Here is a 129400-nt window from a genome sequence, read left to right on the forward strand (position 1 = left end):
GTCAGACTTGACTGAGACTCAGCTGCCTCTATCGATCAGGGCTAGAAAAAAACCATCTCAATCAGGTGTTCCCCCATTTGACCTTCCCCTTGGAAGCCTAGTCAACCTTAACTTTGATGAGGAAAAGCAAGGGCAGGTTTAGGGACAGAGGCTCTGGGGGATGGGAGTGATCTCAAGTGATCACCTCTCACACCTTCGGCAACTGCCTGCTTGGACTAAGTGATGGGGTGTTGACAAAATGGGGGAAGGGAGGGATTGCAAGGTGAGAAAGCCTACTTTTAATTTTCTCCAGGATGGCAAATTCATGGTACATGAGCATTCAGGGGATGGAACTGAGCATATTTAGCATAAAGAACAATGAACACTTTCAGGAATATGATAAGTGACTTCCAGTATATGTAGAACTGTCACTAGGAAGGAGTTCTATTTGTCCCCAAAAAGCAAGATCAGGAGCAATGAGTAAATGTCAGTGAAAACAACAGTTTAAACTGTCCAAGTGAAATGGCTGCCTTCAGAGGAGATGTGTTTCTCTTTCTCAGAGGTCTTCAAGCAGAGATTGGACAACCATTGGTCAAAGACAATGTAGGAGGAATTTCTTTGGTGGATTGGTCCTTTCCAACTCTAATTCTGGGAGTGTGACTCCTCAGCTGAGGGTCTCACCTCTTATTTTGCCAAGGAAAGAGTCCTTAGTTTCTTCTTTCTCTCACTTCTAGCCCTGGTCTCTAATCTCAGAAATGTGGTTTTTGTCCTTAGCAGGGCTAATTCTCTACTCAGTTTACAACTTTGACCATCTGCTCCTATTATCTTTAAGGTCTAACCACTAGGTCCTTCTCTACTGCTTGCCAACACGACCAAATCAATCAGCAAATGCTTATTAAAGCACTAGTGCAGTGCTGGCATTTCCCCCCATTCTTAAGAAATATTCACTTCATTCAGCCCTTCCCTTTCTTTCTTTGGTGCCAAATTCTGAAAAAGCTTTGTCTTCTCATTTCCTCCACTTCCTCTCTTCCAGTGACTTCTCAACCCTTTTCAGCATCTTCCTTACCCCACTACCATAGCCAAAGTTCTCAAGTATCTTTCAAGAGCTACCCACAGGCCTCTTTGGAGTCCTCATTCCCTTTGACTTCTGCAGTGTCTGCCTCTGTGAGCTCCCTCTTCTCTTAAATATTCTCTTTTCTCTAGATTTTTGTGACAGTGCTCTTTCCTGGGGCTCTGCCAACCTGGCTTCTTTGCTGATTCATCAACCATGTCAGGCTCTATCCTGGGGCCTCTCCTCTTCCCCTTAGCAATGTCATCAGTGCTCATGAGTTCAATAATCATCTCCATGCAAGTGGCTCCTACGTGTAGGGATTCTTTTTCTGGCATGGGTTGGACTGGATGAGCACCGAGCTCCCTCCCACTTCTAAAGTCCTGTGGCTCTGTCTTTGATTAGTCTTTGGGATTAGGTCAAGAAAATATGCACACATTTGTAACTGGCGTGAAGTATCTTATACTACTGCTAGAGTAGGATTGGGAGAAAAGGCAAGAAAGGACTTTGATTCCTAGGAAAATTCTAGAATGGTAATACAGGAAATGGTTAATGAATATCCAAAAAATGGAAAGTGATGATATAAGAAGTCAGCAGTGCTTCCTCAAGAACAAATCATGCTAGAGAAAACATTTTCTTTCTAGACAGGATCTAAACTAGTAATGAGAGGAACACTGTAGATACCAACTACCTGCATTTTAGCCAAGTGTTTGATAAAATATCATGTATTATTCTTGCGAGGAAGATAAAGAAATAAAGATTAGATGATCATAATTAAATAACTTCAGAACTAAGTGGTTGTTCAGACTCAGAGAGTAGTAATTAATGAGTACATATCAACTTGACAGGTTATCAGTGGCATTTCCCAGGATCTTTTTTTTTTTTTTCTTTTAAAATGTTTTATTGGGGCAGCTAGGTGGCACAGTGGATAGAGCATCAGCCCTGAATTCAGGAAGACCCGAGTTCAAAACTGATCTCAGACACTTAACACTTCCTAGCTGTGTGACTCTGGGCAAGTCATTTAACCCCAGCCTCAGAAAAAGAAAAAATAAAATGTTTTATTAATGTTCTTCTCTTTTTAAATATAGCTATCCATTTCCATTAACTCCCTCACCTACTTCCTAAAAGAAACCTCTCAAAACAAATAAGTAGAGTTAAGCAAACTAAATCAAGACACTGGAAATATAGGATAAAGAGAAGCAAGCAGTGTGCAGGATGAGATATGTTAGATGGAGGAGGAAACTCAAGCAGGAGAAAAAGTGTTTTCCTGAAGAAGTTAGGTAGAGGGCTCATTATAATCAGGGCAATAAACTGAAAAGATATCCCAAGGAAAGGGTGGAAAGAAATTAGCTTCTTATACTCCAAGTAGGTCAAATCATGAGCCTAGAAAGTATTTAATTGATGAAAAGCCCCAAATATTTATGCTGTAAACTTAAGAGTTCTTTTTCTAAATCATGGGGCAATTAATTTATTTGCCTTTATGAGGTTAAATTCTATTTTTTAAAATGGAAGAGACTAATATATTATAGGCTGTATTCTACATTCTACTGGGATTAGAAGTTCTATTCTGGCTGAATTTCTCAAACTATGAATTTGGTAAACTTCATAGTCTCTTCTTCAATTATATGAGGGCAAATCATGGTCTGTTAATGTACTATCACTGATCTGAAATCCATCATTTGTGTTTGGAACAAATTCAGACTTTGCTTAATTATTTATAGTTCCTGAAAAGCATTTTTGTATTTTAAAGATGCAAGGTTAACATTTTTATCAGTGATATGAATAATGGCATAGACAATATGCTCATCAACTTTTCAGATGACACAAAGCCATTAGGGATCATTAATTTATTGGATGACAAATCCAGGATCCAAAAAGATATTGATAGGTTGGAACATTTGGGTGAATCTAACAAAATACAATCTAGTCAGGATAAAGGTAAAGTTTAAAACTTTGGTTCCAATCATCTGACCTTTACAAGTACAAAGTGGGGGTGGATGGTTGGGTAACAGTTTGAAAAACAGTTGGGGTTTTGAGTGGATTGTGAACTCAATATAAGTCCAAAGTGTGATGTGGCAGCCCTAAAAGCTAGTGAAATCTTGAAATTCAGAGGGTTATAGGACTTTAGTACAGGAATAATCCCTTTGTACTATTCCCTGGCTAGGGCTTATCTGGAAAACTGTTCAGTTCTGGGCTTTATGGTTTAAGAAATAATGCCCATCTTTAGTGTTCATAAGAAGGTAATCAGAATGGTGAAGGGCATTGAGTTTATAATATATGAAGACTGATTGAAAGAAATAGGGACGATTGAACTGGAGAAAAATAAACTTGGTAGGACATGTTAGCTGTGTTCAGGTATTTAAAGAATTGTCATGTGAGGAAGAATTTACATTTGAGGTCAGGAAGAATTTTCTGACAACTAGAGCTATCCTAAAGTGGAATGGAGAAAGAAATGGCAAACCACTCTAGTATCTTTGTCAAGAAAACACCAAATGGGGTCATGAAGGGGCAAACACAATTAAACAACAAAACAAAACAAAAAAAAAAAAAATGAAATGAATTGTCCTGAACTTGGGGTTCCCTCATTGGAGGTCTTCAAGTTGAGGCTAGAAGACCACTTCTTAGGTATTTTAGAGCAGGGATTCCTTTAGAGCCTCTGAATCCCTTCTAAGTCTCAAATTGTGTCTTTCTGGAAAAATCACACACACAAAAAAAAGTCACAACATTATTTTAACCCAAAAAAATGACCTATTATTGATATGGAAGTTATTCCTGAATCAGATGTCTTTGTACAGTCTGACTAGGGACTTAGTAAAAGGTCAAAATTAATATAACCCATATATTGTAACACATGTAAAATGTATGGGATTACCTGCCATGGGGGGGGGGGGAGGGAGTGGAGGGAGGGAGAGGATAATTTGGAAAAATAAATAAATAAATAAAGGGAAAAAAATTAATATAACCCAGAAAAATAAAAATGAGAAAGATACAATTTTTTTTAAATTCTAGCATGACCTATTTAAACAACTTACTGATAATGGAAAATGGGATATCAAACCAAATAAATTCAATAAAGATTTATTAAGTCCCAATTAAATGTAAGACATTGTATTAAGTGTAGACGATTATAAGACAGAAACAAAACAGTCCTCAATGGAAATATACATGGATTACTAACTGCAAAATTAATTCACTAAATTATTGGGTAAGGGAGCAGACATCATGGAGCAATAATATCTAGAATGACAAGGCAAAGGTCTTATGTAGGAGATAGCACTTAAATTAAATCTTAAAAGGAGTTAGGAATTTTAAGAGGTAAAAGGTAGAAGTGAGAACATTTTAGGCCAGCAGAAAGATGTAAAGGCAAGAGATGGAATGAAAGGTTCAGGGAGCAGAAAGCTGGACAATTCATTTGGACATCAGAATGAATGAGGGGAAACAAGGTGAAATAAACCAGAAAGACAAGTTAAAGTAATCCCAGGAGAAGCTTCAAATGCGTGAGAAGTTTGTATTTTGCATTGGAGTCAAAAGTAAGTGATTGAAGATTCTTGAGAGGATGAAAAACATAGCAAAGGCCAAGCTTCTGGATGATTATTTTGAAAACTGGGTAGAGAATGGATTGGGAACGGAGAGTTTAACTAGGAAGTATTGCAATTGTTCAGGTGAAGAATGAAAAGGGCATGCACTGAGTGGCTATGTGAGTAGAAAAAAGATTAGATGCTAGACATGTTATAGAGATAAAAATCAAGACTTGGCAAATGATTTGAAACTGGAGAGGAATAAGGATGAATGGGATGATGGATTCAAAAGCGTAATCAGGAAGGAAGAGGGGCAAATTTTCCTCTGATTATCAGGAGAAAGGCTAATGAGCTCCTTTCAGATTGAAACAAAATTCTCCAAAGTGCGTCATCTGCTGCAAATGTGGAAGTGAACAGAGAGGAAAAGATCTGGAACAGCTGTTGTATGAAATTTTGTATGTTGCATGAAATTAGATGGGAATTTGATTCATCCACAAGATTTCCCTTGGGTTAAAGTTTCTACTTCCTGCAAAAGAATGCACTCTGGCCAAAAACCTGAAACTTGTTTCTTTCAAAAAGCTCTACCTTCTAAAAGCCTGTCTCCTGTGTGAATTCTATAATGCTGAGTAAGCTGTTTGCTCAGTCGGAAAGCTTTCCCGCATTCATTGCATTCATATGGTTTCTGTCCAGTGTGAATTCTCTGATGTTCAGTAAGTCCTGTTCTCAGACGGAAGGCCTTCCCACATTCATTGCATTTGTAAGGTTTCTCCCCAGTGTGAATTCTCAGATGTCCAGTAAGGGCTGTGCTTTGGCTAAAAGCTTTCCCACATTCATTACATTCATAAGGCTTCTCACCAGTGTGAACGGTCTGGTGTTGCGTGAGGTTTGCTCTTTGGCAAAAGGCTTTCCCACATTCATTGCATTCATAAGGTTTCTCTCCAGTATGAATTCTCTGATGTCGATTAAGCTGTGTACTCTGACTGAAGGCCTTCCCACATTCACTACATTCATATGGTTTCTCTCCTGTATGATTTCTCTGATGCTCAGTAAGTCCTATGCTCAGACGAAAGGCTTTTCCACATTCATTGCATTCAAAGGGTTTCTCTCCAGTGTGAATTCTCTGATGTTCTGTCAGTGCTGTGCTCAGGCGGAAAGCCTTCCCACATTCACTACATTCAAAAGGTTTTTCTCCAGTATGAATTGTCTGATGTCGACTAAGTCCTGCACTCCAGCGGAAAGCCTTTCCACACTCATTACATTCATAAGGTTTCTCTCCAGTGTGAATTCTCTGGTGCTCACTCAGCCCTGTGCTCAGGCGAAAGGCTTTCCCACATTCTTTACATTCAAAAGGTTTCTCTCCAGTGTGAATAATCTGATGTTGAGTAAGCAGTGTTCTTACTCGGAAGGCTTTCCCACATTCTTTGCATTCAAAAGGTTTTTCTCCTGTGTGAATTCTCTGATGCTGAGTAAGCCTTGTTCTCTGGCAGAAGGCTTTCCCACATTCTTTACATTCATAAGGTTTCTCTCCTGTATGAATTCTCTGATGTTGAGTAAGTCCTGTTCTTTGGCAGAAGGTCTTCCCACATTTGTTACATCTATAAGCTCTCTCTCCAGTATGAATTCGTTGATGTTCAATGAGTCCTGTTCTCTGGTGAAAGGCTTTTCCACATTCAGGGCATTCATAAGGTTTCTCTCCAGTATGAATTCGCTGATGTACAATAAATCGTGTGCTCAGGCTAAAAGCCTTCCCACATTCTTGACATTCATAAGGTTTCTCTCCAGTATGAACTGTTTGATGTTGAATAAGTGCTGAGCTCTGGTGGAAGGCTTTCCCGCATTCATTACAAACGTGAGTTTTCTCTCCAGTATGAATTCTCTGATGTCGAGTAAGTTTTGATCTCTGTCGGAATGCTTTGCCACATTCATTACACTCATAAGGTTTTTCTCCAGTGTGAATTCTCTGATGTTCAGTAAGCTGCGAACTACGGCGGAAAGCCTTGCCACATTCATTGCATTCATGAGGTTTCTCTCCAGCATGAATTCTCTGATGCTGTCTAATTTCTGCTTTCTGACTGAAAGCCTTTCCACATTCATGACATTCATAAAGCTTTTTACTAATATGAATTGTCTGATACTCCATAAGGCTTGAATTATAAGTGAAGGGTTTCCCACATTCATTATATTTGCCTTCTCCATAGTTATCATATTTATGGATATTCTTTTCTTTATTGCTCTGAGGAGTTTCTAAATTAGCTTTAAGTTTCCACGCTTCTCCTAAATTGGAGACACATATATCAACCCTTGTTAGTATTTCCTGAGATGATTCTTTAATAGCAATGCCCAATTTTGAAGCTGAAAACTTGGTCTCCCAACCTGAAAGAAATTTTTTTTAAAATTAATTATTTCCTCAGTCTCCTGCTACATACATATTATTGACTTCTGTATCAACTATCAAGAAATGTGATTGGACAACTTTAAAAAGAATAAATAATAATAATTGAATATTATATCCTAAGGTCAAGGAAAGTCTTTCATAGTTCTTCAAGTGTTACATAAAAATGTATCATTATTTTGTAATGATGTATACTTTATGGAGACAACTAAGTAGAGTGCCGAGTTTTGTTCTTAAAATTAGGAAAAACTGATTCTAAAAACCAGCTCTGTGACCTCAAAATCATAAGTTATTTAACTTCTATGTTCCTCAGGCAACTTCCTAGGACTAATCACAGATTATTTGGTGGAAGGAGTTGCAAAATCATAGATAGGTTGCGTTTTTACATTCAATTCATTTATATTTGAAGAAACTGGAACTTAAATTAATTTAAATTAAAGTAAATTAAATTAGCAATCTCATTGCTAATATAAAAACCAGCTCTGTGACCTCAAAATCATAAGTTATTTAACTTCTATGTTCCTCAGGCAACTTCCTAGGACTAATCACAGATTATTTGGTGGAAGGAGTTGCAAAATCATAGATAGGTTGCGTTTTTACATTCAATTCATTTATATTTGAAGAAACTGGAACTTAAATTAAATTAAAGTAAATTAAATTAGCAATCTCATTGCTAATAAAAATCAAAGTTCAAATGTAAAGCAAGATTTAGCTATTATTGTTGTTCTAACCCCAGGGCCCTTGTCAAACTCCTCTGTCTATGTTGCCTTGCTATAAGACAAAGTATATTTATTTTTCAAAGTTTTAAAGGGACCATATTTGAAAGTGAAAGGTCTAACTTCCAGGATTATTTTTGGCCATGCCATGACATCTCTCCACAATGGAATAAAATGACTATTTCTCAAAATGTTTAAGTCGAGGGTGGATGACCAGCAGTTCAGAATAATATAGAAATTTTGCATTGGGCGGGAGATTGGACTGAAGTGTTACTCGATTTTCTCAAAAAAAAAAAAAAAAAAAAAGAATCTTTATTCTTCCTATGATTAAAAAGAATATGGATATTGGAATAGTGGGGGCTTTTACTTCATCTTCTCTGCCCTCCTTAGGGAAAGAGGTAGGGAAGAAGTGGGTCGTAGGAAGAGAAGCAGAGAGAAACAAAGAGAGACAGAAACATACACATAAAGAAAAAAAGATAAACAGAGATAGAGGGAGAAATTCATTTCCAAAGATTGCAACTGAAAGATAAATTGAAAGAAATAATGAAACTAAAAAATAATTCCTTCAAAATTGTTAAGAATACAGAAATATGACAAAAGTAAGGAAGGCAGATAGAAGCCTCATATAAATGCCTGTCTTTATTTTTATTAGAGAAGGAAGGAGACAGGATCTTCACAGAAGCAGCCTCACATAGCTTGATCAGGGTTAAAGGAGTCCTAGACACTCTTGCTGATGATTACAACCTAGTTCCTAGAATATCGACCCTGTGGGCGCACTGGGCACATGACACAGTGAGTGTGCTGGCTACATCTCCCCATTTTGTGCCAGGGAACCAGATTTTTCTGAACTCTATTGTTTGCTTAAAACCAATCAATGTGTCATCTCTGCCTTCACTTAAGTTATGATAAAGATATTGAACAGAAGAGTTCCAATTCATAGGGCATGCTACTGGAGATTTCTCTATAAGATAACTCACTAATGACTAATTTTGGGTCCTGCCTCTGTACTAGTTTCAAATCCTCTACCTGCCTTGTCAGTCATCTATAGCAAATCCTCACATTTTATCTCAAGCAGAGACTGAGAGCTTGTTAGCAAAGCCTTTGTTGAAATCCATGTCTAACATTTCTGCGTAATTCTCCTGATTGGTCACTATTTACACTATTTTACAGAGCATATACATAAAAAAAAGAAAGAGGTCAGTTAATCATTGATTTCTTCTCTTTGGAGGAATGGGCTAACTCCAGATAAATCTGTACCAAGTCTTTCTAGATAATTTTTGAATCTATACAAAATGGTTTTAAGCTGAAAAAGGAAGGGGAGGATGAAAATTGCCTACATCTATTTGCCACATTAGACAGCAGAATGAGTAGTAAAAATATAGGCAAACTAGCTCCAAAACTCCAAATGACAATGCTCAGTAATTTAAAGGAAAGTCAGGGCAGGAGCCAGCACCTCTCTGCCATGTATGTACCACAAGCATCTGCTCTCATGTGTTCCACAAGTCATTCTTGGCCTTTGCATGTGGGGAGGTGTGCCTAGTCTCCCAAAGGATCTTAAGCTTTTGGCCCACTCTTCTTTTAGTTCATTTATTACTTGTTGATATCCCAGGTGACAGAAATCCCAGCAAACTGGAGATCCAGCAGGTATGACTGATGAGCCATAGTGATTGATTTTTGGAAGGTATTGGGAATAAAATGGGGCAGAAGGGACAGAAACAGGCAAATGTTTTCAAGAATTGTTAAAAGGAGTAATAAACAAAGTCTATAAAATAAAAGACTAGAGAGTTTGACTTTGATTCTGAGGAAAAAGTCCAGGGAATATCACTGAAGGGACATTTAGTAAACATCCAAGATGCTTCCAAGATTGGCATAGCCAAGCTTGCAAAAGCTTGTAGCTAGTTAAATGGGCCACCTGATGGTGATCTTATAATCTGGAAGACCTTGCAAGCATTCCATCTCTGCCTTCACTTAGATAACAAAATAAAAGGAAAATTCAAAGTGATCCTTAGTCCTGGGGCTTGCAAAATTGAAGAGCAGTAGAGAAAGGGAAAGAGGGCACTAAGAATCACATGGTTCTGAAAAGTTCACTAAGCAGGAATGGGACAGCTAGGATGGCTGGACAAATTGGGGAGCTTCATCTGCTGATGGCCAGGCACCCAACCCGCTCCCCCTGACATTGCCTCCACAAGGGAAAATCAAATATGAAATAAAGCAGATGAATTCAATTAAGGCGCCTCAGGATGACATGATACACCTGCAGCTCACTGGTTTATAAATGGTTGTAGACATGGGCTTTGATAAAAAGGAGAATTCTTACCTGGAGAACCAAAAGGACTCAGTGGTTCGAGCGAGCCTAAGAAAACCTGACCCTCAGGCTGACTATAAGCAATTCTAACCTGGAGAACCAACAAAGAAGTTGACTCAGTGGGAGAAGAAGAAAAAAAGCAAAGGCTCGAGCGAGCCTAAGAAAACTTGACCCTCAGGCTGACTGTAAGCTGTAAGGAAGTGTGCCAGGGCAGATATTGAAGAAAGCACATGAGGGAGCCTGGCAACGAGGAAGAGCTCAGGGAGATGGCATTCACAGAGCAGAAGCACAGAGTGGGATACCCCTCTTCTACATGTCAGATCAGTTCTCTACATGCTGAAGAAAAGTGGCCTTTCTCAGAGACACTGGCTCTAACAACTGTTTTCCAGCGTTCCATTTCCCTTCCAATCTTGGCTGCATTGGTTTTGTTTGTGCAAACCCTTTTTAATTCAACCTAATTAAAAGTATCCATTCTGCATTTCATGATGTTCTCTAGCTCTTCTTTGGCCAGAATTTCCCCCCTTTACCACAGATTCTGCTAATTTGCTTAGAGCATCACCCTTTATAGGATGTTCCTCTCCAGCTTCTCAGTTAAAAAGACAAAGAAAGGATCAGGGATTGCAGGCTTGAAGTGAGCAAGTACGGCCTCCCCCAATTTGCAGATAGACAAACTGAGGCAGACAGCAGTTCAAAGACTTGAACCTAGGTCTTTGTATCTCACCCTCCACAACAGGCTCAGAATCAGCACACACTGGGAAAAGCACCGGTTCTGAGTCACGGGCCTCGGGCCCAAATACTGCCACCCAAACACAGCCTTCTTGCACTTCGGCGTCTACCTCTGCAAAGGAATGGGGCTGGCCTGATGGTCTATGGGGTCCTCTCCTGCTCCCTCATGGTCTCTCTCAGTGGATCTAAGATCGTGGTTCATAGAGTGGAAAGGACAAGAGAAAAAGCTTCTGGAGTCCATGAACTGGGGCTCCGCAGGCCGTGGCCCTGTTGTTCCTGTTGGCCTTTCTCTGAACAAACACCCCAAGACCAGACCAGTCAGTAGGCCTGGGGGGAAAGATGGCTCAGGGGGTGGCAAAAGGATGGAGGAACACCAGTAACCTGAAGGAAAGCTGCTTAGACTTTCTAGTGATCAGAGCATGCAGACAAACAACTCTGAGACATCCACCTTAGGTGACATGGTTCACAGATGATACAATGAACCTTGGGGGGCGGGGAGGAGGGCCTGGGAGACCAGGCCCAGGTCACCCATTGCCACTGGGATGTAAGGTGCCCATGCTCCCCAAGAGCCAGCAGATGCTGAGGTAAAACCCAACGTGGGCTCCCAGCAGGGAAGGCTGGAAATAAGCCCCAGTTTCATGGATGGGGCTAGGGGCTGGAGGGTTCTAGGACCTCAACCCTGTCCTGAGCCTTTGTGGCTTGGATCCCACGAACAGAGGATGATGGGAAGACCCCCAAGAAAGAAAGCAAGGGAAACAGCACCCTAACAGGTACGATCCTGGACAGAGGCTGGGGAGCCGAGACGGCAAAGAGAACATCACTAATTCGATTGATTCAGTGAAATCTGCTCGAGAGATAGAAGGAATGGGCAGGGATGGGCAGAGGGCCCATGGCCACACCAGAGAGCACAAGGGAAAAAGCCCCCTCCCCAGATCTTGGCCAGCACAGGTCCCTGGACCTTAGGGGACACCTGACTCCCTCACCTGCACGGCTGCTTCCTGGGGCGTCTCCTTCGGGCACCCACGGTCCTTCCCCTCGCTCCAGCTGGCAGACCACATGGGGACTGGAGACAGCAAGCCCTGTGCATGGGAAACGGGAACGTTGGAGCCCCACAGCCCCCGGGGTCCACTCTTAGCCCTGGAAAGTGGCCATGATAAGAGGGGCCTTGGGGGCCCAGAGGGTCAAGGGGTCACCAGTGTCCAGAGCAAAGGCCTCTCCTTAGGTCCTGGCCCAGCTGGCCCTCCATATTCATTCCCTCTCTCCCCGTCCCAGGGCAGCGGGGTCCTCACCCAGGCCCACCAGGTTCTGGTAGTTCTCCAGCATCACCTCCCGGTACAGCTCCTTCTGGGCTAGGCCCAGCTGCCCCCACTCCTCCCGGGAGAAGTCCACGGCCACGTCCTGAAAGGTCACAGACCCCTGAAAGAGCACAAAGAGCCAAGAAAACTTTAAAAACAAGGATTAATATATGTATTGAACTACTAACCGCCCACCAGGCAGCTCCCAAGCTCCTTTAAGCAGTCTCACACTGAGAGCGGCTGGATTTTGGGGCTGAGGGCCCCAACCTGGCAATCCCACCTTCACCTAAGCAGCTAAGAAAGCACCAAGTCCAGTCGGACTCCGGGGACCCACGGAGCATGTCACCCCCTGTGTGGGTCAGCCAGCAACTCCACGAGTGGCCTTGGGCCATCCGCCAGGGCTTTATTGAGCAGGTGGGGGATGGGTGGGGTGCAGGCGTAACGGTAGTCAGGAATCCCACCTCACAGAAGGGGAAACTGAGGCTCAGAGAGAGCTTGGCCCTTGGCTCCTTCCCCACCCTGTGGGCAGCCCCTGAGGCCCATGGCACCTCCTGAGCTGGCCCTCATACGAACACAGGGAGGCAGGTCACAGAGCAGGGCTTGGGAACCAGGACAAGGACGTGGGGAGAGGAGGAACGGGAAACGGACACGAGGTTTTGGGAGGCTTCCTACTCTCTGGCTTCCATGCTTACTATGTGTGGGCCTGGCCAAGAGTCCTGCCCTGCTGACCCCCAGCCTCTCCCTGGAGAGGATGGCAGGGAGGAGTGCCAGGCTTGGGAGGCCTGGAGGAGGCAGAACCCTGGGGAAAGCCCCTGATCCAGGCCTCTGTCCGCTCCTCTCTAGGGTGGAGATGTCACCACTTGGACTCCCTCCTCCTGTGGGGGGTGGGGGCAGGGAGTGGGCTCATACTTTTGGTCACACATGTTTGCCACCCTCATTATTAGGCTCCTTCTGTATGAGCATCATGAATCACCCTGACAAGTGAGATGGGCCCTGGGAGCTGGGGAGGAGCGGTGGGGGCCGCTCTGGGCAGGGTCTGCCTCCTCCCCTGGACTAAGACCCTTCCTGCTCTGAATCGGTGACTCTCGATGGTCCCAATATTGTGGAGCAGAAGACAAAGAAAAGAAAGGATGAGTCCCATGGGCACTGGCCCATAACGCTTCTGGTCAACCCCCCACGTACCTGGTGGGGCCTGGCCAGTGGGAGCACTGAGGCCATTCCGTCCTTGTGGGCCCTGCTCCTCTCTGGGAAAAGCCGGGACACAGATCTGGGGAGAAGGAGCACCATGGGGAGTCAGGCAGCAAGCACTATAGGTGGCTGTGAGACGGTCTAAGGCAGGGGGACAGAAAGAAAGACGTCTCCCCCGAGCAGCTCACCTCCTCAGTGCTGCCCCACCGTTCTCCAAAACAACTGGAAACTATGCTGAAAAACCTTTCGGCCCAGGACATGTTCCAGTGTGGGCGCACGCTTCTAAGGGCTCCCAACCCCCCAAATACCCTCAGTCGCCCTTCTGTAGCAGCAAGAGCCACAGCAGAATGGTGGGGAGGCTCGCCGACCACCACGTCAAGCTTCCCTGGCTTCCTCACGGCCTCGGCGCCGAGCCCACCGTCTGCATGGCGGCCGTGGCCGTGCCAAGCCCCCTTTTGGATCCCCGGGCTCCTCTCTGTGCTTAGCTGGGGTAGATGAGCCTCTGGGAACCTTTCTGCACAAAGTTCCTTTATTAAAAGTAACAAGGGGAGTGGTCTGCAGCCCCCACAGCGCCCCCCAAGCGCGAGGTGGAGAGTTCTTTGCAGTTCTCGGCTCGGGCTCCCCCAGCAGACCCCACGGGGCCTCCCTTTGTCAGCTTTTTGTAGCGGGGGCTCGGTTTCTGTTATCGGCCAGGACGGGCTCGGGCCAGCCTGGGTTAGTTTCACTCGGGACTTCCTAGGACTCCATCCATCATACGTTCATTTCCACAGCCCCTCCCCCCCAAGAGTGACTCATAGTGAGAACACAGAGTCACTTCTTATCTAAAATGTTGCCGCTGATAATGATTATAAAGCCACCCAGAGAAAAAGCGCTCAAGGACCTCCGGCGGATCTCCCGTCCTTGGGGACAGAGTGTCCCCTTAGAAGGTAAGCTTCCCGAGGGCAGGGTCTCCCTGTCCCGTACTCCCAGCAGCCCTTGGCGCTCAGGAGGCGCACGGCTTCTGACTGAACTAAGAGGCTCGGGGCCTGGCAGTGTTCCACAAGTGGGAGAGGGAGAATTCAGGAAAACTCGCGGAGATCTCTGGCTGCCGAGGTGAGGTGAGCAGAGCCGGGAAAACAGCCTCCCCAAAGGGCCCGAGGAAAACAAGGAAACCTTTGGAACTGCGCAAGCTCGGGAGCAGGAAACGCGCCCCTTGCAGATGTCACTCCCAGGGTCTCCATGTGTGACCCGGGAGCCCTGGCCCAGAACCGCCCGCGCGGCTCTAGGAGCAGCTCCAGGGGAACCCCTGGCGCTCAAAGTTAGGGACCCCCAATGTTCGGGTTTGTGGCCGCCGGGCGGAGCGTTCCCAGCTCGGACTGATCGGTCTGAGCACAGTCAAACCTCACTCGGCTCTTAACTTCGTGAGATCCTGGTTCTCTCTGAGACAAAGGTAACCACCCCACAAGTACTTGGGGATACAGGAGGAGGGGCTATGGGGCCCCACAAATGGGGGAGCTACTCGAGGCTGCGCACCCCCAGCAGGTATGGGGGGGACAACAGCCTGGATGATAGGGAGCCCCAGCAGGTGTGGGAGCTGTGTAGGGCTGCACAGGTCTCGAGGCGGGGAGATAGGGAGCCGCGGGGTCTGGGTCCTCTCCCACACAGTTGGAGCTCTTCCACTAGGGAGGCAGTCCTCAAAGAAAGGAGCCTGGGCTGGGCGGGGGAGCAGCCAAGCAGTTGATTGGTTGTCAGGTCGCGCCCCCTCAGGCTGACCAATAGGTGTTGAGAAGGCGTGGTCTCGGGGGAGTGCGCATGTGTGGTTACCTCTGGCAGACAGCTCCTCCCCACCTCCCAGGAGGCTCCGAAACCCAGGCCCGGCACTCAGCAGCCCCGCCGCCTGCGCGTCCGCCCGGCCCCTAGCTGTCACTCACCCCGGCTCAGGACGCAGGGTCGTAGGCCCCGGCGGCGGCGGAGAAGGAGCGGAGCGGGACAGACCGTGAAAGAAGAGGTTGCGGAGGGAAAGAGGAAGCGGAAATTTCGTTTGTTTTCTCCTCCCTCCGGTTCAGGAGGTGCCTCGGCGACATGCAGAGGCCTCTGGGAAACGTAGTCCTGAGGCTAGAGCGGCTTCTGCGCTTGCTCGGGTTCCGTGGCCCCGCCCAGCCTGTGGAACTGTGGTGCTGGATCTTTTTTCCGTCCTTCCTCTGGCCAAGCTGCCGCCCGAGGCTGACTGGGCCCCCTGGTGCGGAGGCTGCTCCTTTTGGAGCAGGTCCCTGGGGCACATGGTTGTTCCATAGTCCCCGCGCCCCTTGCCCCTCCGCAGGAGAGGCTTCCCGGGATGGGAGGGGCTGCATCTCTCCTCCCCAGCAGGCCGCTTAGCACCCAGGGCTGGAGGGAGGGAGGGACAGATGAGAGTGGGACTGGGTGCGCAGGTGCAGACGAGGGGGCGGGGAGGCAGCAGGGGAGTGGGGGGGGGGGTGCCTCTTCAGAGCACGTGCACGCCGGGACTAGTGCACGCCGGGACGGCTGCTTGTGTCTGTGCGGCCTAGCTGAGGGAGCAGTGCGGGCGAGGCAGTCGGGGTGCGGCTGCCTCCCTGGACGCCCGGGCCCCGCGCATGAATCTCCTTAGCTCCGCGGTGCCCTGGCCAGGTCCCAGGAACGATCTGCCTGCAGCGCAGATGTCTGAGCCCGGCCGCCAGGCTCTCCGGGGCAAGGAAAACGGCCCTTTGGCGCTTCCTCTGATAGGACAGAAAAGAAGGCGTTTTCTGCTGGGCATGCCTGGTCAGCTCGGGCAGGTGAGCGGGGGTGGGAGGGGGCAGTTTCCCCAGCATTAAAAAGAGCTGCTCCAGCCCGGATTGAGGCACGTTGGGAAAGAAGTCAAGTGGGGAGGATCTGGATTCCAATCCTACTTCTGAACCATCAGTCGAGTGACCCTGCTGGGCAAATCTTTTAAAATGCTCTGGATCTTATTTTCCTTACCTCAAACAGCCTTACCTGAACAGCCCCTCAGATCACTTCCAGCTCCACATGTGAGAGCCTGATGAAAAAAGTCTCTGTACTCCAACAATCCTTACAACATACGCACATGTGCCTAATAAAGAGTCCTAAGATTTGGATTTGGAATCTTAAGAAATTGGATCCCTTCCATTTGGAGTGTCTTAGGAAGATTTGGAAGGTCACCTAGCAGGATAAGAAAAAGTCACTGAGGTCCTTTCATCGACTAAACTGCCATACCTTCGCACTGCCCCATGGAGCACAGCCCTTTTGGGCCGGCCACATCGTTGGAAAGCCAAGCCAATGCTTGCCAAAATGACTTACGGAGAACTCCCATGGCAAGCGCTCATGTGGTGCTCAGAAAAAGCAATACAAGGAAACTGAGTCTCAAAACCCCTGAAAACCTTCGTATCAATTGTGGAGACATGAGCCCAGGACCACCCAACAAGACACAGCCTCATCAGAGAAAGCGCCGAGAGCAAAGGAGATCAGAAGAGAAGTGAAAGGCGCAGTTAGAGAATCCATGGTATTTATGCCTCATTTATGGTAGAGCCCTCTGAGCTTGTATTAGTCTACTGGCCACAATCAGATGCTCTCTAACTTGACTCTAAAGTAGTGATGTGGATGAGATGCATGAAATCATCTGCAAAAAATTCACATGCCTGGGCCACCTTTGCAACAAGGTTGGCAAAAAGCTTCGTTTTGTCATCCTAAGACTGGTAAAGTTGGGGAAAGACGCAGGTTCCCTAGCAGAACTCCCATTTAACTAGTAAAAGAATATAACTTAAAGCTGTAAAATGGGAAAATAGTAGCAATAACTATCATTGAGTATTAGAAGTTTTTTTAAAGCCTTTAAACTCCAAAAGTCCCCACCTGGCTGAAGAGTGACTTCTACTATGATTTTGATCAGTTGCAAGAGAAATATAGACAGAACTCCAATAAAGTTTTTTTTTATTTAATTTTTATTTTATTTTATAATTATAACTTTTTTTTTTTGACAGTACATATGCATGGGTAATTTTTTACAACATTATCCCTTGCACTTATTTCCCTTCCTCCCTCAACCCCCTCCCCCAGATGGCAGGCAGTCTTATACATGTTAAATATATTATAGTATATTCTAGATACAATATATGTGTGTAGAACCTAATTTTTTGTTGCACAGAAAGAATTGGATTCAGAAGGTAAAAATAACAGTTTACACTCATTTCCCAGTGTTCCTTCTCTGGATGTAGCTGATTCTGGCCATCATTAATCAATTGGAATTGGATTAGCTCTTCTCTATGTTGAAGAAATCCACTTCCATCAGCATACATCCTCGTACAGTATCATTGTTGAAGTGTATAATGATCTTCTGGTTCTGCTCGTTTCACTCAGCATCAGTTGATGTAAGTCTCTCCAAGCCTCTCTGTATTTCTCCTGCTGGTCATTTCTTATAGAACAATAATATTCCATAACCTTCATATACCATAATTTACCCAACCATTCTCCAATTGATGGACATCCCTTCATCTTCCAGCTTCTAGCCACTATGAAAAAGGCTGCCACAAACATTTTGGCACATACAGGTCCCTTTCCCCTCTTTAGTATTTCCTTGGGATATAAGCCCAGTAGTAGTATGGCTGGGTTAAAGTTTTTTTTTTTTTACCATTGTCTTCTGAGAGTATGGTCAAATGTGACAAGACCTCCCCTTAATCCTCCTGAAGCTATGGTTGGAGGAGGTAGCTTAAGGACAATGGCACACATCCCTTCAAATATCTCTCCAATCATATATTCTGCCCAACTCATTCCTTGATGGCAAACATATTTCTAAATCTCTGCATGGGGTTCCTGACTCATCATTCAAAACTTTTGAGAATACTCAAGGTCATGGTTATAATGTTTTTTCACCTAAAAGCAGGGGAAAATACAGAGGCAAAGAGCAGAAGCCAGCACTCCCAGGTCCTCTGTGCGCTTCCCTGTGCAGAGGACTTTTCCCAATCCAGGGACTTAGAGTGTGTCTTACTCCAGTACAGTCAAGTAGACAAAAAAACAAAGAGACTTGGTCTGGCTGGTTAGGGTCCTTTTGATGAGATTTGGAAAGGAGATAGCTTAAGATCAAAAATACCAACAGGAAATTCCTTTTTTTGGGAGAGACTGAAGGAGATAACAATAGAGAATTTTTGTCTTATTTACAATAATAAGAAAATTCCTGTCTTGTTTACAACAAGTGAATTCTTGTATTATTGACAAATATCTCCGGAACCTCTTGATAACATCTCTGTGCAAACATTGTTTTGATGACTCTAGTCATCATGTATGTATATAAGGAAGGCTGAAAAATGAAATCTTTGCATTTGATATATACCAGCCAAATGCCCGTCAACTGATGTCCCCCTTTTCAGGCATTTTGGGTCTTCCTGAAGGCCAAATGCCTGTCTATCCCTTTACTATCAATAAAGACTTTGTTTCCATACAGCATTAAGTAGCAAATTCCTTTGCTTCTGAACCCTGCCCTTGGTTACTTTGGGGAAGGGAGGAGAGAGAGAGAAAAGGAACTGACCCATCTCGGTTTAGAACCTCAGTTTACTCCTCATCACTTTGACCCTAACTCATTGTAATTAAGCAGCCAATTAAAAGTTCATTTCTTGATCAGCTCCCAGGGACAAGTATACATATCTTTCAGCTGCACTCAGCCACACTTGGTGTTTCCCCAAACTCAGAAAACTGACAAGTGACTCTCCTTCGCCTCTTTTTTGGGTCTTGGCCCTCACTCATCCCAGCCCAGGATGATCCTTATAAGGACAAAATCCCTGAGCAGTAACACAGCCTTTACCCAGACCTTAGGGAAAACACTGTGGGACAGTGGGGGGAGCCAGGAAAGGTGACCTCCGAGGTTCATTCTGAGTAAGCTCTCCTGGCCAGCCTCTCCAGTCCCATACTGTACCCCCCCTTTCCCACTACACTAGGTGAAGAGTAGCCTCCTTCCTATTGATGAGGAGTAAACTGAGGGTCTAAACTGAGATGGGTCAGTTCCTTTCAGGAGGTCTAATTATCTCTTTCTCCTTCCCAAAGTCCCAACGGCGGGGTCCCTTAGCTACTCAAGGCTGTGTAGAAACAAAGTCTTTATTGATTAGAAACACCGGAGAGTTGTGGGCAAAATGGCTGCAAGGTACAAGGCCAGTTTTGCAAAGAATAGATTTTTGAGTTCTCTGTTTTATACAAAGCACAATCATTCAAATGCATTGATGTGAGGAGGTTCAGGAGAATGATGTAGTTAAGATAAGGATTCTCTTGTTATCTTTTGAGTAGAGACAGAAGTCTCTTCCCCTGCTGTGACATTTGGTCTGTGTGAGCAAATTAGAATGGGGGGCTGTAAAACTCCAACCAGTTCAGATAGCCCAAACTAGTTTGACCACATCAAAGTCCAAGTCCCAAATGGAGTTGGAGATCAAAAAAGGAATATCAAGGGGCTACAGCCCCCATCACTATTACAGACTCTTTCTCTTCCAGGCTCAATCCACAGATTTCTCATGCTCTCTGCCCAGACCATCTTTTTCCTTCCTCAGAGCTCCATGACTGGCTCAAAGGCCTCCTCCTGGCCCTAACCACTGCCCTCATCCTCATCCAACTCCACACTGTGACCTCCAGGCCCTCTGTTCTTTCCCAGGACATCTCCCCTGCATAGCTGTTCTCTTTTTTTTTCTCCTCATACTTCATGTGGAATTGTGCACAATCCCCATCTCTCAAGCCTCAACCCCCTCCCTAGATTGCCAAATTGCTCCTTCTATCTGTGCTGCTGCATGAAGACGAAGAAAACCATATATATCGCTGTCTTGAGTCCACACAAATTCACATTACAACGACTTTAACTGGTGTTAGGCAATCCTTCTACATGCCTCCCTTACCAATTCACTAAGTTTTCTGGACTGCAAGCTCAGTATTACTTGATTATGGACATGGAAGCAAAAAGGGGGGGCAGGAAATCCCAGGATGCCTTAAGAGAAGCAGAGTTTTCAGGAATATAAAAGTGGTAATTCCATTGTAAAGTGCCTTGGTCAGACCTCCTCTTGAACATTGTGTTCATGTCTAGGACCACAGTTTAAGAACTGTGAGAAGCTAGAGAGGGTTAGGAGGGCAACCAGGATAAGTAAAGATTGTGGTGAGTAAAAATGATTCTGAGAAAAAGATTTCTCTGGGAAGATCATTTTAAGTTTAATTCATCATAATCATAGCGTTTTACTGGAGATCACAGTGTGGAGTTGGATGAGGATGAGGGCAGTGGTTAGGATAGAGAGGAGGGCTCCAGTCATGGAGTTCTGAGGAAGGAGAAAGATGATCTGGGCAGAGAGCATGAGAAATCTGTGGAGTGAGCCTGGAAGAGAGAGGGTCTGTAAGAGGAAGGAGGCTACTCTTCATCCAGTGTGTGGGAAAGGGGGGGCACGGTATGGGACTGGAGAGGCTGGCCAGAGGAGCTTCCTCGGAACGAACCCCGGAGATCACCTTTCCTGGCTCCCACCAAGTTCTAATCTTACTACTTTGTTCTTAAATTAATTTTGCTCTTTCCAATGGACCAAGAAGCTCTTGGAACAAATGTATAGTCAAGTAAAATCAATTCCCTAATTGCCATGAGGTGTTTGTGTTTCTGTGATCTCCACGTGCAGCCTGAATCCATCACCTCTCCATCAAGGAGTGACTGACAGCTTCAGTCCTGGGGGCTCTGGAATTTGGTCAGAATTCTTTCAGTTTCTTTATACTTTTGATGAGATCTAGAATTGGGGTACCTAAATGAAATTAGGTTTAATTGAGATCTAGTGGCAGGTTGGGGCACAGGGAACCAAATAGAGCTGTCCTGCAAGCCCTTTGGATTCGGTGCAGGAATATGGAGTTCAATAAGGTCTAGTGGGGGGCAGGGGCAATAGTCCACTAAAGGAATTTACAGACCCGAAAACCTAGATTGATAAAAGACGTTTATTCTGGAGTTTGGAAACAAGGTTAAGGTCTAGTTAGTAAAAGGTGAAGGGAGAGGTAAGAGGGCACCAGAAACAGGTTTCCAGCGGGCAGAGATCCTTGGCGTGCCAGGCGTAAGGCAGCCATGTTTGGAACCTCCGCAAAGAGAGGGCTCCAGTCTGGCTCTTTTATAATGAGAGATTTAGCTAAAGGGGTCTGCGGGTGGAGTCCCGCGGGCTCAGATCCCCTGGGGGCTTCGAGAGCAGGGATTTCCTATTTGAATTCAGTTATGCTTTTGACCAGCATGATTTGTGAATCAAAGGTCCTGGCTTCTTGAATTGTTAATGCATCAGCCCGGATGGGGCTGGGAATCAGAAAGGAATAAATCCATCTGAAAGGACTAGTTTCTTAAAGGGAGCACAACCCCCAACAGTTTCACATTGTAAAAGTTTCTCTCCTGCTGCATCATTTCGCCTATACGGCCTCAGATTCTTTAAAGGTCAATTGTTCACCTGGGGGAGGTTGGCTAAGCGGACTCTGCACATGCGCAGCACTGAACCCTGACGCCGGACTCCATTTCCCAGAAGGCCTTACGGGCACATCCTTTCTCCTCCGGCAGAGTAGGGAGGAGTGTGAGAGATAGGGGAGGAGGGAAAGAAGGAGGGGAGGGTCCCCTCACTTCCGCCACATCAGGGCCCCGCCATCCTGCGAGTTTTCGTTGTCACCGGTTCCATTCCTTCCTTAGCTGTCGGGGGCACTTGGGCCGCGGAACTGAAACCGGAGTAAGCTGGGGCCGATCCAATCTTCCAGGGAGGGGAAGAGGAACAGGGTTGGCCCCGAGTGCGCAGTCCGAGCTTGCAAGCCCCGCCCCCCTAGGCGAGCGTGTGCGCCCATTGGTCAACGCCCAATTTCTCTACGCCCACTGGGCGTCGCCGTAGCGTTCTCACTCCTACCCGGGGTCTTCTGGGTCCCCCGCGATCCCCACCAGTCTTAGCGGCCCGTGCGCTCCCCTTAACGGAGGTTCTAGACCCAGAGAATCCTGGCTGAGGTGGGGAGTCAGTCCTTCCCTTGGAGGAACGCCCCCTGTCCCTCCCCCTCCATCTCCTGACTTGTCCCGGGTCATGACCCCGGGTGTCTGATCCTACTCTAGTCCTGGGCTCGGCCACGCCTCCTCATTACGGGCACTCCTCGGGGCTCCGCCCCGCCCCCCTCTAACCTGGGGTCCTACTGCTATGAGGGACTCCCCCCAGACCACGTGACCATTCTCGGGTCTGATTTTGAATCCGCCCCTCCCACCTCACTGGCTGTGGGGGGAAAGAACGCTAAAGGGGGGACGCCGCCCCCGTGACCCCCACCTCCCAGGGTTGGACCCCTCCCTATACCCCCGCAGTCCCTGGCCCTAGGACGGGGTGAGGCCTTCAGCGCCCCTGGGGACCCCCCCCAGCGGGGCCCCCCTCTTCATTCCTCCCGTGATGGGGTCCCCTGAGGCAGGCGCGGAGCCCGCGCGGAGGACGTGCTTGTGTGCACAGACGGAGGGCGCTGGGGCTGTGCCCCGTGGGGGGGTCAGCACGTGTGGGGAAGGGTACAGAGCCTGAGCCCCGCTTGGGGGCTCTATGTTCCTGGGGGGGCTCCGGGCTCCTTGGGGGCCTCTGGTCTGGGCCATGGGGCCACATCCTCTCCTTGTGTCTGCACCTTTTCTATCCGGGCAGGGAATCCCCGTATCCTCCCCCCAAACTCTTCCCTACCACCTGGCGGACCCTCCCGGCCCCCCACGATGCTTGTGCCCTTCGGGGTCCTTTGACCCCTGCTCCCTGACCTGCCCCGGGTCAGTGTGGAGGAGCCCTCCGTCTGCCCACGTTACTGCTGGGAACCCCTCAGGCCGACCTCGGTCCGGATCCAGGGGTCTGGCCCGCGGAGGGCCCGGGTCTGGCCCGCCCTTCTCAGCCCGTCCCTTTCCTCCCCAGGCCGGCCTCGGACGGACTCCCCTTTCCCCAAGTGGAGGGCGGCCTGAGGAAGGCGGGATGGCGGCCGTGCCCCCCGCGCCCGGGGCCTGTCAGGTAAGGGGGGGCCTGGCTGGAGACACCCCCCAGACCGCGCCAGAGGGGCCCCCAGGCCGCCCGTGGGACCGGGAGAGGGAGCCTGGAGGCGGGAGGGGGGAGGGGCCGCACTGACTGAGGACCTGGAATGTTCGGGGCGGCGCTGGCCCACAAGTCCCTGGGGGGGGGCCCTGCCTGCACCTCCCCCTCCTCCTCCCTCCCTAAGAAAGCTCTGTCCCCAGGAGCGCCGCCATCCCCCTGCTGTCCTCCACCAGAGAGGGTGGGGCTCGGGTGGGGGGCGGGGCTCCTGGGGGCTGCCTCCCCCTGCCCCCCCCATCCAAGCCCAGCACGAGCTGCCCCTCCCCCACTGGCCCCGACCTGGGGCAGGTCCCGTGGGGGGCAGCCGGCCCTGACAGAGGAGGGCAGGGGAGCGGGCAGCGCTCGAGCGCCCCCTGGGCCTCCGCAGGGGAAGCTGCCCCCGGGGGTGGAGGTCTCATTGCCCCCTGTGACCCTGGGAGCCCCGGGGCTCAGGCTCAGCGGGATTTTGGCCGTGGGGGTTTTCTTTGTTTGGGGGACTCGCCGAGGGTCACTCGGCGCCCGGAAGGGTCGGGGCCTCCTGCCTGTTCTGGCCGAAGCTGCCCCAGAATCAGATTTTTAGGAGAATTATTTTTCAGAGTCTCCCCCCCCTTTTCTCCTTTTATTCCGGGTCTGTTGCTTCTTATATAAAGCAAGTTCAGGGAGCCATTTCTGAGGGCAGGTGGGCGCCTGGGGCCCCTCCCCCACGGCTGTAGGAGAGCAGTAGAATGGGGGACGCCTCAGGACCGGAATCCGGCCGCAGCTGCATACAGCAGGAGCCCACTGAGTGTCCCGGGGCAAGCCCAGACTCTGGGACCCCCCTGACCGGACCCCAGCGCCTCGCCTCCTCCCCGGAGTGAGGGTTCTGGGAAAGCACAAGTGTCTTTGCTCTTTCAGGGCCCCGTGACCTTCCGGGACGTGGCCGTGCCCTTCTCCCGGGAGGAGTGGGGGCGGCTGCGCCCGGCCCAGAGGGAGCTGTACCGGGAGGTGATGCTGGAGAACTACCGCAACCTGGTGGGCCTGGGTGAGGACCCGCTGCCCCGGGACAGGGGGGAGGGATGAATGTGGGGGGCCGGGTGGGGCCAGGGGCAGCTCCTAAGGAGAGGCCTTTGCTCTGCCCACGGGTGAGACCCCTTGACCCTCTGGGCCCCCAAGTGCCGGTGGCGGCAGGGAGCATGATGCTGGAGCCCTTCTGGAGGGGCCGGTGCCCCTCTCAATCATGGCCACTTTTCCATGGGGCTCCAACGTTCCCGTTTCCCATGGGCAGGGCTTGCTGTCTCCAGCCCCCACATGGTCTGCCAGCTGGAGCGAGGGGAAGGACCGTGGGTGCCCGAGGGAGACGCCCCAGGGAGCAGCCGGGCAGGTGAGTGAGGCCGGTGTCCCCTAAGGGCCAGGGACCTGTGTGGCCGGGTTGGGGAGGGGGCTGAGCTGCTTCCTAGAGCCTGTTCCCCTCCCCTGGGCCCTTCTCAATAATTAAAATAAAGGTAATTGTATTGGGATGAGAAATAGATCAATAATAGTGGGAGAATGTTAGGTTCTTACTAGGTGATAAGTCGGTACTTAACAATTCTCTAGCTCCGTTCATACCTTTAGTTCACATCTTTAAAAGGGGCAAGTTCATTGGTTGTAGGAGTTCCCACAAGCCCATTCTCTGGGAGGATAAAAAGAGTCTGGATTTGGGTCAAGGACTAGACTTCCCAGGAGAACTTCAAGGAGAACTTCAGGGAAGCTGGAGGAGATTCAGAGCCAGGATTCAGGAAGGAGAGGATTCAAGATTCTACCTTCCCTCTGGCTGAAGGCTCCAGAAGCCTCCCAAGAAACCTGCTCATAGAGAAAAGGATTTATAGAAAAGAAACCTTCTCCCAGAGAAGGATTACAACGAGAGGACAGAACATTTACAGGGGACTATAGCATACCCATTTCAGACATAGACAAATTAACGCAAAAAAAGAGAGACATTAAGTACTTGCATAATACCTTAGGAGGAGAGATAGATATGACTTTGTGATTACTGAATGGCAATGGAATTTACATGAAGAATTCTCTCTACTAGTCCATGGCACCTTTACAAAAGTCGACCATGTAAGCCTCACTATAAAATGTTGAAAAGCAGGAATGCTACTGAATACAATGCAATAAATGCTACATTCAACAAAGGGCCTCAGAAGAAAGAATTAAAAGTAATTGGAGACTAACACAATTGTAAAGAACTGGGGGTGAGTCAAAAAACAAATTGCAACAACGGAAAAATTGTCATCAAAGGAGATGACAGTAATGAGAAAATATACCAAAACGTATTTGATGGAGCCAAAGCAGATCTGAAGATAAATTTTATATCTAAATGCGTGTATCAACAAGAGACAAAATATAAATAAAAAATACATATTACTTAAAATATTAAGAAAAAAATCAAAAATCCCAAGTATAATTCACAATTTAAAAAATTAAAGAAAATTGTCAGAATCATTACTAATTCTTTCACCCCTAATATGTCAATAAAACTGCTAAATAGGTGAGTATTTACAGAAATATAAAATATGTGTATTAACAAAAGAACTAGATTGTTGAAATAACCCAATATCAGAAAAATTTAAATTTTTTCTCTTCTTTTGATGTCCTACCAGATTTTATCTAATAATAAATCTAACAACAAATAATTCTAATGGGGCAACTAACTGGTACCGTAATAAAGTGTGGGGCGCAAAGTCAGGAAGACCAAGCTTAAATGCAGTCTCAACACTTATGGCTGGGTGATCCTGGGCAATTACTTTACCCTGTTTGCCTGGATGTCTCATCTGTAAAATGAGCTGGAGAAAGAAACAATAAGCCACTCCACTATCTTTTCCAAGAAAACCCCAAATGGGGTCACAAAAATTCTATGGAAAAACAGCGGAATAATAACCACAAAAGTGTTTGAAAGAAGGCCCCAGGATTGAGGAGGACTGAGAAAATAGAAGCTGGGAAGATAGAACCTTAGCTGAGACTTGCTGGCAGGTGGGAAAAACCAGGAAGCAGAGGGGATGAGTTGGAGGTTCCAGGGTTGGGGAGACCCATAAAAAAGCCTGGAGTCAGCAGAGTGGAGTGAACTTGAGAAGAGCCACAATGCTAGGTCACTGATACAAAGTGGGGAAGAAGGGGCTCTGGACTGGGGGCTGACTGGAGACTGGACTGGACAGGGGAGACAGAGGCAGGCAGATCCCTCAGCAGCTGCTGCAGAGGCTGAGCTGTGAGGTAATGAGGGCGCACAACAGAGCGGTGATGATGTCTGAGGAGAGGAGGGGATGTACATGAGACTGGATATTCAGGGTGAGAATGAGTAGATGGGGATGATACTGGGGAAACTGGGAGGATGACGGTGTCCTTAACATTGTAGATGTTAACAAGGGGGGAGGTTGGGTTTTTGTTCCTTAATGCTATTTGGACAAGGTATTTAATCTGCTAGCCTCAGTTTCTTCTCTGTAAGATGAGGAATTTGGAGTCCATCAGAAGTTTTAAACCCAGAATCTGTGAACTTTCAAAGAAATATTTTTAAGTGTATATCTACTTGGTTATCATGTGATCTTTTATATTTTACTTTATACATTTAAAAACATAATTCTAAGAAATGATCCACAGTTTTACCAGATTGCCACAGGGGTCCATGACATACAAAAACATTTAGTACTCCTGGACGCGGTAATCTCCTAATCTCTTGTTCCCCTAACAATCTGTGAATCAGCCTGTCTGGATCAGATTGTCACAAGGTGCATTCTTTATGTGATGAGCTGAAGTAGCCTCTGTGTTTTCCATCCATTTCTCCTGTTTTTCCACTCTTGTTGGTAGAGAAACACCAAGCATGTGACTTGGACACTTCTTGGCATGATCTGAGCCTCCCTTTCCAATTTTAGAACATCCTAACTGATTTTCCTTCTCCATGTTGTAACCAAGGAAATTGAGGCTCAAGGATTTGCCCATAATCCCATAGCTCATATCAAAAGCAGGATTTGAACACAGTTCTTCTGGTGTCACCAACGCTCAAGAATTGCTTAAGTTTCTGGCACATCATAAAGATAGGCAGGACACTTTCTAGGCCTATCTCCAGGCCCAGGCCTCCAGGATGCAGTTGGCTTTCACTAGTAATGGGGACAACAGTAATATGAATGTATGTAGCTCTTGAAGGATTGTGAAAATACTTATTCTTCCAGCACTCAGGTAATTTTTGCTAAGAACCTTCCTTGATAGGGATGTAAATAAAAACTGTACAGCAGGTCACAGGAAGGACATTTAGTTTTTGTTTCTTTCTTTCAGTTTGGGAAACTAGGCTGGCAACCAAGGAGTCAGCCTCACATCTGAGATTTCTGACACAAGAATCCTCTCAGGAAAGACTAGAAAGGGATAATCCCTGTGACTTCAATTGGGGAGAAGCTCAGAAATGTGGTGCTCGTTTCGAGAGGCAGCAGGACAATGGGAAGAATGCCCTGAAATATGACATACATACAGAGATCAAGTGTAATGAATATGGGAAACCCTTTAATTACATACCAGAACTCATAGAATATAATATGCCAGTTCATACTAGAGAGAAATGTTATGAATATAAGGAATATGGGAAAGCCTTTTCCAGGAACTTACAGTTTATTGAAAATAAGAAAATTCATCCTGGAGAGAAGTTTTGTGAATGTAAACTATGTGGGAAGGCCGCCTGCTACTGCTCAAAGCTTGATCAACATCAAATGCTTCAAACTAGAGAAAAAATGTATGTATTCAATGGCTATGAGAAAGGCTTCCACCAGAGATCAGCACTTATTCAGCATCAAACTATTCATTCAGGAGAGAGACCTTTTGAATACAGTGAACCTGAGAAAATCTTTGGTTCAAAGTTAATAGGACATCAACAAATTCACCCTGGAGAGAAGCCTTATGAATGTATTGACTGTGGGAAGACTTTCTCCCAGAGCTCACAGCTTACTAGACATCTTATAATTCACACTGGAGAAAAACCATATGAATGCAATGAATGTGGGAAGGCTTTTCGAAGAAGCGCTGGGCTTAGTCGACATCAAACAATTCATACTGGAGAAAAGCCTTTTGAATGTAAAGAATGTGGGAAGGCCTTTAGGCTTAACACAGCACTGACAGAACATCAGAGAATTCACACTGGAGAGAAACCATATGAATGCAGTGAATGTGGGAAGGCCTTTAGCCAGAGCACACAGCTTAATCGACATCAGAGAATTCATACTGGAGAGAAACCCTATAAATGCAATGAATGTGGGCAGGCTTTTGGCCAAAGAGCACATCTCACTCAACATCAGACTGTTCACACTGGAGAGAAACCTTACGAATGTAATGAATGTGGGAAAGCTTTTAGTCGAAGTACAGGCCTTACAGGACATCTGAGAATTCACACTGGAGAGAAACCTTATCAGTGTAATGAATGTGGGAATAACTTTCGCCTGAGCAAACAGCTTACTCAGCATTACAGAACTCATACTGGAGAGACACCTTATGAAGGTGAAACCTTGTGAATGTAAGATTTTACCTTTGCCAAAAATTAATAGAAATCCTGTAGAAGAAGGAAATCTGGTTAATTTTCCACAGAAACAGTTCCAAACCATTTCATCCACTCTTGAAACCGAGACCACCCATTTCCCCCAAATAATTCACATTGCAGAGAAGACTTACTCTTTAATATACTTAAAAAAAAAAGTTGTCACAATCTGACAGGAGTTTGCTCTCTTTTTTCCTAGTCATAGAGAAAGGTTTGCTCCTGCTCTTTGAAACAGCATTTCCTTTTTTTTGTTTCCAAGATCTTCTATCACTCATATGCCATTTGCAATCAGTCTACAAATCTTGTCAGTTCTGTATTCATAAACCATTGTTCTTATCCACTCAACACATTTGGTCACAGATCTTCTCATGTGTCAAGAAAACCTTTGAAATAACCTCTCCATTAATCAATGTACTACAGATTGTGCTGTCAGAATAGCCTCTTAAAGCAAAAGCCTGACTCTGAAAGGAGTCTATTTGAAAGGTTTCAGTGGCTTTTTGTTCCCTCCTAGGTAAAATAGGAACTTATTTTAAGGGTGCTTAAAGCCCTTCATATTCCAGAATCATCCTGCCTTTCCAGATGAACTTCACAGTTGTTTCCCTTTGCTTACTTTGTATATTCCAACCACAATGGCCTATGTTCCCTTCCATGGAGATGATATCATCCCCTTCCTTTGTGCCTTTACACAAGCTGTTTCCCCTGTGCCTGGAATGGCCCCCCTCTTCAGCCTCTTAGACTCCATAGCTCTTGTCAAAGCTCAGATCAAACTTTGGATGTTAGGCCTTCCTTGCTTATCTCAATATTGTTTTCTTGTGACTCCAGGTTTCTGTGCTATATACCAAGTATCTCTCCCTAATCCCAATCACTTTGTCCCTATTTATTTATTTATTACTTTTATTGCCAAACTCCTGGGAAAATCTTTTATACCATTAGCTCCACTTCTTTTCTTCCCACTCATTTCTCAGCTCCTGGAAGTTTCTCATTTTTAATCCTTCCATTCTCCTGAAATGTCACCCTTTGGGATTCCTACCAGTGATAGTTCTGTAATCATAATGATGATGGCACTGTTGCCCTTTATATACCATGGATGTATTACATGTCCTACCCCCTCCAAGGTTCCCATCATTTCCACCCGAACAATAACCTGACAAACAGGTTCAAAATAGAATTTCCCTTGGTTCCTCTGCCTTTTGAAGGGTGAAATAATCTCCAAGGCAAGTCAAGATGCTATTTACTGCTTTGCTCTTGGTGGAGCAAGAGAGAAGAACTCGGACCTTGGGGCATTTAAGGAAGCCCTCGGTGCTTCAAATGGTGCTTCTGGGCCAGGCTTAGAACCTGTTCCCCAAACTCCGTGTCTCTCTTCTTTCTTTCCAACAAGGTTGTAAGATGACATATGCCACTCACCAAATCATTTCTATCTCCATAGACCTTGAATGTTCTCTGTAATGCTCCTGCTCTGGTTCCTGATTTGCACACGTGAAATCTGCCTTCTCCCTTTACCTGTGGTTTCTGTTGAAGGTAAACGCCCATCCAAGCCATGGGCAGGCTTTGTCCTTATCCCAGTAAGTCTCATTGCTATCTGGGAGGTCAGACTTGACCCCTGGCATTAAGACCTGGCGTTGCCTTTGTGAGGAGCGACATGAGGTTTTACTACTGGCTCCTTTCTGGAGTTTGGTCTGCTGTGAATCTCTGAGTGATCTGTCATTCTGCCTTTGAAGATCCACATGGGCAGCTTTCTCTCCCTCCTCTCCCTATATATAAAGGGTGTGTGTGAGAGCATGTATGTATAACTGGGTGTTGGGGAAGCTCTCTGCTGGCAAACAGGAGCTCAGCCCAAGCTGCTTTACCTGAGCTGCTGGAGGGGCTGGGGAAGAGCAAGGCAGGTGCTCATCGGGGATGAGATGGGCTGTACCCCAACTCCCTCAGTCAGACCTGCCTGGCCTGGGGCTTCTCCAGGCTAGCGAGTGAGCTCCGGGCCGCCTTCACCAGAGACCCCATCAGGAAAGCGCTTCAGGGCCAGAGGGGCGACTGAGGAGACCTTGGGTTACTGAGCTCACATCCTGAGGGAGATGCAGCTCCGAGACAAGGATGCTATTGCTCTTCCCATTGCCTGCCCCAGGAACAGTATGTTTTTGCCAAAAGCTTATCTTTATAAAGCTTATTCTACATTTCTCTTCACCTACCCTTTAAAATCATTATAAAGATAAAACTCTCTTAGTCTTTTTATTAGAGGTCTACATTTGTTTTATTGACTTAAATGTGGGCTGAGGGGAGGAAGTAATGACTCTTATGCACCTTTGCACATATCCTGTCCCAAGGGAAGTGAAGTGACTCCCACGCCTTCTTAACGCAGCCTTAGGACATCCCTTTCTGGGTATTCTCCTAGTATCTCTTCTTAAGTCCTATCTGGCAGTCAGCTGGCTTCCTGTCATGGAAAATCAATGTAGCAAAGAGAAGGGCTGTAGCTTGTCTCCTCTGGCTAAGATCAGATAATCACTAGAATATCCAACTGTCAGCTGGAGGCTCCAGGTAAACAAAGGTTTTAGGTCATATCTGGATTTCCCTCCTTGGGCCAGAGAGCCTGAGGCTATTTGAATAGGGGGAAAAAAAGGTAGAATTAACTGTTCAAGAGTTGGTTGCCTTCAGTGCTGAGATTGCTTCTGTAGCATCAGAGGGGAGAAGAGCCAAGGGAAGGAGTTATAAAGAAAGTCACACCTGAAGAGACATTGGGAACAAAGAGCACTGCCGTTCCAAAGGTGGGAGCCAGTGTGGAGGGAATAACTAGTTTTGCTAAGTCAGGACTCTGCACACTGCACAGCTAGGAGCCAAACACCAACAGGTATTAGAGAGCACTTGCCTGAGGAGTTTTTTAACTTTTAAAAACTTTTTCTCAATTTAGAATCATAATGTTTTAATCCCTTCTCCCTGCTATTCTTGAGCCTATAATTTTTTTTTCTTTTTTCCTTTTTTTAAATAATTCTATACCATTTGTTTTGATGGATTGATTTTGGAGTTTAATAAACTTTTTTTTTTTTTTTAATAAAATGTCTATGTCCTTTCTCGATGAAATTTAGTCTAATTTTATTTTAAATTCTATTTCAACTTCTCTTTTATTTTTTCAAAATTTTTAGGAGGTGATCTGCCCGGTGCTTTCTGAGAAAGGAAAAAGAGCTGGTCCAGAACCAAGAGAAAGAAAGGGTCCGGCACAGGGAGGGGGAACATTTGAGTCAGTAAAGGAGGGTTGACCACTGACCATTGAGAGCAGTCTGCCACTTCCAGAAGGGGCAGTTCACCCGTAGGTCAGTCAGTTGGTAAGCATTTACTGAGAACCTATTTGTGCCAGGCACTGTACTAAGCACCGATCTTCGGGGATATATAGAAGACCTAAAGCTCTTTCCTGCCTTCAGAGAGCTCACAACTTAGTGGGGGAAATACAAGAACTAGAAATAATCAGCAGAAGCAAGGCTCTAGAATTATGGGGAAATTAGTAAAAGGTTCTAGTAGAAGGTGAGGTTTTAGTTTGGGACTTTAAGGAAACCAGGAAGGTCAGTAATCAGAGTGAAGGAGAGAGTGTTCCAGGAATGGGAGACAGCCAGAGAAAATGGGCAAAGCTTAGAGATGAAGTTTCTTTTTAAGGAACAACCAATAGGGGCAGGATTGGATAAAATGTGTCAGAAAACTGGAAAAGTAGGAAGAAGGGCTAGGTTATAAAGGGCTCTGAATGCCAAATTGATTCCTGAGGTAAAAGGGGAACCTCTGGAGTTAATTGAGTAGGGCTTTAGCAACAGATTGGCTATGGGAGGCTGATAGTAAGGGGTCCAAGATGACTTCTACATTGGAACCCCAAAGAGTGGTACCCTTTTCAAGTAATAGAGGATGCTGGAAGGGGAGAGCATTGAGGGGAAAGATAATGAATTCAGTTTTGGACATGGAGTTTAAGATGTCTATTGGACACATTTTGAGATGTCCCAGGTGTCTGAGAAGCTTTCTTAAGGACCCCCGCTGGCTCCTGGCTGGAAAAGTGCCCCAGAAACGGACGGCTTTCTGCAGCCTTCCGAACTTGTGTGGGCGTAGTCAGCGACAGTGGGACCGACCTTGGGCCTGGACGCTCATTCCAACATGAAGGACAAATGAGAGTGAGAGTCCGAGGTCAGGTCTGAACTCACGCAGATGGGGGTCCTGCTATTTTCCACACAATGCACACTCTTGGGTTCATTTCATTTCTGCTCATCCTTGTCTCCAACAAGACTGTACTCCTTAAATCCAAAGACTATATGGAATATTGCCTCTGTGATCCTGAACATAATACAGTAGTCTCTCAAGAAATTAGTTTCGGGGAAGATAGAGTTGTCAATAGTTTTACATTCTCTTATTTTTAACAACTTCAGTTTTGTTTACACTGAAAAAAGCTCATGGGAAAAGTGCAATAATTAACTATTATTCCTGAACTCCAGAGAGGGATCCAGCCCCCCTCCTGATGGTATATCCAAGAAACCGGAAGACCTTTGCTTCTCCAAGTGACAGTCGCGCATGCGCACGTGGGTGTGTGTGGGTGTGTGTGTGTGTTAGTATTTTCTGAGTTACACACTTCTTCACTTTGCAGGATGCTTGAGTGGTTTTTTCAACCTAAAATTTCAAATCAAGTGAGCGTTTGCAGCTACACTGTACCAGGAAAGAATGGAGGAGAACGTAGTAACTTTGAATCTTTTCTAGGTGGCTGACCTTTAACACATACAGCAAATTGGACATCTCACTTTCCAAGCTATGCTCCTCCTTCTCAAGGATTCCCGTCCTGTTTGCTTCTCTGTAAAGGGCTGAAACTCTGAGTAGGTGCACTGGAATCAGACAACCGAGCCCTTAAGGCTAATTACCTGTTGGACAATACTCTATGAGAATATGCTTGGAAAATGGCCCTTCCCACCATTCTGTGCTGGCTCCATCTTTTGGTGTATACAGAGAATTGTAAGAGGGATTAGGGGGTGGAGTAAGACAAGCCAGAGTCACTTTGGAGGAGGAGGAGAAGGGAGGTCTGTAGGAGAGCTCCTGGCAGTTTCGTGGCAGTTTCATGGCAGTTTCATCCATCTCCTTTACTTCTCTCCCTTAAGACCAAGGACTTTTGCTGATCCTGACTCTGGCTGATCCTGAGGTCAACAGGGAGTTGACCAGACTTCACACTTCTCTTTTGGGGGAGGGGGACCCCATTCCTAGTCCCCTCCCCAACCCAGAGATGGCCACCATCCTAGCAAGCAATGATCATTCACTCCCAGAGGCCAGGGAACACTTGAGATTATAGGCATGTGCCATACAGGAGGCGAAGGGACTCAGCAGCACCATGTTAAGAGACTTGGGAAGGCGCTCGAGCAGCCAGATTGAAAGCCCTCATCCACTGGCACAAGCAGGGAGGCCAAGGGACGTACCACCGGGGAGGCTTTTGGGTCCTGTTCCTAGACCAGCTGGCTCAGGAAACAGACTCTTAGAAGGAATGGAAGTGTCCTTTGTTGTGCCAGGAAGCTGCACGTCACAAAGATCCCTGGCACCCTCAGCAGTGGACCCAACGTGGATTGCCATAGATTTTTTCCCAGTTTCTCCTCTGAGCCTATCACTGTGAGACTTTTTAGCTGTTGTACCATAGCTGGCTGTGATATTCTGCCCCATCCTCGCTCTCGGCCCCCTGGATGGTGAGGGAAGCTTTGTCTCCAAGGAGGGACCCTGAGAACTGGTCAGAGATGCCTAATGAATGTTGGTGTCCTAATTGAGTCTCTTGGGAGGGGCCACATCTCTGCTGGAACTAGTGGGGCTCGTACCCAGAGGTGACCGCCCCTGGGCTGGGGCAGGGATCACCATTAAAGGTAGCTCCAGAGTTGTCATGGTCTGGGACCTGAGCCCCTAAAAGCAACAGGATGAACACATCAAGAATGGAAACAGAAGTGGCAAGAAACTGGAAACTGAGCAAATGCTCTCCGTTGGAGAATGGCTGAATAAATGATGTATGGTACATGAATGTTATGGAATATTATTGTTCTGTAAGAAATGATCAGCAGGATGATTTCGGGAAGGCCTGAACTGATGCTGAGGGAAGTGAGCAGGACCAGATTATACACGGCAACAAGGTTATATGATGATCAATTCTGATGGACGTGGCCGTCTTCAACAAGGAGATGGTTTGAAGCAGTTCCACTTGTTCAGTGATGAAGAGAGCCATCTACACCCAGAGAGAGGACTGTGGGAACTGTGGTTCACAACATAACATTCTTACGCTTTTTGTTTGCATTTTATTTTGCTTCACTTTTTTCTCTGATGCTGCATGATCATTATATAAATATGTGTGCATATATTGGATTTAATATATCTTTCTACTATGTTTAACATATATTGGACTACTTGCCATCTCGGGGATGGGGTAAGGAGAGGGGAGAAAATTGGAACACAGGGTTTTGCAAGGGCTAATGTTGAAGAATTGTCCATGCATGTGTTTTGAAAACTAAAAAGCTTTAAAAAAAAAAAAAAGTGCTAACAGAAGGAACACTTCAAAGGCCCACTCTCCTCTCCCCTCCTTCTCCCCAAGAGCCAGGGAGTCTCATCTCTCACCTCTGCAGGGAGGAAGGAGCCTGATAGGAGTCCAAGCCACGTGGACATGCTCTGCTTCCTGAGGCTCTGGAATGGCACCAATACTGCTTATGGCCACCCCTCTTCTCATAGGGACAGAGGGTGCCTTTAGGCAAACATTTTTCCAAATTGAATTTATCTGTGGACAGGGCCCCTGTGGTGGTGGTGGGCACAGCATAGACTGGCTCTGGGACATCCACGAACACCCAGGGCCACCTGCCAACTCTGGCCATGGTTGGGTAATTTCTCAGCTGTCATACCACAGGGATCCCTGCTGAGCCCAAGCCCCACAAAGTCCAGGAGCCACGGCATTAAAGTCCTCATCTGGATCCATGGCACCAGGTCCTTGGGCTGAGTACTTGGGACGGAGCCTGACGGCTCCCTCATGGGATCCAACACTACAGGATTGGCTGCCAAGCGCACACTGTCATCACTCTCCCATGGGGCTTGGTGCTGTCACCATCTGGAACATGGGGCAAGGTGATCTGTTGGAGATCCCAGCCTGTGTCTCAGCACCCAGAGCAGCAGGGGAGGCATGAGGGGTCAGAGGGATGGAGCCTCGGTGGTTTGGGACGCAGGGAGGCAGGCCTAGGGCTGCTTACTGCTCCCTGCCACAGTGAATGTAACTCAAGGCAGCCTGCACTTCAGCTCTTGGGCCCCAAAGGTTCCAAAACGGGAGGGGTGTTCCTGGCATGTTCCCGGATACTCCTCCAGGATTTGGCCAGGATCGCTGCAAATCCATGGAACTATTGTACTGTATTTAACCACGATGACCTCACTCAAGCAAACGTGAGGAGGATGCAGGCACCCCGATTCCCAGACAGGTTGCACCAAAACTAGGGTGACGCCTGAAAAGAGCACTGGTTGCTGCGCCTGGGATTGGGAAGGCCCGAGTGCAAATCTGGGTTATTTAGTAACGGGGTGACTTTGGGCAAGTCATCTCATCTTGTTCGCCTTGCTTTCCTCCATATACTTGGGCATAATGATAGCCCTGCCGCCCAAGGTTGTGGAGACACCAAATGGGATCTTTGTAAAGCACTTAGCAGCATGCCCAGCACATAGTAGGTGCTTAATAAACACTTGTTCCCTTTCCCTATGGATGACTGGCAAGGAGAATAAATAGCTGACAAGGGGCCGAGAAAAGTCCAGGAAAGTCAAGTCAGCAAGCATTTATTAAGTGCTTACTGTGTTCTAGGCATCAGGTGAGCCAAAGTCCACGCCCTGCGGGGGAGACTACATGGAACAACTGTGACCAAGACGTGGTCATGATAAATTGGAATTATTCTTAAGGCCTGAAGGTTCAATAGGCCTGGGGAGGCAGAGAGAGGAGGTTGTTCTAGGCCAGTCATGGGCTGGTAGAGGAGGAGGAGAGAACCCTGGAGGACGGGGGAGGCACAAAAAAGGGTCCAACAGGACGTTTAGAAAGACTGTGAGAGCCAGAGGATTCCATTCGTGGGCTGGAAGGCAATTAGGAGCCCTGGAGTTCTGAATATAAAGGAAGGAAAGAAACGAGCACTGATTAACCCCCTGCTGTGTGCCAGGCGCTTACTAACCAACCTGATCTCCTGGATCCTCACGACAACCTCGGATTGCTGGTTTACAGAAGAGGAAACTGAGGCAGACAGAAGCGAAGTGTTCCGCCCGGGGTCACCCTGCCTGGAAGTGCCTACGGCCGGATTGGAACTTGGCTCTTCCAGACGCGGCCCAAGTCCGCCGAGGCTGATACCGCCTGCGGGGCTGTGGGCAACTGAAGTACTTCCCAGGCACCAAACCCATCCCCATCCTGGGCCAAAAGCAGCCCCGCCCCCTCGCCTCCCGCCCCGTCCCGAGGCCCTAAATCCTGGACAGCGCCTGGGGACCCGTGGACTGAAGGAGGGAAAGGGGCTCCCCTTTCTCCGAGGCATTTAGCACGTGACGTTGCCGTGGGGGTGCCAGCGGCCCGGAGTGGCTGGAGGGCGGGGGGAGGGGCCCAGGGACGTGCCCCGGGGACGGCTGCTAAGGAAAGTTTGAATGTCAAAAGTTCATTCGGGGCTCGCTGGGCACCACGACGGGGGCGGCCCCTGGGGACAACCTGGAGGCTAAAAGAGGGGTGTCCCGGAAGGGGTCAGGCGGTGCCCTGGGGGGCTGGCTCCCTCCCCCCTCCCCCCCCCCTCCCAGCAGCCCGGACTGCGGCCAGCACCTCGGCCAGCGCCCCAGCGAAGCCCCGCCCTCTCGCCAGTTTCACCGAGTCCCCCCTGAGGGGAGGTAGGGAGGAGGAGAGAAAGGAGGGGCATCGGGAAGGAGTCCGCTTCTCCCCGCCCCGCTGCTCCTCTCGGACAGGCGCCCAGCTCGATGCCCAGCCAGGGCCCCCTGTGCGGCTCAGCTCGGGCCAGGAGCCCCGGGCCGCGCTCCCAGGCGGGACTCCCCATCATCGGGCGGAGGATGAGGGGAGCAGACCCTGCACTAGCCGGCTCGGGACGCTCCAAAGAGGGCGCTGGGCCTCGGCCCCCGGGCTCCTGCCCCGCCTCCGCTGCCCCAGAGCCGGCTGGGCCCCCAGTTTTAAAGAGCAGCTTCCAATTCACACGGACAGTGCTAGAGGGAGGGCAGCCCGGGAGCAGGCGAGGGGCGGGGCTGGAGCGGGAGTGAGCTCACCGCCCCGCCCACCCCTCGCCGGCGGAGGATCGAGGCATGCGCACCAGGCCGCCCGCTCTCCGGACTACCGTTCCCTAAAGGCCGCTCGGCTGGTCCGCAGATTGTGGGCCTAGTTCCGTCGCGGTTACCGTGGAAACGGCACTTCCGTTCCCTCCCAGATTCTCGTCACCCTCTCGCTCGCGGCCGCCTCCGCGCAGCCCTGCCCTCAGCGGCGGCCGCAGCCCAAACCCTAGTACGTGTCAGGGTGAGTGAGCGTCAAGGGCGGCCGAGCCTGGGGGGACACGAGGTCCCCGGCGCCCGGTCTCATATGCTGGGGTGAAGAAGGGGGTGCAGAGAAGGGAAACGATGCGCCGAGCCGGGGGTAGTGCGCGTGCGCAATCCCTGCCCTGCCCCCTCGGAGGGTCACGCCCCCATTGGCCGTCCTGCGCCCTCAAGCCAATCAGCGCCGCCCAGCGACTTCCGAGCCAATCAGCGCCTCCCTTTCTCTGGAGCTTCTGCAAGTGTTTCAGGCTCCTCCCATCCCCATTGCCTCCCTTCTGATCTCTTCTCCCCCCTCCCTGTCTAACCTGAGGATCCGGCCCCCCGCCCCCTCCCCCCGTAAACCGGCCCGGAGAAAGTGTTAACGGCCGGAGGGAAGACTGCAGGGGAGGGGAGGGCAGGGGAGGGGGCGTGACCGGCCCGGCTGTGACCCCTCCGCCACAGGCCGGGCCAGGGGGGCTCCTTGAGCCTTCTGGCTCTGGTCCCCCCTTACCCCGCCCCTCCCCCGCTGGGGGCGTGGCCTTCCCCGAGTTCTAAACTCCTCTGGCTCCGGAGACCCTCTCCTTGTGCCCCGTCTTATGGGAGGGGGCTCCAAGGACCGACCCTCCCGCCCTCCTCGGGGCGCCGTCTGCTCCCCAGATCTGCCTTCGGAAGCCCCTGCGGCGGGACAGGGTGAGGAAGAGGAAGGCCATGGCCCCCGTGCTGCTGCCGGCCAGGGCCCGCCAGGTGAGGGGGGAGAGGAGGAGGGGAGGGCGGCAGGGGAGGGGGCAAAGGGGAGGGGGCAAAGGGGAGGGGGAAGACTGCCAGGGGAGGGAGGACTGCCGGGGGAGGGAGGACTGCCAGGGGAGGGAGGACTGCCAGGGGAGGGAGGACTGTCAGAGGAGGGGAAAGAGGAGGAGGAGACTGTCAGGGGAGGGAGAACTGCCAGGGGAGGGAGGACTGCCAGGGGAGGGAGGACTGCCAGGGGAGAGAGGACTGCCAGAGGAGGGAGGACTGCCAGGGGAGGGAGGACTGTCAGAGGAGGGGAAAGAGGAGGAGGAGAACTGCCAGGGGAGGGAGGACTACCAGGAGAGGGGGAAGAGGAGGAGGAGACTGCCAGGGGAGGGAGAACTGCCAGAGGAGGGAGGACTGCCAGGGGAGGGAGGACTGCCAGGGGAGAGAGGACTGCCAGGGGAGGGAGGACTGCCGGGGAGGGAGGACTGCCAGGGGAGGGAGGACTGCCAGGGGAGGGGAAAGAGGAGGAGGAGACTGTCAGGGGAGGGAGAACTGCCAGAGGAGGGAGGATTGCCAGGGGAGGGAGGACTGCCAGGGGAGAGAGGACTGCCAGAGGAGGGGGAAGAGGAGGAGGAGACTGTCAGGGCAGGGAGGACTGCCAGGGGAGGGGGAAGAGGAGGAGGAGACTGTCAGGGCAGGGAGGACTGCCAGGGGAGGGGGAAGAGGAGGAGGAGACTGTCAGGGCAGGGAGGACTGCCAGGGGAGAGAGGACTGCCAGGGGAGGGAGGACTGCCAGGGGAGGGAGGACTGCCAGAGGAGGGAGGACTGCCAGAGGAGGGGGAAGAGGAGGAGGAGACTGTCAGGGCAGGGAGGACTGCCAGAGGAGGGAGGACTGTCAGGGGAGGGAGGATTGCCAGGGGAGAGAGGACTGCCAGAGGAGGGAGGACTGCCGGGGAGGGAGGACTGCCAGGGGAGGGAGGACTGCCAGGGGAGAGAGGACTGCCAGAGGAGGGAGGACTGCCGGGGAGGGAGGACTGCCAGGGGAGGGAGGACTGCCAGGGGAGAGAGGACTGCCAGGGGAGGGAGGACTGTCAGAGGAGGGGAAAGAGGAGGAGGAGACTGTCAGGGGAGGGAGAACTGCCAGGGGAGGGAGGACTGCCAGGGGAGGGAGGACTGCCAGGGGAGGGAGGACTGCCAGGGGAGGGAGGACTGCCAGAGGAGGGAGGACTGCCAGGGGAGGGAGGACTGTCAGAGGAGGGGAAAGAGGAGGAGGAGACTGTCAGGGGAGGGAGAACTGCCAGGGGAGGGAGGACTGCCAGGGGAGGGAGGACTGCCAGGGGAGGGAGGACTGCCAGGGGAGGGGAAAGAGGAGGAGGAGACTGTCAGGGGAGGGAGAACTGCCAGAGGAGGGAGGACTGCCAGGGGAGGGAAGACTGCCAGGGGAGGGAGGACTGCCAGAGGAGGGAGGACTGCCAGGGGAGGGAGGACTGTCAGGGGAGGGAGGACTGCCAGGGGAGGGAGGACTGCCAGAGGAGGGAGGACTGCCAGGGGAGGGAGGACTTCTAAAGGAGGGGGAAGAGGAGGAGGAGACTGCCAGGGGAGGGGGCAGAAAGGGGAGGGAGGACTGCCAGGGGAGAGAAGCAGAAAGGGACAGGGAGGACTGCCAGGGGAGGGGGGAAGAGGAGGAGGAGACTGTCAGGGCAGGGAGGACTGCCACGGGAGGGGGAATAGGAGGAGGAGACTGTCAGGGCAGGGAGGACTGCCAGGGGAGGGGGAAGAGGAGGAGGAGACTGCCAGGGGAGGGGGCAGAAAGGGGAGGGGGAAGAGGAGGAGGAGACTGTCAGGGCAGGGAGGACTGCCAGGGGAGGGGGAAGAGGAGGAGGAGACTGCCAGGGGAGAGGAGCAGAAAGGGGAGGGAGGACTGCCAGGGGAGAGGAGCAGAAAGGGGAGGGAGGACTGCCAGGGGAGAGGAGCAGAAAGGGACAGGGGAGGGCGAGGAGGCCGGCTCCCGCTGGTCAGGGCTGCTGGCCTGGATAGTTGGGAAGGAGCCAGAGGGAAGCAAACCCCTCCCCCCACTGAGGCACTGAGGTTGCCCAGCTCCGCACTGACTCTCCCAGCAGCCCCGGGGAAGAGCTGTCGTTCTCCCCATTGCCCAGAAGGTAAAGGAGGCCCAGAGCCCATAAGTCCCAAAGCGTGGATGGAGCCGTCCCTGCCGGGGCCGGGCTCTGGCGCCCTCGGGCCGCGGGCTCCCAGCATCCCCGCCGCCCCCTGGGCCAGCCCTTTGCTGGCCCCTGGGACGTCCCGTGGGCTCCTGGGCCCAGCCCCGCTGGGTAAAGTGCTTCAGGGCTGGGGGGAGAGATGCTGGCCTGACCTCGGGGGCGCGGGGCCCAGGCGCCAGCCAGAAGGGCCCGGCCTGGAGGAGCCCGCAGTCACTGCGGAGCGCTGGGCAGTGAGGACGGGGAATGGCCTGGCTGAGTCTGACTGAGAAGAGGACCCTGCCGGAAGCCTGGAAGCCCCCCAGCTCTTCAGACTCGGTTTTCTTGTCTGTTAAATGGGGACGTGGCTCTATCCCCTGCCTGCGGGACTGTCCCAGAAGCCCCCTGTGAGGAGAACGTCTTGTGCAGCCCGGGGCAGCTAAGCCATGAGCCCCCCTGGTGTTGCAGGAATCGGTGACATTCAGCGACGTGGCCGTGGACTTCACCCAGGAGGAGTGGGGGCACCTGGACCCTTCCCAGAAGGATTTGTACAGGGACGTGATCCTGGAAAATTACAGGAACCTGGTGTGCCTGGGTAAGGACTGGGCCCCGCTGCCGGGAGGGTCCCAGGGCGGTCTCAGCTCTCCGCTCCCTTGGCAGCCCCCAGACCCCCCGCTTCACAGCCCGGACCCCGGTGGCTTGGTTGTTTGGTCCCATGAGCCTCCCCCAAAGCCCCAGGGCAGAAGACGGGCGGTGGTCCCCAGGGGCTCACGGAGGAGGAGGAGGTCCAAGTGCCCGCTTTCTGAGCTCAGGCCTCCTCCTGTGGCCCCATTTCTGCCTCCGGGCCCCCTGTGCTGGAAGACAAGGGCGGGGCTTGGACTCTGGGAGTACCGGGCAGCTCCAGCACTTCCCCATTTCTCCTGAGCAGGACTCGCAGCTTCCAAACCGGAGGTGATCCACCAGCTGGAACGAGGGGAAGCTCCCGTCCTAGGCAGCCCCTGCGCAGGTGAGTGATGGGGACCAGGGGGCTCAGTCCTTGCTGACACTTCCGTGCCTCGGGGGACCTCAGGCCTTCCCCACTCTCCTCCTCCTCCACCTCTTCCTCAGCCTCGGGTGCTTTCCCTGTTCTCCGGGTTTGCTGCCAACACATTTCCGAACCTGGGACTTTCTGATACTCGGGCTGACATGTGCCATAGGCTACATACTCATGTAAAAGTAGAGGGTTTTGTTTCCTGAAAAGCGTGGGGTTGTCAAACAGTTTCTTAAATGGAATGAAGCCATCCTTCCTCTCTTTGTTTTTGTTTTCTAATTTTAGTATTTTCTTTCCCCCCAAATACATGTAAAAACAATCCTGATATTCTTTTTTCAAATTTTCAGTTCTGAATTCTCTCCCACCTCTCCTTCCCCACCCAGAAGGCAAGTAGTTTGACATCAGTTTTATGTGTCATGCAAAATACGTTTCCATGTTAAATCACGCTGGGAAAGGAAATGCAGACCAAAAATACCCACGAAAAACATAGTGAAGAGAAAGTGTCATTCATCTCCCAGGCTCCTCCAGTGATTTCTCTGGACATGGACAGCACCTTTCGTCATACATCCTTCAGAATTATCTTGGATCGTTGCATTGCTGCAAATCGCTAAGTAATTCACAGTAGATCAGGGTACAGTGTTGCTGTTACTGTAGACAGTGTTCTCCTGGTCCTGCTCATTTCCTTTTGCGTAAGTTCATGTAGGTCTTTCTAGGATTTTCTGAGAGCATCCTGTTCATCATTTCTTACGGCGTGATTGTAGTCCAGCACGACTGTCCACAGCTTGCTCAGCCGGTGCCCAAGTGATGGACGTCCCTTGGACGAGAAGAGCTGCCACCGGTGTTTTCTCGGCATGCAGCCCTGGTGGTGGTGCTGCTTAGTCCCAGGGTATGCGTGGTCTTGAGCAGGGTTCCAAAAGGCTCTGGAATGATGGGCTCAGCAACACAGTAATGTTTTAATTTCTCCGGATCCCTCCAGAATTTGCCATTTTCCTCGTATTTCTCTTTAGCCGATCTGACTCAGAATTGTTTCAATTTGCATTTCTTTAGTCAATAGTCATTTAGAGCCTTTTTTCACATGATATGATTCCTTTATCTAGAATTTCCAGTTTGGATCTTTTGCTGATTTCTCATTGGCTCCTCCTCTCAGTTCCACGCTGGGCCCTGATTATTGCCCATCTGCAGTGTCTGTACAAATTCGGGTATTAAGAGACCATCTCTCTTGCTTCTCTATCGAGTCACGTCCTGTTCAGGGGATGGTTTTTATCCTGCACAGTGACTAAAGGAAGACTTTGTTGGTCCTTCCAGGGACCCAGGGCACCCTCCTCGTCTGCTTTATAGTCAGCCATGCAATTGTGAACTCTTGGGAGCCTTTTAGGGGGTTGGGCTCCCCACTGCCCCATTCATTGGCTCACTGGCTCACTTGTGGCTCGAGTCAGGGTTTCCTAAAAGGGGAGCCGGTAAGAGGAACAACTTGTATGCACACATGGAGCAGTTACAAATGGCAGTGACTTGTTATTCCTGCTCAGAAAAAGAACTGCTCACCCCCCCACACACACACACACAAACACAAACACAAACACACATATACATGTACATATTACACAGAGACACACACACAAACCCCCTCCACTCCCTGCTTTACCAAATGATGGGAACCAAATTGAGCCGCTCCCTGGGGATGCTAGTGCCCCGGTTGTGCTGGATATTAAAGAGCTTCTGCCAGGCTTTCCCTGCTAAGCCCCAGGGCCCCTCTTCCTCCTCTCTTCTCCAGCCCCTCCCTCGATGTACCCTCTCGGCTGTGACTGAAGTCTCAGGTTTGGGGATTTCCCCCGCTGCTCCGGGGGGGGCCGCGGCTGATACCTTTCTTGATAGACAGGAAAGGGAACAAGTGGTTAACTGTCCACTGTGCTCCAGGCCCCATGCTGAGCGCTTTACAAACAATATGTCATTTGATTCTCACAACAGCCCTGTGAGGGAGATGCTGTTATGTTCTCCAGTTTACAATTGGGGAAACTGAGGTAGGCAGCAATGAAGTGGAAGTCCTTTTTGGCCCTTGAGACGATCTCCCCTCTCCCCCGTCCTGACCCAGTAGCCTCATGAGCCCCTTATACTGTCGAATTCTTTCTGTGACACGACCTGATTTGGGGCGGGCCAGAGCATCGGGGTAGCCTTCTTTATGCTGCAGTGAAGGTGACCCCTCACATCTCTTATCACAGGATAAGGATTCTCCCTTTTTGATAGAACTGTTGGGGGGCAGCAGAGAGGGCTGTATGGCCTGGGAATCAGGCGGCCTTGGTTGTGGTCCCAGCTTTGGGACTGGTCAGTGATGGTGGTCACCACACTAGACATCACTCATACTGTAAAATAATAATACTGACCACTAATACTTGTGTCGCCCTCATCTCCTCCCCTCCACAGGAAGGTAGACGCTGCTAATTATTACCTCCTTACAAATGAGGAAATTGCAGCTGAGAAGAGGTGACGTTGCTGGCCCACAGACACGCAGATAATTTAATCCCAGACCTTCCTGGCTCCAAAGCTGGCACTCTGCCCATTAGGACCCTCTACCAGTGGTGACCTTAACCTAGGCTGAGCCCTCGGTTTTCTTATTTGGAAAATGTAATAGCTGAAAATCTACCCTGGAAGGTTGTGAGAGTGAATGGGAAAGGTCTTTTTTGTTTGTTTGTTTTTGTTTTTTTAATATATGCTCGTGCCTACAGAGACAAGATGGCAGTATTATTCTGTTATTATGAGTTTGAACAGTTTTCTTGAGAGTGGTGGCAAAAGGCAGTGCTTAGTATAGAGCATGAGGAAGAGAGGATATCGAAATTTTTTTCTTCGTTTTTCTTTGTTTCAGATTCTGAAACTGGGCCAGAAACCACGGAGTCCATTCCAAAGCTGGGCACTGCTGTGGAAGACTCATCCTGGGGACGACTCCCAGGAGACGGTCCCAATGACTGCAGGCTCCGAGAAGCCTGGGGAAGGGGGGCCGCCCTGGAGTTGGAGCAGAGCACAGAAAAGCATAGTGCTCAGGCGAGAGCCCCTCAGGGGAAGCCTTCGAGGGATGGGCATGCGCAGGAGGGCAGGAGATCGGGGGACAGCTTCACGCCGGACCCGGGCCTCCTTCCCCAGCAGCAAGTCTCCGTAGTGGAGACCCTCTACAAATGTGACATACACAGAAGAAGTCTCAGTCTGTCTGCAGACCCAACTCCGTGTAGCGGAATCTGCCCCAAGAAGCTACTTTCCAAACAAAAAGGATGTGGAAATCCCTTCAGTTATGATTCGAGACTTCCTGAGTATCCAGGGAGGCACGCTGAAGAGAAAGCCTGTGGCTGCAGGGAGCTAGGGAAGGCCTTCCACCAGATTGCCGAGACTCCTCGGGCCGAAGAGAGACCGTATGAGTGTCCGGAGTGCGGGCGGGCCTTCAACCACGTGTCCTCCCTCAACTCCCACCAGCGGACGCACACTGGGGAGAGGCCTTACGAATGCAACGAGTGTGGCAAGGCCTTCTGCAGGAGCACCCACCTCATCGAGCACCAGACAATCCACACTGGAGAGAAGCCCTACGAGTGCAGCGAGTGTGGGAGGGCCTTCCGCCAGAGCGCGCAGCTGACTCGCCACCAGAGGATCCACACCGGAGAGAAACCGTATAAGTGTCACGAGTGCGGCAAGGCCTTCAACCACAGCTCCTCCCTCACGTCCCATCACAGGATCCACACTGGAGAAAGGCCCTACGAGTGTAACGAGTGCGGCAAGGCCTTCAACCACTTCTCTTCCCTCACCTCCCATTACAGAATCCACACCGGGGAGAAGCCCTACGAGTGCAGCATCTGCGGCAAGGCCTTCTACCACAGCTCGTCGCTCACTTTCCACGCCAGGATCCACACGGGGGAAAGGCCCTACGAGTGCAACGACTGTGGGAAAACCTTTAACCACATTTCCTCTCTCATTTCCCATCATCGAATCCACACAGGAGAAAAGCCTTACGAGTGCCATCATTGCGGGCGGGCCTTCCGCCGGAGCACCCATCTCAGCCGACACCAGGTGGTCCATACTGGAAACAAGCTCAGTGAGTGAGGGAGAGGGGCCTGCGGAGGGTCCAGAATCCGAACAGGAGAGGGCCCTGCAAGGCAAGGGGGCCCTCGATAGAGGAGATTTCAACCAAAATGCAGTCCGTAGATGAAGCATGCATCCGTGTCAGCCTGGGGCCTGTTCTCTCCGTTCCCCAGCCATCTCCGACCCCGCGGAGAAGATCAGACCCGAGAAAAGAGCTGCTGAACTGAGAGGTGCTCCTTCAGCTTCACTTTGCCAAATCCCCGTGTCCTCAGGTCGTCTTCTGGCTAAGGAGCTTGCTAGCAAAAGCTGCCCCCCGGGGTACCATCCAGATCTGACCCCAACAGCACTCCCCTCCCAAACCTTCCCCATTGGCCCGTGGTCCTTCAGAAGAAAGGAGTGAAAGGGTGTCCCTCTCCCTCCCATTCAATAGCCGGCTGCTTCCTATAAAAGTGGCGGAACCTCTCAAAGCCCCACGTTGAGTCTTCTGTCACATGCTTCATTGTCTGTCCCAGGGCCTCTTCCCCTGGTCTTCATCTTTTATCTCCTTGGGCTCCAAAAAGGAGGCAGCCTCTGGTCCCCTCCCTCCGCTTCCCAGCATCTTTTAGCTTCTTCCGATTCCTCTTGGGCCGACTCTTTGTGGATTCCAGGGTTTGGGAATCGTGCTCAATCCCAAGATTCTCATCCTTGGGAAGTGGCCATATACATGCACACACATACACGATCCCCTCAGGAGGCGCCTTTTGTTTGATTTCCTTTCTGCCACTGGCATCACCATTCATGCTATCCCATGTTTGAAAGCTTGGTTGTTTTTATCATCAATTTCTAAATGAATAATTGCTGTTGGAACACCTCCATTTCTAAATATATCCCTTCCCTGCCATCAGCTTGGAAGAGCCTTTCCCTGGAGCAAAACCGACCCATTTGCCAAGATGTTCAGAGATTCCCTCCCAGAGATGGGACGGAGACATGGGGGGGGGGGGGCCAAGCTGGGTCATGGAGTCATGCAGAATTCAGTGTCGATTTCAGGGGGAGGCAAAGAGAGGGCAGGTTTTTCCTTTCTGTTTCCATTGTTGTCACCCCTGCACTTTTTTTTTCTTCCCTATTCACTATGTTACATTATTTCATCTATCTCGTACTTCTCTGAATTCTTCACATTTCTGGTTTTGGTACAGTGATTTTCCTGGTTTAGCCATGTTCCCAATGAATGGGGGTATTGTTTCTAGTTCTTTGTTACTATAAAAAGTTGCGTTAATAAATCTTTTGGTATACATGGAACCTTTTTTCTATCTTTGACCTCTTTAGCAGTGAGATCTCTTGAGTCACAAGGTATGGTTATGTTAAGAGTAGCATAATTCCAAATCTCATTTTAGAATGGACAGACCAGTTAATAGCTACACTAACAATTCATTAACTTGTCTGCCTTTCTATGACGCTTCCAGTTCTGCTTCTAAATACTAGCACATTTGGCCATCTTTGTCAGTTTTCTAGATAAGGAACTGGAGAGTTGGATTGATTTTGCATTCATGATTTGACACAACCTTTCATACGGTCATTAGTAATTTGAAATTGTTCGAGAACGGTTCACATTTCCCCACATCAAGTAGGGAATGGTTTTTAGTTTTGTATATTTGTTAATTTCCTATATCTTTTGGATTTGTTGTTTGTTGTTCAGTCACTGCTTGGCAGAGATACTAGAGTATTTTGGATATCAGCCCCTTATTAGAGATGATTAATGAAAGACATCCCCAGCTGATAGCTTCCCTGCATTATTTATGCAAAATTTTTAAAATACTCTATTTATTCTTTTATAATGAACTCTTTCTCTTCTTTGCATAAAGATTCACTTCCTTAAACATGGTTATGACAGGCATCCGATCTGACACTATGTTTTGTTTTTTTTAAGGTATGATTTAAAAAAAAAAAAAAGATTTAATTTTTTATTTTTCCAAGTTACATGTAAAAACTTTTTTGGGTACACATGTCCATTTTTTTATAAATCATGTTGGGAGAGAAACATTGCAACAAAAAGGAAAAATCACAGGAGAAAAAAAAAACAAGAAAAGGGGGAAATGAATATAGAATGTATTGATTTACATTCAGTTTCCATAGTTCTCTATCTGGATAAGGATGGTGTTTTCCATACAACAATTATTGGAATTGCCTTGGATCACTGAACTGCTGAGAAGTACCAAGTCTGTTACATTTGAATGCTGCACAATCTTGCTGTTGCTATGTACAATATTTTTTTGGTTTTGCTTGTTTTGCTCACCATCAGTTCACGTAATCTTTCCAGACATTTCTAAAATCAACCTGTTCACCTTTTTAATGGAACAATAATATTCCATTGCTTTCATATGGCATAATTTAGTCATTCCCCAGTTGGTGGGCATCTATTCATTTTCCAATTTTTTGCCACTACAAAAAGAGCTGATACAAACATTTTTGTACATGTGGGTCTTTTTCCTCTTTTATGATTTCTTTGAGACAAAGACTCAGTAGAGATGTTGCTGGATTAAAGGGTATGCACATTTTGCTAGGCCTTTGGGCATAGTTGCAAATTGCTCTCCAGAATGGTGGGATCATTTGATAGTCCACCAACAATACATTAGTATCCCAGTTTTCTCACATCCCCTCCACATTTATCATTATCTTTTCCTGTCACTTTAAGCAATCTGAAAAATGAGAGATGGGACCTCAGTTTTAATTTGCATTTCTCTAATAGTGATTTAGAGCATTTTTTCATGCAAATATAGATAGCTTTAATTTCTTTATCTTAAAACTGTTCCTATCTTTCAACTGTTTATCATTTGGGGAAGGACTTGTATTTTTATGAATTTGACTGAGTTCTTTATATATTTTAGAAATGAGGCCTTTATCAGAAACATTGTAAAATATGTTTTCCTAGCTTTGTTTCCTTTCTAATCTTGGGTGCATTGGTTTTGTTTGTGCAAAAACTTTCAAATTTAATGTAATCAGAGTTGTCCATTTTGCAGTTCATAATATTCTCTAGTTCTTTGGCCATAAATCCCTCTCTTCTCCAGAGATCTGACAGGTAGACTATCTTTTGCTCTTATGGTATAATTTTTGATATTCAGGTTTGAATCCACTTTGAGTTTATGTTGGTGTGGTGTAAAATGTTGATCTAGAGCTTACCAAACTGCTTTCATGTGTTCCCTGCAATTCTTTCACAGATGGAGCTTTCCCCCAAGTAACTTGTCCTCACTTTTTGATATTCCAGTTCTCAGGAGTCAAATTGAATTTGAATGGATTCTCTCTTGTCTTTACTTTTCTTGGTGCCATTTTTAATCTTTCTTGTCCCTTGCCTCTTTTATTTAATCTGTTACCAAGGCCTTACTGATTTCCCCTTCACTGGCTCTCTTCTAGCCCTCTCTCCTCTCTGTCCCTTCTGCTATTGCGCTTTTGTTCTTAGCTTCAGACTCTTCCCTTGTCGGATTTCTTTCCCCTCTAGTTCATCTTCCATTCATTCAAGCATTTATTAGCTGCTTTCTGTGTTCTAGGTTGGGGCTAATTACAAGGATGTAGAGACCAGAGCAAAACATCCCCAGATCCTAAGGAACTTAGATTCTATTGAGGGGAAGCAGCCTGAATGCTGATGAGAACAAAATAAAATCTCCATAGAGCCAAGTGAGGCAGGGTGCGATTCTGACTCCAGCCCCGGGGAGATGGAGACCTGGGAAACTGGTGGTTGTGCAAGGAGCAGGGAGGAAGCCCTTTGGAGCCCATGAGGGATGTACTGTGCCCGGGAAGCTCACCTTGGAAGCCAGACAGCAGCCTCTTTATGTGGAAGATGTTCCAGCCACCCAGGTCTTGAGCAGGGGTTGACGGACATTGGAGAAAGCGAGAGTTCCGGGTGTGGAAGTCCCAGTGCAGAGGAGCCTGTGGTGACCCCAGGAAAAAGAGAAGGGGATGGATGAAGAGAAGGGTCGGAGGCAGAAGCATTAAGCCTGGGCGATGGATGGGAGAGCTGAAGAGGGAAATTGTGAGTCCACGTGGCCGCAAGAGGCCGGCCTCGGGACAGAAGTGTCTGGGATTGAAACTAGGGAGAGAGGTGCTCCAGAACCCGCCCCGGGTCAGAGAGAAAATGCTCGGTTGGAGAGGCCGGGGAGAGAAATGGACAGAGGCAGCAGGCCGGGAGCAGAACAAATCTCCCCAGACAGGAAGCCCTTTAGGAAGCGCCCGGTGTGTCCAGGAACCGGGGCTACCGGCGCAGAAAAGGAAGCCGTCCTCGGCCCCTCCAGGAGCGTTCTGGAACACCGAGGCTGAATGGGGAACTGGGGGGAAGGCACGCCTTACTCTGGGGGCACCAGGAGGGCTTGAAGGGAGGGAGACCCAGCGGGGGGATCCAAGCAGCCTGGAGAGGGAGCGAGGAAGGCCTCGAGAAGCGGGAGCACAGCAGTGACCCGGTCCAAGGGACAGAGACCACGGAAAAGGGACAGCGATGGAGGTGCTGGAGGCTGAAGGTGCAAAGAACTGGCGTCGGACCACCCGAGGTTAAGAAACCCAAGGCGGCATGAGGCAGGAAAGCGCTGGGCTCATTTTATGCTCAAGGGTCTGAGGCGGGAAGATCAGCCTCAGGTGCTAGCGCTGTGTGGCCCCGAATAAGTCGCTTAAATCTGCCTGCCTCGGTTTCCCCAAGTGTCAAGTGGTGGGGCGGAGGAGGGATTATTAACATGAGAATATAGCTGTAAAGGGCTTTGCAGTGCCAGGCACCGAGTAGGCCCTTAATCCATGCTGGCCCGATGCTAATTGAGCCCCCGGGCCTGATGTGGGCCTGTGACATCCCAGAGGTGTTCGGAGCTGAGGCTGGAAAGGGAAGGACACAGAGTTTTGGTTTTTAGCTTTACTGGGAGAGAAAGGAGGCTGGGGAGAGGGGGCCTGGAAGGGGCAGTGATGAGCAGTGACGTCAGAGCTGCGCAGTTCTCTGATTTCTCTGCTAGGAGAGTTACCTTTCTCCTGGAAACCGCCGTGACTTGGAAAGGATCTGAAGACTGAGAGAAATGAGAGTAAGAGGACTCGTGGCCTTCGGGCTCTGGTCGCTGGCTCTGCTGAAGGGGGGGTCTTGGGTCCCGAATCCCCGGCTGTGTGCCGGCCGAGACCTCTTCCCTCTGCCAGGTCCTCCCGTCCGTCCTGCGGGTGCTGTTCCCAAGTTGTCTCCCGGAGGGGGAGGGGCATCGCAGGACCCGGAGGGGCTTCTGCCAAGATCACCGCAGGGCCCGCCGTGTGTCTGCAGAGCCTGGTGCCCGGATGGCCACTACCGCCGCTGCTCTGCCGAGTGCTTTCTGCGTCTTTTCTGCAGATCGGGAGACAGTCTCCAAGCCCCCCTTTAGCCTGGTCTCGTCCTTCTTTCTTCCCGATGTCTCAGGATGGTCCTTCTGCCTGGAACGCCTCTCTACCTGCTGGATGCCTGCAACTCCCGTGAGACTAGACCAGATTTTGCCTCGCTTTTAAACCTCGATTCCCCACTCATCAATGAGCTTTGACCCCCTCATACTTTACCCCACGTTTGGTACGTTTGTATTAAAATTACATCTAAATGATCAAAGGATATGAAGAAACGATTCTCCAAAGAGACATAAAGACCATATGATTGCCCCAAATCACTGATTATAAGTGAAATACGAATCAAAACAGCCCCGAGGTTTTAGCTCCATTTCAAGTTGGCAAAGATGACAAAAAATGAGAAGGGTTGGTGCCGGAGACTTAGTGGAAAGAAGGACACCCCGATGCATTGTTGGTGAATGGTGAGTCAGTATAACCGTCATGGAAGAGCCGTCTGGAACCCTTCGATTCTAAGATTTCACTGCTATACCTATAACCTGCCCCAGTCAGTGTCAAACAGGAGGGGCCCACATATACCACGAGATCTGGTGGCAAAGTAGATGCCCATCCATTGGGGAATGGCTGTGCCAACTGGCACATGGACATAAGCTTGGGTGCCGTAAGAAATGTGAATACAGAGAACCCTGGGAAACTCTCCAGGAACTTACTCAGAGACAAGAAGAAAAGGGTCATGTCGACTCCCACATGAAAATGGAGAGAACTGGAAAGCTATTTCAGCGGAATATTCACCAGTGCACTGGTAAAGACCACAGCTGGGCCCAAAGAGCAGAGATGAGAAGACAGCTCTCCTATTCCCCTGCAGAAGTCCGAGGATGTGGCTGTGAAATGCTGTGTAAACCCGACACTTTTGGATATCTGAGATTTTTTCCCCTTTTATTATGAGCTTGGGAGGAATAGAGAGGAAAATGCAGATGATGTAAAATACTATACCAATAAAATTTATTTTTAAAAAATTTCTACCTATGAGACACTAAGCTCTATAAAAGTAGGGATTGTGTCTTAGAACCAAGATTTATCTTCTTGGCACTTGACTTGGTGCTTTGTACAAGCTTCTGGACAGGGCCTGGGCTTGTGATTTTGGTGGCTTTGAGAGTGAGGAAAGTCCCTCCTTTAATGCAGATCGGATTCTTCTCAGCATCCGGGAATCTAACCAGACTCCCCTCCGCTGGGTGTGGCAGAGAACTCAAATCTAGGTGGTCTTGGCTTCACAACTCCCTAGCCATTACAGTGCACTGCGCAGCTACACCAGCTCTACGGAGCGGAAGCATAATGTAGATTGACTTGAATTCTCTGCCAGAAAGGTTTCACTTCTACCTTAATATGCCAATTCATACATTTCTGGTCTTCTGGGACAGTCTCCCTAGATTTATGGATAAGCCAATGGCTCAGTGGCTCCCTGCAACACCAACTGATAATCTCCTTGGAAAATTGCCCCACCACCAAAATCAGCTCGCCATTTACCCTTCTACTAGCTTGCCTATAAAACCAATGTTCTCAGTCCATCTTAGGGCATATTTCTTAAATCTTTTGGCTTAAATGAAGGGCCTTCTCCCTGGGGACTCTTCCCAGGTATATGCTATCCCGAAAGCATTTATAATGGTTGAGCAGGTAGCATCACGGCATTATTGTTCCTGACCTAAGCCTGCCAGTGGAGAACTATGTAATTGCAAGAAACTGAGCCTGAGTCGCTGAGTCGGCGTTGGATAAACAGCAGCCAGTGTGAGCGCAGCTGCTTGGGGGACGTAAGTGGGCTGGTTTGTAACTGTCTTAAAAAACAACTAAATAGACATAGGTTTTATTCTTATTTGTGTAAGTGGATGTTTGGTGACAGTTATGAAGGCTAGAATTTTAAATGGTGGTTTTCTATTTAAAATGCTACATTTAACCATAAAATCTGATTATGGTCCTATGGAGTTTTGAAATAGAAACGGGGTCTCAAACTCCTGTGTACGCCCCCCTAAGTTGTCTTCATGGGCCTCGGCCACTGCATGGTTTTTGGTCCCAGGGAAAGGGGGCTCTCAGGCCGTTTGCAAAGCTCGGGGCCCACACTGGTCATCCTTCGCTGAGATTCACCGCCCAGCCCTTTCCATGTCGTGCCCCGTCCCTCCTTACCCTTCCCATCCCTTTGAAGCTTCTCGGGTTTTCTCCATCCCGCCACCATCGGCCCTCCCCCCTCCCCTATACAAGTTCTCCAAGGGAAGCTCCTTGAGGGCAGCTATTTCTTAGCGCAGAGCTTGACTCAAACATTCTAAGTGCTACTGCACCCAGAGGCCCGCACTCTAACAGTGCCCGGCCGCGCCCAGGGGCCCAAACGCCTAACAGGCCCGTGCCGGGGCTGGTGCCCAGAGGCCCGCACTCTAACAGTGCCCGGCCGCGCCCAGGGGCCCAAACGCCTAACAGGCCGGTGCCGGGGCTGGCACCCAGAGGCCCGCACTCCAACAAGCTCAGTGCCCGGCGGCGCCCAGGGGCCCAAATGCCTAACAGGCCCGTGCCGGGGCTGGCGCCCAGAGGCCCGCACTCTAACAGTGCCCGGGCCGCGCCCAGGGGCCCAAACGCCTAACAGGCCCGTGCCGGGGCTGGCGCCCAGAGGCCCGCACTCTAACAGTGCCCGGCCGCGCCCAGGGGCCCAAACGCCTAACAGGCCCGTGCCGGGGCTGGCGCCCAGAGGCCTGACATTTTCAGGGAGCCGATATTTGAGAAGCGGAGCAGAGCCCAGAAGTGCCCGGATTTGAGGGAGGCTGGGAAGGGTTCCTTGGAGAGGGGGTCCTGAGCTGAGGCGGGAGGGAGGCTCTGGGTGCTGCCCGGGGCCGGCCGTGCCAAGGGCGGCGCATCCACTGTCTCCTTCGTGGCGCAAGGTCCCGTGCTTGGCCAGCGTGGTCGAGGTGATTGCTGCCATCCCACCGGTCGTGTGGAGACTGGGGCCTTGGGCACGCCGGGAGAGGACATGGGGAGGGGCTGTTCCCCGTGATTCCCGGGCAGGGGGCTTATGGCAGGCCCTGCCTCAGACCCTTAGTATTTGACTCTGGCCGCTCGCTTCCCCTCTTTGTCGCACAAGGTTCTTATACCCAAACCAGACATTTGAAAGCCCTTAGGTGGTGCCCGGCACATAGAAGGCGCCTAATAAATGCTTGTTCTCTTGGCGCCCCCTCCCCCGTGTGCCGCAAGGTAGACAAGCGCAGGCGCACTCGGGCCGCGGCCCCGCCCCTCATCCTGCCCCGGCCAGTGCCTTCACTTGCTCCTGGGCTGCGGGAGCTGGGGGAGGGCGTCAGTGAGTGTCCGCTGAGGGGGCCGGAAGTGCCCGCCGCCCCACGGGCAGGAGGTGCAGCCCGGATGCTGATCCCGCCCCCTCCCCAATCTTTCCCAATTTCCAGGGCCCGGCTCGATGCTCAGCGGCGGAGGGAGTCCCAGGCCCGACGCCGTGCCGGCCGCTTCTCCAGAGGCCCGGCCCACAGTCACCCTCTGGGGGACCCCGGCCCCTCCGCGCGCACGGGGACGGCTCAGGACGGCGAGGGGCCCCGCTTTCCACGGGCTGGGCCGGCCCTCAGGGACTCGGCTTCTCGGAGGGCGGGGCTCCCGGGGGGAGGACGGAGGGTCCGCACCAGACGGGGCGGGGATCCCTCACGGGATGGGGGGCGCGGCTTCTAGAGTCCCCAAATCCCACCGGTCCCCCGCTTCTTCCGAACCCCCTGCGCCCATCGCGGGGTCCCCGCCCTCGCAGCTCGGCCACACGCTCCCCCGCCCGGCGTGCCCCTTTTCCTTAGAGGGCGGGGGCCGACCCGGGAGCCCCTCCACTCCAGTGGGCCGGAGGCTGGGGAGTGCGTGACGTCATCTCTCCTTGAACCAGACCGGGCGGCCCCCAGCGCTTCCTGGGCATGCGCACACCTGGCCCTGGCCACCGCACTACGTTTCCCGTGAGGCTTTGCCGGACTCTGCCCCGCCCTCCATCCGGGGACGACCATGATCCCCCAGGTGAAGGCGGGGCCGTGGCTCGGGGTGGAGCCTGAGACTGTCTCCCTCCCCCTCGGAGCGCGCGGGCCTGGCTCGGACTGCGACGCTTCAGGGCCCTGAGACCCCCCCTGGCCGTGGCAGTGACCTTTACCCCCGGAGAGTGGGGGCGGTGGGCTCCGCGGAGAAACTGCGCCGGGCGGTGAAGCGGAGACTTCGAGAACCTGGCCTGCTCGGGTGAGAGGGGGCGGCGTCGCGCGCCTGGGCTGCCCCACCCCCACCCCGACCCGGCCTCTGCCTGCCCCACAACTGCGGGTGGGGACGTTTGCCAGCTCGGGCCCCGCCGCTGCCCTCCCCTCTTTGCCCCCCCCAGACCCTCCCTTTCCCCCCCCCACGCTCCCCTCCCGCCCAAAGCGGCTGCGGGGGGGGGCGGGGCGGGGGGTACAGAAGCCCGCCATGGCGGGGGAGGGGCAGAATCTTAGCTTGGATCCCCCTTCAGTTCCTCCTTGGCAGCCCCGTACAAGGGGCCTGGGGGGGAGGGGGCCGGCTGCTGCCCCGCCCCCACCCTGCGCGCCCCGGCTCCAAACCCTGCGGGATCTGCCGCTTAACGCAGGGGGAGCACCCGGGGAGGGCTCGGGGCCTTCAGGGGCTAATGGGAGAGGGCCTCTACTTCTCCTGCAGTGATGGACAAAGGCCCCCGATGCCCGTTCATCTAGTGTGCCCGGCCACCAGGCTGCGGCCAGCCCCTCTCCCATCCCGACCCCCGTGCCAGCCCCCCCATCCCGACCCCAGTGCAAGCCCCCCCATCCCAACCCCCAGGCCAGGCTCTGACCATCCCGACCCCTGTGCCAGCCCCCCATCCTGACCCCAATGCAAGCCCCCCCATCCCGTCCCCCGTGCCAGCCCCCCCATCCCAACCCCCGTGCAAGCCCCCCCATCCCGACCCCCATTGCCAGCCCCTCTCCCATACCGTCCCCGTGCCAGCCCCCCATCCTTAACCGTGCCAGCCCCCCATCCCGACCCCCAGGCCAAGCTCTGACCATCCCGACCCTCATGCCAGCCCCTCTCCCATCCTGACCCCTGTGCCAGCTCACCCGTGCCAGCCCCCCCTCCTGTCCCCGTGCCAGTCCCCATCCCGTCCCCCGTGCCAGCCCCCCATCCCGACCCCAATGCAAGCCCCCCCCCATCCTGACCCCCAGTACCTCCCATCCCGCCCCCCAGCCGGGCTCCGGCCCCTCACCTCAGCCTGTCTCTCCTGCCTCCCTTGAGCGCGCCCTCCCGAGGGCCCGGGGGTCTCCATGGGGGCGGTCTTCCAGGGGCCTTGGTCCTTGCACTCTGAGCCAGGGCTGGCGGAAAGCCTCCTCCCTTTCCTTCCGCGGCCGCCTCAGAGAGGGGCACTGGGGTCCCCCTGGCCTGGGGCACGGACGGGGCCCTCGCGGCCAGCTCCAGCTGCTGCCTGCACCCTGACCTGCGTCCGGCGGGCGAGCCCCCCAAGCTGGCCTGCCGTGCGGTCCTCCAGTTGCCTCCACTCTGCCCCCCTCAAGCCCTTTCGGTTATTCCCTGGGGGGTCAGCCCCGCTTAGGCTCACACTGGCACTGCTCATCCACTTGGCTCTCCTGGGTGGATGGTGCGACCAGCGCCCCCCACCGCAGATTCCCGCGAGCGCCGTGATGGGGGCACCCTCCCCCTCCGTGCCTCGCACTGGCCAGCGGGCTCTGGTTCCCCCACCGGAGCTCCCACCCTCCAGAGCCGGGAGTTGCATCTGTCCGCAGGCGGGTGCCCCTCCTCCTGCGCCTCTGCAGTCCGGGCCTCGCTTGTGAACCTTTGAGAAACATTCCGGCTGTTACCCCGAGCAGTGTGTCCGAGCCTCCCCCAGGTGGGACCCCGGCTTCTGGGTGAGCTAGAGAGCGAGGGTCCGGCTTGGGAGGGTCAGCGCCTGGGGCCCTGTCTCTGCTCACTGGTGACCGCCGGAGCCTCCCATGGCAGAGCTGGCGCCCCTCCCAAACCCTTCCCTTCTGCCTTAGTTTTCTTTATTCTTTGTGTTCAAACAAGGACCATTTAATCAGCCAATCAGCAAGCACTGAGTAATTGCCTACTGTGTGCTAGGCACTGCCAGGGGGTGGGGGTCAGGAGCGCTCTTGAAGGGAGAAGATTTGGCTCCTTTGCCCCCTCCGGCCTTACCCTACAAACTTACCTTGTACTTAATTTCTGTGGTGGGGCTGGGGAGGTGGGAGCGGTCTTTCCGTCTTCTGGGCCTAGGACCACATGGTGGCGTCTAATTAATGCTTATATGGTGTAGCCCATGGAAGCAGCCGGGAGAGCTGGAGAATAGAGTGTATGAGGGAAGGGGTCAGCAAGGAGATGTTGTGAAGGCCTCGAAGGCCACCAGAAGAGGCAGGAGGGAGCCACTGAAGCTTCTGGATCAGGAGTGGGTCAGAGCAAGAAGCCCGGGCCGGGTGAGAGGGTGGGCAGTGGGATGGGTGCAAAGAAGGGGCCCGGAACTCTTCCCATCCTCCCTGGGCTTGCAAAGCAAGGCTATGGACGCCATCTTTCTCTCATTCCATGCAGAAGCGTTTGTTAAAAGGCCTACTGTGTGCCGGGCCCTGGAGATGCAAAGCCGTGAGTCCGTCCCTGCTCTCGGGAGCTTCCACTGGGCCCTGCCCCCGAGTTAACTTTCCCCATGTGTTGGAACTAGAACGTTAGAGTACAGAGAGCCGGGCCGACTAAGAGTTGGTCAGTCAGCATTTATTAAACGCCTACTGCGTGGCAAATGCAAGGCCGCGCTCAGCACTGAGGGTGCAAAGAGAGGCAAAAACCGCCCCAGCCGTGAGGAGGTGCCTGGTCGATGGGTACCGGGTACCGGAAGAGTCCTGCAGCCTCCAGGCCGGGGACGGGGCTGATCCTGGCTCTGCCATTTGTAAGAGATGCAGGACGAGTGTCTCCAAGACCCTCCAGCCAGGAACCACCCACGTGGTGAGAGGAGTCTCCCCAAGAAAGGCCTGGCATTCTGCCCGTGGCTGTTTCCTCAGCCCCACCGTTGTTCCTGATACATTTATTACGTCATATTAATGATACACGGAGCCGAGTGGGGACCAGCGTGACTTTCTTGGTGTCCTCTAGCACTCGCGCAGGGCCTGACTCAGAGTGTGAAGGACAGTTCAGTCCCCCTCCAGGCCCAATTTAAGACCGTCTCGGGACCACCCTCCCTAATTGTCTGCTGTCCCTTCAGCAGCAGAGGGGACACATAGGGAGCCGGCCCCAGCCTTTACCTAATTGACCCCTGGAGTTCTGGCTCTGCTGATTTAATTGCGTGATCTTAATTAAGCAAGTTAGTCCTTCTCTCTCAGTCTGAGCTCCCAAACCGACAAAAGGCGGAGGCCGGTCAGGCTCCTCTCTAGCACCGAGATTTCACAGGGCGCCCATTGGATTTTGGTTCACCCTCATTTTTAGATTATTTTTTATGGAAACAGCATGTTATTAATACTTGCTTTACTCTTTTGGAGTTTACACATTATTTTTCCTGCTTCTGGTCTGGTATTTAACAGGGAAGAGGAAACGTAGTCTTTAAAATTGTTCTTTCAGGTTGGGAGATGAATCATATAAGCCAGATGTTCCCCCCAAAGCTGAACTTTTTCACGGATATCTCTGCCCAGGATGAACTCCCAAAGGAGAGCCCCTGTGTCTCTGGGGTGGCAGAGGCTAGGGAAAGTGGTTCCAAGGCGGGGAAGGTGCAGGAAAATGAGGAGAAACATCCTGAGTAAGTAAACATTGTATAGGGGGGGGACTTTGGGTGAACAGAAAGGCCAGGAGTGGAATAAATATGGCAGAGACTTCATTCTCAGGTTAATGTGCTAGCAAGAATTGTAGAGAAAGTCTTTTCACGCAGGATCATCCCAGAGAGAATATCAGATTCTATTCAGGACTGGGTAAATATAGTCTAAACTGTTCAAAAGAAGGCTGGAAGGGGGCAGTCGGGTGGCGCAGTGGATAGAGCACCAGCCCTGAATTCAAGAGGACCCGAGTTCAAATCTGGTCTCAGACATTTAACACTTCCTCGCTGCGTGAACCTGGGCAAGTCACTTAACCCCATTTGCCTCGGGAAAAGAAAAAATAAAAAGACTGGATGAATGAAAAAAATCATGTGATAATCAAGATCTTCATGAAAAACAGAATCTGTACCTTAGAGAAACCTCCTGAATATAGTAAAGGTGGAAACTGTCTGACGCCCCAACTTAACTATTTTTTTCTATCACAGAACTGAAGGGAAATCCCCTCTTTGTAATGAGAGTGGAAATCCTTCCGTGACACAGAGCGGGACCGGCGTGTGCCAGAGCAAAGAGGTGGCCCGAGCCCAGAAAGCGCGCGATGGGGAGCAGTCTAGTGAGGGCAAGAAATTCTTCTGCAGGCGCCTTACCCAGCAGCCCCCGAGTCACTGCATAGACCGGCATTACTCCTGCACTCACTGCGAGAAGGCCTTCTGCCGGGTCTCAGACCTGGCCCAGCACGTGAAGACTCACACCGAGGAGAAGAACTACAAGTGTCAAGAGTGTGGGAAGGACTTCTACTCCAGCTCGGGGCTCACTCAGCACAAGAAATTCCACACGGCCGTGAAGCTTTTTCAGTGTAACGAATGTAGCCGGGCCTTCCGCAAGAACAAACAACTGGCCCGACATCAGAGAGTCCACAAAGCGCAGAAACTCCACAAATGCAAAGAATGTGGGAAGGGGTTCTTTGAGAACAAATCCCTCACCGTCCACCAGAGAATTCACAGTGGGGAGAAGCCTTTTGAGTGCTCAGAATGTGGGAGGGCCTTCCGCCGGAACTCCCACCTCACTCGACACCTGAAAACTCACGAATAGAAAAGGCCCAGTTGCATCAAACTGAAGGATTCTCTCAATCAAAATAAGAAAATGTGTCCCAATTTTAAACTTTTTCGATCCACGTGGGAGGGCTTTCTGCAGAAATAAACCACTCGGTGTTATTTTGTTAAGTGTTTTTTGGATGCTTTTCTTTTTCTTTGGTATTCAGCAACTCTAAACCAATAAGTTAAAGCCCCCCTGTGTAACAGAAGTTTGATCCAGCACATTAAATGCACGCACTTTCTATCTCTGATAAATGTGTGCTTCACGTTCTCATCTGTCACCAGTATACCAAGAGATGGATAGCAAGATTCACCACCACTGGTCATCTGGAATCATGTTGGGTGACAGCAGTAATTTGGGTTCTTAATCTTTTCATAAATTTTCTTTTACTGGGCTGTCAATGGACACATTGTCATCGGTTCATACGGATTCCTTCATGTTTCTCTGAATCCATACCCGATTTTAAAAGTTGCTACAACTATTTTTTAGCCTTTGGGCCTTTTCCTTGTTTATTTGATCCTTTTGAGGTATATCCCTAATCATGGCATGGCTGGGTCAGGAAGTACAGTTGGATGACTTTGAGTAATAGATACCTCCAAAAGCTGGACCAACTCATGGCTCCAAAAGAGTTGCAGTAGAGTGTCTCTTCTCTTGACTATTGTTATTTAGAAATTGTTGTCATCTTTGCCAAGCTGAACAGTCTGAGGTGCTGGATTTTATTTAATTTACATTTTTTTGCTTGAATTGGAGCATTTTATCATATGGTTGTTGAAAGCTTTTATCTCCTTCCTTGAAAATAATTCTTTCAACATTTATATATATTGAAGAGCAGCTTTTTGTTTTTATGTATGTTAATGGGTTCCTTGTGTGTATCAGTTTAATATCAGACCTTCATCAGAGAAGCCTGCTAACACTCTTTTCCTACTTAATCTGAATATATAAAAGCCTTTTAATTTCGTATAATCGATATTGTTCATTTTATCCACTATGATACTCTCAATTCTTTGTCTGGGTAAGTGCTTTTCTCCCATACAAAAATTCTTTCATTTCTCAAAATTGCTTCCGATTTGACTTTTAATATTGAAATTGTATCCCTTTCGAGATTCTGGTAGTTTATGGTCTAAATTTGCGCTTCTGCCAGACTGATTTTTCCCAGCAGTTTTTTCACATAGTGAGTCCTCAGTCCAGGTTTATCAAACATTGTATAGTTAGGCTCATTCATTTCTGTATTACGAACCTATTCTGGTGTTCTTCCCCTAATTTCCAAATCCACCTGGTATGACAAACTTGAGGGCTCTATGTAGGTTTTTTCCCCTAGCCCTAACATCTCCCCAGCTTCCAATCCTGCCCCTCCAGCTACTTACATTTGATCTCTCCACAGGATATTCCTCAGACATCTTAAAGGTGCTGTGTCCAACAGGAATTTCCTGTCTTTTCCACTAAACCCCACCCTCTCTCAGGCCCTTTTTATTGTTGAAGATGCCTCATCCTCCTAGTCACCCGGGCTCCCAGTAACAATGTTCTCAACTCTTTGTGATCAGCCCCACGCCCTTGTCTGTCCCCTCTCTTCTTCGACATGGCTACGACCTCAGGCCCCTTCCCCACTCTAGAACCCCTCCATCCAGCCAAGCGGGTGACCTTCCTGAAGCCTGCTTGGCAGTCCCCCCACTTGAGCCCTCCCTTCAGTAACTCCCCCAACCCCCAGGCAATTGGGGTAAAGTGATTTGTCCAGGGTCACAGCTAGGAAATGTTAATTGTCAGATCAGATTTGAACTGAGGTCCTCGACTTCAGGACTGGTGCTCTATCCACTGGGCCACCTAGCTGACCCCTACTACTTTATGTTTTTTCTGTAACTGGTGAATTGTTATGTATTTTGAATCCTTCTTGATGTTCTGCTGGGCACATGACAATGGTCCTGTTCAGTTTTGTTTTTTCTGTATTTCTGTTTTCTATTTTTTTTTTAATAAAATGTAAAACAATTAAAAATAATGCATTAAAATTAGATATGGTCAAAAAAAAAAAAAAGTGGTCTTAATTTGTCCTACTCGAGTCTTGTCGACTGTGGCCGCTCTGTTAGACTGGGGCACTCTCATTGCAGAACTGGGGATTCAAATCCTGCCTGATTTGCTAGTCATTTAGCCATTATGGACCTCAATCTCCCCATCTGTAAGATGGGCATAAGCACAGCAGCTGCCTTAGAGGGGCAGTAAGGGTCAATGGCTCTAACCCTAAACCTTTGCCAACCTTCCAGGCTGGTTTTAATACCTTTGTTTACTTACTGGGGGCATCTGATTCAGTGCTTTAAAATGCCATTTAATAGGATCTTAAGAACTAGGTCTTATGGGCTGGTGACTTCTTCCTGCACCACTTGGGGAGGAGGGCAGTTCTTTCAAGGACAAAGCTGGAGTCTCCCCAAAACTTTCTAGCTTCGGAAGCATATGTGCCCAACGGCGCCCACTCGGCTTCACAAGGAGTCCAAATGTCTCCCTAGAGGCAAAGTAGAGGAGACTTCTGCTCCTCCCCCACCACGAGGAGGCCCTCTGGAGAAACTGAGGCAGAAACGCCTGCTCAGTAGACTCAGGGCTGCGCCATCCTGTAGCACTCTCTCCCAAACATGCAGGTGGAGTCTCTCTGAGGGGTCCTGGGAGAAGGGCTGGGGGAATTCCTGGGCCATGGTCTCCCTGGGGAGGACCCCTCGCTTGTCCTGGCAAGGCGGCACCCAGTCCCAGAAGCCTCTTATGCAGCTGCTGCTTCTCAGGAAGGTTCTGGGGGGCCCTGGTGACAGAGGGTGGGACTTGTGGGCGGGGCTTTGGGGAAGGGGGACTCAGGGTGTGTGTATGTGCGCGTGTGTGACAGCTGTGCGCACGTGTGACGGCTGTGTGTGCGCGTGTGCGTGACGGCTGTGTGTGCGCGTGTGCATGTGCGACGGCTGCGCCTGTGACGGCTGCGCGTACGCGCGCGCGTAATGGCTGCGCGTGACGGCTGTGCGCGCGCGTGACGGCTGTGTGTATGACGGCTGTGTGACGGCTGTGCGCGTGTGTGTATGACGGCTGTGCGCGCGCGTGACGGCTGTGTGTATGATGGGTGTGTGACGGCTGTGCGCGCGCGTGACGGCTGTGTGTATGATGGGTGTGTGACGGCTGTGCGCGCGCGTGACGGCTGTGTGTATGATGGGTGTGTGACGGCTGTGCGCGCGCGTGACGGCTGTGTGTATGATGGGTGTGTGACGGCTGTGCGCGCGCGTGACGGCTGTGTGTATGATGGGTGTGTGACGGCTGTGCGCGCGCGTGACGGCTGTGTGTATGATGGGTGTGTGACGGCTGTGCTCGCGCGTGACGGCTGTGTGTATGATGGGTGTGTGACGGCTGTGCGCGCGCGTGACGGCTGTGTGTATGATGGGTGTGTGACGGCTGTGCGCGCGCGTGACGGCTGTGTGTATGATGGGTGTGTGACGGATGTGTGTGTGTGTGTGTGTGACGGCTGTGTGTGTATGATGGGTGTGTTATGTGTGTGTGACGGCTGTGTGTGCATGTGTGTGACGGCTGTATGTGTGCGTGTATGATGGGGGTGTGTATGTGTGTGTGTGTGTGTGTGTGTGACGGCTGTGTGTGCGTGTGTGTGACGGCTATATGTGCGTGTGTGTGACGGCTATATGTGTGTGTGTGACGGCTGTGTGTATGAGTATGTATGACGGATGTGTGTGTGTGTGCGTGTGTGTGATGGCTGTGTGTATGTGTGTGTGTGTGTGTGTGACGGCTGTGTGCGTGTGTGTGACGGCTGTGTGTATGTGTGCGTGTGTGTGACGGCTGTGTGTGTGCGTGTATGATGGGGGTGTGTATGTGTGTGTGTGTGTGTGTGTGTGACGGCTGTGTGTGCGTGTGTGTGACGGCTATATGTGCGTGTGTGTGACGGCTATATGTGTGTGTGTGACGGCTGTGTGTATGAGTATGTATGACGAATGTGTGTGTGTGCGTGTGTGCGACGGCTGTGTGTGTGTGCGTGTGTGCGACGGCTGTGTGTATGTGTGCGTGTGTGTGACGGCTGTGTGTGTGACGGCTGTGTGTGCGTGTGTGTGACGGCTGTGTGTGCGTGTGTGTGACGGCTGTGTGTGCGTGTGTGTGACGGCTGTGTGTGCGTGTGTGTGACGGCTGTGTGTGCGTGTGTGTGACGGCTATATGTGCGTGTGTGTGACGGCTGTGTGTATGAGTATGTATGACGGATGTGTGTGTGTGCGTGTGTGTGACGGCTGTGTGTATGTGTGTGTGTGTGTGTGACGGCTGTGTGCGTGTGTGTGACGGCTGTGCGCGTGTGTGTGACGGCTGTGTGTGCGCGTGTGTGTGACGGCTGTGTGTGCGCGTGTGTGTGACGGCTGTGTGTGCGCGTGTGTGACGGCTGTGTGTGCGCGTGTGTGCGACGGCTGTGTGTGCGCGTGTGTGCGACGGCTGTGTGTGTGACGGCTGTGTGTGCGTGTGTGTGACGGCTGTGTGTGCGTGTGTGTGACGGCTGTGTGTGCGTGTGTGTGACGGCTGTGTGTGCGTGTGTGTGACGGCTGTGTGTGCGTGTGCGTGACGGCTGTGTGTGCGTGTGCGTGACGGCTGTGTGTGTGTGAGTATGTATGACGGATGTGTGTGTGTGCGTGTGTGTGACGGCTGTGTGTGTGTGTGTGCGTGTGTGTGACGGCTGTGTGCGTGTGTGTGACGGCTGTGTGTATGTGTGCGTGTGTGTGACGGCTGTGTGTGCGCGTGTGTGTGACGGCTGTGTGTGCGCGTGTGTGTGACGGCTGTGTGTGCGCGTGTGTGTGACGGCTGTGTGTGCGCGTGTGTGTGACGGCTGTGTGTGCGCGTGTGTGTGTGACGGCTGTGTGTGCGCGTGTGTGTGTGACGGCTGTGTGTGCGCGTGTGTGTGACGGCTGTGTGTGCGCGTGTGTGTGACGGCTGTGTGTGCGCGTGTGTGTGACGGCTGTGTGTGCGCGTGTGTGTGACGGCTGTGTGTGCGCGTGTGTGTGACGGCTGTGTGTGCGCGTGTGTGTGTGACGGCTGTGTGTGCGCGTGTGTGTGTGACGGCTGTGTGTGCGCGTGTGTGTGACGGCTGTGTGTGCGCGTGTGTGTGACGGCTGTGTGTGCGCGTGTGTGTGTGACGGCTGTGTGTGCGCGTGTGTGTGTGACGGCTGTGTGTGCGCGTGTGTGTGACGGCTGTGTGTGCGCGTGTGTGTGACGGCTGTGTGTGCGCGTGTGTGTGTGACGGCTGTGTGTGCGCGTGTGTGACGGCTGTGTGTGCGCGTGTGTGTGACGGCTGTGTGTGCGCGTGTGTGTGACGGCTGTGTGCGTGTGTGTGACGGCTGTGTGTGTGTGTGTGTGCGTGTGTGTGACGGCTGTGTGTATGTGTGTGTGTGACGGCTGTGTGTATGTGTGTGTGCGTGTGTGTGACGGCTGTGTGTGTGCGTGTGTGTGACGGCTGTGTGTGCGTGTGTGTGACGGCTATATGTGTGTGTGTGACGGCTATATGTGTGTGTGTGACGGCTGTGTGTATGAGTATGTATGACGGATGTGTGTGTGTGCGTGTGTGTGACGGCTGTGTGTATGTGTGTGTGTGTGTGTGTGACGGCTGTGTGCGTGTGTGTATGTGTGCGTGTGTGTGACGGCTGTGTGTATGTGTGTGTGCGTGTGTGTGACGGCTGTGTGCGTGTGTGTGACGGCTGTGTGTATGTGTGCGTGTGTGTGACGGCTGTGTGCGTGTGTGTGACGGCTGTGTGTATGTGTGCGTGTGTGTGACGGCTGTGTGTGCGTGTGTGTGACGGCTGTGTGTGCGTGTGTGTGACGGCTGTGTGTGCGTGTGTGTGACGGCTGTGTGTGCGAGTATGTATGACGGCTGTGTGCGTGTGTGTGACGGCTGTGTGTATGTGTGCGTGTGTGTGACGGCTGTGTGTGTGACGGCTGTGTGTGCGTGTGTGTGACGGCTATGTGTGTGTGTGTGTGACGGCTGTGTGTATGAGTATGTATGACGGATGTGTGTGTGTGCGTGTGTGTGACGGCTGTGTGTATGTGTGTGTGTGTGTGTGTGTGATGGCTGTGTGCGTGTGTGTGACGGCTGTGTGTATGTGTGCGTGTGTGTGACGGCTGTGTGTGCGCGTGTGTGTGACGGCTGTGTGTGCGCGTGTGTGTGACGGCTGTGTGTGCGCGTGTGTGTGTGACGGCTGTGTGTGCGCGTGTGTGTGTGACGGCTGTGTGTGCGCGTGTGTGTGTGACGGCTGTGTGTGCGCGTGTGTGTGACGGCTGTGTGTGCGCGTGTGTGTGACGGCTGTGTGTGCGCGTGTGTGTGACGGCTGTGTGTGCGCGTGTGTGACGGCTGTGTGTGCGCGTGTGTGACGGCTGTGTGTGCGCGTGTGACGGCTGTGTGTGCGCGTGTGTGACGGCTGTGTGTGCGCGTGTGTGTGACGGCTGGGTGTGCGCGTGTGTGTGACGGCTGTGTGTGCGCGTGTGTGTGACGGCTGTGTGTGCGCGTGTGTGTGTGACGGCTGTGTGCGCGTGTGTGACGGCTGTGTGTGTGCGTGTGTGTGACGGCTGTGTGTGTGCGTGTGTGTGACGGCTATATGTGTGTGTGTGTGTGTGTGTGACGGCTGTGTGCGTGTGTGTGACGGCTGTGTGTGTGTGTGTGTGTGTGTGACGGCTGTGTGTGTGCGTGTGTGTGACGGCTGTGTGTGTGCGTGTGTGTGACGGCTGTGTGTGTGCGTGTGTGTGACGGCTGTGTGTGCGTGTGTGTGACGGCTGTGTGTGCGTGTGTGTGACGGCTATATGTGTGTGTGACGGCTGTGTGTATGAGTATGTATGACGGATGTGTGTGTGTGTGTGTGTGTGTGTGACGGCTGTGTGCGTGTGTGTGACGGCTGTGTGTATGTGTGTGTGCGTGTGTGTGACGGCTGTGTGTGCGTGTGTGTGACGGCTATATGTGTGTGTGTGACGGCTGTGTGTATGAGTATGTATGACGGATGTGTGTGTGTGCGTGTGTGTGACGGCTGTGTGCGTGTGTGTGACGGCTGTGTGTATGTGTGTGTGTGTGTGTGACGGCTGTGTGCGTGTGTGTATGTGTGCGTGTGTGTGACGGCTGTGTGTGTGCGTGTGTGTGACGGCTGTGTGTGCGTGTGTGTGATGGCTGTGTGTGCGTGTGTGTGATGGCTGTGTGTGCGTGTGTGTGATGGCTGTGTGTGCGTGTGTGTGACGGCTATATATGTGTGTGTGTGACGGCTGTGTGTATGAGTATGTATGACGGATGTGTGCGTGTGTGACGGCTGTGTGCGTGTGTGACGGCTGTGTGCGTGTGTGACGGCTGTGTGTATGTGTGCGTGTGTGTGACGGCTGTGTGTATGTGTGCGTGTGTGTGACGGCTGTATGTGTGCATGTGTGTGATGGCTGTATTTGTGTGTGACGGGTGTGTGTGTATATGACGGCTGTATGTGTGCATGTGTGTGATGGCTGTGTGTGCGTGTGTGTGACGGCTATATGTGTGTGTGTGATGGCTGTGTGTATGAGTATGTATGACGGATGTGTGTGTGTGCCTGTGTGTGACGGCTGTGTGTATGTGTGTGTGTGTGTGTGTGTGTGTGTGTGACGGCTGTGTGACGGCTGTCCCCCAGCAGATAAAGTATCCCAGAGGCGGCGCCCAAGCAAGCACCCGTTGCGCCTTCACAATCACACACAATCACATTGCGTCACTAATCACAGAAAAACAAACCAAAGCCCTGGGGCTCCGCCTCGCCCCCTGCTGGAGAGGCGGTAGAAGCACAGCGGGCTCTCTCGCTTGGCGAAGCCCCGGAAGCGGCGGTCGCTCGATGGAGAATTGGTACGCCGGGACGCGCTCTGCGAATCCTTTGCAGCGGAGCCTGTTCCGGGCCTGGGCCCAGGGCAGCCGTCACACGCTGTGTCCCACTACTGATGGCAGAGAATGGCAAAGTCCGAGTCCGGCATTGGGGGAACGGCACGATCCATGGGGAGAGGGGAGGCGGGGAGGAGGGGGGTGGTGTAATCGAAGCGGATGCGAGGAGTGCGAGGGCTCGGAGGAGGCGCCGGGAAGGCCCGCCCCGGACGCCCTTTCTCGCCGGGGATGCGCAGTCCGAGCAGCGGTGCTTACTCTGGGCCCCGCCCTGGGACTGGTCCTTGCTGTATCTTCTTCTTCCAGATCAGTACATTTCCCCCTCTCATAGTTCTGTTTTTCCTTTTTTGATCTGATTTTTCTTATACAACCTGACAAACGCGGACATTTGTTTAAAAGAATTACACCTATTTAACCTCTATCAGATTGCTCACTATCTTGGGGGGGGGGGGAGTAAGAGACAGGAGGAGAAAAAACTGGAACACAAAGTTTCACAAAAATAAATGTTGAAGACTATCTTTACATGTTTTTGAAAAAATAAACTATTTTTTTAATTGTGAGTATATTTTAATTTACCACTAAATTCTTTGCTTCTTTTTAAGAATGTCTTTCATTTCTCTGTTTCAATTTTCAAACTACTGCTCTTTCTTTTGTTTCTTTGGTGTTTTTCTATTCTGTCCTTTTTTTTTTTTTTTCCCCCTCTGTATGGACCATAAATTCTGCCGTCACAGTTCTCGTTTCTCTCTTAAATCGCCCGAGAATAGCATGTTATATCTGTACTGGATCACTTGACATCTGGGGAGGGGAGGGGAGAAAGGGAGGGAAAACAATGAGAACACAAGGTTTTGTTGAGGGTGAACCTTGAAAATTATCCATGTATAGATTTTGAAAATGAAAAGCTTTAATTTAAAAAAAAGAATAGCAGTCATAGTTCTCTGTTCTCAAATTCTTCGAGGTCTTCCAGTGTTAAGTTGTAGTATTTATTCATCAATACATGAACTCATTTGTTACATCTATGGGCTCTATTTTCTCTTACTATTATTTTTTTCCCTGATGATTTATCTGCTTTGAGTTTTCTTAATCCTGAGGTTGTTGGCAAAGTCAGTTTCCCTGACCCCAGCTCATTTTCTTTGCTCACTTTCAGACTCTTTCCCCTCCAATAGTGGCTTTTTTAGGGGCTAAATCTCAAAGCATCTCAATCTCCTCCCACACTGGGCATAGCTTGGTTCACCAACCTAAGTCTCTGCCCCAGGTGACTTTGGGGTGATATGTCCCCAAGTGGATGCTGGGCTGACTTTTTGACTAATAATAAATTTATTAATTATATTAGCTGGTAATAATTGATGGTCAGTGATTTCTCTTGGTAACCAAAAACAAAACCATGACTATCACTTCATGCTTAACTAGCTTTGGAAAAAGGGGTGCCCTCTGCAGATGTAAGTGTACAGTTAACAAAGGGATGAGTGTTCAAATTAAGGTGGTGGCCTGAAAGCCCTCCGCCTCTCCTGCTGAGAACGCGGCTTGATCATGAGACCCAGTCACCTCCAGCAATCTGGACAAAGAAATCCATCTCTACCCATCTGGCGACTCTGGTTGGTTTTCTCTTTCATGAGTTGGGTTGCCCAATCTCCAGTGGGAAGGGGTTCAAAGGGGCATAGACTTACTGCTTTGGGGCTGGAATTCACCTAGAGTAGATTCTATTTACCCACTAAATAGAAGTAAGGTCAAGAACAAGGAGTATATTCCTGGAGGATTTGGGCCATCTCATCTACCAGAAAAGCCCTTCAAAGACTAATTTACAGGAGATGTATGAGGAAAATTTTAGAAGTCTTAATCCTGATTTAATAATTGTTGATATAATAAAAAATAATTTCACTTCATTTAGAAATATAAACATTTTCTCTTGGGACTGCCTTGGGCTCCATCTCAAAAGGACTGCCTTGGCTGCATCTCGTCATTTTCTTTGATGATATTTAATATCGTTTATGTGATTTGCTCCTTGACCAATGAATTATTTAGAACTAAATTCCTTAGTACCTAATTCATTCCAATCCTTTCTTCATCATTTTAATTGAATTTTTATCTCATTATAATCATTAAAGAATATACTTGACATTTCTGTTTTTCTGCATTTGTTGGATCTTTATACTTCGGTACATGATTGATTTTTATATAAGTGCTATATACAGCTGAAAAATACATATACTCCTTTCTGTTCCCATTCATTAATCACCAAAAATCTATCATATAATCTTTCCAAAATCCAAACTCTCTGGCTTTTTTCTTGTTTATCTTCTGTTTAGATTTGTCTAGAAATGAGAGCAGTATTTTGAGCTCCTTCATTATTATAATTGATTGGATTTCTTCCTGTGAATCAGGAAGACGTTTCCTTTAAATATTTTCCTTTATATAAAACACTTTTCCTTCCTACAAAAAACACCACCAACAACAAAACCCTTTTCATCTAAATCTTTATATGCAATGTCATTCAGTGTACACATATTATTAAAATTCATTGTTTATGCTACCTTTAAGGATAATACAATTTTCCCATTTATCTCTTTTCATCTTTTTTTTTTTTTCTGATGTGTCTGCTGAAATCATGATTGTTCCCTGTTTTTTTAGTTCACCTGAAAGTTCAGCCCCTTGTTACTCTGTGTGACTTTTAATGGGACAGCTAGGTGGCACTGCAATGGATCCAGTGCTGGGCTTGGAGTCGGGAAGATGAGTCTTCCCGAGTTTAATTCTGGTCTCACTTATTACCTGGATGACCCTGGACAAATCACTTCACTCTGCCTGCCTCAGTTTCCTCATCTGTAAAATGAAGTGGCCAAGGAAATGGCAAATCATCCCAGTATCTCTGCCAAGAGAACCCAAATGGGGTCATAAAGAGTCGGACATGACAGAACAACATAATCTTATTCTATAGTCTCTGTATCCCTCAGCACTTAGCATTGTGCTGCGCATATGGGGCTTTGGGTTGGAGCACATGCTTGATAAATGCCTCTCTGTTTCTCTCCTTTTTCTCTGTTTCTTTCTCTATCTAGGTCTCTCTCTGTTTGTCTCTTATCTCTCCGTCTGTCAGTCTTTGTCTCTGTCTGCCTTTCTCTGTCTCTTTCCATCTCCTTCCCTCCCTCCCCCCCCCCATTTGTCTCTATCTCTCTGGTATATATTACACCATAAAATCTCCTGCTCCTCCCTTCTGTATTCTTAACCATTCACAACCCACTTCACCAAGTATGTTTGAGCAAAAGAAACATCTGCATACTATTAACGTCATGAATTAACACCAGCTTTTAGAAACCAGGGGAAAAGAAACAATCTTCATCCAAGACAATTCCAATAGACTTTGGACAGAAAACGCCATCTGCATCCAGAAAAAGAACTAAGGAGATGAAATGCAAATCAACACCTGCTACATTCACTTTTTTTTTGTTTCCCCCCTCCCAGGGTTTTTTTTCCTTTTGTTCTGATTTTTCTCTCCCAACATGATTCATAAAACAATGTATATTAAAAATAAATACATTTTAAAAAGACTCTCTTAGATGAATACATGTCTCTCACAGAGATGAGAGGAGAAATGCCCCCCCCATCTGGGATCTACACTTTGGGAGGTCGGTAACAGGGGACCCACTTCATGCTCCTCCTGGCCCTGGAGGACACTGCTGACCTCTCCCCCGTGGTGCTGGTAACTGCTTGCATCATTCTGCTCATCAGTGTAGATTGCTCCTCTCTTTGGTTCCTGACAAGGCCTTTAATGGGGTCCCAGAGACTGCTTCCCATTTGGCACAAGCCCTATCTGGAAGACCTGCTTTTGCCTGCAAAGACAATGCCCTTATCTATGGCCACGCTGAGGTGCAGGGGTGTGGGTCACAGGAGCAGGGAGGGGTCACAGGCCAGCCTGAGCCCCAGTGCCTCTTCATGGCCCCCCTCCCCTCCTCTTTTACATTATCAGAGCTTCCCTTGGCTAAGTGAGGGTGAGAGCACTCAGTAATGGCTCTTCAGAGGCTCAAGAGAAGCATATCCTCTCCACCACAGGAAGAAACTATCCTATGCTCAATAACACATTCCTCCCCAAAACCAGAACTTTTGCAGTCTCTTGTAAATCAATTCCATTGACACTGAGTACAACAGAACATAAAAATAAGCATCAGCACTTAATGGAACAAGAGGGATGAACCCAACATGGCGGTAATTATCTCCAGTGACATTCAGAGCAAGTATAGTATGCAATAGCCCTAGAACAGCCTACAGCATCACTTGACAGACTGTTTCATGGAACTTTAAGTCTAAATAGCATCTTGGATGCAATAAATATCCCAGAAATACAACTATAGCCAAAGAACTTATGCAAAATGAAGAATAGCAAAAGCAAAGTAAAGAAATAATATCAGAAAAATCTACATTTTAACAAACTATGCAGGAAAACTACATCTACATCTATGCAAATAAATGGACTGCATATTTGATAGACTCTCATAAAAATGAACATGAACACGAAAATAAGAAACACACTCAAATTAAGCCAAGTTAAAATGTAGCAATGAATACATGCAATTACATGCTGACACATGTTAGGTGGGGGACATAAGAATTGCCATCTGCTGCCAGACGAGGAGCACAAGGCACTTCTCTCTCCTCTGTTGACTCTGGGCCAGAAGTGAGGAGTCTTTAGGCTTGGGAGCCACTGGGCTGGACATTAGGATGATAGGGTTGAAGAGCCCTGAGCCTCATAGAAGGTAGACACAGGAACCGGAAAATGGGGCTTTGGGTTGGAGCCACCTGCTAGCCCCAGGGGCTTCTCCCTGTCTGGGAAATCTGAGGCAAGAGCATCTGTTCGGAGGAATCTCTTGGTCTTCAAGGAATGGCCAGTCAAGTTTTGGGATTGGAAGACTTATCACTGTCCAGGGTGGGCACAGGAGCTCCAAATGCCCTGGGGGAGAAAGGTCAGACAGCTCCTCTGACCTGGGGCAGAATGCCTGTGGGATGTCCCACTTGTTAGTCTTCATTTGGGAGCTCTCAGGCAACATTAGGGAGCTAAGGGAAGCTCCCATGGTGGACCAGGGGATTCCTTTAGAGTGTTTTTTCCCACAATAAAAATCATTTGGGTTTTTGCCCATGAATGAATAAATTCAAATGAATAAATTTATCGATTAACCTTCATCTTTGCCCATAATGGAACAAGCTCAAGCCACTGACCTCACTCAGCTGCTATTGATCTTCCTAAAAGGTAGCATGACATAATACTACTACTCAGTAGTTACCTCCAGGATCAATTAGAATATCATCCGTCATTAAAAGTCATGGTCACCTGGCCCCTTCCTACCTTTCTAGCCTTCCTTCTTCTGCTCCAGTGAATCCCCTTGCCTGCTCTCCTGTTCCTCTCACATCAAACTCCACCTCCCATATCACTATCCTTATACCAGGTGCTCTCCATGTCTACAATTTTCTCCCTCCCGACAGTCTTTTGGTTTCGGGGGCTTGCTTTAAGAATTAGCTCATAAGTGAAATGAGCAGAACCAGAAAATGATTGTACATAGCAACAAGATTATAAGAGGATCAATTCTAATGGATGTGGCTCTCTTCAACAGTGAGATGATTGAGGTCAGTTCCAATGATCTTGTGATGAAGAGAGCCATCTGCACCCAGAGAGAGGACTGTGGGAATTGAGTGGATCATAACATAGTATTTTCACTCTTATTATTGTCATTTGCTTGCATTTTATTTTCTTTCTTATTTTTTTTCCTTTTTGATCTGATTTCTCTTGTGCAGCAAGATAATTGTGGAAAATGTGTGAATATGTTGAATTTTTTTTTAACCATTTTAAACATATATTGCATTACTTGCCATCTGGGGGAGGGGATTAGAATACAAGGTTTTCTGTGTTCTACTTGAAGCAAGGATATTTACAGCAGGGTGCTTATAGTAAGCACTTATTCAGTGTGATTGATGAGCTAATGGTTCTCTAGTTCACATATACTTACTGTGATATAATGATGTAATCACTCTAGTTGGCATATACTTAGTGTGATGTAATGATATAATCACACTGAAGTATTTAAGTGCTGAGAGGACAGGAGAGGAGTTCTCAAACTCGGACACAGAGAAGAGAGACTCAAACACAGAGGAGACAAGAAGATAGAGAGAAACAGAGATCCTCCTGGTGGCGGCCTTCACTACTCCACCTAAAACCTTCAAGGCTTGTCCAGATATCCTCCAGAGACCGTTTGGACATTACAATGTCACCAACATTTTTAGTGTTAATGACTTCAGCTGTCCATTTTCCTCTAACCTGCTTGCTTCTGACTGCAGCTATTAATGCTTCAGATAGCATGTGCCTAAAAGTCAATCATCTGTGATATTTTCATTATTTCATCACAAAAGGCTATTTTCTGTAGACTTCATCTTCTATTCTTCACATTGGCACTAAGTTTACTTTTATTATAAATTCTACATCTAAAATAAAAGCTGCTATTTATGTATTTTAAAAAATAGAATACAAGGTTTTGCAAGGGTCAATATTAAAATTATTCATGCATATGTTTTAAAAATTAAAAGCTTTAATAAAAAAAAAGTTAGCTCAAATTCCATTTATTCTGGGTCCTGAAAACTATCAGAGCCTTTTCTTCTGAAATCCTATTTTCTCTACAAATAGTGCCCTGTATGTATCTATTATTTATGTTTCCCCATTGACACAGTGTCTAGAGTGCTGGATCTGGAGTCAGAAAGACCCAAATTCAAATGTGACCTCAGACATTTACTGACTATATGATCCTGGACAAGTCCCGTAATCTCAATTTGCCTCATTAGCTATGGAAATAATACCAATCACCCAGAGTCATTGTAAAGATCAAATGAGTGTTTTTCAAACCTTAAAATGCTATATAAAGGCCAGCTATTGTAACTATGCAAACAACCAGGAACATATAAGACTTTTCCATGCTAAATCAAACTTTATATGAAAGAAGGCTGGAACACAGAGAATACTCAGATTTTCTGCATGGTGGAGCTAACTGGCACTGATGAAGCTTCAATGTTCATTCTTAGAATAATGGATTATTGCCTACTGTTGGAGTACAGATCAACTTGGACCTACATTTACTGCTGAGTTAGGAGAGTATGAGGCCATTGGAACAGGCATGTGACATGCATACACTTCCTATATTAAGACACATAACCTTTAAAATATATATACAGCCATAAAAGGAAAAACTCTGTACTTAACTTTTGATTGGAGTTCTCCATTGTTAAAAGAGTATATAAGTTAGTATACTGCCTGATTAAAGAAAGGGAAACACCTTTTCTACGCCATGTAATCGATTCCTGAATAAAGCACCGCTTAACTCCTTGGCAGTTCGACTCAGTGTGATTCTTCTGATGCAGAAGCCGGTGGTACCCCGAAGACCCCAGAGAGGAGGGTAAGTAGAGGGCAGATACTCCTCCCACACCAGAAGCACGCCAGGACCCCCAGGCTTAACAGCCTACATTCAGAATTGAAATAAATCCTGAGTTCCAGCTAGAGGTTAAGGAAAACAATGGTAAAGATTTCTTGTTTTGTTTTTCTGGATTGGAGTTCATGGACTTCAGGAACTTACACCAGACCACCAAGGGATCAGAGTGTTGAGGAAGAGGGTCAGGAGTGGCAATGGGAGGGTTAAAACCCAGAAACTCCAGCTTGAGGAGGGGAGCAGTTGGCTATGGACTTCCTTCATCCATGGGGCCTTTTCCAGGGTGCTAGTGACACTAGATATGTCATTAATCCCAACTCTTCACCAACAGAACGGTCTGGGTTAAAATCCTGTTTCTGAATGATTACCCATTTACACTGAAGCAGTAAGATCTTAATATCTGCATTGTGTTCATGTGTTCTATTGACCACTTGCAAGAAATTTACTATAAAAGAAAACAGAATGTGATTATAACAGCATCAAACCAGTCCTACAGCTTAAGCCTAAAGGCACATATGGAGCAGGATAAAGCATCCTTACCTCTGTTTGACCTCAAGTAAGAGTCACACAATCATGCAGTGACAAAGTCCACCTCAAAGTCACTCAGGAAAAATGAGGTAAAAACCTTCCTGATCAAAGGAACATAAAAGGGAAAGTGAGCCAGAAAGATCCCACCTTGTGCTAGATCGAAGGTTGTTCTCCCAGAAGTGGCTCAGATAGAGACCTCCACCTGTATCAGTTCAGGATCACATCCTGTTGTGATACAGAAGCCACCTGTCAGTGGCTGCTGGAGGTCTAACTCAGACCTGCGGAATGGATCTCTTCATGTGAGAGGATGATGACGATACAAGGAGACCGAGAGACTGCTGTTCTGTGACCTCCCAGACTGAGAGGCCGTTGTGTTTTCTGACCTCTCTCCTCTTTCCTCTGCCTCCAATTTAACTCATTCACAGTCCGAAACACCTGTGTCAGTAAAGGCTGCCTTGCAACTCCTTCAGATGCTGTGATCCACAGCTGTGGAGGCTCTTGGGGAATTGACCTGCCCTTTTACCAAGTCATGGTCCTTAATATCCCTCTGAGTAGCTTATGAAATTTCTCTTGATTACTGACTTGATGACCCATATATGAATTCAAACTCAAAACAGTATCAATTACAATCTCAATAAATTTCATGTCAAATAGCAAGTCTCACTAATTAAGGTTTAGGGTTAGATACACTAATTTTTGGTCTCATAAATTTGCACTAAGCAAAAATATTTACAAGGGCTCACACATAAAAGAGATTTCCCTTAACATCTTTCACTTATTTTTCTTTTGTTTTTCTTCTCAAGTTTAAACTTATCTTGGTGTAAAGATCAATCATTAGAAATATTTTCTACATGATAAAAAAAAAACAAAACCAAACAAAAAAAAAACTTCTAAATTCTCAACAAGCCAAGTTCATTGTTTAGAAACTCCATACCCCAAACTGCCTCATTTCCCAGGGCTTTTGACTATGCCCATAATCACTGGTTTCAAGAAATCTGTCATGCTTAAAAATTAAGAAAATTCGATAGGGACCCCAGGGAAAGGGCTGAGTCTGTTGCTCCTGCCTGCTCACCCCATCTGTCCTTAGGACTGTTATGGGCGATGCTCTTTGACACACTTCAACCTTGTGAAGGGGGTACAGAATAGACTAACCATGATGCACACCCTCATATTCCAAGGCAGACTGCTCTAAATCAGTAGGACCAATTCAGATATGGCTTTCATCTCATCCCTTCCTTTCCACACATAATAATGATCAGTTTTCATTTTTTAAACATTGTATCAATAACTCCACATAATTTAATCAACAATCTTAAATTTTTTAAGTGATAGCCAAATTGTTTTAGTTTTTAACTACAAGTAAAGGTAGAAATATCCAGTTTCCTAAAACATTATAAAATAAGGTCAACAAATGTAAGTTTTAAACAAATTTTCCACCATCTTTTAAGTTATTCAGTTCTTAACTTTGTTTATAATTTGTAATATTACAAAAATAGATAGGAATTTCATATAATTTACACTGCAGTCTCCAATTTGAACACATTACACCAATTTAAAAAGTTACATTAAAACTGACCAGTACTTAACTTCAATTTGTAAGATTCCCTAAATTGTTGGTTGTTGGCTCTTTCCCAATTCACACAAACCTTTTTTTTTCTTTTTGTGAGCCAGGGAAGGGTTGAGTGTCAGTTTTATTTGAGAGAGCAGGACTTCACCTGAGAATTTTCACTGACACAACTCTCAAACCTGCCTCTTGATACCCCTCTTCTTTTCCCAAGTTTCCAAACTCTCAAATCCTCTGTTCACACAGTCAATGCAAACAATATAATTTCCTTTCTACCCATGCTTTTACTACCAAATGTCAAATAATTTTAACTGCATTGAGCACATTTTCTCTTTTTCTCAAATACCCACCCCTGCTACAGAGAAGGGAAAAAGGAGAAAAAGGAGGCTCTCTTAGCTGAAAGTGGGGGAGGGAGAACTGAGTCCCCATTTTCACTATCAGGCTCCTTTCTCAAGAAGGAGCTGTGCAGGAAGAGAGATCATTGGTCCACTCTGAAAATTTTTTGACTTTTTTCATAATTTCACATGATCTCTCTTATCTCAGTCAGGGATTTCTTCCTGCTAGTCCCAGCCAATTCATTTCCCAATTTCTAATCTAGGCCCCAAATTCTCCTCAAGTTGTAAAAAGTGTTATAGTTAAAGGAGCCATTGATGGATCCCCTGTCCTAGTTCTCTGGACGGTGTTGGGTCCAGGCCAATTTCAGAAGAATATGGGGCATCTCATTTTAAGGTCTTATAAGCTGATTTTGCATAAGACAGTCTCATGGGGAGCTCCTCAGAGCTTATGTTTAAGTTTATGAAAAAACTTAAAAAATTGACCAAGGATCTGATGAGAATCTGGCCTTTTTTTAGGGTGAACTCATGATCCTCAGCATGGAGGGGAGCTGTCTTATGATGCTGTAAGCCTAAGGAATTTTCCCTCCAGCTTCTCACCTCTTCCTGAGGCATCCTGGAAAGGGGGAGACAATGAGGGCAGGGGTTCAGCACCAAAATGGAGCCTTCTCCATCCGGAGGATGGGCCCAGGGAAGTCCTCCATAGTTCGGGGCAGGCCCTGCATGGAGGCTGGTGTGTCCCGGAGATCTTGAAGACATGCTCAACCCTACATTACCATGAATATCTGTTGCCTTAGAACCTGGCCGGCTCTCTGAGCGGGATCATCCCCTGTGAACTCCTCCGTGAACTTTGGTACCCTCTTGATGAACAACACGCGTACAGCTGACAGTGAGCGTCTTTGGTGGGCAGTCAGCCGTCTTTGTTTGCAAGGATTTCCTTTCTGAGGGAAGCTCTGCAATTTCACCCATGGAGAGGATGCTCTGCCTGGGACCTCTGGTTCCCAATGCAGACCCTGAGAGCTGTGTCCGGGATTCCCCAGCTGAGAGACTCTGGAGCCCCCCTGGGTGGGCGATGCTTTCTATTCCCTCTTATACCTATATTGATATTTCTATAATCACATTAGGAGTAGCATTAGGTAGCCGTTGTCACAAACTGCATTTACCCTTTTTGCAAATTAATAAAATGTCTCACTTTAGGTGCAAATCCGGGCCATCATTTCCTTAACCGGGCACTAGGACCCGAGGTCAAGCCTTCCTAGGGGTCTGGGGAGCACAGCCCACAGGGCGGAGGAGGCAAACTTTGGGCTGGGGAGAAGGCCGCCGCACCGGGCGCCCGGTTGTTGAGGTACTGAGCGCTGTCTCGGAAAGAATCCAGGTTCCGACTGGCCCCGATTAAGCAAAGCCATTTATGGGGGGCCGGGCATCTCCCCCTCTCCCCCCAAGTAATCCAGTGGGGCCACCTGTTCAGGTCGGATCTTCCGCGCAGGCGCTGCTGCAGGAAGGCCCGGTCCTCGGCCCGGGGTGGACGCGTGCTGGGCCTGCTGGCCTCTGCGCGCTGGACGCTGACCCCTTCGAAGGTGCGGAGGGAGACTCCGTGTGTTCAGCTCAGGCCCTGGGCCTGTCCCTTTGGTCGGGGAGCCCCCGGGGAAGGGTGCGAGTCCTGTCCCAGTCAGGAGAGCAGACGAGGCCCACGGTCCGCGGGGTGAAATGGACAAAGGATTGGCCTCCCCCTCCCCCACAGCCTAGGGGCCCGGTTCCGGGGAAATGTTTGTTTAGCTAAGGCGGAGGGAAATCCCTTTCCCAAAAGCTCCCAGGATTGTTTATTCCATGAGGCCGGATGTGCGATAACCCTTATCTTGTTCCAAATAATCTGTTAAACTCCGGCCATCGTGTATTCTCCCTCCATCCCGTAAGCCCCTATTTTCCCCCTGTAAGTCTCAGTTCCGGTGCTCCCAGCCCTGCGCCCACTTCGGTCCGCCACAGTTCTCTGCCGAGTCCGCCCCGGTCAGTAAAATAAACGTTCTCCGAATTAGACACTTGGCTGTCCAGTTTTTCTTTGCCTGGACCATCTCACTGGGAGGCCAAGTCACGAGGGGAAGCTGCGTGTGGACCGGCAGGACGCTTAAAGCAGTAACAATTCTTATTTTGGACAGCGCGCACTCCGGCCGGGGTCCGGGCCGAGCACTTTATAAATATTATCTGGTCCTCACAACGACCCCGGGGAAACTGAGGCACGCAGCGGTGGGGGCCCCTCCCCCACCAGACGACTAACGGGAACTCCTGGCGCGCAGACTCCGTAGCACTTAATCACAGAGCTTAGCTAGGGCCTAGTTCACGGCAGGCGCTAAATGGGAGCGGGCTGAAGAGAGGAAGAAGTGAAGCCATGAAAAGCGCCTCCAAGGGGCGTGGCCGCCTCCGAAAAGGGCGGGGCCTGGGCGACCAGATGACCCCAGGGCGGGACCAAGGGGCTTTTTCCAAGTCGGAAACCCAACGCATGCGCACCAATCGCCCTGGTCGCTGGACTACATTTCCCGTGAGAAACTGTCCGGGAAATTCCCGGAAACGAGGAGAGTCACTTCCGTTTTCGGTTCCGCATCCCGAGGCCCGCCGCCTGACGCTTCCAGGCCGCCTTTGAGAAGGGTCCTCCGGGGTGAGTGCGTGCCGAGTGTCGTGCTCCCGACCTCCACGTGGAGGTCTCGCTCATTGCCCCTTTCCAGGCCCTCCCCCATCTCTGTATCAGTCTAAGGGAGGGGGGCGGGCTTGTGCCCTCTGACCCTCTGCCTTGGTGTCTCTGTCAACCCCACCTCCAGCCTGGGGGGGGGACCCCCGCGGATAACCCCCCTCCCCCCACCCTTCCTCCCCTCTTCTCCTCCCCTTGGCTCTTTCCTTCCCTCTCCCCCCCCTCCCTGCCGGAATACAGGGGTCAGCCCCCTCACGAGGCACGTGGTTCACACCTTAGTCCATAAAGCACCTGACACTCCCGCCCGGCCCCAGAAGCCTGTTTGTCGCCCAAGTCCGCCCCTCGAGGTGAATGCGGCCCAGCGGGAGAAGCACTGCCAGCCCACGCCTGGGCCCATCTGGATCTAGAGCAGGGTCCCTGGGCTGTGCGGGACCCCCGTTCCCAGCCCTATCACAGCACCAGCCCGGCCCAGGACTCCGGCGCCCCCTCCGCATTAGTGCCCCCAGGCTCACACGCCCCGTGGGCCCCTCGTCTGCCGCCTCCGCTTCCGTTTCCGGGTGCAGGGCCCTTCCTTTGGCTGTTCCCTTGCCGGGATCCCTCCCGAGCCGCCATTCAGAGGCTGCCCTCCCTGGGACCTCCCCCCAGTCTTCCTGGGCCCCTCAATCTGGGCCATGCTCCCCAGTTATTGTAGTTTGTCCCTTTCTCTCCCCCGGGAGAGGGCGTTTATCCAGGGATCAGAGCGTTTCCTTTCTCAAGGTTTTTTCTGAATTTCCTTTCCTGTACCGGCTTCCTGAAGGTGCCGGACCCTCGTCCCGGGCATGTCCTTTCTGGGGGTTCCTCAGGACCCCCCTTTTGTGACTCATCGGCTCCCATGACTTCAATGATTCTCAAACCCAGGGGAATCTCACTCTCCGAGGGCTTTTCAGCCATCTTGACCTTGCTGACCTCTAGACGTCTCAAACTCGGGCAGAACTCGCCGCCTCCCTCCCAGTCCCGCCTCCTTCCCGGGGCCCCTCCTCCCAGCCCCCCGCCCCCCAGAGCCTCGGGGTGTCCCCAGAGTTTGCTTCTGCCCCGGGCTGGGACATGCCCCGCTCCGGCCCCAGAACCCCAGGAGCCGCTGCCCCGGCCGCCTGTCCCGCCCTCAGATACCTCCCAGGTCAAACCCAGAGCCCTCCCGGCGTGCAGTCCCCACCGCCTTCTGGGACCCGCTGCCGGGCAGCCCCCGCCGCTTCAGGCCCTTCTCCGCCTCCCCTTACGGTCTCTCGTGTATCCGGTGGTCGCTCCCTCGCGCTCAGCCCAGTGCCTGGCACACAGTAGGCACTTAATAAATGCTCGTTGATTGGTCTTTTCCTCGGTGCCTGAGCCTGCTCCCTCCGGACGTGGGCCGGGCCGCCTGTGGGGGTCAGTCCCATTCATGGGTCATTTCTCCCCCTCAGACCTGCCTTCCAGAGACTTTCCCCCACGGAGGGAGCTTCCTGGGGTCAGGAATGGCCCTCGTGCTCCTGGCGGCCCGGGCCCAGCAGGTAAGTGGCTGCTGTGAGTCTGGCTCAGCGACCCCTCGGCCCTAGTCCCAGCCGCAGAAGGAAGCGGGAGGGCCCGGGAGGCTTAGCCGGGCAGCCCTGATTTTATAGATTTTAGAACGGGGTCAAGGGTCCTTAGCCCAGCTCCCTCCCCCTCTAGCTCCCCCCCCCCAGCGCCCCCCTCCGGCCCCCTGCCCCTCCAGCCCCCTGCCCCTCCAGCCCCCTCCCCCTCCAGCCCCCACCTCTCCAGCCCCCTCCCCCTCCAGCCCCCTCCCCCTCCAGCCCCCTCCCCCTCCAGCCCTCTGCCCCTCCAGCCCCCTCCCCCTCCAGCCCCCTGCCCCTCCAGCCCCCTCCCCCTCCAGCTCCCTCCTCCTCCAGCCCCCTGCCCCTCCAGCCCCCTGCCCCTTCAGCCCCCTGCCCCTCCAGCCCCCTGCCCCTCCAGCCCCCTCCCCCTCCAGCCCCCTGCCCCTCCAGCCCCCTCCCCCTCCAGCTCCCTCCTCCTCCAGCCCCCTGCCCCTTCAGCCCCCTGCCCCTCCAGCCCCCTGCCCCTCCAGCCCCCTCCCCCTCCAGCCCCCTCCCCCTCCAGCCCCCTGCCCCTCCAGCCCCCTCCCCCTCCAGCTCCCTCCTCCTCCAGCCCCCTGCCCCTTCAGCCCCCTGCCCCTCCAGCCCCCTGCCCCTCCAGCCCCCTCCCCCTCCAGCCCCCTGCCTCTCAGTCTGTGAAGGCGCATGGAGGGGCTCCCCCACTCCCCAGTTAAGTCTGGTTTACCAGGGCAGTGCCAAGCTTGTTACTGTGGAGCTTTGGGGCTTGACTCCCACCTTCAGAGTCTGTTTTCTCATAAATTTGAGCTCAAGAACCTCACCCAGTCAGCCCAGAGCCAGGACTTCTTTTAGAGCATTTGAGATAACAGGGTGGGGAAAGTGTCCACAAAGCTTTTCCCTAAGCCTGGGGCACAGCCTCCCACAAGTATTTGCTTCCTACCCATGATGTCCCTGATGCTTCCCTGAGTAACTAGAGTCATTCCGCCTTGTACTGTTAGTTATATCAAGTGACTGCTTTGAGCAAAATTTTCAGGTAAATCTCTCTTTTCACCAAATGTCTTAGGTCTGGTACAAAATATCTTAGGCTGGAATACACTTTTTAGGGCTTTCCCAGAATTTTTTTTTTCTCTTTTTTTCCTGAGGCTGGGGTTAAGTGACTTGCTCAGGGTCACACAGCCAGGAAGTGTTAAGTATCTGAGGTCAGATTTGAACTCAGGTCCTCCTGAATTCAAAGCTGGTGCTCTATCCACTGCGCCCCCTAGCTGCCCCCTCGCTGCCCCCTTCCCCAGAATTCTTAGCAAATTTCCTCAACCTGGAAAATTCCATTAAAGTTACAAATCAAGAATAGGGTCTGTATTCTCAAAGGTACATTTGTGGTGTTAGATCACCACAGGAACGTTAAGCCTTAGGTCCTCGAGGCTGAGATTAGTGTTGCTCGGTAGAAGAACCAATTTTGTCGAGCCACATAACAAAATATGTCCTGTGCTGTGTTCGGATTTCTGCATGTATGCTGTCCGGTTTGACAAGTGGGAGCTTGCCTCTAGGTAGCTCCCCTCTCCCAATTTTTCATTTACCCATAAATACAAGACTCGGGTCCTGCTTCAGTAGCCTGCTGTTTTGTACATCTTCACCATGACCAGGACATCTGCATTTTCATTCATTTCTTTCATTTCAAATATTTCAGATTATGTACAGCGTGGGGCCAGACTAAACTTTCTTTGAGGCAAAGTTTGAATCTAATACATCACACAAAGTAAAAAATAAGAGTCTGTATATGATGGAGCCACGGGACCCCCAGAGAGAACTCAATTACTGAAATTTAGATTCTTCTAGTTAGTCTCAAGGATTTCTGGTACTGCCTTAATATAAATAGACAAAGAAGAACTCTCCGTAGCTCATTCTTGGCTTCTAAAGGAACATTGTCCCCATGACCATTTCTTGCTGTTGATCAGGGAAGAAACAGCATCGTTGTTCTTTTCTTCAAAAGCTCTGACAGGTTCGTAAGGTGAGCTTAGCTCCCTTGGAGACGGTTTCTATTTCTAAATTTCTCATAGAACTGCTCTAGTATTATATTTACACAATCTTGACAAAATCTTTGCAAATAGCCAGGGTCAGCTCAGTAACTAAAGAGCCATTGGTAACTGGGAGAAAAACTCAGGTAATCTGACAAAGTCCTGAATGGAAATAAATAAATGAATATTCAGTGAATTGGCAGATTTCAGGATTTTGTTGCAAAAAAGACCCCCTTCCTGGCTGCTCCCTGCGCGCTCTTTCTGGGTGACATCCATAAACGACCCTGCAGCAACCCCCCCATGCTCTACCCACCCCCTGCTGCCTTTAGATCCCGACTCTCAATCTGGGCAGAGTGGGCGGGAAGTGTGAGTTTTCAAGTTGATAACTTTGAAAGTTGTAAATATCCAAATGACCAAAAAAAGGACTCTACTCTCCCCTCTTCTCCCCAGGAAGTCTTTCCCCGCCCTTGGTGACTCTAGTCCCCCTCCCCCAAGGGCTCCTCTGAGTGCAGCTCTTGTCCGAGGTTGTCCTTGGTCTCCTCCGGTCTCCCTGGCGGTTCGTGACCCACAGTGGGAACCTGATAAGGCTTTATTGAAGGTCTGGGCTTAATATGTAGACCCAGAAGAGTCAGGAGGTAAAAAAGGAAATGATAGATGAATATTTCAGGGTTTAATAAAGTGCTTGGTGCGCTCTAAACACTTAACTAATGAATTTGATGCAGAAATTGTAAATAAGATGTTTGCAAGGAGACGATGGTGAACAGAGATCACACACTGAAGGGTCGCTGTGTGCCAAGGATGGGGGCTGATCTGGCAACAAAAATACCCAGAAGCTCAGGTTTGAATCAGCAGCTGGAGAAAGGCTTTTCTATGTACTTTATTTGAGGATGTGCCTCCTGAAGGCGGGGCCATTCCCCCTTTGACATTCTGTCCCTAGCTAGGAAACTAGAACCTTTGCAGAGCCGGTGTCCCCGAAAGACACCCGGTCTTCTTCTGAACCATCTCCCGGGAAGTTTTCTATGAGGAGAGCCTCGATTGGCTCTCTGCAAATTCAGATTTGTGATGGACCCAAAGGGCAATGGAAAGGCTAATGATTCCAGCGATGACCTGGGCAGTGGGTGACTTTAATATTCCTGAGGGACAGTTCCAATAGACTTAGGATGGAAACGCCATTCACATCCAGAGCGCACTGTGGGGACACTCCAAAGGAGAAACGGAGGCAGAGCTCCAAGCATCCGGCCCCCGCCACCCAAGCAGACCCCAGACCCCCTCTCATTTCAGGCCTCTATGCAGGGTTACAAGTGTAACATGCCCTCCTGGCAGTTACAATTACCAATCTGTCCTAGGCCCAACAGAGCACCTTTGAGCACTGACCTTTACAGTGTCACTTCTACCCGGCTTGCCTCTTCTGAGGCCTTCAAACGTCTCTGGCCACGATCTCTTGAACCTATAGTTTAATAACCTGTACCACGCTCAAGAACAGCCACGTGTAATCTTAAAAGCCTTTATTATACCTACTCACATAATGCCCTGACTTGTCAGCTCCCTAGTGAACACCTGGTCTGAAGACCCATGTGTTCTCTACCAAACTCCTTACCTCTCTGGGCTCTCCATCCACTTGGCTCAGGGAGCCAGGTTAACGAGAGCGACTGCTGTCTGCAGTGGGCTTATAAAGGGCCTGTGAGGTCACACACACACAGCCAATCAGTGAGAGAGCTGTCACCCATTATGAAGCTATCTCAATATGGACAGGATCCCACCCACAGGGTAGTCCTATATCCACAGAGAATACTTCTGGGCTAATCAATCTCCTGTTATGCTGTGGCACCGCCCATTTAAAGGACCCTTACAATTCCCTTCTCTTGTTTTGCGGAACCGAATCCTTACAACAAGTATGCTAAAGCTAGAATGGCATTTCCATGGCGACCGACCAATGCACCCACTGAAGTGTGAATTCCGGCAGGGTTATGAGGTTCAAGACCTGCACTGGTTGGGTGTGGAAGATGGTGCTTTCCGCCTTTGGAGACCTAGCATCAGGAACATTCGGGGGGAACTTGGGGGCTTTCTCTCTTGCCAGCATGGAATGTGGGACATGCAGGATAGAGATATTTCAGGTCAGCCTTCTTAGGGTACTATAGTTATGCAAGTTGGTATCATGCTGATAGACAAATAATATATAATAATCTATAAGCAGGAGCCCTCTTTGTCAGAATCTAAAATTTCCAAATAACGTATACAAATTATGAATTACTTATACTTATTATCTAGTCAGTCATTTAAATATTACTAAATTAATAATTGATAACAAACACCCCCCAAAAAATCACAAGGAACTAATTAATACTGATTAGGGTCCCCAATAAATCAGGTTTCTCAAAACAATGGAGATTGAATGCAGATAGAAGCATACTATTTTCCCTTTTTTTCCCTTATTTTCTTTTTCTTTTTTGTGATTTTCCCCTTTTGTTCTGATTTTTCTTTCAGAACATGAAAATATATTTAAAATGATTGAACATGTTTAACATATATAAGATTGGTTGCTGACTAGGGGAGGGGAGAGGTGAGGGAGAGAGAAAAAATTTGGAACTCAAAATCATATATAAATGAATATTAAAAACTATCTTTTCATGTAATTAGAAAAACAAAATACTATGGAGAAAAAATATTATTGAGAAATATGACTGGTCTTGTTAGGATAAAAGGTGGACTTTTCCAGTTGTTCCACTGGCCACAGTGAAATGTAGAAAAGACGTGTAGAAGGAAGCTTACCTCTAACTATAGATCTGGTTCTAACCCCAAACCTGAATGTGATGTCTGGAATGTGACAAAGTGTGCAGAGTGAGAAGGCATGAGTGAGTTGTCACTTGTACAATGGAAGTGCTACCCATATTGATGAGATGCGAAGTTCATTGAAACATAACTAAGAGAAGAGGGCCTCTAGTGTAGGATGACAAGACTGTCCTCAAGATCTTGACAATGTTAATCATCTGAAAGAACTTTGTATGTTTGTCTGGAGGAGGGAAAACAGAAGGGAATTGAGCTCAAGCTGCCCTTACATCTGCCTTGTGGCCTTCTGGACTCCTTCCAGCAGTGCTCAAGAAGGGCTTTCCTCTGGAAGCCAAACAATCAGAGGTGATCCCTGGAGTAACTGCCCTCGAATCCTCAGTCTGGAGGGGGAAAGGACCTCCCCCATGATCTTCTAGGACAGCCCTTTAAAGTATAGGGACCTGGGACCTAGAAGATTAAAGTGACTTGTCCTGTGTCACTCGGGTTCTTCATGTCCAAGGCAGGTTTGGATACGACACCGAGCCATCTGACTGGAGAAGCTGTATTGCTCACTACATCTCCTTCCCCAGTGGGGGATGGCCTGTAGGTGAGCACATTCATGTCTGGTATTTCAGGGCTCAGTGACCTTCAGGGATGTGGCTGTGAACTTCAGCCCAGAGGAGTGGGGGCACCTGGTCCCTTCCCAGAAGGAGCTTTACCGGGAAGTGATGCTGGAGAACTACCAGAACCTGGTCTGCCTGGGTAAGGATCTCAGGCCTTTCCTGGGACCCAGACTGTGTCCTGGAGAAGGTCTGATTATTATCTGGGGAAATGCTCTGTTGTGGCTTGAATGGTGAGTGAGTTTAACCCAAAGGTTTTTCCTTCTTTTATGCCACCTATTCCCAAGTAGAAAGTTTTTCAACAATTCAAAAAGCATTAATTAATTTCCCAGTTAGTAAAAAAATGCTTTCCTGGGTCCTGAGTTCTTGTTCTCAAAGAGTGTCCCGTCTATGAGAGATCTTTGTTAACCGGAATCTAGCTGCTTGATTGTGTTGCCCTTGAGATTGTACCTTCCCTGATGTAGTTCCTTGAGGTCCAGAGTTGGATCTTGAATTCTCAATGCCCAAAACCTGAACTTTTTCCACCCTGGGAGGAAGTAGTTCCAGTGAACTAAGGCTAGATTTCCTGTGACTCCTTTCTTCATCATCTCCCAGGAGCACAGGACAGCTCATTCTTGAGAGGGAGACCCACATTTACCTTATAGTAGAGAGGATAGGAATGAATTCTGTGCTGATTGTCTTATCAACAGCCCTTTCATTTCCAATGCACAGGATTGGCAGCTTCAAAGCCAGATGTGATCAACCAGCTGGAGCGAGGTGAAGCTCCTTGGATGACCCAGGGAGATGTCATCCCAAGGAATGACTACCCAAGTGAGTGAATAAACAAGAGAGATGGATGAGATATGACAGATACCCCAGTGTTCATCTTTTCAGGCTACTAGAGTTTTCCCAAACTAGAATAGGCTGCCTCTGGGAATATTCAGTTCCTCCCCAGGAGTTATAGTCAAGTTTCTTTTTTGGGTCTGCTTTAAAGTCAGTGACTCCTGAGAGTTATCACAGTATCCTTGGCTTAGGGTTTCTTTGTAATCAGCAAATAACAAATGTGTATCTGATGTATTTTAGACCCACACAGAGGATACTTTTTCTCCCTCATGAGGTCTCTTCCAGCTTAAAATTCTCTGATTCTGGCATAATAGGATCATATATTTGGAGTTGAAAGGAACTACAGGTGTCAGGTAGTCCAGCTCCCTTATTTCTCATTTATGAGGAAATTAAGCCTTAGAGATGATTATGTGATTTGTCCAAGGTCATATAGGTAATAAACCAGAGAGATGGAATTTCAACCCAAATAGTCCAGCCCTTTTTGGTCTCAAGACATTCAGAATTAAATGAACGATTAATTTGTGTTCCTTAAAACATGCTGTGTGCACTTATGTCCTTTTTGGGGGATCATATACTTTGTTTTTTTAATTGTGTATAATAGGACCCTGGGTGTTTTAAAAAGGAAATGAAAAGGAAAACCTCAAAGGAGAACCTGAAGGAATAGAAACCTCTCAAATCTCTGTTATTCTTTTTGTGACCTTCCTCAGCCACAAGAATATGTTATTGGGAGTAAGGAGTATTTAGAATCATATTACCTTACTTTTGCCCAGAAACTGAACAGCAGACCAGGCTAACCATGTCTCTGAATCAATTCAGGAATCTTTTCAGTGTTATCTATAGTTAATAATCCTTCAAACTTATTTCAACATTTATTCACAGTTCAATTCTTTGGGTATATCCATCAGGATGAAAGAGGATATTTAAGCTCTAATTTTGTTTCTTCCAATCATTAGTTATGTGATCTTAGGCAAGCTATTCTGAGCCCCAGTTTCTTCATTTATATAACATTAAATTGGACTTATCTCATAAGGTGGTTATGAAAAATCAGTGTGAAGGATGATTTATGTAAATTATAAATGTAATAAACCTAAGATTGTATTATTTGTTCTACCTGTTGAAATTAAATTATTAGTTTTATTTTCCTGGAAGAAACACAAGAAAGATCTAAGTGTAAGGCAGTAAATACATGGGGACATTTATACTTTGCTTTCTTTCAGATTGGACATTTAGGCTTGAAGCCAAGGAATCAGTTCCAAAGCTGGACATTTCTATGGAATCATCATCTCAGAAAAGATTCACAAAATGGCATGGTTCCTTGGTCTACAGTTTCAGAGCAGCCTGGGGATGTGATGCAGAGTTAAAGAAGGAGCACAGCAATGAGGAGACCCATTTGCAGCCAGGAAAAATTATCCAAAGGAAAACTCCCAGTAAAACACAAGGCCAAGAATGTGACACCTATAGCAAAACCTTTGGTCTTGGGCCAGACATTTTTCCACAGCAAAAAGTATGTATAGATAGGAGTCTCCAAGATTGTCATACAGGCAGAGAGAATATAAGTTTATATTCAGATCTAAATTCATGTAATAGAATCTGCTCTAAGAAAATATTTTCTAAGTATAATGAGTATGGGAAGTCCTTCAGTTCTAAATTAGACTTTATTGAATATCATAGATTGTATCCTGCAGAAGAAACATATGAATATAATGATTGTAGGGCAGTTTTCAGTAGTAGTCCATCCTGTAATTCCCAGCAGGAAGCTCGTATTGGACAGAAATCCTATGTTTGTAATGATTGTGGGAAGGCTTTCTTTCTGGGTATACATCTTATTGAACATCAAAGAATTCATACTGGGGAAAAACCCTATGTGTGTACTGAATGTGGAAAGGTTTTCCGCCTCAATACTCAACTTACTCGACATCAGACAATCCACACTGGGGAGAAACCTTATGAGTGTATTGAATGTGGGAAGGTCTTCCGCCAGAGTGCCCACCTTATTCGTCATCAGACAATTCATACTGGGGAGAAGCCTTATGAATGTAATGAATGTGGCAAGGTTTTCCGCTTGAGTGCACATCTTACTTGCCATCAGACAATTCACACTGGAGAGAAACCCTACCAATGCAATGAATGTGGAAAGTCTTTCCGTGAGAAAAAAGGTCTAATTTATCACCAGAGAGTTCATACAGGAGAGAAACCTTACATCTGTCCTGAGTGTGGGAAGGCCTTCCGCCAGAGGACAGGACTAAGTTATCATCGGAAGGTTCACACTGGAGAGAAACCATACAAGTGTCAGGAATGTGGGAAAGCTTTTCGTCAGAGGACAGGACTCAGTTACCATCAGAGAGTTCACACAGGAGAGAAACATTATGCATGCCATGAGTGTGGGAAGGCCTTCTGGCAGAACTCACAGCTTACCCAACATCAGAGAATTCACACTGGAGAAAAACCTTTTGAATGTCCTGAATGTGGGAAGGCCTTCCGCTTGATTGCACAACTTAACCAACACCAGAGGGTTCACACTGGAGAGAAACCTTATGAATGTCATGAATGTGGGAAAGCTTTCTGGCAGAATGCAGAATTAATTTATCATCAGAGAATTCATACTGGAGAGAAACCTTACAAATGTAATGAATGTGGAAAGGCCTTCCGCTTGAGTGAACAGCTTTCACGACATCAGAGAATTCATACCGGGGAGAAGCCGTATGAATGTAATGAGTGTGGAAAGGCATTTCGTGTGAGTGGAAAGCTTACTCAACATCAGAGAATACATAATGGAGAGAAACCCTATAAATGTCTTGAATGTGGCAAGGCCTTCTGCCAGAGCTCGGAACTTACTCGACATCAGAAAATACACACAGGAGAGAAACCTTATGAATGTCTGGATTGTGGAAAAGCCTTCCGACAGAGTGCAGAGCTCATGCTCCATCAAAGAAATCATACTGGAGAGAAACCATACGAATGTAATGAGTGTAGGAAGGCTTTCACCACCAGTTCAGCTCTTACCTACCATCAAAGAATTCACACTGGAGAGAAACCATATGAATGTCAGGAATGTGGGAGAGCATTTTCCCGAAGGGCAACACTTAGTCAACATTTGAGAATTCATACTGGGGACAAACCTTATGAATGTCATGAATGTGGAAAGGCCTTCCCCCAGAGAGTAGAACTCATTCGACACCATAGAGTTCATGCTGGAGAGAAGCCATATGAGTGTCACGAATGTGGGAAGGCCTTCTGGGAGAGTGCAGAATTAATTTATCATCAGAGAATTCATACTGGAGAGAAGCCATATGCATGTAATGAATGTGGGAAGGTCTTTCAGGTGAGAACACAGCTTACTAGACACCTGAGAACTCATACTGGATAATGTGGAAGATTTTCACCTGTAGATCGTCTATGCTTTCTATCACAAAATATTGGAGGGAAACCACATAAGTATAATTACTGTGGAAATGCCTTTGGCTAAAGCAGAAGCCTACATCAGAAAGTTAATATTGAAGAGAAACCTTTTAAATTAACACTCTTCTCTGTTGTTGAGTGATTTCATAATGTTTATTTTTAAATTTTTGTTAATTTGATTTTCTTCCCTCTGACCTGGAAATGGAAAACATTCATCAATTTTGTTTTGTTTTTTAAAAAAGTTTTTAGTTTTCTTTATCATCAGTTCTGCATCCTTTTTTAGTTTCTGAATTTATGCTCTATTTTCAAAATAATGTTTTTCAGTTATTTTGTGTGTGTTTTGTAATTTTAACAGTTATTTACTCAATTTACTAATCCTCTCTTTTTCCATTTTTTAAAAATGTATGTTATCAGAGATATAATTTTTTCTCCAAGGACTACTTTAACTGCCACCCAGAAATTTGTCTGTTATTTCATCTTATTCTCTTTTAATTATTGTTATGTGATTCATCCTTTGTCCTGCATGTTATTTTGAAATGTCATTGTTAAATGTCCATTTAGCTCTGTTTCTTTTTTTGTACTCTCTGTATTAGATACTCTTTTTAAATCTATTTTGCGCCATAAAGTAGCATTTACTATTTATTTTTACATTTTTCATTTATTTGTACCCTAAGTTATAGTCTGGTTTTATAAAGATACTATGTGATTCTGAGAAATGTGTGTATTTTGTTCCCATTTAGGAAATAGTCTTTCAAATCTAAATTCTTCAGCGGTTCAGCCTTACATTTTTCCTTTTGTCTGTATTTCTGTTAGATTTATATCATTTCTGGCACATTGCTTGGCCCACGATAAATTTTTTTTCACCTATACAGATGAAATGGTTGGAGTAAGAGAGGTTATTTTTTTTCAGCAGAAAATACTATAGAGCACATAGACCAGAAGTTCTGAATACTTTTTTGCATCATAGTCCCCTTAGCAGTCTACTGAACCTTTTTTATCTTCTTCCGAATAACATTTTTAATACATCGTGTTTAAAAAAACACAGTTGAAATACAGGTATCCAATTTTTTTTTTTTTTTTTAATTCATTGAATCTAGTAGACCTCTGATTTTTATAGAAAAGGGCCAACTATTTTGCACTGTAGAGCATTTGGATGAAGATCAGAACAGAGAAACAAGTGATTTTTTCCCTTGAAGCCTAAAGTAGAGCCCCTGGAACAAAGGAGAAAATAGACAAATCCAGGAAATGGATTCTAAATCTCACATAGGCATGATACTAGTGATTAACTTTGGTGAGCCAGACATCAACTGGGAGCCTCTACCAAAAGCAAGGAAGCCTGTAACTTCTTGATGTACTTGAGTCAACAAAACGGTCATTTTGTTCTTCAAAAAGCATCATTTTTATATCAAGAAGGAGAAATAGAGATGATAGGAACCTTGGGGGAAGTGACCGCTCCCTCCTGAACTTTGCTTGATCGGGAGCTGGGGGGACCTTGGTGGTCACGCACTCCCACCCCCGATTCACATGTAAAGTGAGGCGGGGATTGGGGAGGGGGACGTCCAGGCTGGGCGGCGTCTCCTGGCCAACCAGGGACCCCCAAGGGCGGAGAACAGCCGCCGGGGGCCCCGAGAGCGCAGACTGGTGGAGTGGGCCTGGCATTTGTGCAGCCCCCGCGGCGTTCCGGGCGGAGCAGAGCCTGGGGGCTCCTTGGGCGGGAGATCTCCGGCAGAGCCCATCTGGGCTTGGCCCGGACCCCTAACATTCTCCCTTTGAAGTTGGCGGAGGCAGCAGTCCGAGGTCGCTGCTGCGCCGCTGGAAAGGGTTAAGATCCCAACGCTCTCCGCGGACGGAGTCTTAGAATAAACCTATCGGGAGATCGGCGAGCGAGCAATACAAACGTTGAGCCCTCGCCCCCCACGACTCGGGACCAAGCCTTTGGCAACGAGGACCCTGGGGTGGGCCCCCAGAAAAGAAAGCGAAACCTCCGAGCGACGGAGGCCCCTCCTCCGGGAGCGGCGGCTTCGGGACGTACTCGGGAACACGGTTACAGAACGGGGGAGGAGGGGGAGGGAGCGCGGCCGCCGTCTCCCCCTCAGGGCCCATTAGACAGGAGTCTCCCCTCCACACGAGTCGTCCCCCAAACGCTGCCTGGAGACCCCGAGCCGCTGGTTCTCCGCGCAGCCCTCGGGGTCCCGGGGGAGTCGTCCCGGCCCTGCCCTCGGAAGCCAGGACCGCTAGTGCTCGAGGTACGAATTGGAAAGGGGCCTGAGCGGCCCGAACGCAGCTGACTGCGGGACCGGGGGGCGCAGGGGCGAAGCTTCGGGAACTGCGTGGCCACGGGCGTGAGCGGGCGGAGATTCCCGCAGATACACCTGGTCCTCGGCGCCTTAGTTAGGAGGCCCATTTTACAGTCGAACAGACTGAGGCAGGCAGGGTTCTGTGACTTGTCCGGTCCCACAGGAAGTGTCTGCCCCGGCCCAGCGCCCCGCGTCCCGGTGTGGAGGGGCGGCTCCGGTGGGAAGGGCGATTACACAGAAGAGAGACTGACCAGGGCCCAGAGGCAGAACCAGGAGCAGTGGGGGAGGCGGGGAGGGGGGCCTCAGAATGACGCCGAACCCCACAGCCAGCTGTCAGTCTCTCCCGGGGGACAGCAGTTCTGTCCGTCCTAAGGGCCCCACGCCTACTCCCCTTAATTATTAGTGCAAGATTCTGTTCTCAAACGTCCGGGAACAAGACCCCGCGTGTGGAAGAGGCGATTTGTGGTGGGGTTCTCTGAGCTACCCTGATCACTGGCTCGTTCAGCTCCGCAAGGCAGCGGGCCCCAGTGGTGAGAGCACTCCCGGGGAAGGGTGGTCCCCGAGCTGGGCTCGCAAGGGGGCTAGGGACCCCAAGAGGAAGAGCCTCGGAGGCTGCAAACAGGGCTGGAAGCAGGTGGTCAGTGCCTTCGTGCCAAATGTGGCTGCAGCATCCACAAGGGGGAACCGAGAAGGCAAAGGAAGTTAGGACATCTTGTCCATTATTTATCTGTTGTCCTTTGACGTCATCTCTTTTTTTTTTTTTTTAAACAATAGCTCTTTATTTTCAACATACATGCAAAAATAATTTTGCTCCAAATTTTCCTCCCTCCTCCCCCCCACTCCCCCAGACAGCAATTCACCATATGTTAAACATATGCAATTCTATACATATTTCCACAATTATCATATTGCACAAAAAATCAGATCAAAAAAGGAAAAAATGAGAAAAAAAACAAGCAAACAACGACAAAAAGAGTGACAAGGCTAAGTTGTAGTCCACAGTCCCCACAGCCCTTTTCCTGGGTGTAGATTCCTCCACCACAAGACCCTTGCAGTGACTGCCTTTTGGTACCTCCCAGGTAGGTGAAAGTAAAAGTGGAGTCTGAGAATCTGCGAAAACAAAACCAAGACCACTGGAACTGGCCCGAATCACCTGCTGTTGAAAAGAGCCAAGTCCATCACAGCTGACCATCACGGAATCTTATTGTTGCTGGGCCCATCAGCTCCTGCAAAGTCTCTCCAGGCCTTTCTGAAATTATCCTGCCCATCATTCTTTTTTTTTTTTTTTTTTTTTTTTTCCCCTGAGGCTGGGGTTCAGTGACTTGCCCAGGGTCACACAGCCAGGAAGGGTTAAGTGTCTGAGACCAGATTTGAACTCGGGTCCTCCTGAATTCAGGGCTGGTGCTCTCTCCACTGCGCCCCCTAGCGGCCCCCCTCGATCATTTCTTATAGAACAATAATACTCTGTAATTCATTTACTACAACTTATTTTGACAATCGTTAAATGCTTTGAGTGTTAGCCCCATTCTCACCTAACTGATGCTAATCGGTCCTTATTTCTAGGCCTCTTAGAGCCTCTGGTAAATGTAATATCAATGTTTCGAGGTCCCCAGAATCCTCTGGCTGCTACCTCATGGGGAAGAGCACGGGAGAGTTTTGGCGAACAAGCTTAGACTTTATTCACGTGGTTCACATCTACTCTCTGAGTATCTTGGTACTTGCTCCTCCAGGCCAAGCTCTAGATAGTGAGAGAGAGAGAGAGAGAGTTCTTCCTGCCCAGAGCTTCTGTGGGGTCTATGAGGTCCCAGGTACAAGCCAATCGATGATGAAGGTTACATCCTGAACTTGACTGAGATTTCAGTGAGACTGTAGGTTCCCGCCACGGCTGGAGGTCCCTCCCACGAAGGAAGTCCCCAAGTACTCAACTCCAATCACATCCGGGGACCTCGGAGACCATTGGCCCACTTACATCTCAATTGCCCTTGCCTGACCTTTCCAGGACCCTTACATTTGAGGAATCACTTTTTAAATTCTCAGCACAATAAAACTTACCTTACAAAGTAAAAAATAGGTATCTGAAAGTGTAAGAATTATGACAAGAACTAGGAGATGACTGGGACTTTATATTATACATAATATTGATAGAATCAAATTTATTTTGTAACTGCTTGAATTTTTAAAAATGAAATTTATCGGGGCAGCTAGGGGGCGCAGTGGATAGAGAAGCAGTTCTGAAGTCAGGAGGACCTGAGTTCAAAGCTACCTCAGCCACCTAACACTCCCTAGCTGTGTGACCCTGGCAAATGACTTAACCCCCCAATTGCCTTGCAAAAAAACAAAACCCAAACAAACCCAAAAAACCCTTGTCTTTAAGTATATATGTATAATTTATATGTACTACATATAGTGTGTGTATGCATATATATGTGACCATGACCTTTCTCATAGTGGATGTACTGTTGAAATATGTCACCCTTTATAAATCACATAGCCAGGGCCATTGATGTCTGTCTCAGTCTAGGAGACAGCTGGGGGGGGGGGAAGGGGGCTGACACCAAAAGAGAGAAAGCTTGTGGGAAAGAGATCTCAGCGGGGCCTTGGAGCTAATTAAGGAACTAGGTAGTTTCTGCCCCTTTATGGGGCAGCATCGCCAGGCATTCCAGGTGCTTTGGGGCCTGATGGGAGGGCTGTGAGGAGAGGCAGAGAGCACCTGAGAGGGGACGCTCTCGCCCTGTGACAGAGAGCAGGGTGTTCTTCCCTGGGATTGCTGCTCAGGGAGTAGCCTAAAGCCTAGCTACCAAGGGAGGAAGAATACTTTCTAAGCCCATTACACACAACTTACCTGAAGACCCGTACACTTGGGGGTTCTTAACAGCAACATTTTGCAATCATCAACTATGACAGACTTAGCTCTTCTCAGCAATATAATGATCTAAGACAGTTCCAAAAGACTAGGGACAGAAAATGTTATCACATCCAGCAAAGTCTGAAGGTAGCTCAAAGTGCACTATTTTTGCTTTTCCCCCTTTTCTTTCTCATGATTTTCCCTTTTGTTTTGACTCTTCTTTCACGGTATGACAAATTTGGAAATATGTTTAACATGATTATATATATATATCCTATGTCAGATTGCTTGCTGTCTTGCCGAAGAAGGGAGAATTTGGAACTCAAAATCTTACAGAAATAAATATCAAAAACGAGCTTTACATATAACTGAGAAAAATAAAATGCTTGAGCTGCTCCCACTGCGGTTTCTCTGCCAATCTCTGGCTTTGACTTGTGGCAAGAAGCGAGCAAGGAAACCTTTTCTTAAGGAGGAGGAGATGAGATTCCGTCCTCCTCGTCTCCACCCAGTTGGGCTGGTCCCCGTAGTCACACTTGAGGCCAGGAAGCCTCAAGCCTCCACTTGTGGCGTGTGTGAGCTCCTTTTTTCCGACCAGCAAACAGAAATGAACCGTCTTTGAAGGCTTTCCATAGCTAAGCCTTAGGAAGGGCAAGAATGGTTCCAGGGAACCCCAGGGATTGGAGACCGGGAGCACCCTGTGCAGGACATGGTGGATGAGGGAGAATGGGGAATTTCTCTCTCCTTCACTCCCTTCTTCGGCCACTGCCCAACATCTGGTTGTCCAGGAGATTCTCCTGGGCAGCTACTCAAAGGTTTGCTTGTTCACTGTTGTTTAAGCCAGAGGGAGGAAAGGAGAAACACACACTGTAGTCACTCAGGGTAAAGAGGTCCTGAGGAACTTGGTCCTGCTGGCAGAGAGCCGAGGAACGGGGCTAAATTACTCCGTGAGGCAAGCAGGAAGGGAACTGATGGGAATGGGTTCCCCCTCTATTATGGGTACCCCCACCTTGCTATATCCAGTCAGAAATCCAAGCTACATCCCCCCCCCAGGCTAAGCTGCCCCTATCAGTCTGGCCATCCTTGCTGACCCCCTTCTGGGTTACCTGCCAGGGTGGCGGGCTGCCCTGTGGTCTCTTTCTCCTCTTCCCTCTTATGCTTCAGGGGGTCTCTCCTCTCACCTCACCTCTTTTTTATATCAGCCACTAAAAGAGAGACTCTCGAAATAAGAATAAAGCAAAAAGGGATGTATTGTCATCTCAAGAGAAAGGGCAACTTTCTCTTACTGGAGAATTCTAATTTACCCAAAGATTAAATATGGACCTCAGTACTTAAATGCTAATGAAAAGGAGTGGGGGAGACAGGAGGGAAATGTTTGTTTATCTAAGACAATTGAACCCCTGCGGCTTTTAGCTCCAGCTCCACTTGTTATAGAAAAGTCTCAAGTCACAATTAGGGGACATTGGTGGAGACCCCATTTTTATGAGAGCTCTTCCCTCAGTTTGTTCCATTCAATGCCTCCTCCTTATTTATTAACCTTGGAGGACCCCTCACTCCCTGTTTGTTACATTTTCTCAGCCATCTTGTTCTCAGTCTCCAATCCCTCCAGGTCTGGTTTATCTCTTTCCTCTCCCGAGTCCATCCTCATCAGGAACCAAAGAAGCTGTTTTCTGTTTGATTCTTTGGTCCCACCCTCTAACGGTCCGAGTCTAACTGGACTTCCTCTCCAGACTGCTCAATCTTTCCTCCGAGGAAATCCCACTCATGTCCTTTAGGTGAAAGACACAGCAAAGGAGTCAGGAGTGATAGAAATCATAGCTACCCTCAAACAGAATGACGCAGAACAGGAATCGAATTTATTAGGTAAAGCAGGGGTAGTAATGACCTCAGACAAAGTTGAAGTTAAAATAGATTTAATCAAAAGAGAAAAAAATAGGGAGACTATGCTTTGTCAGACATATTAATGTTGTTACAAACTATTTAAAATAACTAGATGATATAAGGTTGGAATGTTGCTGTGAGGTAGAAAATGAGCTGGGGGGGACGTGGACTTGAGAAGGATGTCAGCCACCCTCAGAGAAACAGAAAACTGAAGTGTAGACATAGATGCATGTGAAGGTGCATTGGGTATATATGTATGTGATTGCAGATATCTACTAATTAAGGTGTATGTGTATATACCCCCCACCACTCTGTAGCATGCTGTAATAGGGTTCATTGCTGGGGCCATGTCCCTGACCCCTCTGGATGGTAGTGATTAGTAATAAGTTCTCAGAAATAAAACTTTCCAATTCCCCCTAAGGACTGCTTTGCTGATATCCCCAAGGCACTAGCAAGTTCTCATTTTTGTCATCTTTAATGAAATCACCCACCATTTTTATGATTCATTCTTCGACATACTGAATCTTTAGGATTAAATCAAGTAATTACTTGTCAATTTTTAATACGTTTACAAAGTCCTTAATTTAATAGTATTTTTAATGACACTGGGGTCAGTAAAGAATGGGTGTGTTTCTGCTTTTTTTTTTTTTTTGCATTTATTTTTAAGTTTTTTTTATGTCAAAAGACATGAAGGGAAATAGGGAAAGGAACATACTTTTATTAAATACCTACTTTGTGCCAAGAACTGACGTAAGCATTTTCCAAATATTATCTCATTAGATTCTCATAACTCCATGAAGTAGATGCTTTTATCCTGATTTTACAGTTGAGGAATCTGAGGTTGAGAAAGGTTAAATGACTTGTCCAGAGTTAGAGTTAGGGCGTATCTGAATCCAGATTTAAATTCACGTCTTCCTGACATTAGGCTCAGAACTCTACCCATTCCACCACCAAGCTGCTGATTATCAATAACATTCTACAATTCAATAATGGAATTTAAAAAAATCAAATATACAACATTATTAAATTGTTTATTCTAAATTTGGTAACCAAGACAACAAACTTGTCAAAATACAAAGGAAAATATCATAATTTATTCTTTCCATTTTTGCAGGTTTTAAAAAAAATGCATGTGCCGAACTGAAGCAGACCACAGTGACAAGTCTTCTCTTTGCCCCATATCCCCTTCTGCATGCTTTGTCTTTCACGACATTGCTGCTGTCGTCATCCACAGTTCCTGTAATGTTCTGTTTTCTCTAAATTGGGATCGTTCTCTGGGAGCAGGTTTCTTGGGGAGCTTCTGGAGGCAGCCTTAGTTTCGGTTCAGTTCCAATAATCCCAAAATGCAGCCAGGAGGTAAAGTCCAGATCCTTTATTGTCACCTTCAAAATCCTGAATCTTTTTCTATGCCCAGTTAGCTTTAATTGAGGCTTATCTCTGTTCTTGGCTCCCAAGAGCTCATGTTTCCAGCCAGCACAAACATCAGAGTGGGAATGAATCAGACTCCGCCTCGGAGAGTGGCGTTTACAGTGGGCTTGTGGAAGCTCCCAGAAGTCAGTCCTGGCTGTGAATCTCCCGAAGTCCTCTCCTCCAAAGTCCCCTGAAGTTCTCCAGGGAAGGCCTCTCCTTGACTGAATCCTGACTCGGAATCCCCTCCCACAGTGTGGGCTTTTACATGCTCTCTAAAGGTGTGAGTCTAGTGTGTAGACCAATGAGTGAACTCCTTTAAAGGTGTGAACTAAGTACAGAAGTACCTTGTAAGAATCCTAACCGTTGCCATCAGCGTTTCCTATCTTGGTTCCCGGTGCATGGTAAGACTTTCCACATTTCTTGGTGCCCTTCATAAATATGCTTGCTTGCAGCTCACCTCCACAGGAGACAATCAGCTTTGCCATTCCCTAGGCTTTGGTGCCAAGTACCTTCTAGGGTTCCAGGAACGTTTTGGCCCAGAAAGGTCCTCTATCGCCCCAGTAATAACCTCAGAGTTGTTAGGTACCACCAGGCCCATCAGAAGCCAGCCTTTGATCATCTGGTAGCAAATGTTGCCATATTACTTTTTGGAAATTCGCCGATTTGGACCTCTATCAGCCACGTACCAGAGTGGTTCTGCACAACTGCCAGCACTTCCTCATCGTTAATAAAGTCTGGTCACCAAGTGGATAGAAATGGCACCCCACATCCCAAGGGACTTAAATCTGCCTTGTTACAAGTCTCTGGGTGGCTACTGGACATTCTGGCTGCTTCTTCCAAGAATTGTCTGTCCATATCTTCTGCCCCGTGTAGAGACTTCTACCTGTTGCCTACACAATTTGGATGACATTTTTATCAGACACAGGCAGAGGAAGAAACAACTCTGAGCACCCTCTGCAGACCTCTACATATCTGTTGGGGAGCAGGCACCTTTATACCCAGGTAACAGTGACCCCACCTGCTCAGGGACTGAGAGACAAGGCAAGAGGCCTTTGAGGGGACAGCCAAATGAAAACCTCCTAAATTCATGGTGGGAGATTTGGAGGAGGGTATCCCCCACCTGCTTCTGGGGGCTCACCAACAATTTAATGACATGGTTAAATCTGTGTGTCTGATACAAACAGGGATTTCTGACCCCAACTTCCAATGTTCCTGAAAGTTTCCCACGATAAATTCATGAGTAAACATGTGAATGTCCATGAAGGATCCAGAGTGAAATTCTTCCTCTAAATAATAAATTAATCCATCCACAAGGGGAGGGAAAGGTACTTTTTACTTATAGTGGTGGGAAGAGGTGTCTCAAAAAACAGAGTAGTAATACTAGATTCAGCCCCAGAGATACAACGTTCAAATATTGGCTGCAATGGCACCTCACTGGGATGTGGGCCCAAGGAGGGCACCCTCAAGGTCTCCCAAAGAACTTTAGAACCATTTGTTGGACACAGGTGACCAGCACGGCAGGCCCTCATCCCAGAAGGGGCCACACTCTAAAAGCCAAGCTCAGGAGTGCAGGTTCCCCCTCAAAACGCTCACACGGACTGTGAGCCCTGTGTGCCGAGCTCTTATTGGTCAGCTGGTCAGGCATGCCATAATTGGCTCTAACAGTGATGTCATTTGGTCCTTAACCAAGAGCAGCCACCAGCCAACAAGAACTTCAGCCTGCACAGGCCTGAGAAGCACTTCTGGAGTGTGCGCAGGGGCAGCCAAGGTAAGAGCCGACCCCCCCCCCTTGCTGCCCAACTGAAGACCAAGGGATCCTTGGGGTCTTTCCATGGGCAACCTGAACTCCAGCCCCAGGCAGGACCTTCCATTCATAGGGTGAGAGATGAAGACCGTTATTACATGTATGAAGTGCTTGGGTCTTGCCAAACACTCAACATCACCTCTCAGATTCTCAGACAGCCCAGGTGAGCAGGTAAGGGAGCTGGAGCTCACAAAGGGTCTGAGTGTCTCATCAGCTTCTCCACGGCCGTCCACCTGTCCACCTTGGAGCACTAGGGAATGGAAGGCTGGACAGAAGGGATGCTGATGAGATCTTCCTAACTGTAGCCCATCAAACACAATGAAGGGAAAGGCAAATATGGGAAGTGAACAAGCTGAATAAGAATGCAGCATCTGAAAAAAAGAATTTATGCTTCTGGACCATGGCCTAAAATTCAGGAAGGAGCCCTCGGCCAGAGACACCCTGCTGGCACCCTGCAGATGTAATCCAAAGGGCTTTAAATGAACAGGAACTGTGTATACCTAACAAAGAGAACAGCTACAACCTAAGAATTAGGCATTTAGCAAACACTTGCCAGCTAACACAGGGGGAAAACTGCACAAATTCAAATATGACAAAAATCTAGGACAGGAATAAAAAAAGACCTCAAAAGTAGTCAAGAATGGGCAAGGGTAAAGCAGAATCCTGAAAGAAGTAGGCAAATCTAATTTTAGAGGCATCCCTGAGGATTGAAAGGATGAATATGGCCCTGGAAGGCAAATCCTATCCCCAAGGTACAGGACAGGTAAAAGGAAGGGGTGGAAAATGAACTTTTGGTTAGATGAAAAGAAACAGAAACAGAAGGAATACAACTCTCAGAGTATGCTACAGAACTGAAAGTGGGTACAAACATCGTTCTTTTTAAGTTTGGAAGTGAAGAGAAAAACAGAACAAAGGGGAGATAACTAGATGGGATAAAAAAAATTGTTTAAGTATTACAGAGAGCAGAACATGTGAGTAGGCAGCTGAGAAAAATGGTTTAAATTGAATATGAAGTATTGAAGGAGAGGATAAGATTACCAGAGTGATATCTTAAAGTAGACAGTAGGAGATAGAACTGAAAAAAAAATTAACTTTAAATAAGTAAAGAAACTTTTTCTGTGAGACAAGAGGTGAACAGATGCTGCTGTTAAAAATTTTAACAAAACATATTATAATACTATCATTTTCTCTGACTTATAAACTTAGTAATACAAACAACAGTACAATTAAGCAGACTATATGACTGCTAAGACTCAAATAAATTTCAAAGCATGAAATGACAATCTTTTAATTACTCCCCTGCAAGTCTATTAAGACTCTCCATTTATTTTTTTTTCTCATACTACTGTAAACACATTATAATGGCTCTTCTGGTCACTAGTTTCTGATTTCTCCTTTATTTCACAAAGACCTTTCAAGATTTTATCATTTTCCTCAAGGTTGTTTCTCTCAACCATTTTCAAATATTCCATTAAATTAATGGAATTTAAGAGAATGAGTATAACCTATCTCTTATAGTTGGCCACTTAAGTTTCTTCCATTAATTTTTTTATTACAAATAATACTGATATGAAAAGTTTTGAACAAAGATTTTGTTTTTGATAATAGCTTAGAAGTATATTTCCCAAAAAGGAATGAAAGTGATAGAAAAAGTTAGCACCTAAAAACTTGATTTGACGTGAGCTGGAGTTGCTACTCTAGGAGTATAACATCTGGAAAGTTCTGATCAGGTTCAGGGACGGAAATGAAATTGGGGAATCCCTGTGACCTGTCTGGTGATTGTAGGTGAGGATAACAAGGAATCCTATTAGCTTAGGAGAAAAGAGACTGCAGGAGAACAACACAGGAATACTCTCTGCAGAACCCCAGGCACTATTTACACCAGGAAGTAAGGGATTTATAAAAAGAATGGGAAGAAGGGGTGATTTGGGCACATTAGACCTCAGGTTGACAAAAACTGCTTAGATTCTATTTTCTTAGACTCATGTCATCCCATTTACTTATGGAGATATGGGAAGGAGATGCCTAGGGTGATGAGAGAAAACAGCTTGAAATAATCACTGAAGGGAATTAATATTTATCTGCTTCATCTATGCCAAAGGTTCTTAAACTGAAGTCCATGAACTTATTAAAAAAAACTCATAACTGTATCCCAATATAACTCATTTCCTTTGTAATCCCATGTTTTATGCATTTTAAAGGCAGAGTTCTAAGAATCCACAGACTTTCAGTAAACTGCCAAAGTGGTCCAGGACACAAAAAAGTGAAGAACCTCTGATCTACAGGGTTTTCCTTTCATTTGAATCCTTTAATATTCAGTAAAGGATTGTAGCTCTGGCTGAAATCCTTTTCACATTCATTCTATACATAAGCTTCTCTCCAGTAAGAATTAACCTGATGATCAATGACAAATTATCATGGAAGATCTTTGCTTATTTATCAGGCTCTTTTCTCCCATATGAACTAATACTGAGTGAGGTATTTACTCTGGAGGCAAATTTTCCCTCAGTCATTACATTCAAAAAGTTTCTCTTCAGTTTGGATTCTCCACTGTTGAGTAGGGTGTGAACTACGATGAAAAGGCTCCTTGAGTTCAAAAGGCTTCTCTCCTACATGAATACCCTGATGTTCATTAAGTCCTGTGCTCCATTTAAAGGGTTTCCCACATTCATAAGGTCTCTCCCCAGTATGAATTGTCTGATGTTGAGTAAGCTGTGAGCTCTGGGGGAAGGACTTCCCACATTCATTACATTCATAAGATTTCTTTCCAGTGTGAATCAACTGATGTCGGGTAAGGTGTGATCTATGGCGGAAAGCCTTGCCACATTCATTACATTCATAAGGTTTATCTCCAGTATGAAGTCTCTGATGTTCCATAAGTCCTTTGCTCAGGCGGAAGGCCTTGCCACATTCATTACATTTATAAGGTTTCTCTCCAGTGTGAATTGTCTGATGCACAGCAAGTTGTGTCCCCAAGCGGAAGGCCTTTCCACATTCACTACATTCATAAGGTTTCTCCCCAGTATGAATTCTCTTATGACGAGTCAACTGTGAGCTCTGGGGAAAGGCCTTTCCACATTTATTACATTCATAAGGTTTTTCCCCAGTATGAATTATCTGATGCTGAGTCAGTTGTGAGCTCTGGCAGAAGACCTTTCCACATTCATTACACTTGTAAGGTTTCCCTCCAGCGTGAATTATCTGATGTTGAGTCAGCTGTGAGCTCTGGGGGAAAGACTTTCCACATTCATTGCATTCATAAGGTTTCTTTCCTGTATGTATCATCTGATGTCGAGTAAGCTGTGAGCTATGGCGGAAGGCTTTCCCACATTCTCCACATTCGTAAGGTTTATCTCCAGTATGAAGTCTCTGATGCTCCATAAGACCTGTGCTCAAGCGGAAGGTCTTCCCACATTCGTTACATTTATAAGGCTTTTCTCCAGTATGAATTGTCTGATGTTGAGTGAGCTGTGAACTCTGTCGGAAGGCCTTCCCACATTCGTTACACTTGTAAGGTTTCTCTCCAGTATGAATTGTCTGATGTACAGTAAGTTCTGTGCTTCGCGCAAAGGCTTTCCCACACTCATTACACTCATAAGGTTTCTCTCCAGTGTGAATTCTATGATGCCGAATGAGCTGCGAGCTATCGCGGAAGGCCTTCCCACATTCGTTACACTTATAAGGCTTTTCTCCCGTATGAATCGTCTGATGTTGAGTAAGTCCTTTCCTTTGGCGGAAGGCCTTTCCACATTCATTACATTCATAAGGTTTATCTCCCGTATGAATTGTCTGATGTCGACTGAGTCCCGTTCTCTGGCGAAAGGCTTTCCCACATTCGTGACACTCATAAGGTTTTTCTCCCGTGTGAATTCTCTGATGCTGAGTAAGCCCTGTTCTCTGGCAGAAGGCCTTCCCACATTCATGACATTCGTAAGGTTTCTCTCCTGTGTGAATTCTCTGATGGCGAGTAAGCTTTGAGCTCTGGGGAAAGGCCTTCCCACATTCATTACATTCATATGGTTTCTCTCCAGTATGGATTCTTTGATGCTCAATAAGTCTTGTGCTCAGGCGGAAGGCCTTTCCACACTCACTACATTCATAGGGTTTCTCTCCAGTATGGATTCTCTGATGTAGAATAAGATGAGTGCTCTGTCGGAAGACTTTTCCACAATCATTACATATATAAGTTTTCTTTTCTCCAGCAGACATTCGATGATTTTCAATAAGATCTGAATTATAACTAAAAGACTTAACACATTCCTTAAATTTGGAAAGTATTTTCTTTGAGGAGACTCTACTACATTTTCTTAGGTCCGAATACAGTCTGAAGCTTTTCCTATGTGTACCACATTTATCAGGATTCTTGCCTATGGATACTCGCTGCTGTGGGAAAAGGACTGGTCCTAGACTAAAGCTTTTGCTATATTTATTATACTCATGGCCTCTCACCTTACTGGGAGGCTTGATCTTCACTTGTTTAGCACATGTTTCTTCGTTGTTCTGCTGCTTTTCTAACCTGGAATCCCATTCCCAAGCTTCTAATTTGGAAGCACAGGAACCATTCTTTTTGAGCCTTTCCCCAGATGACTCTTCCATAGTGAGGATCAGCTTTGGGGCCAACTCCTTGATTTCATGCCTTGTCTCCCAATCTGAAAGAAATAAAAGCTATAAATAGCTATTCTCTGCTATTTTTCCCCTCAATTACACAAAAAAGCAACTTTAACCATTTGTTTTTTAAAATTTTGAATTCCAAATTCCCTCCCTCCCTCCCATGCCTCTCTTAGAGAAAACAAGACATTTTCTACAAATTATATATATGTAGTCATGTACAATATATCTCCATATTACTCTGCTGTTTTTTAGATATTTTGTATATTCCACTGAAGAAAAAAATTCTAAAATATAAAATGAAACCATAATTATGCTTTATAGTGGTTATGACAGCATTTCACAAATCTTAAAATATGATGTTACATAACAACTCTAAGTACAATGTATATCCACCTATAAGTGGTTGTGCATTAGTTACATGTTACAAATGAAAAGACTGAAAACCATTCTGATACAGTGGCTTTCCCAAAGAGTCAATGGCAATACACTGAAAGCTCATTTGCTTCTTCTATGATTATAAAAGATAATGGTTGGAAACAACAGAAAAGCTGCTTTCAGGCTAACATAGAAAATGAACGCAAAGCAATGATTTTGCTTTTGATATTTCTAGAAGAAATAAATGCTTATTTAAAAAATTACAACTTAAATTTTTTGCTTTTGGGATCAGTGATTTAGTTTTGGAGTAAGTTTGTCAAGGACTGGGTTGGTTTAGGGCTTTTTACTTTTTTTTTTTTTTTTTTTTTTTTTCCTCCTCAGGGGATGATAAAAGATGAACTCCAGCAACAGTAAGATACACCTGTGGGTTCCATTTTGGATAAAATTTTGGTAGCATGGTACTAGGGGATGTTTGCAATTATGGGAATGACTAAACAACATTTAATTGAATTATATGACATCTGACATAAATCTGCAGGAGATTTAACTGGTGATTTGTGCTGGCTCCAATTCAACTCTTCTCATTATTGCCAACTGAAAAAATTAAGGCTGGCAAGTACATTTTTGCCGTTATCTTTTTTTTTTTTTTTAATTGTTCTTACTGAAAAATCTCTGTTATGTGCTTTGTTCAGTTAGTGTTTGCAGATTCTATAACGCTGATTTTTTTTTTTTTTAAAGAAAATGCAGCCAGCCAGAAAAACTGGTAAAAAAGCTACATAGAATTTAGAATGTTGAAAAAGATAAAGTCTCATTATTTTAAGCAGCTGCTTCAATAAGCAAAACTAAATTGTACTTTATGCTTTCAGTGGGAGATTAAGTTAAAAAGTGAAAAACCTGCAAGATACTTTCTCCCCTGTCACCTTATCTTTGTCCACATTGAAAATATGGAAATAAAGTCAAGTAATTGTGTAGAACTGCTAAAAACATACACATCTTAGTAGATGTTAAAGATTTAAAGATTAAGAAGATTGGAGATTAATCCTTAAGGAGTCTGGAGACTAATCATTTTCTCTAAGCAACATATGCTGAACTAAGTTAATGAGTTTTGGGGTACCATTCTAAAATTTAAGGAAAAATAAAAATTTTATTCATAAAAGTTTTAATGGTGGGGCAGCTAGGTGGTGCAGTGGATAGAGCACCAGCACTTAATTCAGGAGGACCAGAGTTCAAATCTGGTCTCAGACACTTGACACTTCCTATCTGTGTGACCCTGGGCAAGTCACTTAACCCCAGCCTCAGAAAAAGGGAAAAAAAAAAAAAAAAAAAAGGAGTAGTTTTAATGGTAAATGGTAAAAATGGTAAATAATACGCCCTACCCTTTTTCACCTGAAAGACTAATGATGTTATTGTTTTGGTGTAATGAAGGAAGGCAGCTAGTTTGAAAGCAAACCCAGAATGAAAGGGAAAAAATAAAATTAGTTGGCAGTTTAATATACTTGAATTTAATACTTCCTTGACCATGAAAAAAGATTCTTTAAGTCAGAGACATTCTGAGCCCTGCAACCCAGCTCAGAGACCCTTTTACTCTGACCCTATTAACCCCTCTCATCTCAGATCAGACACCCAATTAAATGTGCCAGAAAAAAATACTGGAAAAATACAGAGAAACCTCAGTTACATTCTGTCTCAGAAATTTACTAGTTCTGTGATTTTAAATTGCCTCTGTTTGCCTCATATAAAATGCTTATAAGAAGGAAAACACTAATCATATACCATCTCCCAGGGTTGTTATGAGGACTGAATGATAACTGTGAAGGGCTTAACACAATGCCTGGCAGTTGGTAAGCACTAAATGTTATTTTGATTATTCTTATTTCTTCAATTGAATGCAATTACTCCATACTTGAAACCTCTAAGATGTTTTGTTTTGTTTTTTTTTAGGCTGGGGTTAAGTGACTTGCCCAGGGTCACACAGCTAGGAAGTGTCCTGTCTAAGACCAGATTTGAACTCAGGTCCTGCTGAATTCAAGGCTGGTGCTCTATCCACTGCGCCACCTAGCGGCCCCTTAAGAAGGGTTTTAGATGTTATTTGTATAAAATACCAAAGGAAATAAAACTCATGGTTTTTATATGGGATTGATTTGGAAATGCATTCAGTTGAATTGATGCCCTCTAATTAGAATAAGCTTTGTTTTAAATACATGATATTGTGCATGTTTGTCTCTAAGTTCTCTTTTATTATGAACTTGAGAGATCATTGTATCAGAAATGCTGTTAGACAAATAACTTTACCTATTAGATTGTGAATTGAGCTGTTAAAAGAATGATTAAAAAAAGATAATTTGAAAACATATTTAGTGGGGTATATTTTGTTTTAAAGCAGATAATCAACTTACTATAATAGTTTTTGTTTGAAAAATTTTGGCTATCCCTTATGAAATTATGAAAACGTACAGTGTGGTTTAAAGATGTAAGTTCAATACATTCATATGGATCAACTATCAGGAATTTGCAATGTCTGAAACTCCAAAATGTAGTAGTTTTCATTTGTAAGTAAAAGATAAATGAAATGCTAATTGTTAGAGAACTTGAAAAAATAACATTCTAGCTCTAAGCTGTGATTAATGACACTTGGCTGTTTGAGGTAAGATCTTCTGGGATTATAATTTACCATTGTTTTGTTTTACAAACATGGTTGTCTGAATTATTAGAGTCAACAGCAGAAAATGACACATGGGTGTCTGTCCTTAGAAAATGTTTTGAGGACAACCCTGGCAAGACCTAAGGTGAAATTCTCTGGATTCAGTTTCTTCATTGTGAGAATATTTGTCAGAATATTCTGCCCTGTTTTCAGAGGTAAGAGGCAGCAAGCAGGCCATGCCCTAGGCTTGGTATAGCAACAACCCTTTCTGCTCTGGATGATCTTGCTCTTGGACAAAATGAGGGATTTAGGTCCCCTTATTTGGCGCCAATTCATCACATGCTCACAATCAGAACTCTTCACCAATGATAAATAACACGCTCATGTTTCCATCACAGAATTCTGGTCCTGTGCCTCCAAAAGTGGTCACAATCTCCGAGATTTGAGACAGACTTTCCATGGCACGGTCCCAAGGAGGACTAACCCTAAATGCCAGCCATGACCACTCTGAAGACCTAAGAGTGACTGTTGTGGGCCAACCCCTTTCATAAGCTCAGTGTCAGCAGCACGAAGCCCTTCTTGTGAGGGGGAGGCTTCCACTTGCAAACATCCTTCTTCCTCACTCCACACATGAATTAAACCTGTCTATAGCCTGACCCTCCAGTCTCTAGCCTGCTCTGTTTTGGCTCCAACCTCCCCACAGGTTAGAGGCTGATCTCGGTCCAGGGGATACCTCTCTGAATCGGAAATTTTCCGCTTGGTTAATCCCATGATTTTGGTGCTCAGTGACTACATGATTGGCTGTCAGATAAGACTCGAGCCTGGAATCAAATAGAGCTAAGAAAGTTTTTTGGGGTTTCTTTTTCCTGTTATGATATATGTCAAGTTAGCCTGTGCTCTTGAGGGGACAAGTCTTGATACTGTTTTAAGTCTGTCCTTTTTCTTTCCAAACAAATTTCTGTAATCAGGGTGAGTGAGCAACAGAAATTTTTTAAATGAAATTATTTTCCCAATTTTTAAGTTTTTGTCTGATGACTAAAAAAAGAGTTCATTTTTACAATTTAGACCCTCATGAATTATTTTAGACTTTTTATATCAAATACAAAGTTTCGGTTTAGATAGTTTAGGTAAAGATAAAAACAGCAAATGGTATATAAACACTGAAATTCTCTGAAGTTTCAGGATAGGAGAACCAAATTTAAGAGACTATTACATTGGCTCAAATTTTATTCACAGATTTTAACCTAAGAACTTCTACAAATGATTTGGAACTAGAGATGCAGAGGGCTTTTGATACCTGTCCTGATAATAAATAAAGCCGATTAGAAAAAGGCCAAGAGATTTCAGGGACCAGCTGATGACATGGGACATAAAACGGGCTGATTAAATGGATTTGGGGAGTGGGTCACTAGGACACAATGTTAGTTAATACTGATGGTGATCGTTATTGTATTGCTTTGGTTTATGTTGAGTTTTCTTGGTTTCCTTGGATTCCATGTGAGTCTCCCTTCTCCAAAATGGTTCATCCTGACCCTTCTAAGTAGTTCTATCTGTAAGCTGACTTCTGGACCTGTGATGATGAATTCATGGAAAACCTTATAGATTTGCTTAGACAGAACTGATTCACGGGGGAAATTCAACAGGGGGAAGATCGAGGGAGTTGAGAGGATTAGGGCAGCAAGTGGTTAGCTGAATTGTGGGAACTTCATCCTATGAGTAATGGAGCTAGCTCTTTCTATTCAATTATGAGTTTAGATCCAAGTTGAATTTAGATCCGTCTTGTAAGAAAAGTTTAAAGATTATGGGAATTGGGAAAAAAAAAACTTTACGGCACTGTTTGCCTCCAGCCCTGCGTGGCAAGGACACACTCGCCTGCTGGAGCTAACTCAGAGTTTGGGGGGGTCTGGAGAAAAGTGGGGGACAGAAGAGGGGTTAGCCAAACTGAAGGGACAGAGCCGCAGGGCTGACCTCGGGTGAACGCCCATGAAGCCTGGGCAAGTCTACCAGCACCGCGCCCCCTGAATTGTCAGAGAGATTTTGGAGATGATCTGCAGGATTAGATGTTGGACCCTGCCACAGCTCCACTGGGCCAGCCTCACAAAGTGGTCACTGGCAGGTGTCCGGGCTGGGCCATGGGGCCCGGGAGGTGCCCCGCGAGGAGGGCTGCCCTAAAGAAGGCGCTGTGCCCACAGACTCTCTGGGCCTGACCTGGGCAGCCTCCCGAGCCGGACACGCTGTTCTCGGATGCAGCAGCAGGATGACCCTTTGAGCCTCGTTCAGCACGAAGGCAAAAAGAGTGGAGCAACCCTTCACTAAAACCTCGCATCACTCTGACCAGAAATCCTGCTCCATCCAAAGACGGCACCAAGTTTTCTCACAATTGCGTCTTAGCTGAAAACTGGCCCAACCTGATCAGTTGGCCATTCTCCGGGCTCCTCCTTCCGGATCAGGGGAACCGCACCCCTCCCAACGTGGAAGGGCCCCAAGCTCTCCCCAGTTAGAAATCACTACCACCCAATGCTGCCCGGACTCTTTGACGTACAACCTCTCCCCCCCCTGCACTGGGAGACATCTGGCCCCAGGCCGATTAATAGCTACATCCGCTCAGACCTCTCCCCTGAGCTCTTTTCTGGAATTAAGAAAATGCACACAGGGATAGCGTCCCCACCTTCGCTATGGCCCGGCCAGGACGCATCGCCAGCGTGCCGTCCGCGACAGCGAGAGCTTAGAATGCGAGCCCAAATATCAGAGGGCTGGGAAGCGGCAGGCACAGAGAGGGAGCCCCCGAGACCTGCTGGGGGGGGGGGGTGGGCGCTTCCGGGCCGAGTGTGAGCAAAGGACCAAAGGGATGTGGGCCCAGGGGCACCGGGGCAAAGGAGCTGAAAGGAGAAGCGACCCAGGGCCGGTGGCAGAAGTCGTGGCTGGACGGCCCCCCTTCAATGCCCTCATTTAACCACAGCCCCTGGGGAGCTGCGGGAACTGCAGGACGTGCGCCAAGGGGCAGAGGGCCCGACGGGACCCACCCGCTCACTGGGATGGAGCAGCTTCCGAACTGAGAAAGGGACTGAGTGGGTAAGGCAGGGGAGGCTGCAGAGGCTTGTTCCCAGGGGGGGGGGAGGTGCCCCCCGGGGTCTGCCCCCGGAGAAGCACTGGAGGAGACCCCGGGGTCTGCCCCCCCAGAGAAGCACTGGAGAAGCCCCCAGGGGGTCTGCCCTCCCCAGAGAAGCACTGGAGAAGCCCCCAGGGGGTCTGCCCTCCCCAGAGAAGCACTGGAGAAGCCCCCAGGGGGTCTGCCCCCCCCAGAGAAGCACTGGAGAAGCCCCCAGGGGGTCTGCCCTCCCCAGAGAAGCACTGGAGGAGCCCCCGGGGTCTGGCCCCCCAAAGAAGCACTGGAGGAGCCCCCGGGGTCTGCCCCCCCCAGAGAAGCACACTCACCTGCGCAGCCGCCGCCGCCGGGGCCGCCTCCCTCGGGCCTCCACGGTGCTTCCCCTCGCTCCAGCTGAGAGATCACAGCCGGCTTGGAGGCGCTGAGTCCTGCTCATTGGAAACAGGAAAAGTTGGGGATGGGAGCCAGAGCCTGATGCAGTCCCAGCCCTGCCCCTTTTGGAAACCGGGGACAGGGTGCGGGAGCACCACCTAGCGGCCACTCGGGGAGCCGGGCTGCAGAAGCATTCATGGGGCCCACGTGGGACGTTTATCGAGACTGGCTCGAGGTCCTGGCTGACCCTCCCCCCCCCCAGGCCCCGGCAGCCAGTGTCCTCACCCAGGCACGCCAGGTTGCGGTAGTTCTCCAGCATCACCTCCCGGTAGAGCTCCTTCTGGGCGGGGCCCAGCTGCCCCCACTCCTCCGGGGTGAAGGTCACGGCCACGTCCCCGAAGGTCACGGACTCCTACAACAGCAAGGGGCTCATCCGGGGATCGGCCCTGGCCTCCGGGGCAGCTGGGGAGAGCCGCTCAGTGCTGGGGTCTGAGCCCCGGAGGCAAGTCCCGCCCCTTTCATGGCACCGACACCCGGGGACCCCCAGGACTGCAGCCCTCGTGGGGACCCCCATTCTGCTCCCCGGAACAGGGATCTGGGGAGGCTCCCCAAAGGAGCAGGGGGAGGCGAGGCATCCCCCCTTCCCCAAAGAGCCGGTGTCGGGCTCACCCCACTTCTTGCCCCCGCTTAGACCGAGGGTGGGAGTCCCGGCGCCCCCAACGTGCAGGTCCTGGACCGCCCGGCAGGGGCCGCCCCCCTCCCCGATCACCCCCACACGGCGCGGCGGACAGACCCCACCCCCTCCACCTCCCGGGGGCTCCAACACCCCGGAAATGCTCCCCCAGACCAAGCGCCACCGGGGCCTGCCCGTCCGGGCTCCCGCCTCTCCAACTCACCTGGGGGGGCCAGGCTGTCAGGGGCACGGGGGCCATCCCGCGGCTGCCGCCTCTGGGGGAGGAGAGGGAAGCTGGAGCCGCGAGGCCAGGGACCCCCGCTGGGATGGGACACTTTCCTCCCCGCCCCCCAAGGCCGTAACCTAAACAAACGGGAGGGGGAGCCTTAATCAATTACACCGGAGGATGTCCCGCCCGCACAAGCCCGGCACGTGTGGGGGCACGACCCGCAGAAAGGAAGGCATACGGGCATTCGCGGGGCCAGCGGAGACCGCCCCTCCGAGCCGCAGACCGGGACCCCACGGGGCAGGAAGGGGCTGCCAACCCGGGAGTTCGGGAGCGGGGCGGGGTGAGGGGCAGGACAGAGGAGGGCCCTCCTGAGGGTGGAGCAGCGGAGCCTCTCCTCCGCTCAGAGGCCACGCCCCTCCCAGAAAAACCAATAGATGCCTCGGTTCCTGAAAGGGGGCGGGACCACAAGGAGCTAGGAGGCGGACTGCGCACGCTCGACTCGCCCCTCCCCTCAGAACCCACCCCCGGCTTCTTAAGAGGTGCTTTCCGTTCCCCGGGTGCAGGCCGTCCCAGCCCTCGGCCGCCACTCACCCCGGCTCGAGACGCGACCCCGACCCCTGCAGAAACTGCGGTCTGGGCAGACCCGCGGCGGGCGGAACACTTGAGAACGCAAAACAAGCGGAAGCGGAAACGACGCAAATGGCGCGACTTCGACTTCCCATTCCGGTATTTATAGGTCCCGTCTCCATAGCAACCGGGGCGAGGTCGCGAAAGGCATGCTGGGCACTGTAGTCCCCGCGTCGAAGACCTACCGCCCCCCTTCCCGGCAGATGAAACTGAGTCACCGGGCCGGCAAGCCCCGGGTCTCCAGGGCCGGGTCAGGGCCCTCCCCGGGTCCTGCCCTGGGAACAGGGCCGCATCCCCAGCTCCAAGCAGCGAGCACGGAGGGCCCTTCAGCTGCGCCTGGGATCCCCAGCCCGTCTTCAGTACTTTGCCCATCTCCAGTTCCTCTCCATTTCACCTCATCTCCTCGCTCTCTCTCGACCACGCGCGATCTCCGCTCGGCCCTGCCCCCACCCTGGGGCAGACCCGGCTCCTCCTCCCCGGCGGGGCCCCCCCGCAGCCCGTCCTTCATTCAGCCGCTGAGGTGCTCCCGCAGCCCGTCCCCCGCCTCCGTGGCCTCGCACCCTGGTTCCATCCCTGTATTTAGACTGCATAAAGGAGAGAAAAGTACATTTTCTTGTAACTTAGATGTTTCCTTTGCGAATGTGCGCGCGAGGGCATTCGGAGTACACGTGTTACTGATACGGGCTCCTTTCAGCGATAGGTATTTTTGTTTACCCCTTTTTATTTTTGGGTGTTTGTATGTAACGAGTGGAACGCCTGGTTTTTTGTATTCACCTTAATACGTGGTTTTAAAAAGAGAAAAACCTTTCTATTCCCTCAGTTTCACTTTGTGAATGTCTGTTTTTAAAATGTGTTTCTTATACGCCACAAGTTATAAGGTTTTAAAAATCTACCCTACTCTTCATTTCACTGAATTGTATAATTCATTCACATTTGAAGCTGTAAGCGCTGGGTTGATATTTTCTTCCAGCTTCCTTTGCCTTCAGGTTTTGTTAGTTCCTTTTTCTTTCCTGCTTCTATCTGGTTATGGAATTCTTCTTCCCCAATTTTTTTCTGTCAAATAGATTTTCCCATTCCCTCTCTTCAGGTAATCTTATTAATTTTAAAATTTCATGATTCTTGTGTCCCTTTCCACAAAAGGATTTCTTACTGTATCTATTATCCACCCCTGTGTCTACTTGAGACCCTTATTATCCGACTTAGGATTACTGCATTTATCTGGTCTCTCTCTTTTCTCTGCATGGCTCATGCAAGCAAAGCTTCCAGGGTATCCATTGTCCCGGGAATTTCCCTTTTCAATTGTGCTTCATTTCCAGACTAATGCAATCATTTCAGACCCCTTTCCCTTCAGCACCAGCTTTGATTTGACATTAGCCCACTACATGTTTTCCCTATTCCTCTGCTTCTCTCCCCATTTTTCCTGTACCCTCCCTGTTGTAATGCCATTTCCCTAAAACACTGCTTCACATATAAGCAGCACTGCCAGCTTCTGTCCATAATGTCCCCACCTGCCTCTTCACTGTTACCTCCACCAGATTTCCACCTAAACCCATCTCTTTGTGTACACTTAGAAAAAAGTCTTATTCGCTGTCCTTGGTGGCTAAATTTCGTCACTCCTGCATTAATGTCGTATGGAGTGTTTGAGGGGGAAATGATCTTATCAGCTATGGTTTTCTTTCTGAGAATGTTCAAACTCCCCTTTATGGTTGAAATTGGCCTTTTTATGTATGATTAAAGTCAAGATTTGCAGGGTGGGTCACCCTGGGCTGCATCCCTAGCTCCACAGCTCTTCAGAACATAGTTCCATTTTCCCCTGTTTTCTAGTGGGTGTATTACTCAAATCTTCCCCCTGTGTGGTACGGAAATGGGGAGGGGTCACCATTTAATAAAGAAAAAAGCTGGAGAGAGAGCTCTAGAGAAAAGCAAAGTTTATTTTACATTCTCATGAGAAGGGCGTCCCACTCCTGGAGCAGACCTCTAGAAGCCCTCCAGTGGGCAGGACCCCCTCCCACCACTGACTCTCATCCTCATTGGCTGAGAGTCTTACATTCTAAACTCGAGATCTACCCATGAAATTGAACTTGACCAATTAGTACATAGTTGCCCATATTTGGCTGAAATAGGGAGATATCATAGGAGGGGAACGCAATTATGCCCTTGACTCCATGTTCAGAGTCCTTCAGGCCTACTCAAACTCTGAAGTAGAAGACAAGACCCCTTACTCGATTTTCACAAGTGTCTTGAAAGATCTCACCTCATCTCATCCACCCCCTTTTTGGTATCTGAGGATCTTTCTTTCTCCTTGTGGCTTAGAATTTAATTGAATTGTTAAAATTTTAATCACTATGTGTTTTGGTCTAGCAACTTTGGTTTTTAGTTTTTTTGATTTTGTATTTTGGGGAAAGGATAATCTGTTAATTCTCCCAACTAAAATTTTATATTTTATGTTGAAGATCTGACCAATTCTTTTGTTATTTTCTTCATTGTTGTGTTAAGGGTTTTTTTTTTTTTTTCTCTATTGTGTTCTTCTGGGAGATGTATAGTCTTTAGGTTGTCTCTATTCATCCAGGCTTTGAGATCAGTATGTTTGGCTTACATACTGTATCTGTATGTGTATTTTAATGATAATTGGCTTTTGCTTCTTCCGGATTGCTTTTCATTTGTTTACTTGCATTCTTGATCTTTTGTTCTCTCATTTCTTTGGTGAAGCTTGTCCTTGCAGTCAAATGCTTCTGCTGTTCATTTTTGTTATGGGGGTCAATTCTTTTCTCGGGGACAGCATGGTGATTCCCATCCCTATTGCCTCAAATCCCACAGGATCCTGTCTCAGCATTCCTTTCTTTTGCTATTTTTATTACAGATGCCGGAACTCATTTACCATCGCTCTTGTCAACTATCATTTACCTAACATGTATTACATGCCAAGCACTAGGCCAAGCCCTGTTCAAGTATTATCTTATTTGATTCCATCAACCTCGGGAGGGAGGGGCTTTTATTGTGCCCTCGGGATTCTGAACTCTGGGCCCACCCAGTACCCAGTTACTGCCCTAGATCTGGGGACCGAGTGTCCCTCCGTGGTTAGGATTGTTACTACTGATTTATCTGTTTATGTTCGAGGCCTTTGAGTTTTCGTCTCTCCCCCCCCCCCATCCTTGGAAATTTCAGTCTCTCACACACACTCTCACATACACACACAGAGACTCACACACACACACTCACTCACATCCACAGACTCACACACACACACTCACATACACACAGACTCAGCCATACACACACATACACACACAGAGACACACACACATACACATTCATACACTCAGACACACATTCACACACACACACACACACACACACACACATACATACACCCATATTATTTACTCGACTCTCTACAATTGGATTTCAAAGACCTTGTTCTGGCTTTTCCTTTTAGTTTTCTTCCCTGAGCAGCGGTAACACCGAGATGAGAAACACCAAAGTGGGGTCTTTTCTTAGGAAGCAGCTTTGTGAATTCAGGAGGTCTTGGGATCTGGGGTCTCACAACTTTAGCTGACTGGCAGCAGGTCTGACCTTTCTCAGAAAAAAAACAGACAGAAGTATAATCCTATTTTGGCTTGGCAGAAGCCTAAGGCCTTGACGGAGACAGTGAAATGCCAATTCAGCAGTTACTCATTCTAAAAATATTTTGTTTTGATGTTATAAATGATGGGGGTTGAGGTCCCTTTAAGATTCTTTCTAATTGCCCAATCCATGGCTGACTTTGATTCACAAATCCTGGTCAAAGGTGCCCTTTGAATATCTGGGCCCAGCCCCACCATCAGCTCAGCTTCCCCCAGCCCTCACCTGATCTGGGCTAACTGAAAAGCCCACCAAGAACTTAGGGGTAACGCCCATCATCTTCTAGGTATAAAAGAAACGAGCCGGAGCGCTCTCTTTGCAGGAGCCCTCCCAGTCAACATATGGTATCCTTCCAGCCATGTAAGGGTCCCTGCCCGCCCAGCGGCCACCTCTGGCCCTGGCATCTTTCTAATTGAACTTTACTTCCAAATTCCTACAATAAACCTTTTTATCTACCAATCTAGGTTTTCGGGCCTGTAAATTCATTTTACAGGGGACACTGCGCCTCATGGGATGATCTTATTATCCAAGATGGGGTTCCCCCTTTCCTTTCCCTCATTATAAATATCGGCCTCCCAGAATATAATAGATATAACTTTAGGCTCAAAACTGGGGTTTAGTGTTTCTTGTATGGAGGAAATAAAAATAAATCTCCTATACTTAATTTAAATTGCATTTGAATACCTTTCTCCTTCTCTCCTCAAAAATTTAAGTATATTTTCCCCATTTTGGAGAGACCCTTTAAGTAGATTTTAAGTAATCTTCCTGGGTAATCTAAAAAGTAAAAAATTGAAAAGTAGAATTTCTTTGTATGGTGGCAAATTGTCTCAGGGATGAATAGGATCTATGACTATGGCCTACAAGCAGTGACTCTCTTAGTAAGAGAGGTGAATGGAAGGGGTAGTCTCTGTCATACTGTCCAAAATAGAACTTATTTTCTTTCTCTCTAAATTTGTTTATCCTTCAAAGTTCATTTCTATTGGGAGCATCTCCATACATTTAGCCACACAGATCTACACATGGAGTCACTTACACCTCAACCATTTTCCCTCAGGTTTATTAAAAACTTTTCCACTCTGCCTTCACAAGAGTTAGCAAGGAGCAATGGGAAGAGTGCTGGATTTAAAGCCCAAGAACCTGGATCAGATTATGACACTGTCCCTTACTGCCAGGGCAATTAACCTTAGGGAGAAACAGCTCCTTGGGTTTGTTTTTTAAATTGTAAAATGAGGGAAATGAACTAAAAATTTCTTCTAGCACTGACCTAATGACATCTCTCATTTCTATTTAATTTTTTATTTTCAATTCCAAATTTCTCCCTCCCTCCAGTCCTCTCCTACCCACTGAAATGATACCCATCATACATATGAAGACATGCAAAACTTATTTACACATTAGCCACGTTACAAATAAAAAATGAGTGGAAAAAATGTGCTTTAGTTTGCAGTCTACCAATCATCACTAGAAGTGGTTAACTTTTTTTATCATGAATCCTTTGGAATTGTCAGGGATCATTATATTGATTTGAGTAGCTGTCTTTCATAATTATCATTGTAATATTGCTGTTACTGTGTACAATGTTCTAGTTCTGCTTGCTCCACTTTGTATTGGCTCATACAAGTCTTCCCAAGTTTTTCTGAAATTACCTCTTTAGATACTTCGTACAGTTCAATAGTATTCCAACACAATCATATATCCCCTATTTCTAATTAATGGGTATCCTGTTTCCAATTCCTTATCACCATAAAATGAGCCAATATAACTTGTTTTATATATAAAAATCTTTTATTTTGGTCTTTTTTAAGGGTTATAGACTAGAAATAGTAGTCCAGTATCAATGAATATGTAGTTTTATAGTCCTTTGGGAATAGTTCCAATTCTCCAAAAATCTATAATTTTTTCACCTGTTTTCTCTTTCCTTCTAATTTTCCCACATTACTTTTATTTGTGCAAACCCTTTTAATAAAAATTATCCATTTCATCTCCCACAATATTTCATTTTATGTTTAGTCATAAATTCTTCCCTTTTATCAAGAGATCTGACAGGTAATTTTTTAGGTACACCCCAATTTCTTTATCACTATGTATAAATCTTGTTGATCACAGCTTGGTATATAATGTGAAATGTTGGTATAAGCCTTATTTCTAGCAGATTGCTTTCTAGTTTTCCCAGTTTTTGTGGAATAGTGATTTCTTGGTCCAATAGTTTGAATCTTTGGGTTTATCCAACATCTAGATTAGTCATTTATTTCTATACACTATGTATGTAATCTATCCTATTAATCAGCCAATGTATTTCACATCCAATACATTATATTGTAGATTACTTTCTTGTAATTTAAGATTTAGTACTCCTAGGCCACCCCTTTTTTTCACCAAAAAAAGAAAAAAAATCATTAATATTCCAGATCTTTTTAATGAATTTTATTGTTTTTTGTAGCTCTAGAAAATAATTTTTGGCACTTTTCTATGGCAATAATTATTTTAGGTGGTACTGTCATTTTTACTGGGTCAGCCTTCCCCCAAGCATGTGTTTTTCCTCTATCTGTCTAAAATGTACTGTAATTATGTTCATATGCTTCCTGGGTATATCTTGTTCAGGTAGATTCCCAAGTATTTAAGCTGACAGTAATTCTAAATGGAATTTTTGTCCTTCCTGGTTCTGATAGTTCCAGTGTCAGTGATGGAAGTGGCCGTTGAAAGTACCATTTTCTCTTTTGTCTTTCCTTCTCAGCTGTAAGGCTCAGCAGTGACATTTTACCTGGGCAGCTGAGAGCCACGCACCCACATCCCCTTGGCTGAGCTGGAGTCAGAGCGCTGTTATCAGCTCCTCGGGCCCATCAGGGACAGCGTGTCATGGGAAGGGCTCCAGCACTCATGCATTTCAGTTCTTGCTGCACCCCAGGAACGCAAAGCCCCACTCAGGCCTGATGGCTGAAAGGCCATCATCACGTTGTTTAATTCCGCTTTGGTTCCTCGCACCCAACTCCTCCCACAGCTTTTTCTTAGAGTAGACTGGATGGGCTCTTGGACCTAGTTCCATCTTCTTTGTAGAGGCTTGATCTAAGCCCCAGGTCACCTCGTGCCCTCATGCCACCTTTTCTGTTGGCATCCTCCTTTCCAGCTGGGTCCTACCCCCACAGACTGGAAGCTCCTTGAGGGCAGGGGCTATTACTTGTAGCCCAGCCCTCAGCACAGTGCCCGGCCCATAAATGGTGCTTAATTAATGTTACTGAATTGCATGTTGGAGAGGTAAGGAGTGGCCATGTGAGGGAAGGCCTAGAATTCTATGGTGAGGAGCTCATATTCTCTCAGAAGTAAAGAGGAATGATAGTCGGACCTGTACCCTTGAAAGATTAATCCGTCCATTTTATGCAGGATAAATTGAAATATGAAACAGAAACAGTGATTCTGGGGCTTGGATTTGGCCCCTGTGAGTTAAGAGACAGAAGAGGGGCTAAGTCAAGATGGCTATAGCATTTTTACTGACTTCTCTCCACATTCCTCTTTAAGCAACTTTTTAAAAGTACAACAGAGCAAATGCTAAGAGGGAAGACCAACAAATACTGACAGTGAGCCATTTTTTCAGCCCAGGGCCACCTAGGGAGACAGAACAGTTTACGAGCAGAGAGACTTGGGAGCACAGAACAGCACCAGTTGTGGGCCACAGAGGAAGCTGTGGCAGCTGCAGCAGAATCAGTAGCAGGAGAGCACTCAGGACCCAAGGAGGTGAAAGGCACTTAACACCTGACCAAAGAGAGATTACCGAGGAATCCTATGCTAGCCTGGATACAGGAATGGACACCAGCAGACAGCTCTGGTACCCATCACCCGGATCTGGGGAGCAGTTTCAGGAATAGAGGGGTTCTTGGGCTCACATGGGTTACAGCTCTAGAGCAGAGAGAAGTCGAGGCTGAGGAAACAGACTACCCAACTGTGAAATACTAGGGCACAGACCAGCAGGGCAGTAATTGTCACTCACCTTGGATCTCACCACCAGTGAGTAAAAACCAAAGTAAAACTGATTCAGACTTTGATTTTTCAATAAAGTGTACTCCATCTGAAATTCTCACATTCACTACATTCATTGTGGTTTTCTCTTTAACTTACATTAAAAAATTTAACAATTCTTCATAAAGCATTTCATTATACAAAGAACCAAAAAAGTATGATTTTATAGGGCCCATTAACTTCTGTTTAACAGAGTTTGCTTCTTTAAAGCATACACAAAATTTAACATGCTAGAAACAAAATTGCTTAAAACATCTTTTTTTTGAGGAAGACTTTTAAAATATTTTAACCTTTTTTTTTTTTTAAATACTACTATCATTACTCACAAACTCACACCAACCTGAAAGTCTTTCCTCATAATAGATGTAATTTAAGCAAAATAAACATATTGCCTACATCTAAAAATTAATCTAATTGTATACCTGTAGTTTATCACCTTTCTGAATACATCATTGCCAGTTTTCTATGGTCATGATTGGTCATTGTTTTGACAAGTGTCTTTTAAAGTTGTTTTATTTTGAATTATTATAATCATTATGAAATTGGTTTCATGTTTCTGTTTACTTCATTTCCCATGAGTCCATACATGTCCTTCTAATTTTTTCCAAATTTATTGTGATCATTATTCCTTACAGTACAGCAATTTTCATTTCATTCATATTCCAAAATTTGGTGATTTCCCACAGGGTGGACACCTGCTTGAGTTACAATTTTTTGCTAAAACAGAAAGTGCTGATGTAAAAACTTGTAAATATAAATTCTATGTATCTCTGACTTTTGGGGGATAGTGAGACTAGATCAGCAGCTTAATAAATTTTAGACTCATATCAAATTACTTTCCAGGATAGTTGGACCAACTCATATCTACCTTAAGTATGCATCAGTATTATCTTATCATAGTCCATCAAACAATGTATAATCTTTACCTAAATCTTTTATCTTTATTTATATTCATGAAGTTACCCATTCATAAGTCTTCTCTACAGTAAGAACTGATTTACAATAAGATCTATAGGTCAGCTAGGTGGAATCAAGATGACTCATCTTCCCGAGTTTAAATCTGGCCTCAGTCACTCACTGTGAGAGATCTGGAGCATTCACTTAACCCTGTTTGCTTTTTAAAATTCATTTTAAAAATCTATTTTTTAAAAAAGTAGCTGGCAAATAGTAAACCACTCTAGTATCTTTACCAAGGAAACCCCAAATGGGATCATGAAAAGTTGGATATGACTGAAATGAACAAGTTCTGTGCTTTGAAGGACTTTCCATATTCATTAGAAGCAGGTTTCTCTCTCCAGTACAGATGTGGGAAAATAAGGCAACTGGAAGAAAAACCTTCCCTAAAAATTATTAAGTTTTTCTAATGTGAACTGTTATGTTAAGAAAAGGTTCTCAGTTGAGAGGACTAATTTAGGCTGCTGTCTAACAGTATTTATCTGTTATAAAATAAGGTGTATGCTGAGAAAAACTGCTGATGCTCATTACATTCATAAAGTTTCTATCTAGTATGAAACATATGGTGCTGAATGAACTATAGCAGTCCCACCTTAAACACTCTCCCACACTTCTTTTTTGCTTTTTGCTGAGGCAACTGGGGTTAAGTGACTTGCCCAGGGTCACACAGCTAGGAAGTGTTAAGTGTCTGAGGCCAAATTTGAACTCAGGTCCTCCTGATTTCAGGGCTGGTGCTCTATCCACTGCACCGCCTAGCTGCCCCCATTATCTTTCTAATATGAATTCTTTAGAGAATAAATTTTGTGTTCTAATAGAAAACTATCTCACATTTAATGAATTTAGGTTTCTCTCCACTATGAATTAGCTGATATACATAGATTTCCTTTTTTATCAAAAATCTGAAGATATTCATTACTCATCTGCAAGGCTTTTCTTCAACATAAATTCTGATATCCAATAAATTTTAAGCTTAGGCCAAAATGCCAACTAAGATAACACCATGGCTAATGTGGCCTCGCAAAAAGAGCTTGTCTCAAAGTCAAAAAGATTTGGTCACAAGTACCACCACTGATACACATACATGTGTTTACCTGGAAACTTCGGCTGGTTTTCTCAAAGCAACTCACTAAGGTCACATTTGCAGAGGAGGCAAAACGCCCAATTCTGTAGTTTCTTCCTCGAGTTTCCTGCATCAATGAAGCAACAAGTCTAGTCCCTAAGCCTGGCTCTCGTGAGTTTTCTAAAGTACACTATGGTTTCTCTCAAGCAGATCTTCCCACATTCGTTACATTTCAGAGTTTACGCTAACATAAATACTATGTGGTATCCCAAGTTGTCAGCTCAGATGGAATGCCTACTCACCTCCAATATATTTATCAACTCTCCAGAATGAATTGGCTAATGTCAGAGAGAAGCTCCAGACCCTGAAATGCCTCCCCATGTTTGTATGGAGTCTTTCAAGTAGGAACTGTCTGATGTTAAATAAGACTTAAGCTCTAGCCAAGTTCTTTTCCACATTCGTTTGGTTTCCCTCTAGTATGAATTGTCTGATGTGCCATGAGATGTGGCCTCTGTCGGAAGAACTTCCCACATTCGTTACATTTATAAGGCTTTTCTCCCAGATGAATTCTCCTATGGAGTATAAGTTGGGAGCTCATTCTGAAGGCCTTTCCACATTCCTTACAGTCATAAGGCTTCTCTCCAGTATGACTTCTCTGATGGGCGGTAAGATGTGCAGTTTGGCGGAAGAATTTCCCACATTCATTACATTTATAAGGTTTCTCTCCAGTATGAATTCTCTGATGGAGAATAAGTTCTGCATTTCGGCAAAAAATCTTCCCACATTCATGACATTCATACCGTGTTTCTCCATTGTGAATCTTCTGATGTAGAGTAAGACTTCTGCTCCGGACAAAGACTTTTCCACACTCACTGCATTCATAAGATTTCTCTTCTCTAGAATGAATTCTGTGATGCTGAGTAAGGTCTGAACTCTGGCGGAAGGCCTTTTCACATTTGTTACACTTATATGGTTTCTCTCCAGTATGAATTCTCTGATGTGAAATAAGATGTGCATTTTGCCGGAAGAACTTCCCACATTCATTACATTTATATGGTTTTTCTCCCAGATGAATTCTCCGATGGAGTATAAGTTGGGAGCTCATTCTAAATGCCTTTCCACAATCCTTACAGTCATAAGGCTTCTCTCCAGTATGACTTCTCTGGTGGGCAGTAAGATGTGCACTCTGGCGGAAGAACTTCCCACATTCATTGCATTTGTAAGGTTTCTCTCCAGTGTGAATTCTTTGATGGAGAATAAGTTCTGTGCTGCGGCAGAAAGCCTTCCCACATTCCCCACATTCATATGGTGTCTCTCCAGTGTGAATCTTTTGATGAAGAGTAAGACTTCTGTTCTGGACAAAGAGCTTCCCACACTCACTACATTCATGAGATTTCTCTCTCATAGCATGAATTCTCTGATGTTGAAAAAGGTCTGAGCTCTGGCGGAAGGCCCGCTCACATTTGTTACACTTAAATGGTTTCTCTCCAGAATGGACTTTCTGGTGTGCCTGAAGGTTTGTCTTCTGCCTAAAGACCTTCCCACAGTCATTACATTTAAAAGGTTTTTCCTTAAGATGGATTCTCTGATGTATATTAAGTTGTGAACTCAACCGGAATGCCTTTCCACATTCTTTGCATTCATAAGGTTTATTGTCAGCATGATTTCTCTGATGGGCAGCAAAAAGGGCAATTTTATAAAAGAACTTCCCACATTCATTACATTTATAAGGTTTCTCCTCAGTGTGAATTTTTTGATGGAGAGTAAGTTCTGTACCTTGACAGAAAGTCTTTCCACATTCATATGGTATCACTTCAGTATGAATATTCTGATGAAGAATAAGACTTCTACTCTGGGCAAAGGCCTTCCCACATTCATTACATTCATAAGGTTTCTCTCCAGTATGAATTCTCTGATGTATCTTAAGGTTTGTTTTCTGACTAAAGACCTTTCCACATTTATTACATTTATAAGGTTTTTTTCCAAGATGAATTCTCTGATGTATACTAAGCTGTGAGCTCAGTCGGAAAGCTTTCCCACATTCACAACATTTGTGAGGCTTATCTCCAGTGTGAATTGACTTATGTTCAGTAAGCTCTGTTCTCCTGTGGAAGACCTTTCCACATTGATTACACTCATATGGTTTTTCCCCACTATGAATTCTCTGATGTTGAGTAAGGTGTGAACTCTGGTGAAAGGCTTTCCCACATTCAAAAGGTTTCTCTCCCATGTGAATTCTACAGTGGAGAAGGTGGTTTCTGCTCTGGTTGAAAGCCTTTCCACATTCCTTACAATCATAAGGCTTCTCTCCAGTATGACTTCTCTGATGTACAATAAGATGTGAATTCTGGCAGAACTTCCCACATCCATTACATTTATATGGTTTTTCTCCAGTGTGAATTCTCTGATGAAGAGTAAGTTCTATACTTCGACAGAAAGCCTTCCCACATTCACTACATTCAAAAGTGTTTTCTCCAGCATGCCTTTTTTGATGTACTGTAAGATGTGCACTCTGGCGAAAGAACTTTCCACATTCATTGCATTTATATGGTTTCTCTCCAGTGTGAATTCTCTGATGGAGAATAAGTTCTGTATTTTGACAGAAAGCCTTTCCACAATCATTACATTCATATGGTGCATCTCCAGTGTGAATTTTCTGATGAAGAATAAGGCTTCTACTTCGAGTGAAAGCCTTCCCACACTCATTACATTCATAAGGTTTCTCTCCAGTGTGACTTTTCTGATGTACACTGAGATCTGCACTTTGGTGGAAGAATTTCCCACATTCTTTACATTCATATGGTTTTTCTCCAGTATGAATTTTCTGGTGGAGTTTAAGATTTCTGCTTCTTTGGAAGAACTTCCCACATTCGTTACACTTACAGGGTTTTTCTCCAGTATGAATTCTCTGATGTTGAATAAGTGTTGTACTCTGACGGAAGACCTTGCCACATTCACTACATTCATGAGGTTTCCCTCTAAAATAAAGTCTATCACTTTCAGTAAGATCTGAATTATAACTTAAGAAGTCACTAAATTCATTATGCTTTAAAATATTACTCTTGGAAGAAGTTCCATTATATTTTTTTAGGTCTAAATGTGGGCTTAAGCTTTTCCTATAAATATCACATTCCCAGAGGCTTTTTCCTATGCTTCCACCCTGTGGTGGAAAAAGTACTGGCCCTGATATGAAGTATCTGCCATTTTTTTCATGTTCATTACCTCTCATTTCATCTGAAAGTTTGTTTTGGATCATTTTTATTTGCTGGTATAGTTTTTCATTATTGCTCTGTTGTCTTTCTGACATGGCATCAAATTCACAGACTTCTTCCAACTTGAAGAAATATGTATTGTCGCTTATAAATCTTTCTTGGGATGAGTTTTCCAAAGAGAAACCCAGTTTTAGAAATGATTCCTTGATTTCCAGCCTAGTCATCAAATCTGAAAGAAATTAAAAAACATATTCTCCAATCTTCCTGCTCTTATCTGTGTCCTCTATCAAAATTATATTTGAAATGAATGAAAAAACAACAACCCACCAATAACCTAAATTTATAACAGGGGAAGAGCTGTGAAGGAAATTATGTAACAAACTTACATAAGTTTTTTACATATGAATGTTTTCATGCAAGTAAATATATATTATTACTAACATTATTTAGGTTTAAGGAGGCAAGTTGCTTAGAAAACATAAGAATTACTTTCATTTTTATTTCTAATAGTAATAAAATTACACACAAAACTTAAACAGAAACATAATTTCCAAAAAACAAAAAATATGGGGGGAATTGAACGCTCTAAAAATACATAAGTGACTCTATATGACAAATATAAAACAACGATCCATAGCTGAAATAAAGCCCTAAAGAATTAGAGGCCTTTAAAGTTTAGGGATGACACAAATTAACAAATTTAGAGTACATAATCTAAAAATAAATTACTACTTAATGCAAGAGGTTTATCCATACAATGGCACAAAATCAAGAAATTTATGAGAAACAGGAATGGTACTAGGCACCCGGGAAAAAAAACAACCCCCCACAAAAGATGGTATCAAACCTCAGACTTTAAAATCACTACAAGTGATCTCTGGCATAAAAATCTGATACTTGCATAAAAATGAAAAAAGAAATCTCACATTCTAATGAAGAAAACAATATGTAAATAAATAGAAATTTAAGTCAGGGAAGTCAGGAGGCAGAGATCAAAAAGGGAGAACTTTCTAGACATGCTGACAGTCAGAAAACCTAGTCAGTCCAGAGATGAAGTGTCATGTGTGAGAAACGGCAATCAGGAGCTGTCATAGTGTTTGTGAGAATGTAAAAAACTATGAAGGAAGGATGGTATCAGACAATGAAGACTTCCAAATACCAAACAGGATCCTATATTTCAGCTAGGAAGTATTAGGGAGCTAAGGAACCAGGAGACCCTACAGCACCTGCTCTACAACGTGCTGCAGAAATGAGGGGCTAGCATCATAGCAGTATCTTTGGCCTCCCTTATGTAGGTCCCTCATGTAGGTGACCAGATTAAAAAAAAAGGATCTTCTTTTACTTGTCAGGAAATCAGAACCAAGAACTAGTTTAAAAAAAAAAAATGAAGATCTATATTAAAATAGCAAGATACTCACATTATTCCTGGACTGTTGGATAAATAACTCAAAACTATCCTTGGAAACTGGGCATTTATGTCTTTCCATTGTTTTTGGAATTTATTTTTAATCTCATGATTATAAAATGAGATACAAATTGCTTCTTCAAGCAAGCTACATGATAACCAAGTGGTTTCAGACAGACTCAATTTAAACACAGAATGAAGGTGGCTCTCTTCCTCAGAAGAGAAACAGGACCTTTTCTTTAAAGTTAATAAAACTGGAGAACAAGGGTCCCACAAATCCACCTTGGAAGAGCTGAGACCACGCAGC

General features: G+C 47.6%; 7 protein-coding genes and 2 long non-coding RNA genes across 17 annotated transcripts in view; 6 read left to right on the plus strand and 3 right to left on the minus strand.

Moving 5' to 3' along the window:
- Positions 1-4089: 4089 nt before the first annotated feature.
- On the minus strand, positions 4090-15521 carry LOC141550405 (uncharacterized). Its single transcript, XM_074281069.1, is given in 6 exon segments — positions 4090-5229; positions 5231-6918; positions 11668-11763; positions 11974-12100; positions 13162-13246; positions 15078-15521. Coding segments are annotated over 5 exon segments (1992 nt in total). The 5' UTR covers positions 13198-13246; positions 15078-15521; the 3' UTR covers positions 4090-5184.
- A 118-nt stretch (positions 15522-15639) lies between these two features.
- On the plus strand, positions 15640-17096 carry LOC141551636 (uncharacterized). The gene is made up of 2 exons (XR_012484925.1): positions 15640-15938; positions 16132-17096. It is a non-coding gene; the product is annotated as an uncharacterized LOC141551636 (long non-coding RNA).
- A 4596-nt stretch (positions 17097-21692) lies between these two features.
- LOC141550465 (uncharacterized) lies at positions 21693-31641 on the plus strand. Its single transcript, XM_074281191.1, has 5 exons — positions 21693-21848; positions 23031-23123; positions 24075-24201; positions 24445-24540; positions 27465-31641. The coding sequence occupies exons 2-5, from the start codon at positions 23088-23090 to the stop codon at positions 28682-28684; spliced, it is 1479 nt and encodes a 492-aa protein (XP_074137292.1). The 5' UTR covers positions 21693-21848; positions 23031-23087; the 3' UTR covers positions 28685-31641.
- A 6248-nt stretch (positions 31642-37889) lies between these two features.
- Positions 37890-47467, plus strand: LOC141550524 (uncharacterized). Of its 2 annotated transcripts, none has more exons than XM_074281395.1 (5): positions 37890-38188; positions 38842-38928; positions 41580-41706; positions 42040-42117; positions 44999-47467. In XM_074281395.1, the coding sequence occupies exons 2-5, from the start codon at positions 38893-38895 to the stop codon at positions 46216-46218; spliced, it is 1461 nt and encodes a 486-aa protein (XP_074137496.1). In that variant the 5' UTR covers positions 37890-38188; positions 38842-38892; the 3' UTR covers positions 46219-47467. The 2 variants fall into 2 exon arrangements, with proteins under 2 accessions (XP_074137496.1, XP_074137422.1); XM_074281321.1 differs by having other exon boundaries at positions 38008-38176.
- A 10377-nt stretch (positions 47468-57844) lies between these two features.
- Positions 57845-62391, plus strand: LOC141551235 (uncharacterized). The gene is made up of 4 exons (XM_074282674.1): positions 57845-57959; positions 58072-58122; positions 59086-59260; positions 59759-62391. Exons 2-4 carry the CDS (start codon positions 58113-58115, stop codon positions 60360-60362), a joined length of 789 nt encoding a protein of 262 aa, XP_074138775.1. The 5' UTR covers positions 57845-57959; positions 58072-58112; the 3' UTR covers positions 60363-62391.
- An 18227-nt stretch (positions 62392-80618) lies between these two features.
- Positions 80619-93012, plus strand: LOC141549917 (uncharacterized). 4 transcript variants are annotated; one of them, XM_074280011.1, is made up of 5 exons: positions 80625-80754; positions 82221-82307; positions 87757-87883; positions 88453-88551; positions 89781-93012. In XM_074280011.1, exons 2-5 carry the CDS (start codon positions 82272-82274, stop codon positions 91928-91930), a joined length of 2412 nt encoding a protein of 803 aa, XP_074136112.1. In that variant the 5' UTR covers positions 80625-80754; positions 82221-82271; the 3' UTR covers positions 91931-93012. The 4 variants fall into 4 exon arrangements, with proteins under 4 accessions (XP_074136348.1, XP_074136112.1, XP_074136185.1 ...); XM_074280084.1 differs by lacking the exon at positions 82221-82307 and having other exon boundaries at positions 80661-80754; XM_074280247.1 differs by lacking the exons at positions 87757-87883; positions 88453-88551 and having other exon boundaries at positions 80619-80754.
- A 53-nt stretch (positions 93013-93065) lies between these two features.
- Positions 93066-101652, plus strand: LOC141551564 (uncharacterized). The gene is made up of 2 exons (XR_012484909.1): positions 93066-94208; positions 100097-101652. It is a non-coding gene; the product is annotated as an uncharacterized LOC141551564 (long non-coding RNA).
- Positions 101653-103519: 1867 nt separating this feature from the next.
- Positions 103520-115257, minus strand: LOC141547764 (uncharacterized). Of its 5 annotated transcripts, none has more exons than XM_074278794.1 (5): positions 114795-114945; positions 114198-114249; positions 113587-113713; positions 113259-113357; positions 103520-106845 (listed from the first exon to the last, which is right to left on the minus strand). In XM_074278794.1, exons 1-5 carry the CDS (start codon positions 114923-114925, stop codon positions 104702-104704), a joined length of 2553 nt encoding a protein of 850 aa, XP_074134895.1. In that variant the 5' UTR covers positions 114926-114945; the 3' UTR covers positions 103520-104701. The 5 variants fall into 5 exon arrangements, with proteins under 5 accessions (XP_074134895.1, XP_074133454.1, XP_074134813.1 ...); XM_074277353.1 differs by having other exon boundaries at positions 114198-114337; positions 114795-114892; XM_074278712.1 differs by lacking the exon at positions 114795-114945 and adding an exon at positions 114442-114621.
- A 12900-nt stretch (positions 115258-128157) lies between these two features.
- Positions 128158-129400, minus strand: part of LOC141543092 (zinc finger protein 28 homolog) — a 4485-nt gene continuing 3242 nt past the window's right edge. The window contains exon 6 of the mRNA XM_074267984.1: positions 128158-129400. This exon is cut by the window's right edge and continues 490 nt beyond it. The gene's annotated coding sequence lies outside the window, so the exon portion shown is untranslated.

This window comes from Sminthopsis crassicaudata, chromosome 1 (assembly GCF_048593235.1).
Source record: "Sminthopsis crassicaudata isolate SCR6 chromosome 1, ASM4859323v1, whole genome shotgun sequence".
Taxonomy (NCBI): domain Eukaryota; kingdom Metazoa; phylum Chordata; class Mammalia; order Dasyuromorphia; family Dasyuridae; genus Sminthopsis; species Sminthopsis crassicaudata.

What these genes read in the sequence shown, in the direction of transcription:
- LOC141550465 (XM_074281191.1), top strand. Translation starts at nt 23,088, where the DNA reads ATGGCGGCCGTGCCCCCCGCGCCCGGGGCCTGTCAG. An exon ending in CCGCGCCCGGGGCCTGTCAG is followed by an intron (nt 23,124 to 24,074) that starts GTAAGGGGGGGC and finishes TTGCTCTTTCAG; the next exon opens with GGCCCCGTGACCTTCCGGGA. An exon ending in CCGCAACCTGGTGGGCCTGG is followed by an intron (nt 24,202 to 24,444) that starts GTGAGGACCCGC and finishes TCCCATGGGCAG; the next exon opens with GGCTTGCTGTCTCCAGCCCC.
- LOC141550524 (XM_074281395.1), top strand. Translation starts at nt 38,893, where the DNA reads ATGGCCCCCGTGCTGCTGCCGGCCAGGGCCCGCCAG. An exon ending in TGCCGGCCAGGGCCCGCCAG is followed by an intron (nt 38,929 to 41,579) that starts GTGAGGGGGGAG and finishes CTGGTGTTGCAG; the next exon opens with GAATCGGTGACATTCAGCGA. An exon ending in CCTAGGCAGCCCCTGCGCAG is followed by an intron (nt 42,118 to 44,998) that starts GTGAGTGATGGG and finishes TCTTTGTTTCAG; the next exon opens with ATTCTGAAACTGGGCCAGAA.
- LOC141551235 (XM_074282674.1), top strand. An exon ending in AATGAGGAGAAACATCCTGA is followed by an intron (nt 59,261 to 59,758) that starts GTAAGTAAACAT and finishes TTTCTATCACAG; the next exon opens with AACTGAAGGGAAATCCCCTC.
- LOC141549917 (XM_074280011.1), top strand. Translation starts at nt 82,272, where the DNA reads ATGGCCCTCGTGCTCCTGGCGGCCCGGGCCCAGCAG. An exon ending in TGGCGGCCCGGGCCCAGCAG is followed by an intron (nt 82,308 to 87,756) that starts GTAAGTGGCTGC and finishes CTGGTATTTCAG; the next exon opens with GGCTCAGTGACCTTCAGGGA. An exon ending in CCCAAGGAATGACTACCCAA is followed by an intron (nt 88,552 to 89,780) that starts GTGAGTGAATAA and finishes GCTTTCTTTCAG; the next exon opens with ATTGGACATTTAGGCTTGAA.
- LOC141547764 (XM_074276696.1), bottom strand. Translation starts at nt 115,202, where the DNA reads ATGGGCAAAGTACTGAAGACGGGCTGGGGATCCCAGGCGCAGCTGAAG. An exon ending in GGGTCGCGTCTCGAGCCGGG is followed by an intron (nt 113,714 to 114,794) that starts GTGAGTGGCGGC and finishes TTGCTGTTGTAG; the next exon opens with GAGTCCGTGACCTTCGGGGA. An exon ending in CCGCAACCTGGCGTGCCTGG is followed by an intron (nt 113,358 to 113,586) that starts GTGAGGACACTG and finishes TCCAATGAGCAG; the next exon opens with GACTCAGCGCCTCCAAGCCG.